This window comes from Taudactylus pleione, unplaced genomic scaffold, assembly GCF_031769625.1.
Source record: "Taudactylus pleione unplaced genomic scaffold, aTauple2 ptg000009l, whole genome shotgun sequence".
In the NCBI taxonomy this organism is placed as follows: Eukaryota; Metazoa; Chordata; class Amphibia; order Anura; family Myobatrachidae; genus Taudactylus; species Taudactylus pleione.
In genome coordinates this window covers 7,718,110-7,862,288 of record NW_028284412.1, presented here as the reverse complement: position 1 = coordinate 7,862,288, position 144,179 = coordinate 7,718,110, and positions in this window count along the sequence as shown.

The following is a 144,179-nucleotide window of genomic DNA, read 5'->3' as shown; positions in this document are numbered from 1 at the left end:
ACTGCAGGAGAGGCTAATAAAACTAAATTCTCCCTGTTTAAGCATTGTTTACCTATGGGACCTTATTATTTGACTTTTTAGCAAAAGCTTTAAAGTGTTTTCTACATTTAAGAGCTATTATTCACCTAGTGCAATATTATTTGTGATATGACTTTAGCCATGTATGAGTCCATAGAAAGCAGAGAGGTGCAGTCAGCCAGAGCCTCCCCTGTCATACTCCTGAGATTTGATATAAAAATTATTAGAATATAAAGATTATATTTAAAATTTATAACCATCTTCTTTGTTTATTGTAATCATCTTTATAGTTAACACTCACCAGCTTTGTGAAGCTCCCTGGGACTGCAGGGAGATGAGAGATGAGACAGCAACAACTCAGCCTCACTTCTGTGTAGTCAGACACTGATTGCAGAGCTGGAGGTGGGGACACACCATGGGCAGAAAGATAGCTAATTGAGGTATGCCTCTGAATATGGGAGGCAGATGGACACCTTGGATGTCACACGACCAGCAAATGCACTGCATTGTTTAGAGATCGGAGCTCAGTCAACAGCAGCAAGAGAAGACACAGTGATGCAGGTAGGAGAATCAATGGACACTGAAGCTTAGTGTAGTGAGGGGAAAGTTACAGTGAGTAGGGGGTGAGACAGGCTCCCATCACTCAGACCCATCTCCATTTGTGATTTGTGACCAATGCTGCATCTTTGTATGCAGTTATTTGGATTTGCAATGGCACTGGTGGGCATCTCAAATTATCTCCCGGTGGCTGCAACATTTGGATATTTTTGCACAGCAGGATCGCAGCTACAGTGTCAATAGCATACAGCTCTGAATCAGGCCCATTCCCTTCACCAATATTGACAATAGGCTGCAGCGAGCAGACTGGAAAATTTAGCGACAGAGCAGCAGTACAAACACATGGCAGTTAATAAGAATATAGCACATCTATGAAACATAGTGGCATAGCAGTGGCAGATAGGATGGCAGTTTAATAAACTATACAGTTTTATAGAATGTTTTCATTAATCAAGGTCTAAAAGTAAAAGTCTAGTAGAAAATATAATATATTACTAACCCACTACTCCAAACAGCAAATCACAGGTCTCAAGCCAATAAAGACAATTTAAGCAAGAGTGAAAGCCTAGTAGAATATTTAATAATAACAAACTTTTCCAGTCATCAAATCACAAGCCCCAGACCAGTACAAGTAAATGGAGATGGGGTAACAGGTTAATAGTTCTTACACCAGTACAGCAAGATGGGCAAATCTTGGCGGTGCATAGCATAAAAGTCCTTGGACCCTCCCACCCTTCCATATATTATAGTATATATGAAAAAGGACATGCACAGTTTAACATACCAAGTGACTGAAACTGCCACTTTTGTGGCTGAAGTGCTTAGTATGTGTGGACCCCACAAAAGAAAACAAAATTGTGGTTTGGTTAAACCAAGCTACCAATGGGCTTAAGGCTAACAGTGTTAGTAATCCTCCAGTTCAAGATGTCATCATCCTCATCATCACCCTCATCTGTTGTTAATATCATCACTACACAATATTAGCTCATCCCCATTGGAATCCACTGTTTGAGTTTCTGTTTGCAATTGGTGACAAAGCTATTCTTCATGGAATTTGCAGTTCATTCTTATAAACGTAAATTTTTTGCAATATTTTTGGAAGTAACCTTTTAAATTGAATGCTTACATGATTCCCTGCCTTGCTAAGCTCTCTTTCTGAGTACACACTGGAGGGTGGTTAACTTAAAAACACTATAGGTAGTTTATAAAAGGGGCTCCAAGTTTCCTTTTTTCTCCTACCAGTATTCAAAGGGACAGTGTGAGATGCTACTTTTTGCATTATAATTAAAGTAATCATCCACCATTCTATTGATGCTTACTGTATCAGATTGAGTCACAGTAGAGGTGTCAATATATGTGGGCCATTCTTTTAAACCTGACCAGATATCATAATGTTTCTCTATGGTTTACTGAGTTGACTCATCATAATCAGTAGGTTTCTTGGAAAATATATATTTTTTCCTGGCAGTAGCATTTGCAGAAGAAACTAAAGCAGGATATGTTGTGTCATGTGCCCCATGAGCCTAAAATTTGCTTGCAAGGAGCTTTTTGCATCTCTCTTAAGATCTGTGTCGATTGTAAAGAAAGTAATTACTTTTGGACTTGATCAAGCATGGTGTCCAAAATGTAATAATCCAATTGCAAGATGTTGCAAATCCTTTGGTCCTGGTGAGAAAGAACTTGATTTACAAGTCCAAAATACTTAGCAAATTGTTTAGTTTCATCTACTCCTTCATCTTCTCTAGATTCTTTTCCAGTAGTTTAATTAGCTGACCTGACTCAGGTTGGCAGTATCTGAACTCACTCCACAGGTTACAATTTCAAATGATTTCAGTAGCTTGCATAAAACCGATACTATTATCCAGTGTGCAGCAGTAAGGTGGGAACATGTCCCCCCATCTCATGGCTTGATGTATACATCATGATGGAATGCTATTGTTTCTCCAGTCACCTGGTTACTATCTTTTGCCTCAGTTGTTGGCATGGCAAATTGAACTTTTCTTGCAGCTGCTGCAATCTTCTAAAAGGGATTGCTGAATGTCAAAAATGCAGAGAAATTTTACAAAGCAAAGCCAAGTAACCTGCACGTACCTGTCATTTTTTAAGAAATGCTGAACAACTAAGTTTATTGTGTGCACAAAACATGGTACTTGTTGAAATTGACCCAGTTGTAATGCTCCTCCAATGTTTCTTGCATTATCGGAAATGAGTCCAGAGGAGAGTCTTAGCGGGGTAAGCTATATCGCTGTCATATCCCTGAGTTTTTCCAACAGATTGACACCACTATGCTTCTTAGTGAAGCCAGTGATACAGAGAGTAGCCAGCTTGTGAATGAGCTGGCATTGTTTGTTAGACACTACTGTTACTGAAGCCGATACACCCACCCAGTGGGCTGTTATAGTCATGTAATCTTTAGTTCGACCAGCACCACTTCTAAACATATCTGTATTTAAATGGATAGTCAGTGCAATTGTGTTTTATTGGCAAAGAATAACTGTTTGTTTAACATGTCGGTACAGGTGAGGAATTGCTGTTCTGGTCAAATAGAATTGAGATGGAATTTGGTAACAGACATATGACTTCAACTAATCACCTAAACTAGATATATTGATGCGGATATTGGACGCAGATCTAATGGCATCAGTGATACGATGTGCAACATGATGGTGGCTGTCATACTTGGTTCTTCTTGCAAATTATTGTTTCACAGTCAATTGTTATTTGAAACTAATAGTCTTCTTGATCTCCTTCTGTGATAAAGATTCACCCCCAGCAGCAGCAGCCCTAGCACACAAGGATTCTTGTTAGGAATCATGGATTGCATTAGGGGAGTGAGTTTGCACTTGCAAATTGAATGCAGGACAACCTCCGATCACTAATGAGGAGGTTGGTGAAGAAGGTGTTCGTGGTGGAGATAGCATGTGCTGGAATTTGTCCATGCTGCTGTTAGCTGAAGCTGGAATGCTTGTTATCATATATGATGTTAAAGATTTTGATAAACTACTTGAATTAACTTGCTCAAAATAATGTTTCTACTTGTGATAGAGGGCTTTTTTGTTTTTTTGCCCAGGCATTACATGCGTTTCTTAGCACTGACATGAAGTGCTGCCACTGGTGGCTGACTTTCTTTGACACAAACAACATCCTCCTCCTGAGTTTTATCAACTTGGTCTAGTCCAAAACATTAATCAGCATCCTCATTAGTGTCAGATACATAATTATCCCAATCATCCAGTTGCATTTCCAAAGTAGCATCCTCAATTTCTATGTCTAAATCATCAACATCTTTATCATCATCATCACTTTTACTACTACTCCTTATCAATCTGTGCAGTCACTCCTCTCTACCTCTGATGTCGCTCTTTGCCTGAGGTGTGTCTAGGCATATGCCCTCAAATAATCATCTAAACTAGATATATTATTGGTGGATATAGGATGCAGATCTAATGGCATCAGTGATCTAATGTGCAATATGAAGGTGGCTGTCATACTTGGTTCTTCTTGCAAATTATTGTTTCACAGTCAATTGTTGTTTGAAACTACTAGTCTTCTTGATGTCCTTCTGTGATAAAGAATCACCCCCAGCAGCAGCAGCCCCAGCACACAAGGAATCTTGTTGGGGATCATGGATTGCATTAGGGGAGTGAGTTTGCACTTGCAAATTGAATGCAGGACTACCTCCGATCACTAATGAGGAGGTTGGTGAAGAAGGTGTTCATGGTGGAGATAGCATGTGCTGTAATGTGTCCATTCTGCTGTTAGCTGAAGCTGGAATGCTTGTTATCATATATGTTGTTAAAGATTTTAATAAACTACTTGAATTAACTTGCTCAAAATAATGTTTCTACTCATGATAGAGGGCTTTTTTGTTTTTTTGCCCAGGCATTACATGCGTTTCTTAGCACTGACATGAAGTGCTGCCACTGGTGGCTGACTTTCTTCGACACAAACAACATCCTCCTCCTGAGTTTAATCAAATTGGTCTAGTCCAAAACATTAATCAGCATCCTCATTAGTGTCAAATACATAATTATCCCCATCATCCAGTTGCATTTCCAAAGTAGCATCCTCAATTTCTATGTCTAAATCATCATCATCATCTTTATCATTATCATCACTTTTACTACTACTCATTGTCAATCTGTGCAGTCTCTCCTCCTTACCTCTGGTGTCGCGCTTTGCCTGAGGTGTGTCTAGCACATTCCACCCTGACTAGTCTATGATTTGCAACCTGATTACCTAATCAGGCAGCTGTGGGCTGCACCTGGAGAACTGGCTATGTATCTCTGCTCAGTTTTGTAATCAGTGCCAGGTCATCAGGTCTACCACCATGACTGTGCTCCAGGTTACCAGTTTCCCATAAATACTCTGTCTACTGCTTTTGGATCCTGGCTCCCTGCAACCAAGTTTCCCATTGTGCTGCCCTGTGTAAGTTATCCGGGACATTATTATGACATCATCTGTATTATTTGCATTTTACCAGTTTTCCAAAACTTGGTTATCACTGCATATCAGTTACTCCGGACTTTGTTATTAATAGCATCTACCATGTCTGCCTCACACCATCAGTACCTATTTATGCAGTGCATTGCTACCTTGGACTTTTTGCATTTAATTCTGCTGTGTATCCAGTCTGGTTCCATCTGGTCCAGCCAGTATACCATCTTACTGTGTTTAGAGACTGCCTGTTATTATCTACATTCAGAACTTTGTAACTGTTTATCTGCATCAGCAAAGAGAACTATTCCATTTCCAGTGATTGTCCATCTGTATTATTTCAGTACTGTTCTATTCAAAGCTGACCATTTACATATTTTTGAGTATACCCTTATATGCTAAATAAATCATTATTTTATTACATGTGGTAGTAGTATCAACTTAATTTCAAGTACTTTATGCACACAGGAATCCCTTGGGAGCCATGACACTCATCCTCACATTTACAGAGGTGAAAGGAGGCTCCTCTGGGATTAGTGTCAGAATCAGAAATGTGAGACTATAACACATAGCACTCATAGATACCCTTAAACTCTCCTCAAGAATATGTGAAGTTTGAGAACACACAATTTATTATTCAACCTCAGTGTTTTTTGTGCACTAATTTGCTTGTTTTAAAGGTCACACATCTAGACTCAAAAGGTGATGAATGTAAGGTTACAGATGCCTGACTGTGTTTTGCTTTGGCTTTCACAATAGGCATCCTAGTGCATGAAAGATCACTAGTGGAACCATAACTCGCAAAGAAAGACCACTGTGTGTGGCGTATGGCATGTTGGCAATGTTATGTTTTTCAGCAGTAACTTCTCCCGTTAAAGTACTCAGTTGCAGTGGGGCTTCTGAGTCTCTCCACAATGGCTGCCGATCCCACAGTGCTATACCACTGTCCCATGTTAGCCATCTCGCACAGTGATATTCTGGTGTCTTCATCGCTGAATTTGGCAGAAGCCACGACTTTAATGCCAATTAATCTTCAGATATGCAAATCTCTCTCAACCCCATGATGTACGCCCTTTAATCCCCTTCCTCAAATCCAGGTATGGATCACCCAGGGGCGGATCTAGACTGTTGTATTAGGGGGGACAAGTTAATGATTAATCCCCCCCTCGCGGCAACCCCCCGTGTCAAATTCCCTCCCCCCAGCAACCCCCCCTCGCAGCAACCCCCCCTTTACTTTCACTTACCTCCGCTGCTCCGGTGATGTTCTCACTCCGGGCTTCGGTCAGCTGCTATCCCATCCTGCACTGTGACACGGTCAGCTGTTTAATGCAGCAGCAGACCAGGGTCACAGTGCAGGTGCCGGGAGACCAGCTGACTGGAGGGAGGACATCACCGGAGCACCGATCTTCGGTCCCTGGACAGAGGTAAGTTGTGTTTTGTTTTAGCAGTGATCAGTGTGTGGTCTATTTAGACCACACAGCTGATCACAGGGTGTGAGGAGCCGGCTGTGATCACTGTTAGCTTTAAACATAGATATTGAACAGATCAAATATCTGGATGTTATAGTGACTGTTATCTTGGCTAGTGTCCTCTTTTCTCCCTACTTTGTTTAAAGTTGCCATAAAGTTTGGCAGTTTTATCATAGAAAACAATACCTGGAAATAATGGAGTGAAGATCACATCAGATCTAGATATTCACATGGCTCATGGTGTAGCTGCCAGGTAAACACATAGGTGTATATTTACTAAAGTGCAGGTTTTTAGAAATGGTGATGTTGCCCATAGCAACCAATCAGATTCTAGCTATTATCTCCTTGAAGGTGCTAGATAAACCTTAAGTAGAATCTGATTGGTTGCTATGGGCAACTTATCCATTTCTAAAAATCTTCACTTAGTAAATACACCCAATACTATCTCACAGCATTAACATACACTTTAGCAGAGCAGCATAATAGGATATCCTGATTCCCAATACACACTCATTATATACAGTTGTCATGTCATCTAACCTTTCCCAGATACCTAACAAGGAACTTATAAGAATATACATATTATTCAACCATCCTTCAGTACTTTACCAGAAACGAGTCAAAACCGAACTACTCATCTCAAGAAAACTATGAAATTACTGTACTTTGATGGACGAGATGCGATGCAGGAAGAAATAACATGATGACAACCCTTCATCTCATTACAACAATTCTATAACTAAGAAACTGGCTATACTGCTGGCTGATGTGCTACCTATTTTAGAAAATGGTATAGAATAATTAACAGGAAAAAGCCTAGTATTGTGATAGATGAATTAGCCACACCAAAAATATATTAAAGTTAGACCAGAGCCTTATGCAATTTGACGTTGGGTACCATAAGTGTGGAATGTCAACAACTGATAAACTCTATCACTGATAGAAAGAAGTGAGGTGACCACATCCACAGTACCTATGCTTCAAAAATGAAAAGCATCTGTGGATTTTTATTTTACGAAACAACCAACAACCCTGAACTCGACACTGTGCAATATCCAGGAGGAGATCACAGCACAAAAATGGATTTATTTATTATTTACAAATTAAATTGGAAGATGCATAAAAAAATGTTATATGCAAAGTGCACAATGGTTTTGTTTCAATAGAACCTCCTTGTTTTTGCCTAAATTCTGGCTACAGTATTTTACTATGAACAAAAAGATGATGAAGACGACTTAAAAAATCGAACAAAAATGTCCAATCACTTGATATGAGGGGAGTGCGCAGAAAATCCCGAGGCCAATCGGTGCAGCAATGGTCATGTCTGAGCATTGTGTCTGTGCCTGCTGCTGCGCAGTGTGTGGGCCCTTTTGTTAGTGTATGTGATCAAGCGGGCCTGGAGAATACTGATGATGCTGGCAGCAAACTACTTTTAGTCACAAGCAGATATCTGCCTGTTACTAAGAAGTAGTTAGTAGGAAGGATCATCTGCGTGCTGTGGGCCCACCACTGTGCCTGGGCCTGGTACTTTTGTACTGGATTTACTCCCTTGATGGTGGCTCTGGGTGGAGAGGGGCTCAACTTCCATATACTGACAGCAGGAGCTGTCATCCTTAATATAGTGCTGAACTGCAGCTAAAGAAAACGGTCAGTCAGGACAGCTGAAATATCATTCATTTCTTTCACCCTGCAGTACAGGATTATAGCAAGGCACATTTCCCTCTTCAGTCTGAACACTAATAGTGTCATGGCTTACTGTAAAAGAGACTTCATGAAACTGCCCCTATTAAGTATAGAAAGAGACCCCCAGGACTGGATAATTAATTTAATGTTGTAGAGGCTCAGGAGGGGACTTTTTCTTGAGAAAATGATTACAGAGCACATAGCTCCTGGAGTCAGTGAACTGCTAATATTCCCCCTGCAGAAATGAACTATATCTGTGAAATTCTGTAAGACTTACAGTTCCCCAGAGGTAACCTTTGTGAACTAACAAATTTAAGTGACAGACTTTGTGTAATCGGAGGAAGGAGATTAGAGAGAGAGAAAGCCACTACTAAACAGAAGGAGGGTATAAAAGTGAACACTTATGGATAGCCCTGCACACTAATAGTTAGTAAGGAAAATAATCTAATTGCCATACAGAAATAGGTGCAATTTGGAGGAATATAGGAAGTGGCAACAGTAAAGTACTTTTTCCTCACCATTGTTCAGACTAATTCAATTTAACCAGCACATACAGTACGGTAGGGCCTGTCAAAGCAAGATAATTGGCTGAGAAAGGATCGGTTTAAAATTAGATCTGCGCGACGCCATTTTACGAATGGCAATGAGATGCCATTTTGCGACTGGCCGCCCAGCGCCATTTTAGTGAAACTCGCCATTTGACATCATACTAATTGTCCAAGAAACTGTTGAATGCTACTATGACCCTTATCAAAAGCCAATGAGATTGTGTTCGCCTGTTTGCATTTTGTACAGAGGGTATATCAATATCACCATATAATATAGAATATATTAAGACCAATATATAATAAAAACAATCCTTATACAACTAGAACCAAATATATATATGTGTGTAATCACATCCCAGAGTCAGGTCCCAGAACAAGTTTACCTAGAAACCAGCATATCAAAAGAGATGGCTAACTGAAACTACAATCTAATTAGCATTTGTATACCAGTGGCCTGCTCTCACACTGTTGGGACAGGAGTTTCAAGGTGGAGGTTTGGGATGCACTTTTATGGAAATGGCCTCACAGGTGAGGGGCAGGAGTATGGCATTCACACTGGGGACACTCACAGAGAAATAGGCTGAGAACACACATGCTAGTAGACACACTTGGAGCAGGGAACTGGAAGAGAGAGGTCTTCCTCTCACAAGACAACCAAAAATGGGACTTTGTACTCCTGGAATATGGCTAAGTATATTGTTGTTAAACTGTACAGTAGTTAGTCTATTTGGTTATCTGTAGCTAGTTGTGTGTTAATCTGTAATGTAGCTTATAAAGATTGTATGTAATAAGTTTGTAGTTAAAGGAATTCATAAGTCTATGTTAGCATACAGTGGATGATATAGTGTGATCTAACCTGTAAGATTATCATCCACACTGCAGTGTACAATTGTCTGTTTATACTGGTTGTATTATCAGCATGCAGGAAAGGGATTGATTATGGAGTTTTTGTAATATGTGAAACAGAACTATGGTATTTGTAATGATTGGTGCTGGTTGATATAATTGTTTGAGATCCGCTGGTGAGCTGTGTTAGGGCCTGGAACCAAGTTCTTGATTCAATGGAATGGTGAATTACCAGTAGTGTGATCATGGCTATAAGACTGGCATAGATTTGGTGTTATTTCAGTGTTATCATAGAATTGTGTACTGTGAATACTGGTATTTTGGCTACTATATGGTGCTTACTATCTGAATAAGTTTGTATAGTGTCATGAATGTAATCATAGGCTGGTATCAGTGTTATATCATGGAAGTGTTATATCATGGAAGTTTAATTAATAACAGCTTTGAATGGTATAAGTAATAACCGTGTGTAAGATAGAGACTGCAGTTTTTGTTAAAGATGGTTACCAGCTAGTGGGTTAGACAATGGCATTACATGTGATACTCCCCTCCCCCATTGAAACATGTGCTTGATTCATGGAAGTTGTGAATTAATAGTCTTGTGACTATAGTTATAATTCTACCCAGTTTTGTTGTTGTATAGTAGAAATAGGTTGTGTAGTTATTATAATTGTGATCATTAATGGATACACGATTTACAGAGTTACAACATAATGTGAGTTTTCTTACTTTCAGTAATGGAGTGTATTATGTGAGTTTTCAAAATGGAGTTCGTCTAGAGACCATGCGGTTTAGACAATAGGGCATGTGTCATTCCCAACCCCACACACACACACACACCCTCACCAGCCATCTTGGACATGTGCTCTCAGCAGACATCTCTCTCTCTCTCTCTCTCTCTCTCTCATTGCATGATTGTATTTTGAAGTTTACTCAATGTTTTATGCATATGCATATCAACTGTACCTAGTCATTGCATAAATTTATTTGCGCTAATTGTATTTAGATCACAGCGTGTAACCATCTGTTTTTATATTGAATAATATCTTTTTGTGCTTTGGAACCACATTCAAAGTCTGAAAGCATTTATTTCTTGTGGGACTCATTACGCTATTAAGCGACAATTTGGTATGGCAGATTAGCTAGAATCCATAGCCTGATTCAGCAAGGAACGCAACTGCTAATGAAGTTGCTAATATGTATGCAGTTCCACTGCGAAAGTATGCTAATCCATTGCGATCACTATGCCCTCGCAGCACTACCTAAGGACACCCACATTACCTTACACACATCCGTAATACTTAACGGAATAGTGAAACCATCAGTACAATCACTCTGCCATAGGGTCTGTTTAGTCACTGCAGTCCCAATCGCAGTGCCCAATTCATGCGGTGCATGCGCATGATGCAACAATCGGCCAATTTTGTGCGTATTGGCAACTGCGATACAAGCTGAATCAGGCCCATAGTCTGCTGACTGGATACAAATTACCCTTTTTAAGGAAGTAATATCAGTGTACTAAGAGACCAGAATACCTAAAGAACCGACTTAACTTGCTACATGAGCCCACTGCCTTAGCACTTAACATTGCAACATCAATTTAATTAATTGGAGACAATTATATCATAACTTGCCCAGTGTTGGAAGTCAGAGACAGCAACTTCCTTTAGCTACAAATTTACCAGCTTGTTGAAAGTAAAGCAAGTAAATGTTTACCTGGACAAACCATGTTGCAATGCAAGGAGTGCAAATAGATATAATTTTTTGCATGCAGGGTAAACAATGAGGACCTTATTCAGAGTTGGTCGCGAGCGCTGAGCGCTCGCAACCGTCTCGATGTTGCTCCACAGGGCATGCGCACGACGGAGACTGCTCCGTCGTGCGCAGGCGCAAGCCCCTGCTAAGGATGGATCACCCGTCGTTAGCGGGCTCAAAGCAGACGGAGCGAGCTGTCGATGTTGATTGACAGCTCGCTACGTTTGCTGGCCGGGCAGGGGGCGTGCCCGGCCAAACGGAGGCATTCATTTCGGAATGCTTGCCGTTTTGTGGACGTCCCCACTGACATCATCAGTGATGTCTGTGAGGAGCTTCCTGCTCAAACAGAGGAGGAAGCTCCCTGGGGCTTAAGGTTGATGAGACCCTACCCTAGGGTCTCGTCGTAAGCCCCGATGGTCGCGATGGTCTTGACCATCGCGACCATCTCCCTTAGCGGTCGTTTGAGCTGTGGGTGTTAACCCACAGCCTATCGACCGACATGGAGGCGGCCGTTCAGGATGCAAGTGGCTGCCCTGTTTCTGAGCGACCGCTTGCATCCTACGACCGCCTCTGAATTAGGCCCTGAGTGCTTTTGCATGTAGCCCATAAATGCTGGACAGCTTTATTTTTGCACTTCAATTTATATCTGAGTTTGGATACACCCCTCCTCAAATCTTAGTCTCTCTGCACTTTTTAAATCATCCCCACCTGCATTGCAACATGGGTTTACCAAGGTGCACAGTTTCTTGCTCTTTTTGGCTTTATTCCCACCTCAGAAGCAGGCCCTAAGTCTGGAACTGCAACAGTATGCTATGGATTAGTATGTGCACCACTGATGTTGCAACTAAATCAAAACATTAAAGACACAACATGGTTGTAGGGCTCATACTGCAGTATTGGATTTAATGAACTATATGTAAAAGTTAGGAATATATGAATATTTACTGATGAATTTTGCCCATACTTGCCTACCTTTTGGTTCTCCTCCCTGGAAGAAGCCTGGGGTGGAGAAGCAGGTGGGTTGTGACAGGGGCGGGGCCTGATGGTTTGCGTCATTAAGCCCCGCCCCTTCACAGCAACTTGTGCTGATTGACTTAAATTAAAATATGAGGTATGGCTAAATTACGCAATTCATGGGGAATCGAGTCCTTAAGCCCCGCTCCCTACACGGGGACCCGCGATCGCCTTGAAAGTGTCCCTATTCTGCCCACTTCACTAGGAAGTGGGCAGAATAGGCCCTAGGCCTTCACTAGGAAGTGGTCAGAATGCAGGAGAAGTGCCTACCCTTTGGGGGGTATGGGGGGTTACCCGAAAAATCTGGAACCTCCCACGAAAACAGGGAGGGTAGACATGTATGATTTTGTCTGAATTTGGGGAAAGTATATATGCTTGAAGATATTCTTAAAGGGTTGAATATGCCAGTGCTCATAGTCTGGAATTAAACTCAGTAAGCTGCAGTGTATTAAAAAATCTATAAAATGATTACTGTAGAGAAAGAACTTTATGCATATATATATACAATAGTGTCAACTGAATATCTGGGTGTAAAATATGTAATGAATTGTATGATATGTACTTACCTGTTTGACTCTAAAAAGATAGTATTTCATGAAAACCTCTTCATAGAAGTGTTCCAGAAAAAAAGTGTGTTAATGGTATACACTGTGTAAACTGATTAAATATATTGTAACCTAAACTGTGAAACAGTTTAAAGTGTATATTGTGTTGTTAAGGAACAGCTATTTTAACAAAAAATGGGCTTATCCAAGCAGTCCCAAGTATATAAATGTTGGAAAGTAGCTTGGGAGTGGCACCTATATTTAAAGGTAACCTACCAGCTTATAGGAGAGTAAGGGTAGGTTACATTAGTTAATAAATATGCCAGCTACCCATACAACCAATATTAGGGATGAGTCCAATAATCTAATAAATATATGAGATTACAGGTGATACAGTATATCAACAGTTCTATTGAATGAAATACCAACTGTTAGTATGTCAAGGGATGTTAATGTGTGGATAAGGAGTTGTGTTATCCCTCAAACTCCAAGCCACTATTTTGAAAAATAAAAATCTGTCGCAGAACTTGGACTTGATTAAGCATGTGGTCACACTGCTGCAGCCAGGGCCTAAAATGGAATATGTTCTAGAAAATGGTCCAAAGCCATAACAAATTCCATAACAGGATACGGGGACATATGTACACTCTCAAATTGCTACAACAGAGATTTTCTTCCAGCAAACCCTTAGGGAGGCTCATAATATTCAGCAGAAAATATCACAGGTTAGAATGAGTCTGAAACTTTGGATGCAACAGGAGAAATTCAATTGCAGGAGGTCTGTCAATCTGGGTTCTACAAACATTAGGAAACCCACTGTAGAGGCTAAACATCTGATTCTGTGACTGAAACTCACAACCAAATGCCTTCCAGTTATTATATAATACATATTGTATTTATTGTTTTTGTCTTATCTGGAAAAGGCAGAATTGTACCATATTTCTGGCCCTTGTGAATATACAGAGGGCACACTGCTCTATTTATACTGTAGGTACTTTGACAGGGCTGGCTCAAAGCACATTCGGCCACTGCAACCACATGGGGCTCCTAGATTTATTGATTGAGATGCCACACCTTTCTCATTGGTCAGTTGCTGTCCTGTATCTTATTGTGGGATCCATTTAGAAATCTATGAGCAGCAGTAGTGTTACTAGCCAATAGCAGAGCTCATTCATTATGAAGTGCAATAATAATGGGAGAAGAAGAAAATCATAAAATTGGCTACAAGGCTTGCCTCCCTTCAGAGTCAGCAATGTGAACTGGTGCAATGTCAAGGGTAACTTTCAAATGGGTTTCCTGAACCTCTGCATTACTATGATTGGCCAAAATGTATTTCCACAAGATAAGTTTTATGGCATATGAGGCAGATATATTACTGGGGACATATTTGGCACTTCTGTGGATATGGGGCACTATTGTCGGGGCATATGTGGCACTACTAGGGGAATATGAAGCATTACTGTTGGGGAATATGGGGCACTATGTGAAGGTATATGGAACACTACAGATGGGGTTAAACTTAGCTTGAAAGAATGGTTATATCTAACAAAGGAGTAGTTTCTATAATGAGTCAGGATTTAAACAGGATCTTCATAGTGCAATTTAATAATGTAATATATTTGAATTTTATAAAATTGTTCATCTGGTACAAAACAAGAAAACACTAGGTTTAGGGAAATAGTCTACAGTACATGGATGGAAAATTGGCTAAAGGAAAGAAAACTAGTGTACAGTAGCTATAAGCAGTACATATTCAACTGAGCTAGATTTATTAATGGTCTACACAGGGACCATTATTGAGCTGTGTCCTTGTCCATCTTTTTATGAATAATTTTGCTAGTAGCCTGAAATATGCAAGGTCCTTATTTGCTGGTGACACTAAGTTATGCAGAGTTATTGCCAAGGCAGATTGTAACTTTCTACATTCAGAGATGGAAAAATGTTGATGTTTACACAGATGAGTGATTATCGGTAATCTGCGCATGTAAATTATGTGGCAATGCACATGCGTCAAGCATCATTACCGATGTTGGATGTGGTGAGGATTTATTCACAAACTGATTGACAGACATAGAGATCATTTGTGGGCAGCAACTGCGAGGTAGAGACTCAAACGCAGGCATGTCACAACTGTTTTCTGGGCTTGTCTTTGCCTGCAACTGCGATCACGGAAAAATTTCTCCTACATCTTAGTTCCTTCTGCCATAGGGAGCTCAGAAGGTTGATCATCGACTGATCTGTGACGCAGCTGCATCTTTGTATGCAGTCGTTTGGATTTATGAAACCACTGGTGGGCGTCCCAATACAACTCCCAGCGGCTGTGACAGTTGCATATTTTCATACAAGCACTGCGTACAGAATCGCAGACGCATTGGTATTTGCATCCATCTCTGAATCAGGCCCTGAGCCATAAAAGGCCAGAGAGGGGTACCATGTTTTCAGATGCCAGTGGTTTGATCAAATATTTCTTATATGAATGACCAGTGTAGATTTTTTCAAGTACAGTTCATGTACAATTTATAGGTCTAGCATAGGTTTTGGTTTTGGAATAAAGAAGAATCTGCAGAAGAGTTGCAATTAAATAATAGATATCTTTAGTAAGGTTGGCCCTAAATGAATTAATTGAATTAATGGTCTATCATATATATAAAAAAAAAAAGGGAAGTGCTCCCAAGATTACAGTAGTTGTATTCGGGATGCGTTGACATTACCGGCGGCCGACCATCGGAATCCCGACAGTGGAATCCCGACCCGGGACTAAAGATAGGCGTCGAAATCCCAACGCCTATCATTAGCCCCACACCAAAATCCTGACAGCCAGCATCCTGAATGAAGATAAGTGGAGAATGTGTTAAATTTAGCCACCCCTGGGGGGCCTTAGAGTTAGGCACCCCCCTGGGAGTGTTATGGTTAGGCTATGGGGAGGGGGGTTAGGGTTAGGCACCCCCCTGTAAGGATTTGGTTTAGGCACCCCCAATGGGGGACTTGGGGTTAGGCACCACCTCGGGAGTTTTGGGTTTAGGCACCACCAAGGGAGGGTTACTCTACTTACCACCTCCTGTCGGGATATTGAACCTTCGGGCTCCCAGAGTCAGTATGAGAACCGATGGCTATTCAACCATCGGTATATCATACCGATTCCTTGTATTCAGTACCAGAAAAGGAAAGTCTTCCCTAATGGGGTACACATTTAGCAGGAAAATAGATAAAACAACTTTTATTGGTATAATTAAAAACAGTGAAATATAAAACCCTGAGTGATGAAAAATACTGTTGTCAGAATCAGATCAATAGCTGATTAGGGTTGCCTGGCCATAATTAATACCAGTGTAAATACCGAATAAAGATTCCTGTTCTAGAAAGTGATAATGTATCTTTAGAATTGAGTCTCTGTTTCTGCACACAAACACCCTCCTTTCTTTTACATAGAATGCACCACTTTTGACAGCAACATTGCGAGCCACACACCAAGTCCTTTGATGAGCCAGTACGTGATCCCTGTTTTGATACATACAGCCAAGTTAAATTTATGCAAGCAGTTAGCAATGTCACTTTGAATTATTTTCTGTGCTTGAAGCCAGATTGTACACATTCCGGAAAGTCCCAGGTGGGCAGACCCCGTTATGTGTGAAAAGGAATGTGTAACTGTATGAGCAATGGAGTGTTAGAGCTGACATACAAATGAAAACTTTTGCTGCTACCTATGTGTAGATTTATCATCATTTGGAATTGGTAATTGCTATTTGCTATTTTAAGCTACATGAGCAGAGTCAATGCCTTTTACTTAAATGTAATTATATATAGTATTCGCTTTCATATATGAGACTATTGTAAGACTTCATTTTGTTTCCCCAATATAAATATTTTAAGTGAGAACAGACATCCAGTACAGGGATAATAAGGGGTATATTTACTAAAGATCGGTTTTGATTTAAAATTGATGAAAATCGATCAACATTGATATTGTGTTTGTGATTTGGTGTTTTAAGTATTAGTAAATGTGTGATTTAGCCCCAGAGACACAGCATCAATGTTGGTAGATTTTGATCTATTTTAAATTGTTCAAAATCAATTAAAATCGACCTTTAGTAAATATATCCTTTAGTGTGAACAATAGGCCTTATTCAGGTTGGATCGCACGGCTGCATTCGCACGCAGCTGGTCGATGTTTGTGCTCTACACATGCATTGCAGTGCACGTGTGAGAACCGGCCACTGCAATCGGGAAGCAATCACAGGGAGCATGCAGTCCAATTGTATAGTGATTGACATGAAGTGACCGTTTGGGGGTGGAGAGGGGGGGTGGTCGGGGGAACACAGGCGTGCCTGTGTGTTTGAACGCCAATACAGGGGCATGCACAATTAAGCCCCTGCGATTGCATACGCTGGCAGAGGTCTAGATGGCAACAGGAAGTTTAGCAGTTTGTGAGGTAGGGTCAGGTCAACCACAACTGTGCGAATGGTTCCGATGTTACTCGTTACCGGTGCTTTTGCCGACTAACGGATGCATGTCATGGGAAGTGGGAGGCTTTATACAGTGATGGGCATCTTGGTATAGTGCTGAGGTTGCCATGCTATCGCATTCATTAGCATATTTTCGCAGCTAGCAGGTGCGTATGAACGCAGCTGTGCGATCCGTGCTGAATCAGGCCCAATATCCATTAGCCTTAATGATAAACATCTGTGGGATAAATGCTCTACACATAATTATCTAATTTGAAACATTTCATAATAACAAAATATGTTAGTGTGATTTGGATATTATATAACACTAGGAAGTGCCATAAAATGGATTTTCTCTCCTGTGATTTTCTACATTATTGAAGATCTTAAAACAAAACTTTAGCATAGACAAACACCACAGCCTTATGATATACTTGTTTTGTTTTTCATTTAGGGTCCTATTCAACATCATAATTATCGGTAGCTGGGTGTAGTCGGTAGTGGCAGGAAAATACTGTGTTCCATGTACATTCCACGTGCAGGATATTGTCCATATGCTTTTCAGCTGCAACATGATAGTGATTGCTCAGACTAGCATCACTGAAGACCAGTGAACTGGATGATGCCATCCAAATCGGCCATAACCACGAACATTAAACGTCTTACCAGTTTACCCCCACCATGATCAGAAGGCTCCTTTCCCAGCTCACCACCATATAAAGTTGTTAGATATTAATCTGGGAAAGGCATTTTTGAGACGGTCATGGTTTAAAAAAGGAAATATATGTGATTTCAAGGCAAATGCATATATTTCTAATTTTTTAACTATTACTTTTCAAAAAGACTTTTAGATTTTATTTGTGTCTATTTAATTTTGCATATTTTTATGTTTTATGAAACTTCTACTTAATAAATTGTGTATATTAATTTACTGTGGCATAATTTTTAGACTTATTCTAGCATATTATTATTATTAGCTTATTACTGGCATCAATGGTTACAATAGTCAGGCCAGACTTATCTTATTTGTACACCTATTATAACCATAGATACTGAATAATACACTAGCAACATTTCCTAAAATGATGTTGCTGGAGGCCATTGTAAATTTAGAGAGCAAAAACCTCTTTACATACATTAGAGTTTCCCGTGCACGCCATTGTTTCCAAAGTAGCAAAAAAACCAGACATCTTTCTTTCCTTGAAGTAATGTGAATGTATAAAGAAAAGATGTATTATTTTCAGCTTATTCAGTGAGGTTTCTCTAACCCAACAATATTTGCATCAACATCGGGCCCATTGCAATCAATTGTTATTGTCAAAGCAGTATATTAACTTACAATGGTCGCATAAAGCTCTAATAGGTGCACTCAAGTCAGGGAAAACTAGACAAACTAAATCCTCTATTTTGAATTTTGAATTCCTAATTATTACTTCTACAGTGTTGATTGCTTTGGAATTCTGACAATATTTCTCTCCTTACTTATTTCTAATTAATGTTCTTCTCTTAAAAACAAGAGAAGTACAGTAGGCATAAATGCTTTATTTTGACTTGGTTATTTTGATTAGATTCCTCATAATTGTTACTTTCAATTCAGCTGTCAAACAATCACCCTCTATATTTTTAAATCACTGATTAGTACAATTGTTGGGGGTTCTGGAGAAACAGGCATAAAAACTATAGCTGGCTTCTGAGTCAGTGTTCTTTCTGAGGGGTTATCGTCAAAGGTACAGACTGAATCGGAGATCATCATTAGGGGCTGCCCTGTCCCCCAAATCACATAAGATAACGGTGATTTGTGTATTTTCCTTTATTTTATTTCTGAAATTGTAACGTTTGTGCAACCTTTTATTTAGTATTATTATAATCTTGCAACTTTTTGTAACTAAGCTTTGAAGATATTCTTGAATTAAAACATTAATTCTAGTTCTGGAACTGTGTTTTTATGACCCAAACGCCTCATGTTTGGCATGTTACCTATGTTTAAATATTGATAAGTTGTGTGTACAGGTGAGAGCAGAAGCTTGCCTTACGCTTTAGCATTAAATTGGTCTCCTGCTGGTGGCAGATACCAGAGTTAATAACCACAAGCACTGAGTTAACTGGTATAAGTCACGGGCAGCGATTCTTAGATTGGCGTATCTGGAGAGATCGGCCGGAGGTCCGTGACAATTTACAATTTTAACTCTACAAGGCACTTTCTTAAAATTAATCATATTATTTTCATAATGGAAATATATCCATAAGTGTTTTATTACTTGTAGTGCTTTACATGCTGAAGTGCCGTAAGCCATGGGATAGCAGTATGTTAAGGTAATTGTAGGTGGCGTCACTGTACTGTGACATGTTGGAAATGGCCAGACCTGCATAACTTTGAACTAACTCACAAGATGTCAGATTATAATGGGGCATTATAGCGGGTGGCCAATGGATGGGACATTCCATTTTCATAGTTGTGCAGACATTCAACATTCCTCGATCTACATTGTCACGTGTGTAGCGGTAATACAGTACCTCATGGAAGGCATTATCACCCACTATAGACAGTGCAGTGGCCGACCACAGGTGCTTAATTATGGTTATCAGTGGCATCTGGCCAGAATTGCCCATGGTAACTGACATGCAACACTGGCTGAAATCACATCCACATTCAATGCAGTCCGAACCACCCATTAGTCAGATCGCTGATCTGCCTAAATTTAAATGTAATTTTTATCTGCAACAGCCCGGTCCACCCCGAACCACCCCTTAGTATTGCCCTGCCAGGTCCACCCATATCACTGCTGCACTGGCTGCCTCAGCCATAGCAGTGCAGCAAGTGCAGCTGTAAAGGTGCTCAGAAAGCAAGCAGCGGAGGGCACCTCCTGGCATCAGATTCTTACGGTACTTGGATTCTATATAAGGCCAGGAGTCATGATGCACGCTGCTGTTTACTGCGCTGTACGTTGCTGTATTGCCTCAGGCTGTGCTGTGTCTATGAGTGGCTGTACTCTAAAGTAACTGTGTATAGGGGACAGACTGCATGCTTCTGTGTACTGCACTATACTCTGCTGTATTGGCTCAGGCTCTGCTGTGTCCACAAGTGGCTGTACTCTAAAGTGACTGTGTATAGGGGGCACCATGCACACTTCTGTGTGCTGCACCTCTATACTCTACTGTATTGGTTGTGCTGAGACTCTGGACTCACAAGTGGCTGTGCTGTGTATAAGGTGACTGTGTATAGGGGGCACACTGCATGCTGCTTTATGCTGTGCTGTACTCTGCTGTAAATTGTACTGTTTGGTGCATTTTACCCTAGTGCACTTTCTTCATGTGCCTGTGATCCACACAGAGTAACCCGAGCTTCACGTTCAAAAACAGAAAATGAAATATACTGTAGTTCTATTGTTTGTACTGTTTGGTGCACTTTCCTGGATGTGGAAGAGCAAAGAGTTAGTCAATGTGGGAGTTAGGCAGTGGTCATTGTAAGAGTTGAGGAGGTGGGAGGTAGTGCAGGTAGAATGAGGTTAGAGATGTATGGGGAAGAGAAGTGGCTGAGGGCTTTGTAGGTCATGGTGAGGTTGATTCTATAAGATGCATAAAGCCAGAGTAGCGATTGGTAGAATGGATCAGCTGAAGGACAGTGGAGGAAAATATGGTGGGCAGCAATATTTGGGACAGATTGAAGAAGGGCGAGGTGGGATTTAGAAAGGCCAGAGAGTAGGAGGTTACATCAATCGGGCAAGAGATAGTTATGAAGTGAATTACAGTTTTGGTTACTTCCAAAGCAAGAAAGAGACAGATCCTCAAGATCTTGTGGAGGTAAGGTGGTGAGAAATAGGAGAAGTACTAAGGGGAGTGAAGGAGAAGTTGAGGATGTCTTGGGAGACAGTGGAAAAAGCATTGTCCTCATCATACAGGGAGAGGATAGGAGGTAAAGGGACTCTAGAGATTTGGAAGAAAATTATTTCAATTTTATAGATATCGAATTTCAAAAAGTGCTTGGGAATTCTATATGAAATTTTAAGCCTTTGAAAAATAGATACCGAAGTCCGCAATATGGGGAAATTAGTGTAGTTAGGTGCTTTTTTAAAACAGAGGTGCACTTCTTTCTTATAAATGTAACCTTAAGCAAACTACAGTTTAGTACATTACAGCTATCCCTCATATGAACATTTTGAATAAACTTTTTATGGCGTGAGATTACAATATTTAATTAGAGAACCCTTTCTAATTAGAGCTATAACTAACTTTACCCATGCAATTAGCCTAGAGCAAGTATCAAAACTTCCTTCTCTGCAGTACTCCTTCACAGTAGCAAGGTATTATATCCTCTACATTTACAATGTTACTTATTCAGACATGACCTTAATTATGCTGTTAGTTTTACTAAATTGTGCTCTTGTGCTAATTTATGAAACTTTATAACATTTGCAGTGGGCTGTTACTTTAGATCCATGAATTATCTTTATTGAATAAAACATGTCAAATGGATTACTGTATGGGTAGCCTGTAATCACTAGTTTGTGCTTTAAATTAATTCAATAATTTTTTATGTTTTAAAAACCATACTGGAATTGCTACTACTGTCAATCCTTGTGGAATTACAATCAATTTTACAGAGGATCTGGCATTAAAACATCTGCAAGAATAAATTTTGCTAAATTCCCAATTGGGATATATAGACCGACTCTAATTTCTGTGCATGAAGTGAAATAACTTCATATGCTGTATGATTAAATTCAAATTTTGTGGACAAAGAGTTATGGTTTCTTGTGCTGATGAGATAGGGTATATTTGACACATCCAATTTGAAAGAAAGGACAGGTCGCGATAAGCTACTGAAGTTAATTAACCTTTTTTGTGATGATTTGCTTGAGTCCCTTGTTTATGTTTTATACACTTAGGGGTATATTTACTAAAGTGAGAGTTTTTAGAAGTGGATATTTTGCCCAAAGCAACCAGTCAGTTTATACTTAACAATTAACTAGAACCTTCTAGAAGATAATGGCTAGAATCTGATTGGTTGCTATGGCCAATATCTCCACTCCTAAAAACTGTCGCTTTAGTAAATTTACTCTTTAGGGCCTGATTCAGCTTTGGGAATAGAGTAAGATATAGCAAGTAACTGAGCATCTTGGTAAAACCATGCTGCACTGCAGATGGGGCAGATTTAAAATGTGCAGTGAGACTTAGATTAGGCAGGGGAGTGTCCAAACTGAAATCTAAATTGTTGTGTAAAAATAAAGCTGTGTAGTATTTGTCGGCTACTTGCAAAAGCAGACAGTATTTACCCTGCATGCAAAAAAATTGTATGTATTTGCACCCCTTGCATTGCAACATGGATTGTCCAGGTTCACAGTTACTTGCTATATTGCACTGTGGGTGTCATTCAGACCCGCTCACGAGCACAGGATGCTCGCAAGCAGGTCAATTGTACCCAAATGCGCACGACGGAGGGAGCTCCATCGAGCGCATGCGCAAGACCCGGATAGCAACAGCCAAGCTGTTGCTCCGGGTCTCGCACCAAAGGGGGTGTGCTGTCGATGGTGAGTGACAGCACGCCCCCTTTGGTGGGTGTGCCGGGGGCGTAGCTGCCAGACGGAGGCATTCCCATGGGAACACCTACCGTCTGGGGCCGGCCCCACTGACATCACTAGTGATGTCAGTGGGAGTGATTTTGGCTCTGATAGAGCCAAAATCACTCCAGGGCTTGCGGCAACGAGACCCTACCGCAGGGTCTCATCGCAAGCCCGATGGTCGCGATGGTCTTGACCATCGCGACCATCATCATGGATGCTCGCATAAGCTGTGGGTGGTAACCCACAGCTATGCGAGCGTCCAAAAGGCCGCTCCAAATTTAAATAGGACGGCCCTGACTCAGAGCGAGCGCTCTGGTCAGAGCATCCGGCTCTGAATCAAGGCCTGTATTCCCAATGCTGAATCGAGCCCTTAGTCATGGTGAAATGCCTTTATATCTGCACAATACATACAATGTCTACATATAAAAATCATACAAAAAAATAAGAAAATATTTCCACCAATTTGCCTTCCTGTGAATAGGCTTCTCCCCTACATGCCGCCGTCTCCACCATTTTCTTTACACCCCTTTTGTCCACTAGCTTTCCCCTTTCATGCCACTCACTGTCCAATTGTGTGCCCCACATTGCCACTTCATCTTTCCTGATTCAGAGGTTGCCTCCATACAATATAATGTGACTGCTGCTTTACATGATAGTGAGGCTAATCAGCAGGAAGGACTGCCAAGCTACTCCATCATGACTGTAGCTTTCAGCCGGCAGCTTCCCTTCAGCACATGCTTGTGCTATTATCATGCTGCTGACCACAGTAGGGAAGAAGAAGGAAGAGGGAAGAGAGGAACTCTTGAGCTCCGAGGTTCCTGAACCATAAATTTGCCTAATGGTAGCACCGAGCTAGTCAAAGTTCAGGGTACTAGAGCTTAAGCTCACATGATTTTCCACAAAATTAGGGAAACACAGATCACACAGGCAAGACAATGGGGAAGATTCTGTATCTTTATTATGCAATATAAGCAGTGGTGGCTCCAGGGGTGAGGTTGCAGCGCAGTTTAACATTCAAATAGGGGAGCTACACTGACAAACACACAGCCGCCGGCTCCGGCAGCTGTGTGTTTGTTGTAAGCAGCAGCTAATGAGAGTCTGTCAGACTCTCATTAGCTGCTGCTGCTGCGCCCACTGCGGGAGCTGCTTCATCTTCCGGCTCCCGCAGTGGGTAATGGGAGAGACGTCATGATGTTATATGACGTCTCTCCCATAATGCAGAGCGGCCCGGGCCAGGAGGACAGACGAAGGAGCAGATGGCGGCGGCGGGAGTGGGGATTCAGGTAAGTGTTTTTTGGTTTTTTTTATATTACGTGTGTCTACTGGGGGGGTGTCTGGCACCACTGGGGGGACTACTACTACTGGGGGCACTACAAGGGGGGTGGGGGACTACAACTACTGGGGGCACTACAAGGGGGGGACTACTACTACTGGGGGCACTACAAAAGGGGGACTACAACTACTGGGGGCACTACAAGGGGGGGCTACTACTACTGGGGACTACTACTACTGGGGGCACTATAAGGGGACTACTACTACTACTACTGGGGGCACTACAAGGGGGGTGGGGGACTACTACTACTGGACTACTACTACTGGGGACGCCACAAGGGGGGGTACTACTACTACTGGGGACACTACAAGGGGGGGACTACTACTACTACTGGGGGCACTACAAAGGGGGGGACTACTACTGGGGGCACTACTGGAGGCCTGCATAAGGGTGTTCTCTCCTGTGGCACACGGGGGCACTGCATATGGGCACTACGACAGGGGGCTGCCCTAATCTTTATTTTTACCTTACATTAATCCCATATGGACCCGCCTCCTCCCTGGAACACTGGAGGGGGGGCGCCGTAGCACGCATATTCTTCGGGCACACACGCTACTCCTCTGCCAGGGCCGCCTGCATGCATTTGCCCCCCAGGCTAAAAGTTGCCAGCCAGCCCCTGCTCTGGTGTAATGGGCGCCCACCAGAGCAATTCAATTGCTACACCATTCGGGTGTGAATAGCCAAGGCAGCACATATTTCTGATCACACCTTTCTGAGGTGGCGAGCAGAAATGTGTGATAAGTCCATGATTTGGGTGACCAAATTGCTATTTGGGCATGCTAACCAGGACTTTAGATGGGTTTAGCCATTTTACACAGGTAAATTCAGTTTGTTTAGGCTCAACATGCACCATAAGGCATGGTTGCCCAAAATATTGAATATCGCCCCCAATCTCCTGTCACTTTAGAAGGTAGATGGGTGAGAGAAAACAATTGAATCGCCCCCCTAGTGTGCATAGCCATGTTTTTGTAGTGGGGGGAGGCATGCACCTTTAAGAGTGACGCACCTTAGTGTGAAGTACTGTACAATACAAAGCAAGCTTTGCATATAGGATTTCTCACTGGCGGTGAAAAAGTTTCGAAAAAGTAATAATCTTTCCAGTAAGGAGATGATCACAGTTTGTTTATATTATCAGTTAGCAACTAATTGTTTAAGACATTTTGGGCCAAATGTAATAGGGTGAGAGTTTAGAAAAGTGAGAGTTTCTGACACTTTTTAAACTTTACCAATGTAATAGAGTCCAAAAACAAAGTAACAGAGCGAACTTGCATGTTTTTTTAGACTTAAAAAACTCTCACAATTTAAAATCTCATTCAGATGTTTTCCCACTGCTAAACTCTCACATTTTCTAAACTCTCACCCTATTACATTTGGCCCTTTGTGTGTGTCTGTATACACACATACACACACACACACACACATACATTGTGGTGATTGCTCATAGCTGGTAAATCACCACCCATTCTCAAGATCCCAGAAACCATTGTCTAGACAATTGTCTCCAGATACAAAAAGGTCGACAATAAATTGGTCAACACCAAAAAGTTGATGTGGGAAAAGGTCGACATGACAAAAGATAGGCTGTACAGAAGGTCGACAGCCAGATACACAATGTCAACAGGTTCAAAAGGTCAACATTGAAATGGTTGACACATTATTTTTTTTTCTAGCCATAATCTTCACCCTAAACCTAACCCGCCCCTTGGTGCCTAACCCTAACTTGTTCCTCCTAGTGCCTACTCCTAACCATCAGGGTAAGTACCTTACCCTAACCATCCCTCCTTGTGCCTAACCTTCACCCTCTGGTAAGTGACTAACCCAAACTCTAAAGCTAACTCTAAGCCTAAAAAAATGCATTGATCATTTCTGTTGACTATTTCAGTGTCGACCTTTTGAACCTGTCAACCTTTTGTACCTGTCAACCTTCTGTGCTGTCAACATTTTGTCATGTCGACCTTCTTCCATGTCAACCTTCTGCTGTCGACCAAATCAACTTTTTTTGTTGACTTTTTGTATGGACCCCCTCCAAATAAACATCTGTGTATGTGTACCTTTACATTGTATAATTCAATGTTAATCGAGTGACCTCTACATATATTTCTTCATTATTTTGTTTTTACTTGTGTCTTTGTTGTGAAACAGTTATAAATAAATAATTCAATTACATGCATTTCATATTATCTTGTGATGTGAGACCCCCAATAGACAAACAGCATCATACTAATTACAAGTTCTGCTTAGACAGTATACATGATGTGACAGACAAAGAACTTTGATTATAATATCACATATTACACTATACTTAAACTATTTTTTCCTATTTTATCTCTCAACTGTTTATTTTCATGATGCCATTTACTATTTATGTACAGTATATTATTCTGATTTCAGTTTTCTATCTCCTTACATGTACTTTATCTATACTACATGGGACAGCCCCAGGCAGCAGAAAGATTTTAATGAGACACATTATTATAAAGCTCCCTGACTGTTGGCATAAAAAATATGCTTTAATTCGCTTTTTCATAATTCATATCAAATGCAATTGTATTTGGCATGCAGTGTCACTTGTCATAAAATAAGTACATTGAAATTAAAACAGTGCACTTGATTACTGCAGCTTTTAGTGAGAATTGAAGGGTGACACTCCACACCTAATAATCAAATAGAAGACTGCAACAATTAATTTCCAATCAGTGCTGTAAGCTTCATCCTCATAATGTGATCTAATAATGATATGCTATACAATGGTCTATATCATAATTGGTTCACAGGGTGAAGATACAAGTTACAGCGCTGAGTGAAAATGGCCTGTTTCAGTCTTGTATACAGGGTCCCTAGTGTATTCATCCACCAGTGGGTAGCTAGACTTAATGTTTGTACTTATTATTTTGAACAAACACCTTTTACGGATCCTTTGTAAGTTCTGTATTAATTGCTCAAACAATTTTCATAAAGAAGACTTGTGGCATATTTTGGTAACATTTTTCATGCTGACATTCATCATGTCAACATGAGATTGTCAACACAGTTATTAAGTCAACATGCAGCATGTTGACATGCTCCAGCGATGTCTTCTGGGTTCCGCGTTCAGCTGATTAGAACATCCGGCGTAACCAACTAACCGTAACCCGTAACCCTCCCCTTGTGCCTAACCCTAATCTCAATTCCCATAGCCTAATCCAGAAGTTCCCAAACTCTGCAATTACAGTCCAAATTTTATGGATATTCATGCTTAAACACAGGTTCCTTAAGCCAATTTGATTTAACCATCTGGACTCAAGCATGGATATCCTTAAAACCTGTAATGGTGGAGTTTGGGAACTTCTTTCCTAACCCATTTTCATAACCCTCTCCCCAGTGCCTAATCCTAATCCTCCCCTCCTGCAGCCTAACCCTAATCCTCCGCTGCTGGTCTGTTATCCCTATTTAGGACTTCATCAGGAGGATGAAGTCCTCAATAGAAACAATTGAGACTGACTTCCAGTTGGACTGTTCGATCCATATTGCAGTATTGTTCCTGATGTTTAGATAAGCTCTGCTATTTATTCCTAGACACCATGGAAACCTACAATTCACCTGACTTAACCATTATGAGAATACATTTGAGGAGTATAAAAAGGCTCATATAGGCAAAAAATATATTTTATTTCCAATATACAGAGTACATGTGCACTTGGGGATATTATTTGGATCATGTTTAAAGTCTCACCAATATACTACACTAGGAGGTTCCAGTTGTCATATATATATATATATATATATATATAAAATAGAAAAACAGGGGGCACTCGCCAGTCTTATTAAACTGTTTTCTTTATTCAAAAAAGGTGAAAATTTCTACAGCAGTAGCGTGATCAACGTTTCGGTCCTACGCTTGGACCATCTTGACAAAGGTCCAAGCGTACAACCTTTCACCTTTTTTGAATTAAGAAAACTGTTTAAGAAGACTGGTGAGTGCACCCCTGTTTTTCTATTTTATGAATAAGACCCATATGGGTCTCTTATGGGTTGGTCACCCCAGCAATAATGCACTATAAAACGTGAGTGCAGCAAAACAAAAATAAACAGAAACAAACACCTTGCCGCCTGGCACTAACTAAACACAAAAGTGATCCTAGCTCACTAATAAAACAAGGTACAAGAAGTTTTACCAGATGTATTTTACCTGGTCTCAGTGACCTGTTTCTCTCAGAAAGACCATTAGGCAGCCACTGGAGGGCGCCGCTGAGTCCACACAAAAAAATTAATGGCTTAATTAAGTGGCATAATGAATTTGTAGCACAGCTGTGTGGCATATTATGATTTTGGCGCTCTGCTGTGTGTAATATTCTATATAGTATATTATGAATTTGGGAAACTGCTGTGTGGGACGTTATTTAACTGGGAAGACTGATGCATGGCATATTATGAATTGGAGGGAGCAGGGGCTGTTGGTGAACTGTTTCCTTGGGCGCCCGGAAACCTTGCACCGGCCCTGTGAGTGCTTATCTTATTTATAAGTCTTTCAGGTAAGTTCATATAAGGCAGGTATGGAGCTTCCCACCTGCCTTATATGAAGTTACCTGTATAAGATAAGATAAGATATTTTTTTATATATATGTTTTTATTTGTTTGTTCTCCTTTTTTAAAAATATTGTTTTATACATATCTATGGAGTATTAATTGTGATTATTAGTATAATAAATATTGGAATTTTTTATATATTTATATATTACTTTTCTCTCTAATTTATAAACTAGATATATTATCTGGTTTGTGATAGATATAAAAATATATATCTGAATTACATAAATAGAGGAATATGCTTTACATTATTATTTTGCACACTTGCACTGACACTTTATAATTACTAGTCAAGTTTTTGTTACGCCCATCCATATGTTTATTAGAGATTCATTTTTTCAGAAATAGTTTATACATAAGTGGTTTGTACTATAATCATAGTTTTATTATTCGTTTTTCAATATTTAGTATTTTACACACTTTACCTTAGGTATGCACCAATTACACTAACATTATTCCCTATTTACTGTATTAGGACACCACATTTTCATTTATATACTGCATATACTTATCAGTGTCTATGGCTGGGGAGGCACACATGTGTAAAAGCACAATATTATATCAAAACGCTGGAGCATGATAGGTAGTATGATAGGGAAGGGAGTATGACTACCCTGACTGCACATCCCTGATATATATATATATATATACATATATATTTATTAGGGGTGTGCACAGGCCACTTTTCGTGTTTTGGATCTGGATCTTTCTTCGTGTTTTGGATCTGGATTGGTTTTGCCAAAACCACCCTTCCGTGTTTTGGGTTCTGGGTTTTGTGTTTTGGATCTGTATTTTTTTTTAAACACCTCACAATAGTGTTTTTATGTCCAAAAGGTCGCACCGAGGTAGCTGGATGACTATGCTAAGCGACACGAGTGGGCGGCACAAACACGTGACCCATCTAGGAGTGATACTGCAGTGGCAGACAGGATGGCAGTTTGAAAAACTAGGCCCCAAACTGTACATAATGCAAAGAAAAAAAAGAGGTGCAAGATGGAATTGTCCTTGGGCCCTCCCACTCACCCTTATGTTGTATAAACAGGACATGCACACTTTAACAAACCAATCATTTCAGCGCCAGGGTCTGCCACACAACTGTGGCTGAAATGATTGGTTTGTTTGGGCCCCCACAAAACAAGCTGGCAATTAATCTGTCCCTGCACAAACTGGCTCTACGGAGGCAAGATGTCATCCTCACCCTCTTCAATGTTGTGTACATCCTCATCCTCACAGAGTATTAACTCGTCCCCACTGGAATCCACCACCACAGGTCCCTCTGTACGTTCTGGAGGCTGGTCTCCCTGGAAGAGTTGATAATTAATTTTTATGAACATCATCTTCTCCACATTTTGTGGAAGCAACCTCCTACGCCTTTCACTGACAAGGTTCCCGGCTGCACTAAACACTCTTTCGGAGTACACACCGGAGGGGGGGCAACTGAGGTAAAATAGAGCCAGTTTGTACAGGGGCCTCCAAATTGCCTCTTTTTACTGCCAGTACAGGTATGGACTGTCTGACATGCCTACTTGGATGCTGTCACCGATGTAATCCTCCACCATTCTGTCAATGGTGACAGTATCATATGTAGTGACTGTAGACATGTCAGAAATTGTTGCCAGGTCCTTCAGTCCAGACCAGATGTCCAAACTTGGTCTTGCCTGCCCTGCATCACCGCCAGTGGGTTGCTTAGGATACCTAAGTTGCTTCCTGGCAGCCCCAGTTGCGGGAGAAAATGAAGAAGGAGCTGTTGACGTGTCACGTTCTGCTTCAGCTGACAGTGTATTCACCAGCAGGTCTTTGCACCTCTGCAGGCTTGTGTCGGCCGGAAAGAGAGACACCACATAGGCTTTAAAACTAGGATTGAGCACGGTGGCCAAAATGTAGTGGTCTGATTTCAACAGATTGACCACCCTGGAATCCTGGCAAAGCGAATGAAGGGCTTCATCCACAAGTCCCACATGTCGAGCGGAATCGCTCCATCTTAGCTCCTCCTTCACTTTCTCCAGCTGCTTCTGCAAAAGCCTGATGAGGGGAATGACCTGACTCAAGCTGGCAGTGTCTGAACTGACTTCACGTGTGGCAAGTTCGAAGGGCTGGAGAACCTTGCACAACACAAAAATGATTCTCCACTGCGCTTGAGTCAGGTGCATACCCCCTCCTTTGCCTATGTCATAGGTGGATGTATAGGCTTGAATGGCCTTTTGCTGCTCCTCCATCCTCTGAAGCATATAGAGGGTTGAGTTCCAACGCGTCACAACCTCTTGCATCAGGTGATGGTGGGGCAGGTTCAAGAGTGTTTGCTGGTGCTCCAGTCTTCGGCACGCAGTCGCTGAATGGCGAAAGTGGCCAGAATTTTTTTGGGCCACCCAAAGCGTCTCCTGCACGCCCCTGTCGCTTTTCAGAAAATTCTGCACCACCAAGTTTATTGTGTGAGCAAAACATGGGACGTGCTGGAATTTGCCCAGATGTAATGCCCGCACAATATTGGTGGCGTTGTCAGATATCACAAATTCCCAGGTGAGTCTAAGTGGGGTAAGCCACTGGGCGATGATTTCCCTCAGTTTCTCTAAGAGGTTGTCGGCGGTGTGCCTCTTACTGAAACCGGTGATACACAGCGTAGCCTGCCTTGGAACGAGCTGGCATTTCTGAGATGCTGCTACTGGTGACGCTGCTGCTGTTGCTGCGTAAGGTGATACATCTACCCAGTGGGCTGTCACAGTCATATAGTCCTTAGTCTGCCCTGTTCCACTTGTCCACATGTCCGTGGTTAAGTGGACATTGGGTACAACGGCATTTTTCAGGACACTGAGGACACTTTTTCTGACGTTTCTGTACAGTCTCGGTATCGCCAGCCTAGTGAAGTGGAATCTAGACGGGATTTGGACCCGGAGACACACTACCTCCATCAATTGTCTAAATCCCACTGCACTAATGGCGGATACCGGACACGTCCAAAGGCGTAATTGCACGTCCAACACCAACATAGCAGTCAAGGCCTCAGTTATACGTTTTGCTTCAGGATGACTGCTGTCGTACTTCATCCTCCTCGCTAAGGACTGTTGGAGGATCAATTGTTTAGTAAAAGTAGTGGTGTTCCTACTTCCTCTCTGGGATGATGAACAACTCCCAGCAGCAGCAACAGCAGGAGGCGTAGCAATGCAGGATCCTCCGGAGGAATCCCGGATAGGAGAGTCAGTCATGCCAGTGACATGGCCTGCAAGACTACTTCCGATCCTGACTAAGGAGGAAATTGACGAGGAGGGAGTTGACGGTGTGGTTTGCAGGTGCTTGGATACAACAGGACAACAGGATTTAGGTGTCTCTGGACTGCTTACGGTCTTAGCCAAAGTTTCTGAACTTGACAGTAACTTTTTATGAACGCGCTGCAGGTGCCGTATAAGGGAGGATGTTCCTAGGTGGTTGACGTCCCTACCCCTACTTATTTCACCTTTACATATGGTACATATGGCAAGACAGTTGTTGTCCGGATTTGGATAGAAATATTGCCAGACCAAAGAGGTGGAATGTTTGGTCTTCTGCCCAGGCATGACCGTGATGGGCTTTTTCATCCCACGGACAACAACTGTCTCCCCCGGAGCCTGATTTAAACAAACCACATCACCATCAGAATCCTCCTCGCCAACTTCCTCCTCAGCGCCAGCTACACCAGTATCCTCATCCTGTTGTACTTCAACAGTGACATCTTCAATTTGCATATCAGCAAGTGGACTGTGGGTGCTCCTTTCAGCACTTGCAGGGGGCGTGCAAATGGTGGAAAGAGCCACCTCTTTCCGTCCAGTGCTGGGAAGGTCAGGCATCGCAACCACTACCACACTTGGACTCTCCTTGGGGATTTGTGATATCTTCTTAGAATGCACAGTTCTTCGCTGTGCTTTTGCCAGCTTAACTCTTTTTATTTTTTTAGTGGGAGGAGGGCTTCCATCGTCATGTGAAGCTGAACCACTAGTCATGAATATAGGGAAAGACCTTAGCCATTCCTTGCCACTCTGTGTTGTAAATGGCATATTGGCAAGTTTACGTTTCTCTTTAGATGATTTAAATGTTTTTTTCAAAGTCATTTTCCTGAATTTTGCCATTTGGGATTGTATGTGCCCTCTACTATGACATTGGGCATCGGCCTTGGCAGACGACGTTGATGGCATGTTATCATCTATGTCATGACTGGTGGCAGCAGCTTCAGCATTAGGAGGAAGTGGTTCTTGATCTTTCCCTATTTTATTTTTATCGGAGAATGGTTGGTACTCCATTTGTGTTATATTGATATATACGTGCGGCTAAGGCGCACACAAACACAGAAAATAATTTTTTATTTTTGTTGGAGACTAGTGCACTTTGTGGGTTACACCACCCTTTAAGAAATGAGCCAGCCGGCCCTTTACTTATGGGACACAGGCGCACGCTTGGCGCTGCTCCTTTGTTGATGCAGGTGCAGCCACAGTGCACACAATTCACAAACACAGAAAATTTTTTTACATTTTGTCTGGAGTGTACTTTTTTGGGGGTTACAGCACCCTTTAACGGTCAAGCCAGCCGGCCCTTTACTTATGACACAGGCGCACGCTTGGCACTACTTTGTTGATGCATGTGCGGCTACTGCGCACACAATTCACAAACACAGAAAATATTTTATTTTTTTTTGCACTTGGGGGAGCACCACTGATGGACAGAGCACCCCCTGGACAACACTACAGCACCCCTTTAGGACTGGGACTCTGCACAGGACTTTGGAGTGGACACAGCCCCTATGGACAACAGCAGCACACCACAACACAGCCAGCCCCTATGGACTTTGGAGGAGTGGACACAGCCGCTATGGACAACAGCAGCACACCACAACACAGCCAGCCCCTATGGACTTTGGAGGAGTGGACACAGCCCCTATGGACAACAGCAGCACACCACAACACAGCCAGCCCCTATGGACTTTGGAGGAGTGGACACAGCCCTTATGGACAACAGCAGCGCAGCACAGCACAGCACAGCACAACACTACACTACACTGCACTACACTACACTACACAGCCCAGCCAGCCCTAACTCCCACCCTCCCTCTTCACTGTCCACAGCCGAGTGAGAAAATGGCGCTGACGCGGGTACCTTATATAGGATCCAAAACCCGCGAGACTCCGAAGGTGGGACAATGACGTTTTGCCTCGATTTCAGATCCGAGTCAGGCGGGAAAAGTCGAGCCTGACTCAGATCTGCCTCGGTTCGGGTGGGCTCGGGGGGGTTCGGATTGCAGAAATCCGAACTCGCTCACCCCTAATATATATATATATATATATATATATATAAAATCTAGTGGCCGCCGGCAGGCAACACATTTAGGTTGCCCCCATAGAGGTGTCTATATAAAAACAAATGTCCTGACTCCTAAGGGGGTGAAAAGGGCTAAAATCTTGGCTGCAGCACAGTTCAGAATTCGAACACAAACTGTCATCCCAAGTGCTACCAAACATCCCTGGCAGTTGGTGAGGCTCTCCAATTGGAATAGTGAGGGAAGAGAATGTGTTACTATAAATGTGAGGGGGGAATGTGTTACTACACAGGTGAGGAAAGGGAATGTCAGATGTGTTACTATGAGGTGAGGGAAGGGAATGTCAGATGTGTTACTATGTGGTGAGGGAAGGGAATGTGTTACAACACTGACAAGGAAGGGGAATGTGTTACTACAGGGGTAAGCGGCGATGATGTGTTACTAAGTTACTACAGGTGTAAGTGAGGGTAATGTATTGCTACAGGTGTGAGGGATGGATTGTATTTCTACCCTGATGAGGGAGGGGAATGTAAAATGTGTTACAACATGGACAAGGGAGGGAAAATGTGTTACTACAGAGGTGAGGGAGTGGAATGTGTTAGTACACAGGTGAGGGAGGGTAATGTCTTAATATAGCCGTGAGGAATTACTATAAGGGAGAGGGATTAATGTGTTAATGGAGTGGTGATGTGGAAATGGAAACACTAAATAGTAAATATCTTGGGTCTGGCTGGATCATACATATATATATTTATATATATATATATATATATATATATATTAGGGGTGTGCACCGGCCACTTTTCGTGTTTTGTGTTTTAGTTTTGGATCTGGATCTTTCTTCGTGTTTTGGATCTGGATTGGTTTTGCCAAAACCACCCTTCCGTGTTTTGGGTTCTGGGTTTTGTGTTTTGGATCTGTATTTTTTTTTTAAAAAGCATAAAAACAGCTAAAATCACAGAATTTGTAGGTTTTTCTGCTCCTATGCTATTATTAACCTCAATAACCTTAATTTCCACTCATTTCCAGTCTATTCTGAACACCTCACACCTCACAATAGTGTTTTTATGTCCAAAACGTTGCACCGAGGTAGCTGGATGACTATGCTAAGCGACACGAGTGGGCGGCACAAACACGTGACCCATCTAGGCGTGAAACTGCAGTGGCAGACAGGATGGCAGTTTGAAAAACTAGGCCCCAAACTGTACATAATGCAAAGAAAAAAAAGAGGTGCAAGATGGAATTGTCCTTGGGCCCTCCCACCCACCCTTATGTTGTATAAACAGGACATGCACACTTTAACAAACCAATCATTTCAGCGCCAGGGTCTGCCACACAACTGTGGCTGAAATGATTGGTTCGTTTGGGCCCCCACAAAACAAGCTGGCAATTAATGTGTCCCTGCACAAACTGGCTCTATGGAGGCAAGATGTCATTCCTCATCCTCCTCATCCACCGATTCCTCACCCTCTTCAGTGTGTACATCCTCATCCTCACAAAGTATTAACTCGTCCCCACTTGAATCCACCACCACAGGTCCCTCTGTACCTTCTGGAGGCTGGTCTCCCTGGAAGAGCTGATAATTCATTTTGATGAACATCATCTTCTCCACATTCTGTGGAAGCAACCTCCTACGCCTTTCGCTGACAAGGTTCCCGGCTGCACTAAACACTCTTTCGGAGTACACACTGGAGGGGGGGCAACTCAGGTAAAATAGAGCCAGTTTGTACAGGGGCCTCCAAATTGCCTCTTTTTCCTGCCAGTACAGGTATGGACTGTCTGCCATGCCTACTTGGATGCTGTCACCGATGTAATCCTCCACCATTCTGTCAATGGTGACAGTATCATATGCAGTGACAGTAGACATGTCAGAAATTGTTGCCAGGTCCTTCAGTCCGGACCAGATGTACAAACTTGGTCCTGCCTGCCCTGCATCACCGCCAGCGGGTTGCTTAGGATACCTAAGTTTTTTCCTGGCAGCCCCAGTTGCAGGAGAAAATGAAGAAGGAGCCGTTGACGTGTCACGTTCCGCTTCAGCTGACAGTGTGTTCACCAGCAGGTCTTTGCACCTCTGCAGGCTTGTGTCGGCCGGAAAGAGAGACACCACATAGGCTTTAAACCTAGGATCGAGCACGGTGGCCAAAACGTAGTGGTCTGATTTCAACAGATTGACCACCCTGGAATCCTGGCAAAGCGAATGAAGGGCTTCATCCACAAGTCCCACATGCCGAGCGGAATCGCTCCGTCTTAGCTCCTCCTTCACTTTCTCCAGCTGCTTCTGCAAAAGCCTGATGAGGGGAATGACCTGACTCAAGCTGGCAGTGTCTGAACTGACTTCACGTGTGGCAAGTTCGAAGGGCTGGAGAACCTTGCACAACACGGAAATCATTCTCCACTGCGCTTGAGTCAGGTGCATACCCCCTCCTTTGCCTATGTCATAGGTGGATGTATAGGCTTGTATGGCCTTTTGCTGCTCCTCCATCCTCTGAAGCATATAGAGGGTTGAGTTCCACCGCGTCACAACCTCTTGCTTCAGGTGATGGCGGGGCAGGTTCAAGAGTGTTTGCTGGCGCTCCAGTCTTCGGCACGCAGTCGCTGAATGGCGAAAGTGGCCAGAAATTTTTCGGGCCACCCAAAGCGTCTCCTGCACGCCCCTGTCGCTTTTCAGAAAATTCTGCACCACCAAGTTTATTGTGTGAGCAAAACATGGGACGTGCTGGAATTTGCCCAGATGTAATGCCCGCACAATATTGGTGGCGTTGTCAGATATCACAAATCCCCAGGAGAGTCTAAGTGGGGTAAGCCACTGGGCGATGATTTCCCTCAGTTTCTCTAAGAGGTTGTCGGCGGTGTGCCTCTTACTGAAACCGGTGATACACAGCGTAGCCTGCCTTGTAACGAGCTGGCATTTCTGAGATGCTGCTACTGGTGACGCTGCTGCTGTTGCTGCGTAATGTGATACATCTACCCAGTGGGCTGTCACAGTCATATAGTCCTTAGTCTGCCCTGTTCCACTTGTCCACATGTCCGTGGTTAAGTGGACATTGTGTACAACGGCATTTTTCAGGACACTGAGGACACTTTTTCTGACGTTTCTGTACAGTCTCGGTATCGCCTGCCTAGTGAAGTGGAATCTAGACGGGATTTGGAACCGGGGACACACTACCTCCATCAATTGTCTAAATCCCACTGCACTAATGGCGGATACCGGACGCACGTCTAACACCAACATAGCAGTCAAGGCCTCAGTTATACGTTTTGCTTCAGGATGACTGCTGTCGTACTTCATCCTCCTCGCTAAGGACTGTTGGAGGGTCAATTGTTTAGTAAAAGTAGTGGTGTTCCTACTTCCTCTCTGGGATGATGAACGACTCCCAGCAGCAGCAACAGCAGCAGCGGCAGCAGTAGGCGTAGCAATGCAGGATCCTCCGGAGGAATCCCGGATAGGAGAGTCAGTCATGCCAGTGACATGGCCTGCAGGACTACTTCCGATCCTAACTAAGGAGGAAATTGACGAGGAGGGAGTTGACGGTGTGGTTTGCAGGCGCTTGGATACAACAGGACAACGGGATTTAGGTGTCCCTGGACTGCTTACGGTCTTAGCCAAAGTTTCTGAACTTGACAGTAACTTTTTATGAACGCGCTGCAGGTGCCGTATAAGGGAGGATGTTCCTAGGTGGTTGACGTCTCTACCCCTACTTATTTCACCTTTACATATGGTACATATGGCAAGACAGTTGTTGTCCGGATTTGGATAGAAATATTGCCAGACCAAAGAGGTGGAATGTTTGGTCTTCTGCCCAGGCATGACCGTGATGGGCTTTTTCATCCCACGGACAACAACTGTCTCCCCCGGAGCCTGATTTAAACAAACCACATCACCATCAGAATCCTCCTCGCCAACTTCCTGCTCAGCGCCAGCTACACCAGTATCCTCATCCTGTTGTACTTCAACAGTGACATCTTCAATTTGCATATCAGCAAGTGGACTGTGGGTGCTCCTTTCAGCACTTGCAGGGGGCGTGCAAATGGTGGAAAGAGCCACCTCTTCCCGTCCAGTGCTGGGAAGGTCAGGCATCGCAACCACCACCACACTTGGACTCTCCTTGGGGATTTGTGATATCTTCTTAGAAAGCACAGTTCTTCGCTGTGCTTTTGCCAGCTTAACTCTTTTGATTTTTTTAGTGGGAGGAGGGCTTCCATCGTCATGTGAAGCTGAACCACTAGTCATGAACATACTAGGGATCGACCTTAGCCGTTCCTTGCCACTCCGTGTCGTAAATGGCATATTGGCAAGTTTACGTTTCTCTTCAGCTGATTTAAATGTCTTTTTCAAGGTCATTTTCCTGAACTTTGCCATTTGGGATTGTATGTGCCCTCTACTATGACATTGGGCATCGGCCTTGGCAGACGACGTTGATGGCATGTTATCGTCTATGTCATGACTAGTGGCAGCAGCTTCAGCACTAGGAGGAAGTGGTTCTTGATCTTTCTCTATTTTATTTTTATCGGAGAAAGTTTGGTCCTCCATTTATGTTATATCGATTTGATATATACGTGCGGCTAAACACAGAAAATAATTTTTTTTTGGGTTTGGACTAGAGTGTACTTTGTGGGTTACAGCACCCTTTAATGGTCAAGCCAGCCGGCCCTTTACTTATGACACAGGCGCACGCTTGGCACTACTTTGTTGATGCACGTGCGGCTACTGCGCACACAATTCACAAACACAGAAAATAATTTTTTTTTGGTTTGGACTGGAGTGTACTTTCGGGGGTTACAGCACCCTTAACGGTCAAGCCAGCCGGCCCTTTACTTATGACACAGGCGCACGCTTGGCACTACTTTGTTGATGCACGTGCGGCTACTGCGCACACAATTCACAAACACAGAAAATAATTTTTTTTTTGGTTTGGACTGGAGTGTACTTTGGGGGTTACAGCACCCTTTAACGGTCAAGCCAGCCGGCCCTTTACTTATGACACAGGCGCACGCTTGGCACTACTTTGTTGATGCACGTGCGGCTACTGCGCACACAATTCACAAACACAGAAAATAATTTTTTTTTTGGTTTGGACTGGAGTGTACTTTCGGGGGTTACAGCACCCTTAACGGTCAAGCCAGCCGGCCCTTTACTTATGACACAGGCGCACGCTTGGCACTACTTTGTTGATGCACGTGCGGCTACTGCGCACACAATTCACAAACACAGAAAATAATTTTTTTTTGGTTTGGACTGGAGTGTACTTTCGGGGGTTACAGCACCCTTTAACGGTCAAGCCAGCCGGCCCTTTACTTATGACACAGGCGCACGCTTGGCACTACTTTGTTGATGCACGTGCGGCTACTGCGCACACAATTCACAAACACAGAAAATAATTTTTTTTTAGGTTTGGACTGGAGTGTACTTTGGGGGTTACAGCACCCTTTAACGGTCAAGCCAGCCGGCCCTTTACTTATGACACAGGCGCACGCTTGGCACTACTTTGTTGATGCACGTGCGGCTACTGCGCACACAATTCACAAACACAGAAAATAATTTTTTTTTTGGTTTGGACTGGAGTGTACTTTCGGGGGTTACAGCACCCTTAATGGTCAAGCCAGCCGGCCCTTTACTTATGACACAGGCGCACGCTTGGCACTACTTTGTTGATGCACGTGCGGCTACTGCGCACACAATTCACAAACACAGAAAATAATTTTTTTTTTGGTTTGGACTGGAGTGTACTTTGGGGGTTACAGCACCCTTTAACGGTCAAGCCAGCCGGCCCTTTACTTATGACACAGGCGCACGCTTGGCACTACTTTGTTGATGCACGTGCGGCTACTGCGCACACAATTCACAAACACAGAAAATAATTTTTTTTTTGGTTTGGACTGGAGTGTACTTTCGGGGGTTACAGCACCCTTAACGGTCAAGCCAGCCGGCCCTTTACTTATGACACAGGCGCACGCTTGGCACTACTTTGTTGATGCACGTGCGGCTATTGCGCACACAATTCACAAACACAGAAAATAATTTTTTTTTGGTTTGGACTGGAGTGTACTTTCGGGGGTTACAGCACTTTTTAACGGTCAAGCCAGCCGGCCCTTTACTTATGACACAGGCGCACGCTTGGCACTACTTTGTTGATGCACGTGCGGCTACTGCGCACACAATTCACAAACACAGAAAATAATTTTTTTTTTGGTTTGGACTGGAGTGTACTTTCGGGGGTTACAGCACCCTTAACGGTCAAGCCAGCCGGCCCTTTACTTATGACACAGGCGCACGCTTGGCACTACTTTGTTGATGCACGTGCGGCTACTGCGCACACAATTCACAAACACAGAAAATAATTTTTTTTTGGTTTGGACTGGAGTGTACTTTCGGGGGTTACAGCACCCTTTAACGGTCAAGCCAGCCGGCCCTTTACTTATGACACAGGCGCACGCTTGGCACTACTTTGTTGATGCACGTGCGGCTACTGCGCACACAATTCACAAACACAGAAAATAATTTTTTTTTTGGTTTGGACTGGAGTGTACTTTGGGGGTTACAGCACCCTTTAACGGTCAAGCCAGCTGGCCCTTTACTTATGACACAGGCGCACGCTTGGCACTACTTTGTTGATGCACGTGCGGCTACTGCGCACACAATTCACAAACACAGAAAAAAATTTTTTTTTTGGTTTGGACTGGAGTGTACTTTCGGGGGTTACAGCACCCTTAACGGTCAAGCCAGCCGGCCCTTTACTTATGACACAGGCGCACGCTTGGCACTACTTTGTTGATGCACGTGCGGCTACTGCGCACACAATTCACAAACACAGAAAATAATTTTTTTTTTGGTTTGGACTGGAGTGTACTTTCGGGGGTTACAGCACCCTTAACGGTCAAGCCAGCCGGCCCTTTACTTATGACACAGGCGCACGCTTGGCACTACTTTGTTGATGCACGTGCGGCTACTGCGCACACAATTCACAAACACAGAAAATAATTTTTTTTTAGGTTTGGACTGGAGTGTACTTTGGGGGTTACAGCACCCTTTAACGGTCAAGCCAGCCGGCCCTTTACTTATGACACAGGCGCACGCTTGGCACTACTTTGTTGATGCACGTGCGGCTACTGCGCACACAATTCACAAACACAGAAAATAATTTTTTTTTTGGTTTGGACTGGAGTGTACTTTCGGGGGTTACAGCACCCTTAACGGTCAAGCCAGCCGGCCCTTTACTTATGACACAGGCGCACGCTTGGCACTACTTTGTTGATGCACGTGCGGCTACTGCGCACACAATTCACAAACACAGAAAATAATTTTTTTTTTGGTTTGGACTGGAGTGTACTTTGGGGGTTACAGCACCCTTTAACGGTCAAGCCAGCCGGCCCTTTACTTATGACACAGGTGCACGCTTGGCACTACTTTGTTGATGCACGTGCGGCTACTGCGCACACAATTCACAAACACAGAAAATAATTTTTTTTTTGGTTTGGACTGGAGTGTACTTTCGGGGGTTACAGCACCCTTAACGGTCAAGCCAGCCGGCCCTTTACTTATGACACAGGCGCACGCTTGGCACTACTTTGTTGATGCACGTGCGGCTACTGCGCACACAATTCACAAACACAGAAAATAATTTTTTTTTGGTTTGGACTGGAGTGTACTTTCGGGGGTTACAGCACTTTTTAACGGTCAAGCCAGCCGGCCCTTTACTTATGACACAGGCGCACGCTTGGCACTACTTTGTTGATGCACGTGCGGCTACTGCGCACACAATTCACAAACACAGAAAATAATTTTTTTTTTGGTTTGGACTGGAGTGTACTTTCGGGGGTTACAGCACCCTTAACGGTCAAGCCAGCCGGCCCTTTACTTATGACACAGGCGCACGCTTGGCACTACTTTGTTGATGCACGTGCGGCTACTGCGCACACAATTCACAAACACAGAAAATAATTTTTTTTTGGTTTGGACTGGAGTGTACTTTCGGGGGTTACAGCACCCTTTAACGGTCAAGCCAGCCGGCCCTTTACTTATGACACAGGCGCACGCTTGGCACTACTTTGTTGATGCACGTGCGGCTACTGCGCACACAATTCACAAACACAGAAAATTATTTTTTTTTTGGTTTGGACTGGAGTGTACTTTGGGGGTTACAGCACCCTTTAACGGTCAAGCCAGCTGGCCCTTTACTTATATCACAGGCGCACGCTTGGCACTACTTTGTTGATGCACGTGCGGCTACTGCGCACACAATTCACAAACACAGAAAAAATTTTTTTTTTTGGTTTGGACTGGAGTGTACTTTCGGGGGTTACAGCACCCTTAACGGTCAAGCCAGCCGGCCCTTTACTTATGACACAGGCGCACGCTTGGCACTACTTTGTTGATGCACGTGCGGCTACTGCGCACACAATTCACAAACACAGAAAATAATTTTTTTTTTGGTTTGGACTGGAGTGTACTTTCGGGGGTTACAGCACCCTTAACGGTCAAGCCAGCCGGCCCTTTACTTATGACACAGGCGCACGCTTGGCACTACTTTGTTGATGCACGTGCGGCTACTGCGCACACAATTCACAAACACAGAAAATAATTTTTTTTTGGTTTGGACTGGAGTGTACTTTCGGGGGTTACAGCACCCTTAACGGTCAAGCCAGCTGGCCCTTTACTTATGACACAGGCGCACGCTTGGCACTACTTTGTTGATGCACGTGCGGCTACTGCGCACACAATTCACAAACACAGAAAATAATTTTTTTTTTGGTTTGGACTGGAGTGTACTTTCGGGGGTTACAGCACCCTTAACGGTCAAGCCAGCCGGCCCTTTACTTATGACACAGGCGCACGCTTGGCACTACTTTGTTGATGCACGTGCGGCTACTGCGCACACAATTCACAAACACAGAAAATAATTTTTTTTTGGTTTGGACTGGAGTGTACTTTCGGGGGTTACAGCACCCTTAACGGTCAAGCCAGCCGGCCCTTTACTTATGACACAGGCGCACGCTTGGCACTACTTTGTTGATGCACGTGCGGCTACAGCGCACACAATTCACAAACACAGAAAATAATTTTTTTTTGGTTTGGACTGGAGTGTACTTTCGGGGGTTACAGCACCCTTAACGGTCAAGCCAGCCGGCCCTTTACTTATGACACAGGCGCACGCTTGGCACTACTTTGTTGATGCACGTGCGGCTACTGCGCACACAATTCACAAACACAGAAAATAATTTTTTTTTTGGTTTGGACTGGAGTGTACTTTCGGGGGTTACAGCACCCTTAACGGTCAAGCCAGCCGGCCCTTTACTTATGACACAGGCGCACGCTTGGCACTACTTTGTTGATGCACGTGCAGCTACTGCGCACACAATTCACAAACACAGAAAATAATTTTTTTTTGGTTTGGACTGGAGTGTACTTTCGGGGGTTACAGCACCCTTTAACGGTCAAGCCAGCCGGCCCTTTACTTATGACACAGGCGCACGCTTGGCACTACTTTGTTGATGCACGTGCGGCTACTGCGCACACAATTCACAAACACAGAAAATTATTTTTTTTTTGGTTTGGACTGGAGTGTACTTTGGGGGTTACAGCACCCTTTAACGGTCAAGCCAGCTGGCCCTTTACTTATATCACAGGCGCACGCTTGGCACTACTTTGTTGATGCACGTGCGGCTACTGCGCACACAATTCACAAACACAGAAAATAATTTTTTTTTTGGTTTGGACTGGAGTGTACTTTCGGGGGTTACAGCACCCTTAACGGTCAAGCCAGCCGGCCCTTTACTTATGACACAGGCGCACGCTTGGCACTACTTTGTTGATGCACGTGCGGCTACTGCGCACACAATTCACAAACACAGAAAATAATTTTTTTTTGGTTTGGACTGGAGTGTACTTTCGGGGGTTACAGCACCCTTAACGGTCAAGCCAGCCGGCCCTTTACTTATGACACAGGCGCACGCTTGGCACTACTTTGTTGATGCACGTGCGGCTACAGCGCACACAATTCACAAACACAGAAAATAATTTTTTTTTTGGTTTGGACTGGAGTGTACTTTCGGGGGTTACAGCACCCTTAACGGTCAAGCCAGCCGGCCCTTTACTTATGACACAGGCGCACGCTTGGCACTACTTTGTTGATGCACGTGCGGCTACTGCGCACACAATTCACAAACACAGAAAATAATTTTTTTTTGGTTTGGACTGGAGTGTACTTTCGGGGGTTACAGCACCCTTAACGGTCAAGCCAGCCGGCCCTTTACTTATGACACAGGCGCACGCTTGGCACTACTTTGTTGATGCACGTGCGGCTACAGCGCACACAATTCACAAACACAGAAAATAATTTTTTTTTGGTTTGGACTGGAGTGTACTTTCGGGGGTTACAGCACCCTTAACGGTCAAGCCAGCCGGCCCTTTACTTATGACACAGGCGCACGCTTGGCACTACTTTGTTGATGCACGTGCGGCTACTGCGCACACAATTCACAAACACAGAAAATAATTTTTTTTTTGGTTTGGACTGGAGTGTACTTTCGGGGGTTACAGCACCCTTAACGGTCAAGCCAGCCGGCCCTTTACTTATGACACAGGCGCACGCTTGGCACTACTTTGTTGATGCACGTGCGGCTACTGCGCACACAATTCACAAACACAGAAAATAATTTTTTTTTGGTTTGGACTGGAGTGTACTTTTGGGGGTTACAGCACCCTTAACGGTCAAGCCAGCCGGCCCTTTACTTATGACACAGGCGCACGCTTGGCACTACTTTGTTGATGCACGTGCGGCTACTGCGCACACAATTCACAAACACAGAAAATAATTTTTTTTTTGGTTTGGACTGGAGTGTACTTTCGGGGGTTACAGCACCCTTAACGGTCAAGCCAGCCGGCCCTTTACTTATGACACAGGTGCACGCTTGGCACTACTTTGTTGATGCACGTGCGGCTACTGCGCACACAATTCACAAACACAGAAAATAATTTTTTTTTTGGTTTGGACTGGAGTGTACTTTCGGGGGTTACAGCACCCTTAACGGTCAAGCCAGTCGGCCCTTTACTTATGACACAGGCGCACGCTTGGCACTACTTTGTTGATGCACGTGCGGCTACTGCGCACACAATTCACAAACACAGAAAATTATTTTTTTTTTGGTTTGGACTGGAGTGTACTTTCGGGGGTTACAGCACCCTTAACGGTCAAGCCAGCCGGCCCTTTACTTATGACACAGGCGCACGCTTGGCACTACTTTGTTGATGCACGTGCGGCTACTGCGCACACAATTCACAAACACAGAAAATAATTTTTTTTTGGTTTGGACTGGAGTGTACTTTCGGGGGTTACAGCACCCTTTAACGGTCAAGCCAGCCGGCCCTTTACTTATGACACAGGCGCACGCTTGGCACTACTTTGTTGATGCACGTGCGGCTACTGCGCACACAATTCACAAACACAGAAAATATATTATTTTTTTAGCACTTGGGGGGAGCACCCCTGATGGACAGAGCACCCCCTGGACAACACTACAGCACTCCTTTAGGACTGGGACACTGCACAGGACTTTGGAGTGGACACAGCCCCTATGGAGAACTGACTGCACAACACAGTCCAGCCAGCCCCTATGGACTTTGAAGTAGTGGACACAGCCCCTATTAACAACAGCAGCACAGCACAACACAGCCAGCCCCTATGGACTTTGAAGTAGTGGACAACAGCAGCACTACACTACACTACACTACACTACACTACACTACACAGCCCTAACTCCCACCCTCCCTCTTCACTGTCCACAGCCGAGTGAGAAAATGGCGCCGACGCGGGTACCTTATATAGGATCCAAAACCCGCGAGACTCGGAAGGCGGGATGATGACGTTTTGCCTCGATTTCAGATCCGAGTCAGGCGGGAAAAGTCGAGCCTGACTCGGATCGGACTCGGATCGGGGGGGCTCGGGGGGGTTCGGATTTCAGAAATCCGAACCCGCTCACCCCTAATATATATATATATATATTCCGAGATGTCCACACTCCAGTATAGCAAAAGTACAGGCGGGGTGCTCAATTTAAAGGCAGCAGAACTGTCCATTTATATACAGAGAAAATAATCGTCACTCACCAGATATATGAAAAAAGACTTGTTTATATATGCAAAAACATGATTTGAAATACCCATAGCAGCAAGATACAAGGGTTCAGTCCAGTCGACGTTTCGATCCCAATGCAGGATCTTTATCAAGACCTCAGCAACCATGCAACAACAGATTCTGATAAACAGCCAAGTGCAGAATATACAGCATCACCATATTAGCCAGACTATATACCCCAAACAATTAATATTAGGTGCCACCCCCAGCCGCACAGCCTGCTGGGTAGCAAAAGTAATACAACCATAATATTGTTATTGAATTCTTCAACTAGAGCCACTCCCTTTAGGCAGAGTATTGCTGCCTGTATACAGATCATACAGTAAGATCAGCGCTATATATATCAGCGCTAACAGTATAGTATTGTTGGAAAAACGCGATAACCGGCAGTGACATGCGTTCCACAGCCGTGGAACGCACGCCAACACCGGAAGTCATGTGTCCAGTGCTCACCAGGAAGCAAAGATCCAATTAATAAACATCTTAAACCAAGGTGAATGCGACCACCGGAAGTTGGATGCGCTCCACCATGGAGGAGCGCATGCAACTTCTGGTGGTCGCATTCACCTTGGTTTAAGATGTTTATTAATTGGATCTTTGCTTCCTGGTGAGCACTGGACATGTGACTTCCGGTGTTGGCGTGCGTTCCACGGCTGTGGAACGCATGTCACTTCCGGTTATCGCGTTTTTCCAACAATACTATACTGTTAGTGCTGATATATATAGCGCTGATCTTACTGTATGATCTGTATACAGGCAGCAATACTCTGCCTAAAGGGAATGGCTCTAGTTGAAGAATCCAATAACATTATTATGGTTGTATTACTTTTGCTACCCAGCAGGCTGTGCGGCTGGGGGTGGCACCTAATATTAATTGTTTGGGGTATATAGTCTGGCTAATATGGTGATGGTGTATATTCTGCACTTGGCTGTTTATCAGAATCTGTTGTTGCATGGTTGCTGAGGTCTTGATAAAGATCCTGGATTGGGATCGAAACGTCGACTGGACTGAACCCTTGTATCTTGCTGCTATGGGTATTTCAAATCCTGTTTTTGCATATATAAACAAGTCTTTTTTCATATATCTGGTGAGTGCCGATTATTTTCTCTGTGTATATATTAGGGATGAGCGGGTTCGGATTTCTGAAATCCAAACCCCCCCGAGCACCCCCGATCCGAGTCCGATCCGAGTCAGGCTCGACTTTTCCCGCCTGACTCGGATCTGAAATCGAGGCAAAACGTCATCATCCCGCCTTCCGAGTCTCGCGGGTTTTGGATCCTATATAAGGTACCCGCGTCGGCGCCATTTTCTCACTCGGCCGTGGACAGTGAAGAGGAAGGGTGGGAGTTAGGGCTGGCTGGGCTGTGTAGTGTAGTGTAGTGTAGTGCTGCTGTTGTCCACTACTTCAAAGTCCATAGGGGCTGGCTGTGTTGTGCTGTGCTGCTGTTGTTAATAGGGGCTGTGTCCACTACTTCAAAGTCCATAGGGGCTGGCTGGACTGTGTTGTGCAGTCAGTTCTCCATAGGGGCTGTGTCCACTCCAAAGTCCTGTGCAGTGTCCCAGTCCTAAAGGGGTGCTGTAGTGTTGTCCAGGGGGTGCTCTGTCCATCAGGGGTGCTCCCCCCAAGTGCTAAAAAAATAATATATTTTCTGTGTTTGTGAATTGTGTGCGCAGTAGCCGCACGTGCATCAATAAAGTAGTGCCAAGCATGCGCCTGTGTCATAAGTAAAGGGCCGGCTGGCTTGACCGTTAAAGGGTGCTGTAACCCCCAGGGTACACTCCAGTCCAAACCAAAAAAAAAATTATTTTCTGTGTTTGTGAATTGTGTGCGCAGTAGCCGCACGTGCATCAACAAAGTAGTGCCAAGCGTGCGCCTGTGTCATAAGTAAAGGGCCGGCTGGCTTGACCGTTAAAGGGTGCTGTAACCCCCAAAGTACACTCCAGTCCAAACCAAAAAAAAAATATTTTCTGTGTTTGTGAATTGTGTGCGCAGTAGCCGCACGTGCATCAACAAAGTAGTGCCAAGCGTGCGCCTGTGTCATAAGTAAAGGGCCGGCTGGCTTGACCGTTAAAGGGTGCTGTAACCCCCAAAGTACACTACAAACCAAATAACAAAATATTTTTTCTGTGTTTGTGAATTGTGTGCGCAGTAGCCGCACGTGCATCAACAAAGTAGTGCCAAGCGTGCGCCTGTGTCATAAGTAAAAGGCCGGCTGGCTTGACCGTTAAAGGATGCTGTAACCCCCAAAGTACACTCCAGTCCAAACCAAAAAAAAAATTAATTTCTGTGTTTGTGAATTGTGTGCGCAGTAGCCGCACGTACATCAACAAAGGAGCAGCGCCAAGCGTGCGCCTGTGTCTCATAAGTAAAGAGCCGGCTGGCTCACTTCTTAAAGGCTGGTGTAACCCACAAAGTGCACTACTCTCCAGCAAAAATAAAAAAATATTTTCTGTGTTTAGCCGCACGTATATATCAAATCGATATAACATAAATGGAGGACCAAACTTTCTCCGATAAAAATAAAATAGAGAAAGATCAAGAACCACTTCCTCCTAGTGCTGAAGCTGCTGCCACTAGTCATGACATAGACGATAATATGCCATCAACGTCGTCTGCCAAGGCCGATGCCCAATGTCATAATAGAGGGCACATACAATCCCAAATGACAAAGTTCAGGAAAATGACCTTGAAAAAAACATTTAAATCAGCTGAAGAGAAATGTAAACTTGCCAATATGCCATTTACGACACGGAGTGGCAAGGAATGGCTAAGGTCTTTCCCTATGTTCATGACTAGTGGTTCAGCTTCACATGACGATGGAAGCCCTCCTCCTACTAAAAAAATCAAAAGAGTTAAGCTGGCAAAAGCACAGCGAAGAACTGTGCTTTCTATGAAGATATCACAAATCCCCTAGGAGAGTCCAAGTGTGGTGGTGGTTGCGATGCCTGACCTTGCCAGCACTGGACGGGAAGAGGTGGCTCTTTCCACCATTTGCACGCCCCCTGCAAGTGCTGAAAGGAGCACCCACAGTCCACTTGCTGATATGCAATATGAAGATGTCACTGTTGAAGTACAACAGGATGAGGATACTGGTGTAGCTGGCGCTGAGGAGGAAGTTGGCAAGGAGGATTCTGATGGTGATGTGGTTTGTTTAAATCAGGCTCCGGGGGAGACAGTTGTTGTCCGTGGGATGAAAAAGCCCATCACGGTCATGCCTGGGCAGAAGACCAAACATTCCACCTCTTTGGTCTGGCAATATTTCTATCCAAATCCAGACAACAACTGTCTTGCCATATGTACCATATGTAAAGGTGAAATAAGTAGGGGTAGGGACGTCAACCACCTAGGAACATCCTCCCTTATACGGCACCTGCAGCGCGTTCATAAAAAGTTACTGTCGAGTTCAGAAACTTTGGCTAAGACCGTAAGCAGTCCAGGGACACCTAAATCCCATTGTCCTGTTGTATCCAAGCACCTGCAAACCACACCGTCAACTCCCTCCTCGTCAATTTCCTCCTTAGTCAGGATCGGAAGTAGTCCTGCAGGCCATGTCACTGGCATGACTGACTCTCCTATCCGGGATTCCTCCGGAGGATCCTGCATTGCTACGCCTACTGCTGCCGCTGCTGCTGATGCTGCTGCTGGGAGTCGTTCATCATCCCAGAGAGGAAGTAGGAACACCACTACTTTTACTAAACAATTGACCCTCCAACAGTCCTTAGCGAGGAGGATGAAGTACGACAGCAGTCATCCTGAAGCAAAAAGTATAACTGAGGCCTTGACTGCTATGTTGGTGTTAGATGTGCGTCCGGTATCCGCCATTAGTGCAGTGGGATTTAGACAATTGATGGAGGTAGTGTGTCCCCGGTTCCAAATCCCGTCTAGATTCCACTTCACTAGGCAGGCGATACCGAGACTGTACAGAAACGTCAGAAAAAGTGTCCTCAGTGTCCTGAAAAATGCCGTTGTACACAATGTCCACTTAACCACGGACATGTGGACAAGTGGAACAGGGCAGACTAAGGACTATATGACTGTGACAGCCCACTGGGTAGATGTATCACCTTACGCAGCAACAGCAACAGCGTCACCAGTAGCAGCATCTCAGAAACGCCAGCTCGTTCCAAGGCAGGCTACGCTGCATATCACCAGTTTCAGTAAGAGGCACACCGCCGACAACCTCTTAGAGAAACCGAGGGAAATCATCGCCCAGTGGCTTACCCCACTTTGACTCTCCTGGGGATTTGTGATATCTGACAACGCCACCAATATTGTGCGGGCATTACATCTGGGCAAATTCCAGCACGTCCCATGTTTTGCTCACACAATAAACTTGGTGGTGCAGAATTTTCTGAAAAGCGACAGTGGCGTGCAGGAGACGCTTTGGGTGGCCCGAAAAATTTCTGGCCACTTTCGCCATTCAGCGACTGTGTGCCGAAGACTGGAGCGCCAGCAAACACTCTTGAACCTGCCCCGCCATCACCTGAAGCAAGAGGTTGTGACGCGGTGGAACTCAACCCTCTATATGCTTCAGAGGATGGAGGAGCAGCAAAAGGCCATACAAGCCTATACATCCACCTATGACATAGGCAAAGGAGGGGGTATGCACCTGACTCAAGCGCAGTGGAGAATGATTTCCGTGTTGTGCAAGGTTCTCCAGCCCTTCGAACTTGCCACACGTGAAGTCAGTTCAGACACTGCCAGCTTGAGTCAGGTCATTCCCCTCATCACGCTTTTGCAGAAGCAGCTGGAGAAAGTGAAGGAGGAGCTAAGACGGAGCGATTCCGCTCGGCATGTGGGACTTGTGGATGAAGCCCTTCATTCGCTTTGCCAGGATTCCAGGGTGGTCAATCTGTTGAAATCAGACCACTACATTTTGGCCACCGTGCTTGATCCTAGGTTTTAAAGCCTATGTGGTGTCTCTCTTTCCGGCCGACACAAGCCTGCAGAGGTGCAAAGACCTGCTGGTGAACACACTGTCAGCTGAAGCGGAACGTGACACGTCAACAGCTCCTTCTTCATTTTCTCCCGCAACTGGGGCTGCCAGGAAAAAACTTAGGTATCCTAAGCAACCCGCTGGCGGTGATGCAGGGCAGACAGGACCAAGTTTGGGCATCTGGTCCGGACTGAAGGACCTGGCAACAATTTCTGACATGTCTACTGTCACTGCATATGATACTGTCACCATTGACAGAATGGTGGAGGATTACATCGGTGACAGCATCCAAGTAGGCATGTCAGACAGTCCATACCTGCACTGGCAGGAAAAAGAGGCAATTTGGAGGCCCCTGTACAAACTGGCTCTATTTTACCTGAGTTGCCCCCCCTCCAGTGTGTACTCCGAAAGAGTCTTTAGTGCAGCCGGGAACCTTGTCAGCAAAAGGCGTAGGAGGTTGCTTCCACAGAATGTGGAGAAGATGATATTCATCAAAATGAATTATCAGCTCTTCCAGGGAGACCAGTCTCCAGAACGTACAGAGGGACCTGTGGTGGTGGATTCAAGTGGGGACGAGTTAATACTTTGTGAGGATGAGGATGTACACACTGAAGAGGGCGAGGAATCGGTGGATGAGGAGGATGAGGATGACATCTTGCCTCCGTAGAGCCAGTTTGTGCAGGGACAGATTAATTGCCAGCTTGTTTTGTGGGGGCCCAAACGAACCAATCATTTCAGCCACAGTTGTGTGGCAGACCCTGGCGCTGAAATGATTGGTTTGTTAAAGTGTGCATGTCCTGTTTATACAACATAAGGGTGGGTGGGAGGGCCCAAGGACAATTCCATCTTGCACCTCTTTTTTTCAGTTTGGGGCCTATTTTTCAAACTGCCATCCTGTCTGCCACTGCAGTATCACGCCTAGATGGGTCACGTGTTTGTGCCGCCCACTCGTGTCGCTTAGCATAGTCATCCAGCTACCTCGGTGCAACCTTTTGGACATAAAAACACTATTGTGAGGTGTGAGGTGTTCAGAATTGACTGGAAATGAGTGGAAATTAAGGTTATTGAGGTTAATAATAGCATAGGAGCAGAAAAACCTACAAATTCTGTGATTTTAGCTGTTTTTATGCTTTTTTTCAAAAAAATACAGATCCAAAACACAAAACCCAGAACCCAAAACACGGAAGGGTGGTTTTGGCAAAACCAATCCAGATCCAAAACACGAAGAAAGATCCAGATCCAAAACCAAAACACAAAACACGAAAAGTGGCCGGTGCACACCCCTAATATATATAGATATATATATATGGCATGCTTTACAGAAGAAATTAAGTGACAAAAATCTATTTCAACAACACATATTAAGAATAGTACATATACTTTAGTTCCTTTACATATAGAAGTCTCCAATAATATCTAATTTACTCTGTGACCAGAGTTTAGTCCTATACTGTTGATATTAAATCATAATAATGGTTGACTTTCTCATTGGTTTTCCTCAATTAATTACTAATTTAATTACAATTGCCTAACTGTAATGCTACACTACTTTGTATTTTAAAAATACTGAGCTCCTGTTTCATGGGCAGCTCCCCCTTTGCCTACATAACTCTGAAATGGGTAAATTACACTGACCTCTGCGTAAACTCCTATACATCAAATGTAATTCATTCAGCAGCAGGGCTGTAATTTCATTTTGCTGTTTAAGTCTCTATTTTACCCTTCGGCCCTTGAGAACCATGAGAATGTATCTATTAACTACATCTGTAATAACTTGACGGTCTAACTAATTTTGAAACGGGGCATTGAAGTAGTTTCTTGTGTTTTTTGAAAAACAACAAAATAAAATCCAGGAACTTGCTACTTGCAATTGCTTCCTTAAGCCTTGGGAACCATAACCGTTTTCCTTCTCGTAAAGCAGTAGAACAGTTCATTGCCATCTGTCTAAATAGGGCATGGGCCATCAATTAATCAGCTCCATCTTTACCCAAAACAAACTTCTCCGAAGCCATTGTCTAGACTCTAGCCATTTTAGTGCCTCCAGATATACAATATAACACCATTTTTCTGTCTTTATTCCCAAACCCTTGTTCTTAATTTGAATTGCTGAATCAAACCAAAAGAAATTATACCTTTTCACACAGACATTTGTATAGTGATTCTTTAAAGCGGTGTCAAATGATCTTAAGCGGTTTAATTCTAAATGTGTTAGTAATTTATTTATATAAATGCATCTGCTGCAAAAAGATGTGATAATCTCAATGAACAAGTTAAAAAATAATATTATAGTAAACAGACACAGGATAGTATATAAGAAACAGTGTAACAATATACTGTGGGTATTGGTATATTAATATAGATAGAGATTTTTAAGTATGAATCCTATCATCTGCTAACTGCACACTGAACAAGGCACAATAACAGGTAAGACTTTAATACATTTAGATAGTTTGTCAGTTTTGGGGTAGGTTTTGGGGTGTGAGCTGCTTTGGCTGGGCCGCTTTAGGACATCACTATGTTAGACCTATTTTATTATTTTATATCACTCTATCTGTTTGGTTTTTATTTATGTAACATCTTTCACACATTTACAGTGCATCCGGAAAGTATTCACAATGCTTCTCTTTTTCCACATTTTGTTGTTACAGCCTTATTCCAAAATTAAATAAAATAATTTTTGACCTCAAAATTCTACACACAATACCCCATAATGACAATGTGTAAAAAGTTTTTGAGTTTTTTTCAAATTTAATTAAAAAAAAACACCACTAAGAAATCACATGTACTTAAGTATTCACGCCCTTTGCCATGACGCTCAAAATTGAGCTCAGGTACATCCTGTTTCAACTGATCATCGTTTAAATGTTCATACAACTTAATTGGAGTCCACCTGTGGTAAATTCAGTTGATTGGACATGATTTTGAAAGGCATACACCTGTCTATATAAGGCCCCACACTTGACAGTGCATGTCAGAACCCAAACCAAGCATAAAGTTCAAGGAATTGTCTGTAGACCTCTGAGACAGGATTGTCTTGAGGCACAAATCTGGGGAAGGGTAGAGAAAAATATCTACTGCTTTGAAGGTCCCAATGAGCACAGTGGCCTCCATCATCCATAAATGGAAGACGTTCAGAACCACCAGGACTCTTCCTAGAGTTTGCTGGCCATCTAAACTGAGCAATCGAGGGAGAAGGGCCCTAGTCAGGGAGGTGACCAAGAACCCGATGGTCACTCTGTCAGAGCTACAGCATTCCTCTGTGGAGAGAGGAGAACCTTCCAGAAGGACAACCATCTCTGCAGCAATCCACCAATCAGGCCAGTATGGTAGAGTAGCCAAATGGAGGCCACTCCTTAGTAAAAAGCACATGGCAACCCACCTGGAGTTTGCCAAAATGCACCTGAAGGACTCTCAGACCATGAGAGACAAAGATTGTACTCTTTGGTGTGAATGCCAGGCATTATGTTTGGAGGAAACCAGGCACAGCTCATCACCAGGCCAATACCATCCCTACAGTGAAGCATGGTGATGGCAGCATCATGCTGTGGGGATGTTTTTCAGTGGCATGAACTAGGAGACTAGTCAGGATAGAGGGAAAGAGGAATGCAGCAATGTACAGAGACATCCTGGATGAAAACCTGCTCCAGAGCACTCTTGACCTGGGGCGACAGTTCATTTTTCATCAGGACAATGACCCTAAGCACACAGCCAACATATCAAAGGAGTGGCTTCAGGATAACTCTGTGAATGTCTTTGAGTGGCCAAGCCAGACCCCAAACTTGAATCCAATTGAACATCTCTGGAGAGATCTGAAAATGGCTGTGCACAGATGCTTCCCATCCAACCTGATGGAGCTTGAGAGGTGCTGCAAAGAGGAATGGGCAAAACTGCAGAAAGATAGGTGTACCAAGCTTGTGGCATCATATTCAAAAAGACTTGAGGCTGTAATTGCTGCCAAAGATGCATCAACAAAGTATTGAGCAAAGGTTGCGAATGTGATTCTTAGTTTTTTTTTTTATTAAATTTGCAAAAATCGTTAAAAAACTTTTTACACGTTGTCATTATGGGGTATTGTGTGTAGAATTTTGAGGACAAAAATTAATTTATTCCATTTTGGAATAAGGCTGTAACATAACAAAATGTGGAAAAAGTGAAGCGTTATGAATACTTTCCAGATGCACTATATTTCTCACCCCTGTAACACTCTTAACACAAAGTAGCTGCTCTCACTTATATAATACACTTTACCAATTTACTTGCTTTCTTTCACTAATGTGGTGAGTTGGAGTGGTTTGATTGGGCTGGCTTGGGGGTGTCCCACGCCCCCTAGACTTGAACCCCTTGAATGTTAAGGACTTATCCGATGATGAGGTTACCTGGATTTGGTGGATAAGCCGATAAGGTTGGCCAAAATAATGCAAAAAATCTCTGTCTTATTTGATGCAAAATTTATTATAATTTTGTATAGTAATGTTTGTATAGTGCACCTACATTCTATTTTTCTGTGTATGTACAGTACTAAAATTCTCAGTTTGGTAGCACCTCTCATTACTTGTAATCAGGGTGTGCTGTCTAGGGCCCCTCCCCTATGAATGCAGCAACGTTCTCAGAGACGCCCATACCACTACCATAACACGTCCATGAAACGGCCCCTTTTTTTGCGATTGATTTTGGTTACCTCCCAGTCGGCACCCTTAAATGTTTGGGGTTTGCAAACCCCTTCTCAAGTTTTAGTGATGCCATGCGCAATTGCAATGGGTAAGGGAAACTTGGTTTCACGGATACGCAGTAAGGGATTTATGAACTTTTTGCACATGAGCAGTAGCAAAACATCGCTCAACTGTGTAATCATTGGCACTGCGTCCATGTTTGACTCAGGCCCTTAGATGTCAATTTATAGTATTACTCCTTACTTATGTGCACAAAGAGTACAGCTTCCACAGTGTGGGTACTGTATTTTGCTAATTACTAACATTGCTGGAAAAATAAGGATTTAATCTATTGGTACAGTCTGTCAACAATAACGGCTTGATTCTTGTGAAATACAAATCTCTACCATGTTGAGCTTATTATAGACCACTTGGTATTCTTGATGAACATCAAGAATTCTTTGATTAGATTTTCCTACTCCGTCAACCATAGAGATTAAACTAAGCCATATATTTAAGGGAATCTTAAAGGTCATAGCAATAAATGAAGTGTCACCAAATCTAGACATTGTGCACTTAAATTCAACATTAATATTTATAATATATTAAACTGTTGTACAAAAGAATATACTGCATATCAATGTTTTTTATTGTAAAAATATAATAAACTGTAATATAAAGTTCTAGTCCTATAAAGTGATGATTTACTAGTTGTTAGTACATGACTTGGAAAAAAATGATTGATCATGATAACATATATTTCTTTAGCTTCCACAGTTAATGTGTAATGGAAATGTCATATTATTGAAATAAAAATTGTGTTTTTATATAACTTTGATTAACTGAATAGTTTGATTTATACTACATTAGATGTTAATCAACAGATCTATTTTTCAATATATTTACTGTAAGTGGGTGCTACTGTAATTTATGCAAGAATGCAATGTAAGTATGCCTCATTTTTCATCTGTCATTGCTTTTGATATTTTGGCCAGGAACGTGCAGGCTTTCACAAAAATAATCATCCAAGTAAAAGGCCCCCTCACTGATTGTGCTGTCTGACATTCTCTGCATTTTAGAAAACTCCAATAGTTGGTTTATTGAATAATTGCTTCCATTCATTTGTGCAATAGGTAAGTCATCCACTGCTGTGTCTGTTTTCACACTAGTATGAAAAAAAAATATGTGACAGTATCTAGTGAACCCTATGTGAACGTTTAGTACATTAATGACCAGGAGGAAAAAAAAAAAGAGAACCCTAGAGGTGAAGTTCTGCCCCTAGCTCAACACTAGATTGAGCAAGTACAGTTTCCTAATAATAGACTGGTGCTCAGCCTTATCCACATTATGCACCATGGTGTGTCAGGTATTAACAGAGTCTTGCGCAGAAGAAGTAGAAAACTGGAGTCCGCAACATATGGAAGGCCTATCTGGGTTCAGCACACTGGATGTTACTATATTTGTCCAGTTGGAAGACAATGCACTTGGCCAGTGTGTATAATGGTACCGACATGTTGTGCAATATGTTGTTGCTGGTGATGGTTAGTCCACATATGGTACAGCTTAACCAGGTTATATGTTTATTTAACTAGGTAGAAAAAACATGTGGCACAGAAACACAGGGATAAACAGGTGCAATACTGATATTGGTGTAGCCAGGAGCGTAAGGGTATTGCTATTCGTTGTAGTGCGCTAGGTGGTAATATGACATACACCATGGTGGCTAGTGGTGCTGTTCCCCATAATAGCGATGGTGTTACCGAGTACTTGGGGTACCTGCAGGACTCTGGAATCTTAGAGAATGCATCCATACAAGCTGAACGCTATGAAGGAAAGACATACCAACAGGGCACACACTGAGCTCTGGCAGGTCCCAGAAACCACCAGATCCATTACATACTTGCAGTGTGTATGGAGGCAGCACAGGAGCACTCTGCATCCAACACAAGGAAGTGCCACTACAATGTATCAAGGGGCCATCTTGATTATCCCATGCTCAATCATCGTCAAGAAATTTGCTATTGCCCCATGTCTAAAGCTGGGTACACCCTATGTGATCCATTGAACGATCTATAATTCTGTCGCAGATCAAAATTATATATTGATCAGATCGCATAGTGTGTACGGACTATCTGCGCACTCCTGCAGTCACATGCGATATCATCCGGTCAGCCATACTGTATGGCCAACCTGACGATATCGCATGCAGCACCATTGCAGGTAATGAAGGACGGAATTAGGAATCATTCCGTAGTTCATTACATCGCTCAATGTGTATCAGCGGTACGATATGTTGGCCCGTCGGGACGACATATCGTCTGGGTACACATCAAAATTGGATCAAGGGGAAATCGTTATACAGTTGAGCTGATTTGACAATTTCTGAGATCAAATGGTTACATTGTGTAATTGTTTTAACAGTTTTACATTTATGCAACAAACTTGAACCTCATATTTGAATGCAGCAATAATCGCTTCCAGAATTCATAACCTGTAAATGCTATACAATGTAGCCATATTAAATTGCAAAACCAACATTCTGTAGTGTGTTTTAACAAACTCAGACTTTGAACCACAAATTAATCCATGGCAGTTGAACCCCAAGGGACCCAAAAATCAGGATTGATTATGAACATGTTTCTAGCCTATGACCTGTCCTATTGAATTTCAAACTGGTTTGAATAATTTAGACATCTGAAGTTAAGAGATTTGCTGACATGTTCAGCACAGCGATGGGCAAATAAGTAGCCTGTGAGCCACTTCCAGTCCTCTAGGCCTTTACCTGCAGCTCCTTTTTGATTAGTGACACATCTATCATTTTCTCTGCTGCATCTATGACCCCTTGTTCCTACATAATAAAGGCTGATGCCATGGGGAAAACTTGGAGAGCTTGAATAATAGAATAAGATTCAACTTCATGTTATACTTTGCCTGGAGATTTCAAATTTACAACACCTCCTAGGTACAATGACGGGAGGTCATGCAGTACTAGCAGAACATCTGAGCTAAGATCTGCAGCCTCTGCTCACCTCATTAGTTTAGACTTCTGTAGTTGTGGGTGGTCACTGATACTCCCAGTAAGGGTCAGAAATGAAATAGCAATGTGTTTGGCGTCTGATGGACAGTGGAAATTTGAGTGCTGAGTAAAAAAACTGAGCAATGCTTTAGGTTAAGTGGTAGTTATGAGAAGTGTTATGGGGTAAAGAAGGCTATAAGGGAATAAGGGTATTTAGGTATGTTTTCAATGAGTAAGATGATGGTTTTTGGTTGCGTGAGACATTTGAGTGGCAAGTGGGGAAAGTTGAGTTATATTTTAAGTGCATATTGGAATTACTTTATTGGCATGTGGTGTTATTTTACTATGCTTAAAGGTATTGTTTTAGCTTATTAATGATTAAAGTTAATGTGATATTAAAGGGTTGACAAGCAGCCCTTGAAGTGTTTGAACATCACTGGCTTAGTCAGATGATGTGATTCTTGAGGGATCTAACAGTGGATATTGCTTGGGAGCCCTTGACTTTAAAAGCAGTGTGCAATGATCATGATAAGGTTCAAATTGAATTCATGTTTATATATAAGGTATTACTAGCCACAAAGGAAAAATAATTGACATGAGATGTTCAGCTTAGCCTGTACTGCAATATGTGGAAATAATAAATTCCCCATTTAAAACAGTGTACACTTTGAAGTTACCCGAATACCATTAACAATGTTTTGTGAGTAATGAAAAGTAACCAATATTGTTTTATTCACACAATATATACAATGCTAGCATAGAACATTCAATCATTCATATACCAAGAAAAGGAAATATGTCAGACAAATGAAAGTATATGTTCATAACAACTTCATGTCATTTATATTGAAAATAATGATTAAATTTAGTCAAATGTCAATAAAACTCATTCCCATTAATACCAATCTAAAATAATCTCTTATAATAGGAGTGTTGCACAAGTTGTTTTTTTAAAGAGGCATTTTGATTTGCACTTATATTACTCTACCTGCAAAATTAAGGGCTGACTTTGTGATTAATATGATATTCGGCATGTGCATGTTCTGTATGAGTCTGCAGCTGTATCTTCATACGAAATACTACATTACAGTATTAGTGGCTTTTTTCCACAACATGTTCCGTTGTGATGATTCGGCTGCATACAAATGTTGCATATTATATTATTCAGCAAAGTCTGCTTGTGCGTCTTATTTGAGTAATGTGTCTTTTACATGTATTCACGTAAAAGACACATTTGCGGTGAAAAAGACACTGGCGCCGGCTGAGTCACATGGGAGTAGGCGGCTCTCATGCACTCTGTGTAACGCCACTCATAATACAAGGAGGATAGACGAGGAAAGACATTTCTGTATGTCAAGGTGGATGCAGTTCGCAATTACACCTTCATATGATAAGTCCATCTTGATCTATCCCACTGACACTGTTATTAATATTAGTGTAATTGCGGTGATCTATTTAAATATTTTATTGATATTTGCATATAATTTGCATGTAATATAGGGCCCGATTCAGACCCGCTCGCAAGCGAGTGAGAAATTCACTCGCTCCGGGGCTCGCTACAAACGGGGGGGGGGGCCTGTCGATGTTGATCGACAGCTCACCCCATTTTGTAGGCGGGGAGGGGGGGGGTGGCCGGTCAAACGGAGGTGTTCCTGAAGGAACGCTTGCCGTTTGTGGGCGGCCCTACTGACATCACAAGTGAAGTCAGTAGTGAGCTTCCGGCTCTATTAGAGCCGGAAGCTCACTGGGGCTTGCGGCAGATGAGACCCTACCACAAGGGTCTTGTTGCAAGCCCGATGGTCGACCACATGTATGTGCCGCCATTATTAGTTAATTAAAATGACCAAAGTTAATATAAAAATATTATTGCCCCAGATTTTTTTAATTTGTATATATTATTGGTCCTTTAATATTTGTAACATATTATACTGTCCAGGAAATAAAAATGTATAATAATAATTGTATCCCATAAATATATTTATAAATAGTTTAGGCCCCATAACTATTCATTAGGAGTACAGTAACTTAATAATTGTCTCTTTATGATGTTCCGCAATACCAAGTCTTCGGATCCCTCAGGATTCTCTTACAGCATAACCCATAATGACCCTTTTGTATATCTTACTGTCAAACAATTAATTATCCAAGAACACGAAAGAGGGATTACTCCTTGATATGATGTACCCTGACACACTTAGGGAAAGCATATAACTATGTTACCAAAAGGAAAGAGGTAGAATTAAAGAGCATTCTAATTATATCTTCAAATGTACTTAGTCATTCAGTAATAGTTACATTAAACCATCCAACAGAATGGATAGCAGTAAAGCATATAACACATAAAAGGCTCTATTCTATTAACAGTGGGTACCATTTACTATGTAGTAAACCAATTAAATACACTGAAATTAATTGTTAATGTAATAATGTATTAGAAGGTGAAGAAGAAACATAAAAATATAGATACATAAATTATAGGTATGCATTAATATGTAAAAGTGTATCTGAGCTGAATAACAAAACTATCATCTTGAACTCTGCGCTTGGTACTCTGTGTAAAATATGATCCGGCTATACTGGCTTTATGCGACTGTCAGGGAATCTACAGACTACATATCACCAAAGATAATAATTAAAACTATGGTTGGCACTAACAAACATATTAGTGATGGTCTAAGCATAACCCACAAATAGTACATTAAGACAAAGACATTACTGTACTACAATACCTCATCAAATTACTTAAGTCTGTAAAGTATAAAGAAGTCATACCACCAATAGAGAACCAAAGCCTTATAATATACTGTGTGTGTATGTATATATATATATATATATATATATATATACACCAAATAGTTAGCAGAGGCTCTCGAGCAAAGACCTCACAGCAGGTAAATGTCACCAACGTTTCGATTTTAATCAATCGTCATCAGGGTACAAAACGTAGACAAACAGGCTTACCTTATACCATCACCCACACCACGTGCAAACAGCGGCATCCAGAAATGGAGACAGGAGCCCCCCAATGACGTCGTCTCCCAGATCCCGTTGCCATAACGACTATAAACAAAACGTGAATATAATCAATATATAAAATGTAAAATATCATAGTACAGAGTTATATTAAAACATAAATCCAATAGAACTTTATAACAAGCAATGCAATCCCAAGTTTTCATTTGAAGATGTTCATCTGGCAACACTACAGTCTGATATAGATAATAAGTGGTGTGATAAACTAAAAGATCAAATGGCTACATACAAACGTGATTTGATTCAATTTAAAAAAATGAAGAGGTCTAAGGTGGAATTAGACTATGAACAGAATAGAATGTACCACTGGATAGGGGGTGATAACAGTTTTCAAGGGGGTGCCTCATATAAAAAACATCGGAAGTTTCGTCCTGATTCTGATACATCTCAGGAAATTAATACCAGTGACTCTGATCAAGGTAACATCAGAAGACGTAGGGGAGCACCTTTTGTCCCTTTTGGTGGTGCGTACTCGCAACCAATCCTATGACGCAAGAGGAAGTATACCAGATGGGGAGGTCAGAGGACGCGGCAGAGGAAAAACAGGACGTCCACCTCTGCTAAAGAGACAATAATTTATAATCTATCCTCTCATCCCCTGTCTGATGATGAAGTTAATGTGCTAAGTCGTGGGCTATCCTTTGTGCCTACAGTAAACTTTGATGGTTTACAGTGGGAGGTAGAGAAATATCGCCTTAATAGGCAATTAAAATTACACAAGCATTTTCATGGTAATGTTTGTATGATTTCCAATATAACATCTATTATAACACCTAGTATACCTATACAGTTAAAAAGGTTGCAAAGAAAATTCCAGTTTGATCCCATTTCCTATAATGCTAGTATAAAAACATTTATTCGCCTTATAGATGAGGATGTAAACCAGGATTTGTCTAGATATACTGCAAAGTCTAATATTCAGTATAATGTGTCTGCTAAGGAATTTAAGGCATTAAAAGATTTGTCTGGGTATCCTGATATCATCATTCACCCCGCTGATAAAGGCGGGGCAATTGTGATACAGGATTTAAGTGCCTATATGGCAGAAATTGAGTGACAATTGATGGATTCTTCTGTATATAAGATATTGCATTCTGACCCTACATTTGAGTTTAAAAAATCATTAGAAAGTAGACTTATGTTTGCTGTTCAGGATGGCATTATTTCACGGACTTTGGCAGAAGCTTTAATACCTAAACATCCGGTGGTGGCTTTACTATATACATTGCCTAATATACATAAAAATATTGTTAATCCACCAGGCCGCCCTATTATAGCGGCGAGGGGATCATTATTTCAGCCAATTTCCTTGTTTTTGGATAGTCTACTACAGCCATGTGTAAAGGGCCATAATAATTTTTTGTTGGATACTACGACCTTTTTAAGGAAATTGTCTGCAGTAGGGGAGATCCCCAAAGATGCCTTTCTATGTAGTATAGATGTAGTTAACCTATACACCATTATCCCTAATGATTTGGGGATGGAAGTGGTGCGGAGATTGGTATATGACAACCCTAATTACTGTGGTTTTGATATCAATTTATTGATTGATCTTTTGGAAATGATTTTAACAAGAAATTATTTCATTTATGATGGTAAATTTTATTTACAGACAGCTGGATGTGCCATGGGGTCGAATGTGGCCCCGGCATATGCAAACTCATTTATGTTTCAGGTTGAACAGGATTTATTTTTCAATAATTCAGACTTTTCAAAAAACATGATTTTTTACACACGGTTTATAGATGATTTATTTATGATTTGGACGGGTACTAAAATTTAATTTATTTAATTTTTTGACCATCATAATAAAACCGATAATCCGGTGAGATTCACCTATAATATAGATCCAATTAAGGTGAACTTTTTGGATGTACAGGTTTCTGTGGATCAAGGAAGAATTAATACTTCTCTCTTCAAAAAGGATACAGATAAAAATACCCTTCTACATGCAGCAAGCTTTCACCCTAGACCTTTAAAATATGGTTTGCCTTATCCCCAGTTTGTTCGCGCCTGGCGTATTTGTAATAATATAATTGATGCAGAAAAACAGATTGATATTATGGTGGATAACTTCATTGACAGAGCATATGATCCTATTACATTAGTTAATGTGAAACAACGTGTTATGTCATTGTCTAGAGAGGATCTATTAATAGAAAAAAGAAGATCGAATCCAAAAATCGAATGCCATGGGTTAATACCTTTACTGTAGCAAGCGAAAGAGTACGTGGGGTGGTTAAACAAAGATGGCCAATTGTTCAAACTGATAAAGATCTACGTCTGTTCAATACTGATATTATGCCGAGTTATACTCGTGGCAGAAATATCAGGGATTGGGTCGTGAAAGCGGATGTCACAGGAAGGAGTAAAAGTAATACTGCAGTTACAAATTTCTTAACAAAAAAACCTGGTTGTTATAAGTGTCTAAATTGTTTAACGTGTCGGTACTTAATGGTGGGTTCCACTTTTAAACATCCGTGTAGTGGGAAAAGTTTTTCAATTAGACATGTTTTAGGGTGTACTACGACATTTATTGTTTATTTGATACTATGCCCCTGCGGAAAAGGCTATGTGGGGAACACAGATAGGACATTACGGGAAAGGATGGCTGTCCACTGTTCGTCTATCCGTATGGCTATTGAAACTGGAACGAGTGACCAACCAGTAGCGCGGCACTTTGAGCAGGCTGGACATGGATTAGCCACCCTTAGGTATATTATTATTGACCATATTGTAGAGTCAATACGGGGAGGTGATAGATCATTAAAACTTCTAAGATGTGAAACCCGTTGGATTTATCGTTTGGGTACTTTAGCCCCTAGAGGTTTAAATGAAAACTTGGGATTGCATTGCTTGTTATAAAGTTCTATGGGATTTATGTTTTAATATAACTCTTTACTATGATATTTTACATTTTATATATTGATTATATTCACGTTTTGTTTATAGTCGTTATGGCAACGGGATCTGGGAGACGACGTCATTGGTGGGCGCCTGTTTCCATTTCCGGATGCCGCTGTTTGCACGTGGTGTGGGTGATGGTATAAGGTAAGCCTGTTTGTCTATGTTTTGTACCCTGATGACGATTGATTAAAATTGAAACGTTGGTGACATTTACCTGCTGTGAGGTCTTTATCTGCTCGAGTGCCGCTGCTAACTATTTGGTGTTATTTGGGACTCCAGTGTGGAGTGCCCTGCGGAAGGCACCGACAACGCTGTATTTTTTCAACGAGTGTGCCGCCCACCAGGATTGTATGTATGTATGTATGTATGTATGTATGTATGTATGTATGTGTGTGTGTGTGTGTGTATATATATATATATATATATATATATATAATATAATATATTTAGATAGATAGGTAGATATATTCCCTTTCTTATCAGGAGCTCATGCATAAATCCTTTTAAATATACCATGCCACAGTGCCCCCAGTAATAGTACATTATCCTGCATGTACTATCAGTATTTACTATATATATATTTCAAAAAGAGGCTTCTGTGGTGGATGGCCGCACCCCTAAAGCATGTGCCCTTACCACTAAATTCCCCTGGTGGACCCTTCATGCCCTAGTCTGACACTGCCCACTCCAGTAGTTGAATCATCGTATAAACTACTCAATTCAAAGAAAATAAGGTTAGTTAGTTAGTATCCTTATACTGCATACACAAAGTGAAAACATAGTAGGGTGCAAAAACATACAAATTATCTAGTATAATTTGATAAATGATTTGCAATCAGATCCTTCATTTAAATACAATTACTATTTTCTGCAGTCATGATATATAGATAAAAATAAATAATAGTAGTAAAGCTTTAAGCTTCGTAAAACGAAATGTTTGTGTAGACTCCATCTTATATAGACAAAATGAAAGACAATATTAATAGCCAGTCAGTGAACATATACTGTATGGATGTATAGCTGATCACTAGAATAATAAGAAATAAATTCTGTGCTGGAGTGCAAGTACAATCAATTATATTTATTCATACCATATATTGTCTCAATAAAAACAGCATAAGTACAACATGTATCACTATGAGCTCTTATATGCACTATCCAAAATAAAAACAAATATAACCACTACTTCTATATATCAAGTTGGAATGTGTCCATTACATAGCATAAAACATAACAGATTAATAAAAGTAAATTAGCAGCATTCTGTACATAACAATATATTATGATATAAACCTGTATATAGAGTATTGGCAGCTTGAACGAATAAAATGTTCTTTATATCTAGGTGATCTCAAAAAGACCACTTAGTATTGATTTGATCCTAGTGTATATACTATAGTGTATAGTATTGAGTATTGATCCTAGTGTATATGGAGAATAGAAAAGTCAATATATTACCTCCAGGTAATAGCTAGAGTATATAAGCATATCCAAATAAATGAAATGTCCCAAACACTGACATCAAGCAGGGGCGTCCCCGTAGAGCAGGTCAGGGTAACATAGGATCAGGTCCAGCCTGACTCACCATCCGCTGATATTAGCTGACAAGCGGGAGAAGCTGTAGTTGCAGTGCCACATTCCATCCAGTCTTAGAGCCGGAGCGCTGGTCGCCGTCACTTCGTCAGGTATAGTGGTGCTGTGCCACTGACCGCCGTGTGCCTTTCCAGGTGGATATTGGGATAACAATTCGAAAGTAGTGAAGCACCATGAGCTACAGGAACAACTACGTGTTTCAGTCACTGCTGAGACCTGCTTGCCGTCAGTGTTTGGGACATTTCATTTATTTGGATATGCTTATATACTCTAGCTATTACCTGGAGGTAATATATTGACTGGGGCTGATTCTAAGATGGAGGCAGACGTGACCATATCTGTTTCTTTATGCTAATGACGTGGACGATTCTGAGCATACTGAGATGCAATCCAATCGTGGTGCATCTTTCGAAATTTGCACAGTCTTATGGCAGGTGCAACTTCTCTGTCTGAACATGGTGTCCTGTCTAAGCGCTACTGCATCTTTAGGCCCAGACACTGTCAGCAATACAATTGTGACATGCCCACATCCTACAAGCCACATCCATGTTACCTCCCAGGAATGCCCACTGAAATCCATAGCTCTTACATCCAAAATCTACCTGCGGTAACCATCGGGATACTTGAAAAAGTTAGTACGGACGCCTGCACAAGTAAATTGGTGGAAAAACAATGGTTACTATGTCAGTAGCAGCCACTAAAACCAGTGCGGAGTACCCCAAGAGAACTCAAGTGTATCACCTCAAAATGGATGAGTAAGTTCTCTCTGGGTTACCAACATAAAGCTGAACAATTAAACAGACCTATGTCTTTAGTTTCTCTCCCCAAAGACAAATGAAATTTCAAAATCTACATCAACCATTTAACTCAGACCCATTGGTTTAAGAGTCCTTATGACATAAATACATTAACTCTCTCTAACATAATTTGCTGTATCTGTCTCCCCCTCTTGCAGTTTGTTGGATGGATTCTAATCCCAATATTGTCATATATGCATTTCTGAATGTATTTTAATAATAGTTTATATATACTGTATGAAATATTGATGCGTTTAATTCATTTGTATAAATGAATAACGGTATGAGCATTTGAGACAAAATATTTTTTTCAGTTAATTTAGGGAGATGCAGTTTTATTATTATTGTCTTTTGCATTATTATTGTCTTTTGCAGTTTAAGCTTTGCAGTACCCCCTTTATTTAGACAGCTGCATCATCAATACTGTTAAGACCTTTGATTAAGAGCCAACTCTGACAATAATTCCTTATCTAGTAACGAAAAATCAATTAATTTTGCTAGTGACTGCTGGGTCAAGTTCCTTTCAGATAGGATGAGGCTACCGATAGAGAAATACAATTTGTATACATAAATATCAGTCTCAATGTCAATAAATCCCTATTGTCTTCAGAGATGTCACTTTCTTTCCATGCATTATTCAGAGTCCCACAGATCATCCTTATGATATCATTAGTTGCGTTGTAATTGAGTCTGAACTACATATTACAGTTAGTTGGGCAGGATTTAGGCATGTGTGCACACCCATGTATGCCCAGTGTTTTTAAGAGGTTGTCAGGTGCTGTATGTAAACAGAGTTTCTGGATTTCCTGAATAATAAAATTCCATTAAACTTTTATCTAGTTGCATTAAAACTTTTCGGATCACAATGAATCTTATGGTGCATACACACGATCAGATTTTTCCTTCAGATATGAACAATAACGATTTAAAAATCGTTCAGTCGTTCATATCTGAAGGAAAATCGTTCATATCTGACATGCCTGAACGATGGACGATCAACGATGCGCGTTCCCGATGGTCAGATAACGATTTCTGATATCTGATGTGTTTGCAGTCAGACTTGGACGATTCCATTCATTTTAATGCAGTCAAAAATCGTTCAATCGTTCAAATCGTTCAAAACTTTGGTAAAATCGTTCAAATCGTTCAAATCGTTTACTCGTTCAATCGTTCATCTGACAAATCTGACAAGTCTGACAAATCTGACCGTGTGTACGCTCCATTACAGTGAATTACTGGAAGTATTGTATCCAAGTCCTCTCTTATCAAAGTAGTCCTTCGTTTACAGCGTACTTGACAACTTGTGTACTTTAACTTACTTTCAAATAGTGAGAATACTGTAGTGCCATGACAGAATGGGTATGAAATGCGGAAGCACGACAGCGCTGGAAATCCCGATTGTGGATAGGTAAGTATCTACTAACCTAACCCACCTAACCCTAACCCTCCTTAGGGGTGCCTAACCCTAACTTCCCCCCAAGTGCCTAACCCTAATATCCCCCTCTAAGTGCCTAACCCTAACCACCCCCTTCCCCGCTGCCTAAACCTAAGTCCCCTGGGGGGGTGCCTAACCGTAAGTCCCCCCCGGGGGTGCCTAACCCTAACCCTCCCTCCCCCTAGCCTAACCCTCCTGGGGGGGTGCCTAACCCTAAGTCCCCCCTGGGAGCCTAAACCTAACCCTCCCCCCGCGGCTGTCCGCTCGCGGCGCCCGGCATCACTACGATCGGGATGCTGGGCGCCGGTCTCCCGGCATCGGGGAAATGCGGGTGTCTACATCTAGACGCCCGGCATTTCACCCTTGCCGGGATATGACAGTTGGGAAGCTGGCTGCCGGTATTTAGGCGGTTGGCTTCCCGATTGCTTCCCGCCATGACAGTATCACTTAAGCAATTGATTGAAAAATTACATACTATGGGTTCTATTTAAAAATGATTATATGCGAGATATCACACAAATATACCAATTTTCAGGGGGTACCCACAAATAATAAGTATCCCTCAAATGTATCTACATGGAACCATAAAAGATATTGGAGATATCTGCTGCAGTCTTCCTGGTAACTATAGCCTATAGGCTACATTACACAATAGGCTCACCGGCACTTAACAGACCACACATGCGCAACAGTACAGCTGCCACCATCAATTCAAAGTAAAGTTATCGGTTTTGTGATTATTTTTTTAATATAGAAAATATGCATAATTCCTTGCACCCCCAACTCTAGCAAGAAAAGGCTCAGACCATTTCTAAGTGCTAGTCCAGTTAATGCTCAGTACAACAGGGACTGATCACAAACTTTGTGCATCACCTTTTTCTTAAAAAAAACTACCCTTGATCATAGCACTCTCTCCAACTGCCGAACCATTTCTCTCCTCCCTTCTGCCTCCAAACTCCTTGAGCTGATTGTCTACAGCTACCTTACTGGCTTTCTCTTCTCCCACTTCCCTGCTTGACCCATTTCAGCATGACTTTTGTCCTCTCCACTCCACTGACACTGCCCTCACGCACATCAGCAATGACCTTCTTGCTGCTAAATCCAAGGGCCACTACTCTCTGCTTACTCTCCTCGACCACTCTGCTGCTTTCAACTGTTTGGACCACCCTCTACCCTGGAAATCACTCACTCCCTCCATCTATGTGACACTGCCCTCTCCTGATTATCATCCTACCTTTTTGACCATTCTTTCCTCATCTTCTCTGATGACTCTACTACCCCCACACTTCCACTACCAGTTGGTGCCCCCAAGGCAGTGGTTAGCCCAGGTGCAAGAATATGCTTTGGGCCGCCCTATGCAGTGCCCCCAGTAGTGGTCCCCCTATGCAGTGCCCCCCAGTACTGCCCCTTATACAGTGCCCCCAGAAGTGGTCCCCCTATGCAGTGCCCCCAGAAGTGGTCCCCCCTATGCAGTGCCCCCAGTAGTAGTCCCACCTATGCAGTGCCCCTAGTAGTAGTCCCCCCTATACATTGCCTGCAGTAGTAGTCCACCCTATGCAGTGTTCCCAGTAGTAGTCCCCCCTATGCATTAACCCCAGTAGTAATCCCCCCTATGCATTAACCCCAGTAGTAATCCCCCCTTTGCATTGCCCCAGTAGTAGTCCCCCCTATGCAGTGCCTTCAGTAGCAATCCCCCCATGAATTGCCCCCAGTAGTAGTCTCCCCTATGCAGTTCCCCCAGTAGTAGTCTCCCCTATGCATTGCCCCCCAGTAGTAATCCCCCCTATGCATTGCTCCCAGTAGTAATCCCCCCTATGCATTGCCTCCAGTAGTAGCCTCCCTATACATTGCCCCCAGTAGCAGCCATCCCCACAACACAGTGCCCCTATTCAGCCCCCCACAGTGCCCATAGTAGCAGCCACCCCCCCTATACAGAGCCCCCAGTAGTGCCCCCCTATGCTGTACCAGTTCCCGTGCCCCCTTACACACACACAAACAAAAAAACAACTTGCCTGAATCCCCGCTCCTGCCACGACCGCCACTGTCCGCTCCTCTGGGCTTGCTCTTCTGCACTATGGGAGAGACGTCATGACATCTCTCCCATCACCCACTGCGGGGTGAGCCAGAAGGCAGAGCTCATGAGTGAGCTCCTGGCGGCTCCCTCCGTGGACACAGCAGCCAATGAGGGTCTGTCTGACTCTCATTGGCTGCTATAATAAACACACAGCTGCCGCTGGTGGCTGTGTGTTTGTTACTGTGTAGTGCTGACTGCTCTCACTGTGGTCTGCACTACACTTGTGGGGCCCGGAGAACAATAGCGGCAGGTGCAGCGGAGGCTATGGGCCCCTGCACCACAGCAGGCCCCGGTACAAGCCACTGGTTCCACCACCGCTAGTTATGCCCCAAGGTTCTGTTCTTAGACCTCTCATTTTCTCCCTCTATATGTCCTCCTTAGGTGAGCTCATCAGCTCTTTTGACCTCCAATATCATCTCTATGCTGATGATACTCAGATCTATCTCTCTCCCTCTGTCCTCACTCAGATCTCCAACTGTCTATCTGCTATTTCTTCCTGGATGTCCCACCACTTTCTTAAACTCAACATGTCTAAGACTGAGCTTTCCTTCCTTCCTTCCTTCCTTCCTTCCTTCCTTCCTTCCTTCCTTCCTTCCTTTCCTCCTTCCTTTCCTTCCCTCCTTCCTTTCCTTCCTTCCTTTCCTCCTTCCTTCCCTCCTTCCCACATAACCTCACTTCCCACAATTCATTATCTATTGATTGCACAACCATCTCCTCTAGCCCACATGTGTGCTTTCTTGGAGTTATCCCTGACTCCTCCCTCTCTTTCAAACCACACATCCAGTTCCTCTCGCAGTCCTGTCATCTAAGAAATATTTCTCACCCAGTAGGAAACTAAGGGCCTGATTCAGAGCCGGACGCTATTTGCGGTCGTTCGTTCTTAAAAAAGGGGTGGCTATTCAAATGAACCATTCTCTCTTTGCGGTCTGTTCACGCCTCTATGTCTGAACGAGCGAACAAAACTTGCGGTCGTTTTTTGAAAACTACGCCCCCTGGCCGCTCGCATCCTACGTCATGTCCGCTATTTATTAGATTAATCGAGTACATCGAGCAGCGTATGAACTGCTCGCTATTCTTGTGGTTGGTTTTTCCTACCGCAATCTTACGAGCAGTTCTGACTATAAAATAACCCAGTGACGTGGTCAATGACGCTGCTGTATTAATTATGCACACCCATAAAACGCCCGTTTTGACCTTAAAGCACGCCTGCGTTCTGATCTCCACTCCCCGTTTTCAAGCACCTTCCCCTGTTACCACCCACATACGCCTCCTCCTGTCACTCAAAATAGCAGGCATTCGCTATTTAGCGAACAAAGATTTTTGGCCACACTGACTGGTTCGCGCATGCGTATTACGATCCGTACGCATGCGCAGTTGGGCAAACATCGCTCGGAACGAACGAGCGGCTCTGAATCAGGCCCTAAGACCATTAGCCACTCACTGGTCATCTCGAGATTGGACTACTGTAACCTCCTCCTATCTTGCCTCCCATCTCTCTCCACTCCAAATTGTCATCAGTGCTGCTGCTTGACTCATCTTCCTCTCCAAACACACTACATCTGCCTCCCCTCTCCTACAAGCCCTACATTGGCTCCCTTTCACCTTCAGAACCCAATTCAAATTTCTCACACTCACTTACAAAGCCCTCACCAAATCCATTTACATCTCTGACCTTATCTCCTTTCACACTCCCGTCTGCCTACTTTGCTCCACAAATGCATGTTGCCTCTCCTGCTTAATGATTACTTCCTCCCACTCCCGACTCCAAGATTTTGCTAATGCTGCTCCCCACCTTTGGAATTGTCTCCCACTCTCTATCAGACTATCCACCTCTCTCTCTACTAACCTTCAAACTGGCTCTCAAGACCCACTTCTTCATCCAAGCTTTCCAGCTCTCATCCTAACCACTGTTCTATGCTCCTTTCTCACCGTCTCACCCCTGTCTGTCTGCCCCATCCCTTTAACATGTAAGCTCTCATGAGCAGGGCCCTCTTCCCTCACATGCTTCTCCTTCCCTTACTCACACTATGCTTTGCTCCTAACTCCCCACAATGGTAACTAACACTTAATTGCTGATGTCATGCTGCTTATTTAATTGTTATGACTGCTAATACTGGAATGTTTATAATCCATGACCATATCCTTGTTCTGTAATGTTTTGTACTATTAATAACTGTTTTCTTGACTTCTCATTTGTTTATGTACTCTGTAAGGCGCTGCAGAACCTTTTTTGTGCCATATAAATAAAGAATAATAATAATAATTCAGACATTGTGGGCAGTCAGATCTCTCAGTATCATTTTTTTAAAACATATTTTATAGCTACTCTATATGGTGTATAGTCACACTTATATGTTATAATTCTTTGTTATCTCAGTTTTTATGTATTAATAATTACTGGTTCTGAAGTATGATATTTGAAATAATATTCTTTGATTTAATAGAGGTTCAGTAAAATCAATTAGACAAGAAGCATCAGTGATATGATGTCTGTTATGATCTGTCTTGCTCAGGGATTATTCATATTATTCATTCATTATTCAAGGTTGATTTATAGTGAATGGTTTACTTAATTCTGTTAGGGTTTGTATTCAACTAGATGTCTGTTGTCAGAAGGGATAGAAATGGTCCCTACCTAGAAAATATTGTCATTGTGTAATATTGTATATCTAAAAAATATAAATATAAAAATGAATGAATCTGTAAACTCTTACAAAGGATGAATCTAGGCCCAGCATAAATCCATTTATATTACAGTTGCCTTTGATCAGCCTCATTCTCATGAATGTACTATTTAGAGATACAGTTCTAGAGCATACCAATGTATTGCCAGGAAAAAGGTATGGAGCAACTTACAAAAGTTCAAAAAGCAGATGTTGCATAAGTCTGATGAACCTTTGAGTTGTGCAGACAAGCACACTGTCACGACTGCCTCAGGGGAATCTCCTACAGAGGAGCTGAAAGCTGAGGTCCTGGGCTGTGGAAGGAATCAGAGGTGAGGGGCCTGGATGTATGTCCTCCATATCCACAAGTATCGGATGTTGGTGAGACCTGACCAAAGGCACAGAGTCTAACATGCTGGGAGGTGTTTACCAGTGACCCCTGTAAGCGGGATATGGGTTTAAGCTGCACCCAGAAAGCAGGTTGCGGCCCTTTGGTCAGGTATCCGATACAGGCGGGAAATGGAGGGAGATAACATTGATGAGGCCCAGGAGAATGTACCTCTGGAAGAGACACTAGCGATGATTTTGTATAAAGTACGCGGGCAAGGTATCAGACACACCACTAGCACAGGAGAGTGACACTGCGGTTGTACTTGGAGGATATACATAGCACGTGGGCAAGATATCCAGTCACACCACTGGCACAGGAGATTAACTAGAGATGACTCAAGAGTTAACAGCAAGGGAACCTGGAACCAAGTGACAGCAAGCAAACACTAGTAGTAAAGAAATTGTACAGGCAATTTCCTGCTGTCCGGAGCCAAGTTATATACCTTAAGGTAGCAGTTCATTGGAGGATACATCAGCTGACAACCACCACGCTACCATTGGGTAAAGGGTAATGAGGTGATGAAGACTGTCATGGCTGCGTCCAAGACACGGAGCAGCTCATGGATACACTTTGATATTATCAACCCGGCACCCACCGCCCACGGGTGCCAGGGATAGCCCCGGGCTATCGGCTGAGGCCTGGGATGCCCTGGGCTGACAAGCAGTCAGGGGTAATGCTTTGGCTGGGGAAACTGGTAAAAGCTTTTCCCTGGCCGTGGCATTACCCCCCTGCTAGAAAGAGTCCGGTGCTGGTTATGTACATACAGGGGACCCTTGCTCATTTTGTCCCCTGCTTTTCCACAACCAGGGCCAGCTCAGCAAAGCCCTGTGCTGGTTCTTAATATACAGGGGACCCCTACGTATTTTGTCCCATGTATTTTTAGAACCAGGGCAGGCTTTATAAAGCCCGGGGCTGGTTATGCTTTTGGGGGAAAGGGGGGGGGGCTGCACGTCATTTAAAAAAAAAAAAAAAAAACGTTACACACAGAAACATGCACGTACAGTATCTTATGGATATGTGCATGTTTGTGTTAATCTGACCTGCTCAGGATATACTCGCTAGCCTGAATCATGTTTATTATTTGGGGACTTTTGGTAAACTTTTTTTTGCGAGTCTAAAACTCGAACCCTATTACATTGGGAAAGTTGATTGTTTTCAATGGGAAAACATCTGAATGTGATTTTGAGAATGGGGATTTTTAGTAACTCTGAAAAAATGCTAGTTCTAGTGAACTGACACCATATTACATTGGAGAGTTGTGAAAAATTGCGAGTTTAGCACTAAACTCGCAATTTAACAAAACAGACAACCTATTACATTTTGGCCCTATAATTTAAAATTTGTAAATATAAGAATTTCATAAAATAAATGAGAATTTTACAAATCATAACAAAAATCCATAACTTCAAAAAACAGATATCCACCAAGGTTTTACTGTATATAAAATACAAAAATAAGAAAAGAGAAAAAACAGGAAGGAGATAGAGAACAGGGCAGACTGAACTTAGAAACAAAAATGGCAGCTGCTCAATCAATCTAGCAGTACTAATCAGGTGCATGAAAGGGAAGGGTCATACGAAGTAGAAAAAGGAGGGGGTTTAACCCCCTATTGTTCCTCAGCACACTGAATAATACTTGCAACAATATATGAAGACTATATGGTCATAGAAATTTAGAGATATTGGTTGCATGCATTTGCAAATACATGGGAAGCTGCTAGGCCACATCTCGGCTTCTCTGTCACTAGCAGTCCCTAACACTTAGGGGTTCACATCTGGGGAGCAGTGCACCCCGAAAAACGTCCAGCCCAGGACCCCCCCAGGGCATCACACGAAAAATGGAAAAAGAGTGACAGTGCAGTGTAAAGTATAGATATGTAAGACTAATTGTTAAGTGTTGAAAAAAGGGGTTAAAATATGTGAAATATTACATGAATAAAATACAAACATAACAGGTAATGTGAAAAGCAACTATGTGTATTAAGCGGTGATTCCCTGAGGAGGCCCAGCCAGACCAGCCCCAGGGGCCCTATGCCCAAACACTCACCCCAAATGTAAAATATACCAATTATAAGGCCTCCTGATAAAGGCACATAGAAATGTTGTCAAATTCAAGGCCTCCTGATAAAGGCACATACATAAATGCATCCAAATTGAGAGCCAGCTTACCTGGGAGTTACCCTTGGCAACTCCAACTAGCACTACTAGAACCAGCATGCCCTACTAATGCTGGCTCCTTCATGCAACTCATAACAAACAAACAAAAATGGCAGCTGCTCAATCAATCTAGCAGTACTAATCAGGTGCATGAAAGGGAGGGGTCATACTAAGTAGAAAAAGGAGGGGGTTTAACCCCCTATTGTTCCTCACAACACCGAATAATACTTGCAACAATATCTGAAGATTATATGGTCAAAGAAATTCATTGGTTGCATGCATTTGCAAATACATGGGAAGCTGCTAGGCCACGTCACGGCTTCCCTGTCACGAGCAGTCCCTAACACTAAGGGGTTCACATCCGGGGTGCGGTGCAAAAAACGTCCAGTCCAGGACCCCCCCAGGGCATCACACAAAAAATGATTGAAATTCATTCATTCTGATTTGTCACTAGCCTGGATGCAGTCCAGAGCCATGATGAGACATCCATTCAAAGTCTTTGTTATGTCTTTGGCATGAGATGATATGAGGTGTGATTAGGAATTGAGGCCCTGATTCAGAGCCGCTCGCTCTGAATCAGGGCCTGGCTATTTTATTTTTGAACGGCCTCGTGGCCGCTCGCATAGCTGTGGGTGACCACCAACAGCTATAGCGAGCGGCAGGAAGATGGTCGCGATAGTCAAGACCATCGCGACCATCGGGCTTGCGATGAGACCTTTGTGGTAGGGTCTCATTGCCGCAAGCCCCAGAGAGATTTTGGCTCTAACAGAGCCAAAATCTCTCCCACTAACATCACTCGTGATGTTAGTGGGGCCGGCCCCAGACGGAGGCGTTCACATGGGAATGCCTCCATTTGGGCAGCCACTCCCCTGGCCCGCCCACCAATGGGGGCGTGCTATCTTTCAACATCGACAGCACGCCCCCTTTGTTGCGAGACCCGGAGCGACGGAGTGCCCGTCGCTATCCGGGTCTCGCGCATGCGCACGACGGAACCAGCTCCGTCATGCGCATGCGCACTGGCCCACCATCGACCCGGTTTTGAGCGCACAGCGCTTGCGACCGGGTCTGAATCAGGCCCTAAGTGTGTACAATATTCCAATGAACATGAAAAAATGTAGATCTATCTAGACAAAGAATTATGATGTTTATATGAATGTACTTTGCTGAGAGGTCTAATACGTGTTCAAGAGAGGACACAGTAAATGTTAAAAGATTATCACAGGAACTAATTCTCTTTTGGGATTTTAAAATTATGATTTAAGCGCTGCTAAATGCAATCCTCCATTGGATTATGTAAAAACAATTGGATTACATAGAAATATACCATTATGTGACACTGAACAGCATGAAAAGTAATTTTGCAGGAAAATATGGTAAATATTGTCATTAATTTAATAGTAAAAAATAAGCTCCACCTGTGTAAGATGACTTCAGCAATGAACACAGCAATACCACACATAGATTAAAGTACACCTTATTGAAACTATGCTATGTTAAGTAAACTACAGTAACTAAATAGAAATACTATTCTAAATTATCTATACAATCACAACGCACAATTACCATTCAAAAAAAAAAAGATGCTTATGCAAATAGGCATTAGTTACTTACACAGGGAATGTCAGATATATTTCTGCTCAAAATATCTTGCAACCTTCCCAAAATAACATTTTCTCAAAACCATAATGATGCAATAGGAACACACCCAGTTAATTTTGTTTAATCAACATTTAATGATGCATTTAATTATTCTACTAGATGCTGTACCATGAGAAGATTAATTCAGATTTTTACATACACACATAGAGAAATTTAAACATTATGGATATTTAGCCTTTTCATTAAGCTGTCACATAATGATAATTACACTGTCATAGGATTTTTTTGCTTTGCTTTTGAGGCCAGAAGCCATTACATCTGGTTCTTACCCTGCACACTTCTACTTTCCTCTGTGCCTGACATTATTTGCCAAGCTGAAAGGCTTTCCAAATAAGTAGCTAAGGAATTTCCAACTTGGATGTTTGTTTGGCTGTTAGTACCACCTCCTGTTCTTTGGCGATGTCCACATGAAAATATTGCCACTGAAAACACAACAGCGAGCATGAGGTTATGATCTTAATCAGTGGCTGCTCCTATTCTCTTGGACGAGGGAGGCTGCCACTGTCGAAAGGGAGAGGGGTACTGGGAAGACACTCACCTCCCAGCCGGGTCCCGGCACCTGCGTAGTAGATCTGACATATCCCCCTGGGGTTGCATGTTGTGTATATGACTGGCAGGTAGGGCTTTCAATGGGAAGCCACTGCCAGTCACAGTGTAGCCACTGGTCTTAATGCACACCTCTCACTCTGGGTACACAATATACGATCTACAGTATTGTCCTGTATATCATTCCAACATGGATCAGAATGACACATTGTACACATCGTATAGTGTGTGCGCCCAATCTGTTATTCACTGCTGTCGTTTATCGCATTGTCCCATTTAAAGTTCTGCACAGCAGATGGGACGATGTAATGAACGATGTTGTGCACATCGTGTAGTGTGTACACTCAATCGCACGACCGATCTTTCTTCTTAGGATATCACCGAAACTGCCAGTTATCTACGCGATGAGTGTACAGTGTGTGCAGGAGAAATGATTAATTGGATACAATCCCCCCACATGATATATTGGGCCTCATTCAGAGGCGGTTGGAGGATGCAAGCGGTCGCTCAGAAACTGGGCGGCCACTTGCATCCTGACCGCCCGCCTCTGTTGCGGTCATTAGGCTGTGGGTTAACACCCACAGCTCTAACGGCCGCTCGGGTGATGGTCGCGATGGTCAGAGACCATCGCGACCATCGGGGCTTACGACGAGACCCTAGGGTAGGGTCTCACTTGTCGTAAGCCCCGGAGAGCTTCTGGCTCTGTCTGAGCCGGAAGCTCTCCACTGGGCCGCCCCCAAACGGCAGGCATTCCCATGGGAACGCCCCCGTTTGGGTTGCCACCCCCCGGCCCGCCTTCCAAAGGGGGCGAGCTGTCAATCAACATTGACAGCTCGCCCCCTTTGGATCGAGCCCCGCTACGACCGGCGCTGTCGGTCGTAGCGGGTCTCACGCAAGCGCACGACGGCGTCGGCACCATCGTGCGCATGCTCTGTGGGGGGCCATCGACCCGGTCCGAGCGCATCGGCGCTAACGACCGGGTCTGAATGACCCCCATTGTGCCGTCCGGAAGATTGCACAGTCTGTTCTCTCTATATCGTATGTTTTGGGATTTATGAAACTGGAACGACCTTCGCATCATTTGTTACGTTACATTATCGTATAGTGTTTACCCAGCTTCAGTGTGCTATTAAAACAAGGCACTGTACTAGCCTAATTGCAGGGGGTTGTGGATTTGCTTTTAATCACCTGAACTGTTGTTACATTTTTACACCAAAGAAGAATATGTCTGTTCACTGGCCTATTCTTTTGCTGCTTAATTGCCACTATAAATCATAAGGAAAGACTTTGAATTTGCAGCACTAATTAAGCCAGTGGAAATCATTTAGCACACAATAAATCCTAGGAAAATTTTTATATTTATTTATGAAATACAACAAGAATGAACTAAACTAAATATATATATATATATATATATATATATACACACGTGTGTGTGTGTATATATATATATATATATATATATATATATATGAGAGAGCGCACAAATAGCGCAATAAGCAATAATTAGTCACTGGTAGACAAAATTAGCAGTAAGATGTCATGTTTCTTTTTTCTCATTTTTTTCCTTTCCAATAAGCAGCATATAATTAGATGAAAAATATTCTGATTAAAGGTGACAACAAAGTGAAACATTACTCTTTCTTTCATTAATAAAGTTCCAAGGTTCACTCTTTTGGTGTAAGTTTTGAAAGAAGAACATTGTTTGGATACAGGGCCCGATTCAGATCCGCTCGCTAGGATATTTGCAATCTGCGCATGCGTATAAGATGCAGTGCGTGAACCAGTCACTATGATCGTGAAGCGATCGTCCCTTGTGCACAGACTACTCACTAGAATGAGTGACAGGACGAGACGTTTGTGGGTGGTAGCAGGGGATGGTCGATGGAAACAGAGGAGTGGTGGTGCGAACGCAGGCGTATCTGCACATCTTAACGCCATTTACAGAGGTGTGCATAATTAAGACGCAGTGTCATAATACACGTGACATGGCTGAAATACACACTGAAGCAGTTGCAGTGCTTGCGGTAGGGTAAGGTCAGCCACAAGTGCTGCGTATGGGTCCGATGCTACTCGATGTTACCGATTGTTTCATACACTTCCTGGGGATGTTGTGTATTGCTAAGGGAAAGTGGGCATCTTATGACAGGCTGGTAGGCATCTACATACACCGCGATCGCACACCAAGACATAGTGGGCATGCTAATATCTTGCCGTGCGATCGCCGGATTAGCATATTTTGGCAGCCGACGGCTGTGTGCGAACGCATCTAGTGGGTCTGAATCGGGCCCACAGTTCAAACTAATGAAATAATGAATTGCCCACCTGTTGGTGCCATTTTTGCCTATTTAAATGCTATGGTTGTTCAGTCAGTGTATGGCTAGCATTAGAAAGGAGCACTTTTGACTTCACTCTGGCACTCTGGGCCTGATTCAGACCCACTCGTGAGCGCTAAGCGCTCGCAAGCGGGTCGATGTTGCCCAAGTGTGCATGCGCGAGACCCAATTAACGACGGCCAAGCCGTCGTTAAGGGTCGAGCACCAAAGGGGGCGTGCTGTCGATGGTGATTGACAGCACGCCACCTTTGGTGGGCGTGCCAGGGGCGTGGCTGCCCAGACGGAGGCGTTCCCATGGGAAAGCCTACCATCTGGGGCCGGCCCCACTGACATCACCTACCGCAAGGGTCTCATCGCAAGCCCGATGGTCGCGATGGTCTTGACCGTCGCGACCATCATCATGGAGGCTCGCATAAGCTGTGGGTGGTAGCCCACAGCTATGCGAGCGTCCAGGAGGACACACAAACAAAAACAAAAACGCCCTGATTCAGAGCGGGCGCTCGTTCAGAGAGTCCGGCTCTGAATCAGGCCCTCTGTCCATTGTTTGGTGTACATACATTTTCCAGTAAATATACATGTACATGCGCACAGTAGGATGAACCACATGTTCTCTAAAGCATTGGTGCAACATAATGAACAAAGTACCATACCACAGTCTTACCAAGAATGTTTTGGGATGCAAAATAGGTTTTCTAAAAATTTTTGTGTAAGAAAGGTTTTTAGTGTGTCAAATAATGAATAACAGTATAGATGCAGTAAAATCTAGATACGGACATATGCTACACATTTTTGACACACATCACTGAAATTCTGCAAAAACAGGGAAAAAAAACAGACGAACATCCAACTCTGCATGAGCCCCATAATGTTTCTGCTATTAATGTAAATATCTTGAGTAATTCACATATAAAGTAAACCAGAGATTTGTCACAAGATACCATGAATTCTCCATCTAAACCTTAGGCCTGGTGCACAGTTCTCTGAAATAAAAGTTCTTTCATATGTGAAAACTGGAAAGAAGCTCCATCATAGTGAATCTGTTTCATGGTGGGCTTACTGAGAAGACCACATCATGTAAGCAGCTATGGAAATTATAAAATCAACCATAGATTTCCATTATTTTGCAGCATCATTATTTTATAAACATTTACAGTATTATAACTGCCAAATACCGTATTGGACATTAATAACATAAATTTAATCTGTATACAAAAGCTGTAATTGTTTATACCTGCAATCTGTTTTTATTCGCCGTTACTATAAATTGTATCTTTCTAAAATATTTAAGACATAAAAGTAGCTTGAAATAAAGTAATGTTGTTATTTATGTATTTATTTTACAGTTTTGTTCCTGTTACTAAGGAAATTCTAAGAGAGACCCAGGTTGGATGACATCATTATGTGTCATTATATCTGCCAGGGGAAAATGAGAAGAAAGAACTGGTGATTATCGGAACAAGACTTGAAATCAAATCTTACTAGAGTTACTGTAAATTAGACCAATTTTAAAATTTGGCAGATTATTTGCAGTTAGACAAACTAGATGAAAGCAGGGATCATAGATTCAAATAACTCTTCTTTTCAGATCTCTTATATTGCAGACTGAGTTAGGAACAAGTGCAGCTAAAGGGTATATATATGCACCTAGACAAATCAAATTGTTATGCAATGGCTAAAAATACAATGTCTTTTACATGCATGAAAATTTTTTAGCCTTGGTATTTTAGAGGGGTGGACAAGTATGGATGGATGGGTGTGGTATGCATGCCAACGGATAAATCCCGGTGGACCAAATACCGAAAATAAAAGACAGAATAGTTAAAATGCCAAATGGGGCTCGTAAGTACCCTAACCCTCTCCTCTCCCTTTCCTAACCCTAACCCTCCCTTTGTGGTGCCTAACCCTAAGACCCACGGGGTGGTGCCTAAACCTAAGACTCTTGGGGTGGCGCCCAACCCTAAGACTCCCAGGGTGGTGCCTAACCCGAAGACTCCCAGGGTGGCGCCTAACCCTAAAACTCCCTTGTTGTGCCTAACCCTAAAACTCCCTTGTTGTGCCTAACCCTAAAACTCCCTTGTTGTGCCTAACCCTAAGACCCACGGGGTGGTGCCTAACCCTAAGACTCCCGGAATAGTTAAAATGCCAAATGGGGCTCGTAAGTACCCTAACCCTCTCCTCTCCCTTTCCTAACCCTAACCCTCCCTTTGTGGTGCCTAACCCTAAGACCCACGGGGTGGTGCCTAACCCTAAGACTCCCAGGGTGGTGCCTAACCCTAAAACTTCCTTTGTTGTGCCTAACCCTAAGACCCACGGGGTGGTGCCTAACCCTAAGACTCCCGGAATAGTTAAAATGCCAAATGGGGCTCGTAAGTACCCTAACCCTCTCCTCTCCCTTTCCTAACCCTAACCCTCCCTTTGTGGTGCCTAACCCTAAGACTCCCGGGGTGGTGCCTAACCATAAGACTCTTGGGGTGGTGCCTAACCCTAAAACTACAGGGGTGGTGCCTAACCCTAAGCCCCCCTTGTGGTGCCTAAACCTAACCCCCCCTCCGCGGCTAAGTGCTAGCGTTCCCCGCTAATCTACGATTGGGATAATGGCTAGTCGGGCTTTCGGGGTATGGATTCTGTTAGGCGTCAGGATTTGGACGTCGGTATCTACACACCTTTCGGTCTTCAGCCATCGGTATTATGTCCGGCGGTATATCATCCGGCGGTATGGTGACTACATCCCATATGGATGTATACATATACAGCCCACTTGTAGATGATGCAAAGTTGCTGGATGGAGCATGACCATGACAATTTAGTTCGGTAAACTAGCTACATAAAATAGATTAATAGGTTATTGAATATTCAATATAACAGTCCACAAAATCTTAAAATAAGTAAACACATTGTTATCATGTAAATAGAAGACAAAAGGTTCCTTCATAAGAGTAAGAGATATCCAATAGACTCCCGAATTGTGTGGACTCACCCTCCTGAATCCTGCAAACCTCCTAATGAAAGGGAAGGAATGGGAGCAGGATGGAGGAATTCTCAGCAGATTACATTGTTATGGCTCTGCCCTTTCTGTGTGATGCTGCATTGGTCACAGGGAGCTGGGCCGAGGGCTGTAACTTGGGTAGTGCGACCTGTGCCAGGGCACCGCAGGGCAGGGAGTGCTGATTGGGCATGTAAATTTTCCTGTTTATTATCATTCTCACTTGTAGCTTCCTCTTCTTTTATCCCCAGCATCTCCTGGCTGCCTTATGAGTACCCCTATCTCTTCCCTGGCCCTTTTCCATGAGTCCATGGTCCTTTTTCTTATGCCCTTATTTAAAAAAATGGGGGAGGGGGGCAAAAATGTTCTCTCTGGCACAGGGCACCAAAAATTCTAGTTACGGCTCTGGCTGGGCCATAATCATGCCATTTGCTGATAACTTTCCCGGAGTGGACAGGTATAAAGGCCCTGATTCAGAGCCGGATGCTCTGACCAGAGCGCTCGCTCTGAATCAGGGCCCACCTTCATAAATATGGAGCGTCCTCCTGGATGCTCGTATAGCTGTGGGTCACCACCCACAGCATATACGAGCGTGCAGGATGATGGCCGCGATGGTCTTGACCATCGCGACCATCGCCACTGCGAGCAGAAGCCTGCGGTTGAGTTTCTCAACCGCAAGGCCTGGAGTGATTTTGGCTCTATCAGAGCCAAAATCACTCCCACTGACATCACTAGTGACTTCTGACGGCTTCTGACGGTAGGCGTTCCCTTGGGGATCGCCTTCCGTCTGGCAGGCACGCCCACCAAAGGGGGCGTGCTGTCAATCAACATCGTCAGCACGCCCCCTTTGATCAGACACTACGAGCGAAGGAAAGTCCTTCACTCGTCGCGTCTCGCGCATGCGCACGACGGAGCTCCCTCCGTCGTGCGCATGCGCAGTGCAGACCATTGACCCACTTGCGAGCGGACAGCCGCTCACGAGTGGGTCTGAATCAGGGCCAAAGTCAGCAAATATGGATTATGCTGTGAATTGTCTTACTATGTAAAATGGAGTTGGCAAAGTAACTAATCAAAATTTGTCTCAACATGGCATCTAGGATGGGTTGTTACATGGATAGACAGGTAAAGAGAAAGTCAGTGGATAAAGGTTTTGGTGACTTACTGTGTTAGAAAGGGACATACAGTATCTTGTTTTGAAGGAGGAAACAACCATGGCAAAAGTTAAGAATGACACCAAGACAGCAGGCATGGCATATTGAGGAGACTGATGTAATCAATAGTGGAGGAGAAGAATATTGCTAAATATGTTCATGTAATATGTTCTTCTATCACTTGAGAGAATTGTGCTATGAATGTAGTTGAATAAGCCTAAGTGCACTGTGCAATGGCGTAAGTTCATCCCAGATGCCCAGAGGCAAGTTATCATTTAGTGCCCCACTATCCCCCCATATTTACAGCCCTAAATAGGGCGAATATATTGTGGGTGATGGAGGAGGTGCACCTTCAGTGCTGGCACCTGGCGGCAGGAGCCTCCATCGTCTCCCATACTTCTGCCCCTGCCACTGTGCTTTCTGAAACAATTTACTACTGTATGTTCATGTCATAATTTAAATGAATGAAACAAAAGCATCTGTAGCCTGGGTATCTGTCAATCATTTGCAGAAAATAACAGAAGACAGTTGTAAGTATTTGGCAGTAATATCTGAAAATACCTCACATGCCACTGATAAGAAAAATCTTAAATAAGTAAATTTGTCCCCCCCCCCCCCCAAATCCAGTGTTTCATATAATGCCCATTTTTCATCTGGTGGGGAAGGCGATTCACAAATTATCTCCGCTTTAATCATTTAACATAAACTCCTTAAAAGCATACACCATTTAGTTACCTCGGTCAGGTCTTTAACAAACCCATAACCATGTAACAATAAAACAAAAAACAAAAATTTGTCATGAAAAATAATCTTCATGTATTGACAGTATAAGTACAGTATATAGTATAGAAAGGACAGAAAAGAAAAAGTGGCAGGAAAGAAGGGGCATACAGATCAGCATCGGACTATTAGAGACCTGCAATCCTGCTGAGGCCATGAAAGGTGACCTTGTAGAGGTAGCAAGCTGCCCCTGAGCATAGCTCCACTGAAGAGGAGGAGACTTTAGCAGCTATGCACTTCTAATTTGCTGATCTGCTACTGCCTGCACTTGAGAAAAATACAACTCACAACCCAGGTCCAAGCAAATTTAGGGAGGGAGGATGTGAGTGCAGTACCTTTTTTTATATAATACCAGAGGCCTAAGTCTTCCCCATTAGCTATATCTGATTGGATTAGCAGACTAGGAGGGGGTTATGTATCAAACAGTGAAAAACATGGAGTAGTGCAACCAGTGGAGAAGTTGCCCATGGCAACTTATCAGCTATTGCCTGTTATTTCATAGACTGTACTTGATAAATGCTACTTCAATGCTGATTAGTTCCTACTGTATGGGCAACTTCTACACCGGTCTGTTTCTCCACGCTTTTCACTGCTTGATACATAAACCATACCTCCCAACTGTCCCGCATCGATTGGGACAGTCCCATTTTTCTGGGAGTGTCCCGCTGTCCCACCCACAGGCCACAGTGTCCCGCGGTGGGGGGAAAGTTGGGGAGAGCACAAACTGCTGCTCTGAATAGCAGAGCAGCGGGTGTGCAGGAGGAGAACAGATGGCGTGCACATGCGCACGGCATCTGTTCTCTTGTGTACCGACTGCCTGAGGGCTGCCCAGCATCTCAGAGTGCTGGGCACGCCATCTAAGTGATGAAAACGGGGGAAGCTGCGAGGCTCCGCCCCATTTTCAGTAGGATCCACCCCTTTTGCACAGGCCATGCCCACTTTTCAGCTGCACGCGCCTTCGATGCGTGACCTGTCCCTCCTTTGGAGGTTAAAATGTTGGGAGGTATGCATAAACCCCCAGGTTTCCAAACTATAGTAGGTGCCGTGGCACCCTGGGGTGTCTCGGGGCATCTGCAGGGATGCCACGGGTTGGTGGTTTAAAACCAAACCAAATTATTTATGTTGAATGTGATTGGCAAAACCAGAGCTGGTGGCTGCCAATCATAAAATATGTACACAAACAGAGCACAACCCTGTCCACCACCACATAGCTGTACCTAAAGGTGACATATAAGCACAATTTACCTAATTAAATAATTTTAGCTAAATTTGTCAATGAGAAATTTTTGGCCTAGAGGTGCTTTGAAAAGTAATTCTGATATTCTTGAATTCGATGATTTATTAAAGTTTGGGAAGAATTGCCCTAAGTGTTTTAGTACAGGTGATCTATAAATGATTTAAACAGGTACAAAGACAGGGTGTTCTTCTCACGTATAGGACGTTTGAATGTTTATAACAATAATATCTTTAAAATACAAAAGTACCAAAGAGTAATGCAATCTAGGCATATGGCAGTGATTCTTCTGTACAATATAGTCACATCCCTAAAGTAGTCACCATTCGATCAGGAACAGCAGCATTTCATACATGATAGTGTTATTGAAAGCCTGCACATACGGGCTTGGCCTGCCACTATAGCATGTCATCTGAAGCATGGAGTTAGAACCGGAGTGTGAATTGAGTATTGCCCACAGTGTAACCTTCGTAGTGTGCCCAACATGGCTGCCTCACCTGGTACAGCCGTGGATGGGAGAAAAAAAATGGCCCTGACGATTATGGTGGGACCCTACTCCTAGAGTTAGGATGCGGCAACCATCCATTTTATGTCATCTTTACTAGGTGTAACATATTCCACCCTATGTAATGCACTCAAGATGGCTGCTTCATCTGGTACCTTTCGTTGGTGGAATATGTAATCCGTGGACGTTATTTCCCAAAATGTCTGCACCAAGGCTGCAACATGCTTATTGTGTTCTCTAGGTTTCGTTTTTTGTTTTATTATTTCTGTGTGGTTTTCTATTTTCTGCAATATAAAATCCTTGTACAATGTACCATGTTTTATGATGTCTGTAAAGTGACTTTGAGTCCTACAGAGAAAAGTTCTATATAAATAAAATTATTATTAACTGTATTTACTTAAGGGAAATTTTAAACAATCAGAATTATGTTAGCAAAGAGAGTAAGAGGTCTTTGGAGAGACATAAAGTGGAGAGAGATAAAGTACCAACCAGTAGATTCTAAGGGATAAATTTACTTAAGTGAGAGTTTTTAGAAGTAGTTTCAAAAGTGATATTGCCCAAAGCAACCAATCAGATTCTAGCTATTATCTTCTAGAAGGTGATAGTTAAATGTTAAGTAGAATCTGATTGATTGCTATGGGCAACATCACTTTTAAAACTCACTTCTAAAAACTCTCACTTTAGTAGATTTACCCCTAACTGTCACTTTACAGGCTGTGTTTGAAAAAATGACTGTTAGGAGCTGATTGGTTGGTACTTTATCTATCCCCACTTTATCCCTCTCCAAGGCTTAGTGAATAGACCCTTTGATTTAAAGTGTAATGAGCTCCCCTGGGCGCTGTTGAACAAGTCGTCACAGAGTTTGGTGATAAATACAAAATTATATTTATTTTTTATAAAAATGGTAGAATGCACTAGGCCAGGCCTGGCCAACCTGTGGCTCTGCAGCTTTTGTGACACTACACATCCCAGCATAACCTCCCACTAATCAGCTGGTAAAGCATGCTGGGACTTGTAGTTTCACAAAAGCTGGAGAGCCACAGGTAGACCAGGCCTGCTCTAGGCAATGCAGGATTACACAGAAGTCTTGAAGCTTACTTTGGAAATGTAAATACACTTGGAAATGCAGATAATAATCCATAGATCCCCAATCATACATGCCTACCCTCCCGGTTTTCGCAGGAGGCTCCCGATTTCTTTGGGTAACCCCCTGAACCCCCGGAAGGGTAGGCACTTCTCCCGCATTCTGCCCACTTCCTAGTGAAGTGGGCAGAATGGGGAGATTATTAGTGGGCATTGGCGCGGTTCTGAGCATTGGGGGCGGGCCTAAAGATGTGATTCTGTGAGAATTGCATAATTTAACTCCACCCCCTATGTTAATTATGCATAATAATGTTGAATTCCCATGAGGGGGCAGGGCTTAACAGCCAGCCCCGCCCCCAACTCCGCCTACCTGCTTCACCTCTCCGGCTTTCTCCCGGGGAGGAAGATTCAATAGTAGGGAAGTATGTCACAGACCTATACACTTATCTTTATCTATGAGTTAGCAGTTCCTGGACCGCATGGTAATAGCAACTTTTTGTCTTTCTAAATGTTCTTTGCAATGACTGTATGAATACAGTATGCCAAATATGCTATACATTTTCTTAGGGGTGAATTCAATTAGTGGTGTTAACTTTTCACTTGTGAAAAAGGGTGGTATTCAATTAGCTATTATCTATTATTTTTCACCCGAACCCCTTTTTAACGTATGTTAAAAAGGGGCATTAAGTGCTGTTAATGGGAATTAATGCATTGAGTCCGTTAAAGTTTATGAACCTATGAGTTAATTGGGTGTTTTCACACATTAGCTACATACTTGTTAGAGATTTCTTTTCGGGTCTCATGAGAACCGAAAAGAAATCGCAGTTAAGTTGGGCTAATTGATCAGCTACCTGAGATCAATTACCCCACGTTAACTTAACAGAGCTAATTGAAATCAGCCTTAAGGCCTCATTTATCAACAAGTTTTATCATTTGCAACGAATGTTAAAACTCGTTGCGTATGATAAATGGTGCTCCAGCCAATCAGCTCCCAAATATAATTTTTTAACAGATGACAGTTGGGAGCTGATTGGCTGGAGCACCATTATCATACGCAATGAGTTTTAACACTCGTTGCGTATGATAAAACTTGTTCATAAATGTGGCCCTTAATGTCTAAAACAGAACTTCTGTATCTTTGTTTTCACTCTTTGCCATCTTTACTGGTGTTATGCAATGCTAATAAAATTCCAAGAAAATATTATCCTCAGTAAGGGAAGTAAAGAAATATTTTCCTGTGCTGCAATTTTCATTACTGGAATATCTCAATGGATCCTTGTCATATTGGCTTTCAAGGTAGGAAAAGAAAGTATAGTTATGTAAACTCATGGCTAGATATAAACAGAATCGGAATCTGATATATTTTGTCTTTTGGATGATACACTGCAGATTTTAGTGGGATAAACTATATTGCCAATTACAAATGTATCTTTCAGTATTTGTATTACTGAGTTTGGGCAAAAGCAACATTTGTACAAAATGTTCCCTAAATATAGCATCATCTTCAGAAAATAAGCTTGTAGAGCTCAATGAATAAAAGGGCCTAGATAAATACATAAATAAACAAAAATGAAGTCAATGGGGTATATTTACTAAAGTGATAGTTTTCAGAAAAGGAGATGTTGCCCATAGCAACCAATCAGATTCTACTTGGCATTTAACTAGCACCTTCTAGAAGATAATAGCTAGAATCTGATTGGTTGCAATGGACAACATCTCCACTTCTAAAAACTCTCACTTTAGTAAATATACCCCAATATGTTTAGCATGGAGAAAATTATATGAGTAAAAAAATCAATATACAAATCAAGCAATAATTAAATACATAAGAAATACCTGTTGATGGTATGTAAATAAGCAAAATGGCTTCTCTTAATTCCCCAAACAACACAATGTATTAAACTTTCTGTACATACACATACTAAAATTATAACTGTATATCAATTAGTACCTGGTTACAAACTGCATTATATACCTCGGAACACAAATGAAATATGTCTGGCACAATAAATCGCAGTTTCAGGTATTAAATATTTAGAATGGTTACCAGAGATTGGAAGTGTTCTGTGGCAATTAGAAGTGAGTGAGAACAGGGAGATAATTTCCCTGCCACTTTGGAGTACCAGTTCCTGATTTCTAATTGACTGGATACTATATGCCTATTCTATCCTGGGTTTGTGTGCACTTACTGTACCTGTTACAGCAAAGCTTCTAATTGCTACAAGACACTTCCAATCTCTGGAAACCATTCTAATATTTTATACTTGAAACTGTGATTAATTGTTCCAGACATATTTCATTTGTGTTCCAATGGATATGATGCAGTTTGTAATCATAAAGGTACTATGTACAGGGGGATTTAAATAAATATTGTTTTTTGGGGGGAATTAAAAGAAACACTTGCACATATCAGCAACCTAAAGAACGTCCAGGAGGTACGCGTGTGTGTATGCGTACATACATCAACACTAACATGCATACAACCAGCAAAGGAACTTACTGCGTGTATTTATGGCCCGCAAGTGGGCCAGGAGGTCCAGGGTCCGACACCTCAGATAAGACCACCGCTGCTCCAGCTGGACGATGGTGCGGCGACAGCCTATGTGGCAGAGTCGCCTCCGCATACGCCCGCATCTTAGTGGCATTCCTAATAAATGGGGCCACAGGCCCCAGTCACCGGTCCATCACCTGCAATAGAATACGCAGCTCCCTGTGACTGAAGCTTGCAGCTTTTATGATGGGAATGGCAAATAATACAGTGTGCATACTTTATATAAACTCTGGTGATATCTGATTGGCTGTCCCCATAAAAATGACAAGACAGTAGTTATTGTTTTATTCTAGGTACAGATAACTTGGAAGGATGGTTTTATAGGTGTATGTTAATTTTGGACATACACATATTGATCATGTATGTAAGCAGACGCTTTTCCATATGTTCGCTTATGCCTAGAATTATCCTCAGCTGGTTTAAGAACTTTGGCAATCAGGGAGGAAGAGTGTTACTCTGTGGATGACTGCTATTCAGTGATACACAATTTTTTGGAAGCATTTGGAAGGGAAGTGTCAGATGAAAATCTGCATTTGGACACACTTGCAGATGCAGATGGTGATATTTTGGCTGTGGCTACACCAGATGTTCCTCCTCCAAACATATCACCTCCAAATATGTCTGCCACAGCTGCAGATGATGATTCAGCATCATCAGATGGCAAGATACAAGATCTAAGTATTAGTTGGATGGCAACTAATATGTTTATACAAGAGGCAATTACCAGATTTTATAGTGGGACCAATGCTCCACTTCTGGCTCATGGACAGATCTGGCTTAAAATTTGCAACAAAATAAATTCTGAGCACTTCCAGGATTATACAACAACATACTGTACCAGCGGAAAAGGTAAGAATTTTAAACAACAATAGAACAACCAAAAAACACAAAAAAACAAAGTCTCATACCTGTAAATTTAAAAAATAACAGTTTTTTGTATCTAATATTCATATAATAAAACAAATGTGCTGTTATAAATGTTAAACAGTCACCTTGTAACATACAAGAAAATTATTCAAATTTTTCTCCCCATAAAAACACCTATTCGATGGAGTGACCTTCACAGCCGACTTCGGACAAAGATAAAATCCCGGATCAAGCACCAAAAAGGGCCAGGGGGTCCCATCCCTGAGATCTTGCAATTGAACTGAAAGGATTTAAAACTTTTGGTTACCTTGGAACGGAGGTTGTTGGCAGATGCAGACCTATTACATCTGGTGTTGCCTGCCAAAGATGCACCACATGCTGTGTCTGGTAAGTTTTTTTTTAAAGGACTGTCTCTGTATCTGTCTCTTTAGGTGTAAATTCCAAAATAGTTTTTTTAGGAGATGTTGAGTCTGAAAGGCTGCAGTCGGATGGAAAGGGGGGCACAACCTCCATCATCTGTGTCACCCTCATCCACCACTGCCACTCAAGTCAACAATGGGCTTAGGGTGGCAGTGGACTGACAGACTGTAGCTATTGAAGACATGCACAAAATAATCCAGATGAGCATAGGGGAGCAAACCTCTGTTCTAAGGGAAATCAACCAAGATCTCAGCTATGGCCAGGGTACACAACAGTCAACCCGGATCCGTGATTTTTTTTCTCCTGAGTCGGCTGTGAAGCGTCAGTTCCCTGAAAGATTTTTGTTACAAATTTCAAACCAGATTTTTCCATGAGATTTGGGAACTTTTGCCTACTATTAAATCTGAATATTGCCTCTGTAATGCATATCCATCCTACTAATACTTAGAACTTGTATCTTGCAATTATATGATTTGTGTGTTTAAGTTGTGACAGACACATTTGGAGGTGATTTTGTTTATGGAGGAAGTGAAGTAAGGACATCTGGTGATACCACAGTTGTCATACTCTGCAAGCGTGTACCCCTTCCCATTTCTTCCAAAAAATCATGTACAGTATCTAGAATTGCCCCTATTCTCCCCCTGTATTATTATTATTATTATTATTATTATTATTATTATCATTTATTGTGCATGTTTGTGAACTCTTAATTTGCTGACATTATGTTTGTTTCTTACCAATAATAAATAATTGTAACTTAAGAAAAAAATCATAATGTCTGTGATTGTTATTTTAAATTGGCACATCAGGAAACAAATGTTTTTATTATTCAAGAGAGGCCTGAGAGAGTTGGAGTATATATGTAGTTGAAGGCAGGGACATTAAGGGTTTGGTAGTAAATTTCATTTCATTTTTTATACCGAAGTAAATTTATGAGGGAGAAGGGGAGGGGAGGAGGCATTTACAAAAAATATTTTACTCATTCACATCAGTCCTTGCCCCAGAAGAATGCTTGAGCGCCATGCCTGCTGCTGGGAGTGAATTTTCTCATCTCAGAAGGGGACCAGGAAGACTTCTAGTAGTGCATTCCACATGAAAAAGCATTTCCCAACCTGTAAAGGGACATTAAGAAAACATAGGCCCTCATTCAGAGCCGTACGCTCTGAGCAGAGCGCACGCTCTGAATGAGGGCCGGGCTCCATTTTCAAGGAGCGTCCTCCTGGACACTCGTATAGCTGTGGGTCACCACCCACAGGCTATACGAGCGTGCATTGTGATGGCCGCGATGGTCGAGACCATCGCGACCATCGAAATTGCGAGCCGGAGCCTGCGGTTGAGGTTTTCAACCGCAAGCTCCGGAGTGATTTTGGCTCTATCAGAGCCAAAATCACTCCCACTGACATCACTAGTGATGTCAGTGGGCCAGCTTCTGATGGGAGGCGTTCCCGTGGGAACGCCCCCGTCAGGGAGGCACGCCCCCGGCACGCCCACCAAAGGGGGCGTGCTGTCAATCAACATTGACAGCACTCCCCCTTTGATCAGACACAACGGGCGAAGGACTTTCCTTCGCTCGTCGTGTCTGGCGCATGCGCACGACGGAGCTCCCTCCGTCGTGCGCATGCTCAGTCCATAACATCGACCCACTTGTGAGCGGACAGCCGCTCGCGAGTGGGTCTGAATCAGGCCCATAGTTAGTTAGTGGCCTCCAAAATGCCACTTAACCAGAACAAAGATATTAAGAGGTATATTTAATTTACTAAAGTGAGAGGTTTTACAAGTGCATTTTAGAAGTGATGTTGCCCATAACAACCAGTCAGATTCTACTTAACATCATTTACCTTGCACTTTCTAGAAGATAATAGCTAGAATCTGATTATTTTCTATGGGCAAGCAACATCACTTCTAAAACTCACTTATAAAAACTCTCACTTTAGTAAATTAAATTTACCCCTAAAGGTCTTATGTTGTGTCTTTCTTGAGAATCCTGTGCCAACTTCTGCTGCTAGGATTGGATTTTCATCCCAGAAGGGGGCAATTAAGACTGCTTTCCAAAACAATTGACTGTAAAATAATCCTTTGCAAAGCTTCCACATTGAACATTTCCCAACCTGTACAGGGACAATAAAAAAACATAGTTGGTTAGTGGCCTCAAAGTGCCACTTAAAAAGCATAGATATGTGGACAAGCGTAAGATCTATGATTTAAGGCAGGGGTAGCCAACCCTGGTCCTCGAGAGCTACCAACAGTACATGTTTTCCAGGTCTCCTCACAGAATCACAAGTGTAATCATTAACTCTACCTGTGGATCTTTTCAAATGTGTTTCCGAGTAATGAATACACCTGTGCACCAGCTAGGTGGTTTGGAAAACGTGAACTGTTAGTAGCTCTCGAGGACCGAGGTTGGCTATCCCTGATTTAAGGCCTTATATTGTGTCTTTATTCAGAATTCTTGAGTGCAATGCCTGCTCCTGGGAGTAGATTTTCATCCCAGAAGGGATGAAGACATTGTTTTTTCTTCCCAATGGACACAGATCTAAAGAGATGTAAATAACTTCTGACAGGAAGAATAGGCAGTTTGGAGGCCCTTACACAAAACTGCCTTTGCTTTACTTGTACTTGAGCTGCCCACCTTCCAGTGTGTACTCAGAAAGAGTTTTCAGCACAGCCGGGAACCTTGTCACTGATCGGCCTGAGACAACTTCCCCAAAATGTGGAAAAGATGATGTCCATCAAATTGAACTACATATTTTACGAGAAAGACCTTTACCATCAATTACATGCAAAAATTACAGAGGCACCGGTAATGGTGGATTCCAGTGTGGACAAATTAATATTGTGTGAAGAGGATGATGTATACATCACCCCAGATTATACCATCTCCCAAGTCTATATCTTCATATTATCCTGTGTTGTGTATAAATTATAGCTGCACTCCCTGTTAGATTGGGGATTCATTGTCCATTTTAGTTGATGTGAGCTATATTTTAGTCCATATCATCACCACACCCCCTACACATCTTCTGACTTAGGCTACAGGAGGAGCAGCTGCACTCTGGAATACAGTTGCATGGAGTTGCCCCTCTGCCTCGCTGAAATTCAGGTAGAGGGGCCATGGGTAGGGAGTAGGGACACTATAATCAGAGAATGCAGTTTTAGCTGCTTTATTTCGTTTTTTTAAACCATATCCTCTATTTTCACCTTTGAAAATGTTTATACAAATCTCAGCAGAGGCATTTTGTGATGCCATGGATAACGCGCGCACACACACAAAAAAAAACAGATTGATTGACTGATTGAATTAATTTTTGGGGGGCACTTGGAAGGGAGAGCACCCGAACAAGGCAACAGCCTCTTGATAAATGATACAGGCATCACCCCTGTGCAGTTACTTTGCTGGTGATAAGTGTGACTAACACTCACACAAAAAAACACATTGATCGATTGATTTAAATTGATTGCTTGATTTAATTAATTTTTGGGGGGCACTTGGGAGGGAGAGCACCCGATTGAGGCAGAAGCCCCTTGATAAATGAGACACAGGCAGCACAGCACCCCTGCACACCTATGTTGCTGATAAGTGTGGCTAACATGCTCACACACACACACAAAAAAACACATTGATTGATTGCTTTTAATTGATTGCTTGATTTAATTCATTTTTTTGGGGCACTTGGGAGGGAGAGCACCTGAACAAGGCAGAAGCCCCTTGATAAATGAGACACAGGCAGCACAGCACCCCAGCACACATACATTGCTGATAAGTGTGGCTAACATGCACACACAAAAATTGTTTTTATTTTTTTCAAACTGGGGCGTGAAGCACCCCTGAACAAGGCAGCAGCCCCTTGATAGATGAGACACAGGCAGCACAGCACCCCTGTGCACTTACGTTACTGATAAGTGTGGCTAACACACACACACAAAAATAGTTTTTATTTTTTTCACACTTGGGAGAAGCACCCATGAATGAGGCAGCAGCCCCTTGATAAATGTCACAGGCAGCACCCCCTAGAGCAGCTACATTGCGGATAAGTGCAGATTGTTAACATGCACACACACAGGAAAAATATATATTTTTATTGCAATTTTTGGGGGGCACTTGGGGGGAGAGGACCCCTGAATTAGGCAGCAGCCCTTTGATAAATGACACAGGCAGCACACCTGCACACCTACATTGCTGATAAGTGTGGCTAATGCACACACAGCAAATACAAAAATATATTTACAATTTTTTCACACTGGGAGTGAATAGCACCCCTGATGGACAGAGCACCCCCTGGACAACACAGCAGAACAGCCAGCCAGCCAGCCACCAAAGAACTACAGCCAGTCTGCCCCTATGGACAGGAGAACAGCAAGACAGCCCCTATATGGATTATGGACAACAGCCAATCAGCCTCTATATGGATTATGGACAACAGCAAGACAGCATTTATGGGCAACAGCTATCCCCTATGGACAACAGCCAGCCCCAAACATTAAGCAGCCAGCCCCTGAGTGACAACACAACTGTAGCCAGCTCTTCTGCACAGCAGCACAGCTCCCTCTTCACTCTCCACAGCCGGAATGAAAAATGGCGGCGATCGCGGGACCTTTTATACAATCCAAAACCCATGAGAATCCAACAGCGGAATGATGATGTTTTGCCTCGTTTTGAGATCAGAGTCAGGCGGGAAAACTCGTGCCGGCTCGGATCTGACTCGGATCTCCACCATTTTTCATTCCGGCTGTGGAGAGTGAAGAGGAAGGGAGCTGTGTTGTGCTGCTGTGCATAGGGGCTGGTTACAATTGTGTTGTCACTCAGGGGCTGGCTGCTTAATGTCCATAGGGGCTGACTGTTGTCCATATAGGAGCTGGCTGGCTGTTGTCCATCATCCATATAGGGGATGGCTGGCTGTTGTCTTATCCATAGGGGTGCTCTTCATCAGGGGTGCTCTTCACCCCCAGTGTGAAAAAAATATATATATTTTTTATTTCTGTGTATGCATTAGCCACATTTATTATCAGCAACATGGCTGCACAAGTGTGCTGCCTGTGTAATTTTCAAAGGGCTGCTGCCTTATTCAGGGGTCCTCTACCCCCAAGTGTCCAAAAAAATGAAAATAAAAAAGATTTTTTTTTCCTGTGTATGTGTTCGTGTTAACAATCCGCACTTATCCACAATGAAGCTGCACTAGGGGTGTTGCCTGTGTCATTTATCAAGGGGCTGCTGCCTTGTTTAGGGGTGCTTCTCCCCAGTGTGAAAAAAATAAAAACTATTTTTTGTGTGTGCATGTTAGCCACACTTATCAGCACCATAGGTGTGCATGGGTCTTGTGCTGCCTGTATCTCAGTTATCAAGGAGATGCTGCCTCATTCGGGTGCTCTCCCTCCCAAGTGCCCCCCAAAAATTAATTAAATCAATCAAAATCAATCAATCAATGTGTTTTTTGTGTGTGTGCGTGCGTTAGCCACACTTATCACCAACAACGTAGCTGCACAGGGGTGATGCCTATGTCACTTATCAAGAGGCTGCTGCCTTGTTTGGGTGCTCTACCTCCCAAGTGCCCCCCAAAAATTAATTAATTAAATCAATCATTCAATCAAAATCAATCAATCAATTAGTTTTTTTTGTGTGTATGTGCGTTAGCCACACTTATCACCAGAAACGTAGCTGCACAGGTGTGATGACTGTGTCTTTTATCAAGAGGCTGCTGCCTCGTTCAGGCGCTCTCCCTCCTAAGTGCCCCCCAAAAATTAATCCAATCAGTCAATCTGTTTTTTTTTCTGTGTGTATGTGCCCATTAGCCATGGCATCACAAAAAGCCTCTGCTAAGATTTGTATAAACATTTTGAAAGGTGAAAATAGAGGATATGGTTTAAAAAATGGAATAAAGCAGCTAAAACTGCATTCTCTGATTATAGTGTCCCTACTCCCAGTCCCTACCCATGGCCCCTCTACCTGAATTTCAGCAAGGCAGAGGGGCAACTCCATGCAACCGTATTCCAGACTGCTGCTGCTCCTCCTGTAGCCCAGGTCAGAAGATGTGTAGGGGGTGTGGTGATGATATGTTTTAAAATGGAGCTCACATCCACTAAAGTGGTCAATGAATCCCCAATCTAACAGGGAGAGCAGCTATAATTTATACACAACACAGGATAAGATGAAGATATGGGGTAAATTTACTAAAGGTCGATTTGGCATTTTGAGTGATTTGAGGTGCGATTTTCATTCGATTTGGCTTCGATTTTGGTTTTGAGTATTTACTAAAGGCCAAATCGCATGTAAAATCGGACTTCAAATCAAATTTGGACTCAACTCACCCTCAAATCGACGATCGGAAAAACATTGGTACTTTTACATAGCCCAACACACAAAACCCTTATTTACTATCATTTGATTTGAAATCGACCTCAAAATCTGACTTCAAATCGAACTTCAAATCCCCAATACAATAGACCTGCTTCATGCTTTCGATTTGAGCATGAGCAGGTCGGATTGACACAGATACATGCAGACATCAGTGAGATGCCTGCATGTATCTGGCTTTAAAAAGCAAAGAAAGAGTTAAATTAGAATAAAATTGATGTGAGGTCCCCCCACCCCAAATCATAACCAGCCCCGGACTGCTGAAACCCAGTTCTGGTTGACTAAGTACAGGGAAAAAATGATGTATGGTCTCCCTGTACTTAGTACAACCAGCACTGGGCTATGGGAAGCAGGGATGGTCCTGGATTTACAGGGAAAAAATTGCACAGGGTTCCTCTGTAAGATCCAGAACCAGCCCTGGACCCTTTTTAACGGGCCCCCCAGCCGCAGCATCAGCCCTGACCGGGATCCCTGGGCAGTTGGAGACCCCTTCAAAAAAAAGGCACCCCTAGCCTAGGCTGATAGCCCGGGGCTATCCCCGCCACCCCTGGGCGGTGGGTGGCGGGTTGATTGTGTAAGTGTTGTGTAAAAATAGATATAAATAAACATTGTCTTTCCAGTAGAAAGGCAGGTCCCAGCAAGCCTCCCCCACATGCTGGTACTTGGAGTACCAGCATGCAGGGCATTAAGGGCCCACTGGGACATGTAGTTTACCTGTAAAGAAATGTTGCAAGAAACACATACACACCTTACAAAGTATAACTTTAATACATACATACATACTAACACACACTCACACAATACTCCAGTGGTCCCTTTCTCCAATAGGCATCCCTGGGTTAAAATAATAAATTGAAAACCCGACCATCACATTAAGGAGTAATCAGTCTGGTATACAATTGGGAAGCCAGCTGCCTTAATACCAGCAGCCGGCTTCCCGACTGTCATATCCCGGTGAGGGTGAAATGCCGGGCGTCTAGATGTAGACGTCTGACATTTCCCCGACGCCGGGAGACCGGCGCCCGGCATCCTGATCGAAGGGATGCTGGGCGCAGCAAGTGGACAGCCGTGGGGGGGAGGGTTAGGTTTAGGGCTCCTGGGGGGGACTTAGGGTTAGGCACCCCCCCAAAAGGGTTAGGGTTAGGCTAGGGGGAGGGAGGGTTAGGGTTAGGCACCCCCGGAAGGGGACATAGGGTTAGGCATCCCCCCAGGGACTTAGGTTTAGGGAAGAGGGGGTTAGGGTTAGGCACTTAGAGGGGGGATTAGGGTTAGGTACTTGGGGGGGTTAGGGTTAGGCACCACTAAGGAAGGTTAGGTGGATAGGTTAGTCAGTACTTACCTATCGACGATCGGGATTTCCAGCGCTGTCGGGCTTCCGCTGCCGGGAACTCTGCTTTGGTCGGCCAGACGCTGCCGGGAATCGAACTGACGGGCGAGCGACTGGCAGTATTTCATACCGATTCCATCAATCTAACCAGAATGATTACTCCTTCCCGAATGAAGTGTACAGACATGGCTTCATCCTTTGAAGCTCCGTGTCTGTGCGTACATTCACGCAGTCCCTGGGCTTGCTACTCCCAGAAAATGGGTCAGGCAAGCCCCATTTCCGGGAACGCTGTCCTCCCCTGCACTGCCCCTTAAATGTCTCTGTCTGTCAATCAGGCAGAGGCATTCAAGGGCTTGCGTGCATCTTAGCAGGAGCCATTCTGCACACTTGCAGAATGGGTCCTGCGCACGTGTAGATTCCCGATAATCAGGAATCTGCATTCTGCGTTCAGCAGTGCACATGCGTGACTGCTAAATCAGGCCTAGAGTCACTTTAACAGATGATCTAAATAGGTTTATCATTGGAAAATCCACAAAAGAAGAACTATACCCCTCATGTAATTAATAAACTGGGGAAATGCCAAAAGCTGAAACATAATTTGAGAACAGATACTGCACCGAGAAGAGAGTGGTTCTGTTGCCCATAACAAAATATTGTATCTATGCCCTTTCAACACACCCTGACACTTCAGTGTGAGGGTGTGCAGCTTCTTCAGAAGGCCCTGTATTCACAGCAGGGTGTGACTACGACCCACACATGGTGCTGACCAGAGCTTGGTTAAGACTAAGGACACTTAAAACAGGGGTACCTCAAGTGGCGTATCTGTCATGGATGCATAGTGTGCAGTGCACATGGGTCCATCTAGGACTAACCACTGTGCCTTCTGCAGGGTGCACAGTATGCTAGCTTCCTATGCTTCTTTTGTGGAGACTTAGTCTTGTTAATGATGTATTCAGAAAGATGGCACCGTACAGGGGCTAGCAAAGATTTTGACACTGTGCCAGAGTCTTTGTGCGCTTCTGTGGAGTAATTCAGCTAGGCACAGGAGCAGAACTGGGTGGAGTCTCAGAGGGAGGGGGCAGAGCCTTAAGAGGGGAAGGAGAAGAGGGAAAAAGACAACAGTATATAGGTGGATGTTGGTTCCAGTGGAGAAAGCAGCCATCATTCCGAGACTGAGGAAAGGGGGCCTGGTGACAAGTACAGGGGTGTTAGCCATGGCTTATGCCAACTGTGGCTGCCACATGTGTTCTGTAAAATAAGGACATCAGATACATCATTATTATTATGCTGGTAGCCTCAGTGCCATCCCCTCAGGTGCTGGTGTCCTAGGCAGCTACCAAATGGTAGTGCTGGCCCTGTACACAGTCCATATTAATGCTAATTCAGTCTGTGTAGTTAGCAGGAACCAGTGCCTCTTTGATGTTACTTGTTACTGGTAAATTAACTGCCTTCTCATGAATATACAGTGGTTAGCTCTACTGCCACACAGCGCTGGGGTCATGGTTTATACTTTGACAAGGGCTTTATATGCGTGTGTGGTTTATATGTTCTCCCTATGTTTGTGTAGTTTCCTCCAGGTGCCTCGTCTTCCTCCCACAGTCCAAAAACCTACTATATATTAGCGTGTTTGTTGGGTGGGAAATGTATACTGTACGATACCCAAGGTTTAAGCACATCTTGCTTTAAGGGAAAGGCATCTTACTAAGGGTGAAGACCTCAAGTTCTAAAGGTCTTATAATTTCTCTACAGGTACAGACCTAACATAAACCTTATGAAAAGAATACAGTAAAATAAGGATACAATAAAATTCAATTGTGAAATGTAATGAATTGAAACCAGTAAAATCACAAATGATGTTTATGTAATTGATAAGATGTTTATTTAATAGGTGGCCGATGGTGTTAGTGGACAATGCAGCAAGGTGACAGACAAAAGTCTAGGAATGATGATGTTCGTCCATGTAAGATGACGTTTTGCCTCTTTCTGAGTTCCGTTTTTCTGGAGGGAAAAATCCGAACTCAACGTGCAAACTCGAACCTATCCGAGCCTGCACATCCCTACTTTTAACTTGTTTAATCTAACTTGTGTCAGCTGTTTTCCTAGATGCTTTGCAACAGGTGTGCTTGGTAATTGTCTCACGTTTAAAAGCAAAGTTGCTGTAAGCTTTAAACCTTGATAGCATACCCTTAGTTTAACACTAATGTGATGGCTATTTCCATGTTATAATTCTGAACAATAGAGTAGGGACTTGCAGTAAAGTGGGGTCCCATGACGGGGACTGTAAGCTTAAATGCATTGATCAATTCATGAACCAAAACCCCATTGTTTATTATTATTATTGTTAGTTATTATGGTGAGTGCAGAGCCCCCGTGATTTCTATTTAAACAATGTGGTCACATACCATGTTGCACCCCAAATCTAGGAATGGTGAGTGCTGTGGATTAGTGCTTATAAATATATATATATATATATATATATATATATAAAATTTGCTATACATTTGCTAATACAGTTAAAATTATGGAGTCATTAAGATCCAAAATATATATATATGACTGAAATTTTTTAAATAAAAGGGCCGTGTCTGGGCATCATGCACCCAGTGAACACTGTGAGGGATGTGGGGCCTCTCTTCAACTCTCGCTGCACAGAGTTTTATAAGTGAGGCATGTGGGAGACTTAAACGTTGAGGAGTGGACCTGAAATATATATTTATTTTACATATATATATATATCGTAGGTCTGTTTTTTTTTTTTTTTTTACCAGAACGGATTCCATCCTGCCTAGTATTCTCCAGAATGAACTCTGTTTAGTGAATTAGTACAAAAGGAAGAGGGCCCTGCTCGTGAAAGCTTATATTCAAAAGGAAAAATTGAAGTGGTGGCACAAGGAGGTGACATGAAGAGGGTAAGTATATGGGGAGGAGATAGGAAGGGTAATAAGGGCAGTACTAATTATATAGAAATAAAGGAACATATTTTACTACAAGGATGGCTTAATTCTCAAAAATTATAATGAATGACTAGATATATTATATATAATTGGAATTTATACATTTTTACAGGTTTATCTGGAGGATCTTTATGCTTATGTTCACATTTCTTAGTTTTATTATATTTATTTAATTTACAATTGTAATGAACTATGGGCCAGATTCAGACCTGGACGCTAAGCCGCGAACGCACGCTATTTTCATCCATTTGCGCATGCGTGAGTCACTGCGCTCGGGAATTGTGCACTCGTAGTACACAGACTGGACACTACTTTGAGTGACAGTGTGGGTGGTAACAGGGGAAGGTGCTTGCGAACGGGTGAGTGGTGCTTCAAATACAGGCATGTCTGAGCGTCAAAACTGCGTCTTATGGGTGTGCATAATTAGCATGGATGTGTCATTGTACACATCACATGGTTGTATTTCAGCCTGCAGTGTTTGCAGTGGGGTAGGGTCGACCTCAAGGGCTGCGTGTAGCTCCGATTGCTCTCAATTGATTCTGATTAATCATACACTTCCTGGAGCTGACGTGTGTTAAATAAGAAAAGTGGGCATCTGTAGACTGGCGTGCATTTGCTCTGCAGTCGTTCTCTAAGCCATAGAGGGCGTCCTTACACCAGACAATGTGATCACGGAATTTGCATACATGGCCCCTTTTGGCTGCGAGAGAGCGCAGCTTAGCGTCTGGGTCTGAATCAGGTCCTATGTTCCTGCAAGGTAATTTCAATTACAAGAAACGTATTTTTCCTTTCACCAAATTGTGTATTCTACAGAGGGTTCCTGACCTCAAGGATGTTAGCGCTGTCAAGCTCCCCTGTCCTCAATTCCTCGCCTTTTGATTGCCCTGTATGATAATAATGCCAATCCGTCTTTTCTTGTTTTTTTTTTCTTTTAATTATTATTTCTTTTTATTCTGGTTGTGACTAATAGCGCTCATTGTTTATATCATTCTCTCTTCTGCCTGCACTCTTATTGTTTACCTTTCCCCCTTTTTTTTGTACCCATGTTCTTTTTTCTGAAAAACCATTAAAGACTACGATTAAAAAAATTAATTACATTGTTATAACAGAGATGTATAAATACTAGGACATTTGGAAAAAATAAGTAACCACAATAACACTAAAAGCACTTACCTTAGGTACTGCCAGGTGTTTTCTTGGCATAGGGACTACGGGGGGCAATTTATGCAGTGCACCCCTAAAAAGAGAAAACAGACACCATTGCACCTAAATGACTCCATGAGAACATCAATTATACAACCTTACAATTATACATTGTCCTTCTCATTTTATACTCATCAGTTATTCTATATTATTACACAGAAAAATAAATATATTATAGTGATATTTTAAGCAAAATTTAATATGCTAATATGTTACTGAGATGCAAAAATAGGCAATATTAGTATATGAATGGGATCCATAACTATATATAATGGTATATGATTAACATTTAAATAGAATTAGCCAAAATATTCTATTCATATCTATAAATTACACTATTTGTCATTATGTTAAATTTCTATCCATAAATCACATAGTTACATATTGTTCATGTGATATCTGCACAAAGTATGTACGTGCATCTCATAAGCACAATGTCCCTGGAACTGAGCCTGTTGTCCTTCCAGTCCGGTCCTATGGAAAAGAATGCAGAAATAGTACAGTTACTATTGTGTCTGATATATGTTTTACTTCAGTTAGTCAAATACAAACCACTATTCCTTTTGTTCCCAGGTCAGTCCCTTCCTTTGCCAAATCTGCAATCTAGTCCAGTGCAATATTCAACACTCCATTATAGCATACCCAAGGCAGCCTTTTTTTAAAACTTTTTTGAAAATATATATATTTTCAATTAACCACCTAACCAATGAAGGTTTTTTTTTTATGGTCACAAAATGTACCATAGATAAAATATTGGACAACTGTAAAGACCAGCATATATACACACCTCCCAACCATCCCAGCATGGTAACCTTTAGGGCAACTACAATTTGTATGGCTGCGATAAGCCGTGATGCAGATTGTTAGTCCACAACTATGATAAACAGAACCCTCTAACTTTTAATTACATGGTACAAGAGTACCTGGAGGACGAGACTCAGCTGAGCATTGATTTTTCTTCCGCCCTCAGGTATCTTGTGGACCAGACTCACAAGGTGGAAGCTTTGTCCTTATGGGCCTTATGGGCTGGCTCTATGGAAAAGAATACAGAAATAGTACAGTTACTACTATGTCTGGTATATGTTTTACTTCAGTTAGTCAATTGATTATAGTTTGGAAGTGTAATCCCCTATTTGTTCCTATTGAAACTGGGTCAGTCGCTTCCTTTGCCTAAACTGCAACTGTAAAGACCAGCATACTGTATGTACATATCTCCCAACCATCCCAGCACTGTAAATTGTGGCACAACTACAATTTTTATTGCTAAGATAAGTGGTGATGCAGATTGTTAGTGCACAACTATGATAAACAGACCCCTCAATCTTTTCATTAAAAAAAAACAAGAATACCTGGAGGACGAGGGTCTTTCAGCTGCACTTTGTCTTCTCTTGTAGCCTCAGGGATTTTGTTGGGGGCACAAACACGGTTCCTCTCCACCTGCAAGAGGAAGGGTAAACAGCAGAGAATTAGTTACTAGGCATCAACACAGTGAGAGAAAATAGGAGACAGGAGATAATGGATGGGTAACCTATGTGTCCTCACACAGACATATAATACTACAGGTGTAGCTTTTATGACTGATTGAGCCTGTAATATATCTTTTTAACATATTTTAATTGGCAACTGAATTTTTAATAGAAGGCAGAAGATAACATTCCAACCAATCTTCTAATAAAACTGATTTTGAATTTTCCTAATGTTTATTTGTTTGTTTTATTTAATAACAAATCCCTTGTTCCACCATAGTTATACCCAGTAACAGTTACCCCTTGGGGGCTGCTCACCAGTGTTTTGATGTGCTTGGCCTAGGCAGCATCCGCAGGGCTGATGTGTGTGATCATCACCATTCTGCTCCTGCCACTCAGTGCACCCTGTGATAGATAAAGCTCTGGTCATAGCGGACATAACTGAGGAATCCATACACAGTGTAATGAGCAGTTTAAAGATCTACTATTGTTTTATACTATGCTTGTGAGAATCAAATGATTGCACTAATTACTAATATCATGATTGATTGCAGCCTTTATGTGATATAAAACAAAATAACAATGTGTTAGGAGCAATATTCCTGATGACTGAGGTTCTGGCAAGGATACTATAGCCACTTCCCTTTTACCAAGTCCCTTCAGTACCATGGCATAAAGTCTCTAAATGGCCCTGTTTGAAAACTCCTATTCATAATCCTAAATGTTTGTATCCCAAAAAAATATCTAAGTGACTAATGTTATTTATTCATCAGTCATGGGTGTATCTATGGGATGGGTATAAAATACTGGCAGCTCAATAGCTACCACTTCAAATTCCTTTGCTGGAACCCCACACAGTCAAGATCCTAAATGGGTGCTAAGTATGCTATCCCTAACCCTCCCTTAGTGGTGCCTAACCCTAACCTCCCCCCTAGTGCCTAACCCTAACCTCCCCTTCTTGCACCCTAAACCTAACCCTCCTGTGGGTGTGCCTAACCCTTACCCCCCACCCAGCAGCCTAACCCTAACCTGTCAGGGGGTGCCTAAACCTAACCCCCCTATCTCTGGGGACAGTTTAGGACAGTGCACTACTTACCTTTGTCCGGACTTTTGCCATTTTGCCGCCGGTCAGGACTCTGGCATCGGTATATCGTTGGCCGGTGCCCATCCGCCGACATTTTAACGACATACCATATTTATGCAGGGTATGTGGTGCACATGTCCAGTTGTCTCACACTGCACACCCTGCACCAATAATCTATATTTAACACACTGTCAATGCTGCTATAATCACCAATGTAGTCACTGGGAAAATGGACATGGGAGCCATTTTTACAAAGTTCTGGGTGCAGTGCCAGAGCCTAATTAGCACATGTGCCTGCAAGAGAAGGGTAGGCTTGCATGGAGACTGCACAATGGGCCCTTCTCTCTTATCACTGTCCCTGACATCATATATGTGTAGGAAATCTCATAGTAATAACATACCTTTAGCAACCAGGTCAATTTGCTGTCCCAATAATTGATATGGCTGCCTGGGCTCTTGCATAGCACCATTATGCAATTCTATAGGGCCAGAAGGGAGCGGTTTATATAGCCACTTTCTTTGAAAGTTTGCCCACTGTTTTTAGTCTAACATAGAAACAGAAAAGATTTTGAGAACACATCTGGCTTCAGTCATGGTGTGGATGTATTATAAACACGTAAACTATGATTAAACTATTTACATAATTGACTTCAATTTTGTCCAAAGACAGTGATCCCCATTCAGCTTTTTTTTTTCGTTAGCAATATTGCCCAAAATGTTTTTCTTACTGCATGTAATTTACCCCAAGCTGCTAAAAAATATATATAATTACATTATCATCATTAATTTGATACTGGTTTATGTTATTAATTAAAAAATAACTTTAATCAAAATTTTATATAATTTGTTATGAGGAAGGTCTCAGTGGGTGGGGGCACTGAAATAAATGTATGTAACTAAGGGGGTGGTGGCCTGTAACAGATTAGGAATCACTGCTCTAAAGGGAGAAAGGCCACACTTAGGGAGGACTACAAACACAAGAAAATAGAGTTATAAACATGAATGGCTCTGTTATAACCCACTAACAAAGAGCTAATTTCACTGCAAAAAGATGCAAAAACAAACTACAATGTTCACAAAAGCTTTAATCAAAGAAAAGAGCTTATAGTACTTTTCATGCCACCTCAGAATACAGAACAAAAACTACCCTAGGACCACTTAGCTCTCTGATAATTATACTCATAATGAATATAATTTATATTGCACAATGCAAGAGCAGCTTTGGCCTCACTGTGCACCTCGTAAGTAGCTTATGGGCCACTAGTATTGCCCCAGGGCCTTTGATTTTGGATGTCAGGGTGCCTGGAACCCTGCAGCCATGATTGCTGCTGCAGAACCCACATGGGCACCCTGCACATTACATGCAGCCTATTGAGCTTACTGGAGCTGTTGATCATGGCCTGTCTGATGACGTAATGCGCACAACATTATGACAAGGTACAATTATGCCCTGTTACAGCTCTGTGTGACAGTGCACCTAGATTTACATCAGGGTTTAACTTTACCAAGCTAGGTGGCTGCATCTGTAGAGGAGCAGAAGAATATAAAGGCAAAGGGGAGGAGTTAGGAGGAGTGAATGTGTCCCTAGCTGCCTAGCCTAATATGTATGGTGTTGGCATCTCACAGCTCCTTGTCGTACAGAGCAGTACTGGAACTAAATCTGGCACAGTGCACATCTGGTGATTGTCCTCTAGGTTGCAGAGGTGTTCCCTTAGAGCAGATAGTAGGCACACACCCAGATGTGCTCTGGGAGGACTATCTGTGCTCACTGGTCCAAAACCAAAGCATTTAGCATACTGCAGTTTTAGTAACCTTCTATATTCCTGAAAATACATTGCATTTTCCTCTTTGTGATTGCCTGGGTTCTCTCTGGGTGCTCTGATTTCCTCCAAACTCATATTGGCAGGTGAACTGGCAGCTGGCCAAAAAATTGACCCCTGTATGGGAATGTGTGTGTGTCCTAGAGAACATAGGACACAATTGACTATAAGCTGCAATGGGCCAGGGACTGATGTGAATGACAAATATTCTCTGTATAGTAGAGAGTGATGACTAGTGGTAAAGCATGAACACTGCAACAGGACACCAAACTAATGATATTCACCTATTTGCAGGAACATATTTATAATGGGTGCAAGGTGTACACAGGGGGCCACACCGCACACCCTGCACCAATATTACATTAATGCTTACCTTTCTGCAGTCTTTACAGTACTACAAAAATCACAGGAAAAATGGCGGTGACCATTTTCCCGGTGACTCAAGAATTTGCAGAAAAGATGTTCCTGCAAATAAGGCATGGGCACCATTTTCCCTGAGACCCATGCATGCGCAGTAGAGAGGAGGGGGTCCAAATGGAGGCTGTACACGGGCACCCTCCTCTCTTAAAATGCCCCTATCTCTTTGGCATTGCAAGGGGAAATACAAAGAAATGATAATGATATGTAAATCACAAGTGATACCTGGGATGCTCGTTCTGATCCTGCCAGGTCTACAATGTAAAGCTTGCAGGTACACACACCATCACTGCTCGTCTGCTTTACGGTGACTTGTAAAACAGCATGGGAGCGGGATGAGTTCTTATTGGCAGCTGTGGCTGCCTTAGAGCGGCGCTTATTCCCTTTTATCAGTAATGCAATGGCCTAAAAAAGAGAGAGTAATATAGATGCACCAACACTCTTGTGGTTACACAAAACAACTCATATGTGTTATAGCTACAATAGGGTCACTACACCAGCGATCACATAATCATGGGCCCTCTTATTAATTCACACATTAATAGGTTCTTTGCAGACAGCAAACCTGTTTGTATTAGTCTGTACTTATATAACATTGTTATTTGTACCACCCTTGTTCAGTGCTGCAGAACCCTTGTGGTGCCTTATAAATAAAAGATAATAATAGTAATAATAATAATAATAATAATAATAATAATAATATAGACAGGGATGACTAGTGGTGAAGCATGGACGCTGCATATGGGTAGCACAGACTAATGATAGTCACCTCCTAAGGGCTGCTGGGGAAGAACTCAGCAATCCCTTCTATCCTGGTGTTGCCGTAGGGATCCTCTCTGAGGGTTAAATAATCCAGCGGACGGTCTTAGCAGATCCTGAATGGTTTCATTGTAGACCTGAAAATCTAATGAAGGAATAATCACTTTCTGCAATACAAGCATGAAAAGTGTGTAATCCACATTTACTCTCTCGAAAGGACTTGGGTGACTTGTGCTTCTTCAAATGCTGTATATCATGAGGAAAGGAATTCTAAGCAGAGTAGGGGTCACCCTCAAACTTTGCTAGGGGACCTGGTGAATGCTAGTTATGCTCCTGTTTGCACATATAGAGGGGTCATTTACATCATCACTCTGCGTAGTTGCATCTGGCCCTACAGCATCGGCAATAGATGCACATCCCCAAATCTGACTATGCATCATATCTAAATGTGCTGCAATATACTTGGCCTATGCATGTTTGCCTCTGTATGTGCAGTATGTAAATGCAAATCTTATGTAGAAACCCCCAGAGTTCCATCCAACTCCAAATAAGACACATAGAATATAAATCAAGCACATATTCCTCATATTTACCTTTGCATAGGACAATGAAACAGAATATGTATTTGGCCCTCTATGCTCCTCAATGGTCTTATATAGGTCTTTCAGAGTATGGAATATCACTCCAGGTTCATGACCATTTCCCATCATGGTAAATGTCTTCCCAGTGCCTGTAATAAATATAAAGGTATTAGGCATAAACTCACTGACGTTACAAGAAAGAATGGCAGATATGTAATTATACAATGTGTCATGTCAGTAATGAACAGTGACAGGCATCATGTGACTAAACCAATATTCATCAGGATGCTGCTCATCAGTTCACTCTCTCAGGGATGTCACCACTTGTTAGTGAATGGGTAGACTGTGCAGCATTGTATATTTGTTCTTCCCATAAACTGCTGCCTAACAAATTTGGTGATGGGTGCACCTATTTCCTGGTCAATGAGAGTTTAGAAGCAGTGGCATTCACAAGCTGCCATGCACCTAACACCTCACTTTCTGGAATCACCTGGATAATTTGTTGATATTAAAATTGAACCTCTATATACCCCTGCCTGTACCTACTAAAATCCTGCCTATAAACCTCTAAGGATGACGCTTAATTTGCGTACGCAGTCATACAGTAAATAGAGACTACAGACTTAGAACATGTGGTTCCAAAGCACAAAGTATTATTCAAGTAAAAAGTATAGTCAGTTACACGCTATTGATCCAGACACAATTAGATGCAAAGAAATTGTACAGACCCCCAAGTACAGTATACATACGCCGTGCTTCTGGACCCGGTGATAGGCATCAGCAAGACACCCCGTCATCATTCAGCATTCAGCAAGAAGACTCAAGACCCAGTGTTTTAGCACACATGTTTATACCCCCCCAGAATAGACAGGACAATAGAGAAGTTTCTTGCTTTTGCCATTGGTTCCCAGGAGAGAAGCATATGTTACAGTGCATTTAACAGGCTGGTTCAAATAGACTCGCCCAGCCTCTAACAACTGAGGGTCTTTTCCCTCCCGCCTCCCCATGCTGCATCCTAACAGTTGTTCCTAAAATATACATTTTGTTGCATGTAGGCTCTGCGATCCATAACTCGAGATAGCATGATGCGATCTCCACACCGATAGAACTGGAATTCTGTAAAAAGAGTACGCATCAGTACAAGACCAAACACGACTTGTTTAGCATGTATAATACCTTAGTTATCAAATATCTTTATTTCTCAGCATTTAAACTAACTGATCCAACTTAAATCATACACTTTAAAGCTTATTAAACCTTTTGTGTGAATATGTAATGTGTGAGTATTCGGGGTTTGATATAAGGACGCTAGTTATTAATGAGTGAGATTTAAGTGCATCATTTCTTATACACGAAGTGAACATCCAGCAGTGTGGATTGCTGAGCATGGTAGTTCCACATGCCCTCTGTCAGCAGCCCCCCACCTTTCCTGTGTTCAAAGGAAAAAGCTCTTTTGTTCTTCCAGACTCTTGTGTGAACTGTGTTACCAAATCAAGCTGTGAAGTTGGGGCCATCCTGTCTGTGTGTGGGGCTAAGACCTGTTTAGGATTCAGACAAATCCAATTGTGTAGATCAATGCCTGGATTATATTACAATTGCCACAACTATACTTTGTCTGCATCCAGGGATTCCCAATTTGTATGTAAAAATACCCATTGTCTATTCTATTTAATTTTACTCAGGAAGCTTGTTCTTCCAGTTGCCCTTGGTAGATTAACAAAAACATTGCCATCTGTTCTTAGCTCCTGAGTTGTAACTTAAAGTGACGCTGGTCACAAAATGGCGTCTTGCAGATTCTTGTTTCTAAAATGGAGTCTAGCTGCCATTTGCAAGATGGTGTCGTGCACACTTCAATTTTAAACTGATCTTGTCTCAGCCAATAATCCAGTTTTGACAGTCCACCTTTTGATAGTGAACAACATGCTATCACAATCTGCTATTAGAATTTCATTTAGGCTTACATTTACATTTTATATAGTGTTATCATGGGATGGCACAAGGTGGTTCTTAATCCATCAATAATGTGTCTCTGAGTGGGGACATAAAACTACTATTATACGCACACCGCGGATCTTGGAAGATCATGTGAAAGGTATGGGGATGCACCAGTCTTATAAAAGCAGTCTTGAAGGGGAATTTAGACTTTACATTATCTGAGGTGTTTTAAAAATAACATTTCAATAATACATTCTATGCATGTCTAAATATAATACATTAAATGATGGTATTTCCTAGCTCAGGGTTGTAATGCAGTTCTGTATTTACCTCGGTATTCATACTGGCCACTATCATAATTTCATTCTTTCGTTTTACTTTATTTTTAAATTTTCCACACTTCAACACAATAGGAACGCACCGGACGCATATGACAATTATTATGATGACACTTAGTATAAGGATCAAGAATTTGCTGGTGATCCCTTCCTGGACCCATTCCCCTAGACCTGAGAACCATTTCACTGGGTTCAGCCATGTCACCCATCCTTCTATCCTTTCCCCTACTTCAGCCACTGAAGCATTATGGTTCTTACGAAATTCCCATTTTAGCTGCAGAATTTCATCCATCTTCCGGTCTATCACCTCCTTGGGGTCGCTGGTATCATTGGTGACATAGGTGCAACATTTTACTCCAAATTGGGTGGCTAAAGTTACGCAATACCCTCCAGTAACAGCAGTTAAATAATTCAACACTAGCCTGTGTTGCACAAGTTCTTTCTTGTACGCTTGCAATTCTCTCCCTGTATACCTGAATGTGTCATCGTACATCTCGGTGATATTATCTATCAATTTAGCAAGTTCCTGAATATATCTAAAATTTAATGTACCCCGAGCAATTCTGGTGGGATCCAGTGCGACTAAATCTTGAAAGCCAGTTGTCTCACTAATTAACTGAGCGGCTTTATGCACATCCCCAGATATCATATTTCTCTTGCCTCTGTGTTCATATTGCGTGTGAAGATATGGTGATGGTGTGTTTTTATGTATACCAAGCATTTTAATCATGTGTGAGGGTCATAACTTCTGGAAGTATTCTTCCTAAATAACATAACAATTACAATACTAAAATTGGTCAGACACTCCCAAGATTGGCATTGCACTCCTCCTCCTGAATCCACTCCATCAGATCTGCCGTCAGCTCACATTTCCTTTATTGGTCCTCCATCACAGACACTGAGTATCCCCAAACAGATCATCACGACAAAAACTCTGGAAAAAAAGAACTAGGATGACTCCATTGCTGGAAGCACTGATCTACACATTTCTTTAGCTCAGATATCTCACCGTCACCTTTTTAATCCTTCCGGCACAAGCTCGCAATCGACAGGTCCACGTTATCGGCCTTGTCTCTGCCTTGCATCTCCACCGGTTGGTTAACCTCCCTATAGTGAGTGGAATGGACCCACGTATCTTCCTCGGCCACCCTTTGAGGATGCTGTACCATCAGATACGGATCTTTCCACCGATCAGTCAAACAACCTGAGCTAAAAAAAATTTGGATCATAACAAATTCTTCCAGATTTGACATCATGACAGGTTGCATTAGACATGTTAGTTAATAACACTTTCAATTTCGGTTAGTCTCATTCATCTTCGTGAGACCCTGCACAGTAACCTCATTATCATATTTTCACATGAGGCTGCCTGTTTGAACAGTATCTCAAAGGGGGGGCAAAAAAAAGGAAAAGACAGTCTGGGATAATCTTAGTGTTGTTACCCATCATCTTACACATGTTCTTGGAAACGTCACCTGTAAAATAAGTCCCCCTATCATTTTTAATAATTCTAGGTATATAGTATCTTCATACAGGTTCCTACAATTAAATCTTGTTATTAATAGCTGCTGCTCTAAATAATGTCTGGGCCACTGGGTTGGATAGTATTCCGAGTAGTCGACCTCAGCCTGGCATGGCTGCTGTTTATCCTTAGCAACCTTGCGTCCTATGAGTGGGAGATAAAGCACAACAGTTTAATATCATTTAAACATGACCTAAAACACAACAATAAATCGTCCACATTTTACATTAGAACAGATCCATTGGCAGGTTGAAAAGATTGTAAACAGTCATATAAGGCCTGGGAGAAGATACTGGGGTTACCTATGAACCCATGGGAAACTCGTGTTCCTGTGTGGTGTTCTTCACTTTGCAGTACTTACTTATGTGTCCCACTTGGTGACAGTTAAAGCATAATTTTGAACGGGGTGGATGAAAAGATTGTTGTGGGATTTGAGCAAGAGTGAAAGATGGTGGGTATGGGTAAGGATAGGGAGGGTAAGGATGTGAAGGATAAGGGTATTGTGGGAGGTATGAAGTTTGTAGGTAGTATGAGGCCTGTGGTTGTGTATGATATGTGGGGTAAGGATGTGTTTGCTTTGGTGTGGGATTGGTGAGGACGTGTAATTGTTCAGGTACAGGTGTGTCGGTTGGCTGTGATGTTATTGTCATTCCTTCCAGAGCTTGGATACTGTCAGCCATTAGTTTATCACTCTGAGTCTCTCTCTTCTTTGTGATATTTTTATCATGTTCTATGGCAGACTCTATGAGGTTATCTATTTTGAGTCCCCTCCAGCCAGGTTGTGAGGTCTGAACCTGAATCTTAAAATCGTCTTTCAAACCGTCCATGAGTACCGTGACTGTCATTCCCCTGTGGTGAGTGCTATTACTCTCCTTTTGCTTAATTGTGAAAATTTTGTTCCAGTTAACTACTACTGGAAAATATACACCCAATTGAGTTACAATGCGGGAAATGTTACCTTGGTTTACTTGGTCTGTTAAGGGAACGTCACAATCCAATACACAATCCGTGATAAATTTTGTCACGTCGGTATTGCGTGGCAGACAGGCCCTTAACACACACGCCAATCTTTATTAGTGGGCTCATGTGAACTACCCAAATTTCTCAAAAATCTTTGACATTTGGCTAGTTCCTTTTTGGGATTGGGGAAATCATTTATGATGGAATTTAGTTCTGCTCTTGTCCATGGACAATGCATTACTACTTCCCTCGTGGGCACTACACCGTTTGCGTCTGCATTTCCATTCGGAACAGTTATCGTCCGAATGGGAAGCAGATTGGCAGCGTTGCTACCTCTGACCTGGTTACCTGGCTGGGGGTTTAATCTGCTGCTACATGTGGTATTAACAACTTCCTCTATGGGTGCAGAGTGTGTTAACACTTCCCTTGCTGTTACCGATGGAGATGGCGGCACCACCCGTGGTTGTGGTGATGCAGCATCTATCATTTGCACAGCATGGGAAATGGCAGACATTACAATAGGATCATCATCCATATCATAAACATTTTCTTTATGGTTGCTTAAGAGAGTGTACAAATTGCTTGTTACATTTTTTATGGGTATTTTTGGTAACTGTACTTGCACCTCCATCCACATAAGGTGGGGGAGGTGAGAGTGAACTGCTGGCAATACTCTCCACAATGATACCTTGCCACACGTGCGTGCCATTTTGCGGCTCGCCCGCATTGCAATTTAGCGTCGTGGATGTATTTTCTGGCAATGCGCTCGCAACGCTAGTTTGCGTCGCTTGCAGATTTTTAAGCCACGCATCCCCTTCATGCTGCCACAATTTTAAACATTCAAAATATTTTCCCTTTTTCTCTCGGGAGCACATCAGACTGATGTGACCCCGGACATTATCTAATACATCCTTATCAAAACTACCAATTCTAGGAAACGGTCTAACACTCTTCATCGTCATTTTAAACCATACATCACAATACCTTATTGCTTAAGTACCGTATTTAGTATGCATAATACAACGGGCCGATCCGATCGGTGCCTCCATTAGCAGCACATCATTGTCTAACATCTTTACTGTTTGCATGGCTCCCATTCTGAGACAAAATCCTACGCTTTTCAATACAGATTTAAACTGGTGAAAGACAATCTAGATACAGTACTCTCACTTACCTACGGAAGAAATATCTAGATGCCCCCGCTCACCTACGGAAGAAATTCTAGATGCCCCCGCTCACCTACGAAAGAAATTCTAGATGCCCCCGCTCACCTACGGAAGAAATTTCTAGATGCCCCCGCTCACCTATTATCTCTCAGCTCACAATCACACCTAGTGCGGCTCAACTACAATGCTCAAATAACCCAACCTTATTATTGAACACTGCAGTCACACTGAGAGCCGGTCCCTAACAAAAATAACAAACCATACACCTGCTCTGTGTACTGAATGGTAAGCTGCTTACCGAGTGGCTAGCACTTAGCCCTTAAAGGTCATACGGTACCTTTAACTGTAGGGAATAAATGACCCCTACCAACAATACACTCACTGTTACACACTTTTTCCTGCGCAGAAAAATAAACGTTAACCCAGATATTGGTAATACTGTAATTGAAAAAGGTAAACCTCAACGGCTTTGTTAAAACACGTGGCAGCAGAACCGGAAGTGCGTATACGCTATTGTGCGACCAGCCGCATACACAATAATGCGACTACCGCACAACCATATAATTACTTTTTAACTGCGTATGCAAAAATCTGTCTCAGCCGCGTACTCAATACTGCGGCACCCCTCTAAGCGTCAGGTTCTATCAACAATGGAAAGCAAACTTTTTCCTTTCTTGTCCCTAGATTCTAGTCAGCTTCCTTGGCTCACACGAAAACAGATAGCGATCTTTCAGCACAAAGCGGTTACAGGAAAACCCTGTATGTGGCCACTCCACCCTTTGCTGAGATATTGCTAGACGTATGTGCCGTGTGAGTAGGTAAGTGACTTCACTCGATGAGCCCCCATCTGTTGATATTAAAATTGAACCTCTATATACCCCTGCCTGTACCTTCTAAAATCCTACCTATAAACCTCTAAGGATGACGCTTAATTTGCGTATGCAGTCATACAGTAAATAGAGACTCCTGACTTAGAACATGTGGTTCCAAAGCACAAAGTATTATTCAAGTAAAAAGTACAGTCAGTTAAATGCTATTGATCCAGACACAATTAGATGCAAAGAAATTATACAGACCCCCAAGTACAGTATACATACGCCGTGCTTCCGGACCCGGTGATAGGCATCAGCAAGACACCCCGTCATCATTCAGCATTCAGCAAGAAGACTCAAGACCCAGTGTTTTAGCACACATGTTTATACCCCCCCAGAATAGACAGGACAATAGAGAAGTTTCTTGCTTTTGCCATTGGTTCCCCGGGGAGAAGCATATGTTACAGTGCATTTAACAGGCTGGTTCAAATAGACTCGCCCAACCTCTAACAACTGAGGGTCTTTTCCCTCCCGCCTCCCCATGCTGCATCCTAACAGTTGTTCCTAAAATATACATTTTGTTGCTTGTAGGCTCTGCGATCCATAACTCGAGAATGCATGATGCGATCTCCACACCGATAGTACCGGAATTCTGTAAAAAGAGTACGTATCAGTACAAGACCAAACACGACTTGTTTAGCATGTATAATACCTTAGTTATCAAATATCTTTATTTCTCAGCATTTAAACTAACTGAACCAACTTAAATCATACACTTTAAAGCTTATTAAACCTTATGTGTGAATATGTAATGTGTGAGTATTCGGGGTTTGATATAAGGACGCTAGTTATTAATGAGTGAGATTTAAGTGCATCATTTCTCATACACGAAGTGAACATCCAGCAGTGTGAATTGCTGAGCATGGTAGTTCCACAAGCCCTCTGTCAGCAGGCCCCCACCTTTTCTGTGTTCAAAGGAAAAAGCTCTTTTGTTCTCCCAGACTCTTGTGTGAACTGTGTTACCAAATAAAGCTGTGAAGTTGGGGCCATCCTGTCTGTGTGTGGGGTTAAGACCTGTTTAGGATTCAGACAAATCCAATTGTGTAGATCAATGCCTGGATTATATTACAATTGCCACAACTAAACTTTGTCTGCATCCAGGGATTCCCAATTTGTATGTAAAAATACCCATTGTCTATTCTATTTACTTTTACTCAGGAAGCTTGTTCTTCCAGTTGCCCTTGGTAGATTAACAAAAACATTGCCATCTGTTCTTAGGCCCTGAGTTGTAACTTAAAGTGACTCTGGTCACAAAATGACGTCTTGCAGATTCTTGTTTCTAAAATGGAGTCTAGCTGCCATTTGCAAGATGGCGTCGCGCACACTTCAATTTTAAACTGATCTTGTCTCAGCCAATAATCCAGTTTTGACAAATTGCTCAGCCTGTAAGGAAACTACTAGCTCACAATTACTAACAGTACAGATGGTCACATGTTTAAGCACCACTCATTTCACCAGCTCACTACTTTTACACATACAATATAAACAATTACACTTATGATTTAAAAACATTAAGTTTACCTGTTGGGCCATAGGCAAATATGGCAGCATTGTACCCCGAAATGATATCATCCACTAGGTTCTTCATTGTGGACTGATAAACATGCTTCTCAAATGAGACACATTTATTGATGCTACATAAGCAATCGTGCAAACATTTTTTAAAACATGCCCTATACTGAATAATGAGAAATGACAGCTGTACAGGCATTAATGTCTGATGCTCCATTCACATATGATGATAAATTGTTCTCATGCGTAATTTCACTCCCTTAAAAGATGCAGCATGAGCAGCGCTACCATATGTATAATGGGTGTGGGGTGCACATGGGCAAGTGAGTCCAGAGGGGCTCACACCACACTGCATACACCCATTAAATGTACTTACCATGCAACCACCTCAAAAGAAATCTACCTTGTGGCACCATTTTGCTGGAGATATAAACATGTGCAATAGGCTCTGGCACAGTACCAGAGACTACACCTCACATACAATGGTTTGGGGGACCCTTTTAGAGACTGCACACAGGAACCCTCCTCTCATAAGATGTCCCTGAGTACTGTATTATATATACTATTAACTTTTATTATTCATTGTAAATCTCTCAGAGTTGCATCCAGTGCTGAAAAGGGGGCATAGCCACGCAGGCAAGGGCATGGCCTTGTGAGCAGAGGTCGTGTCCTTGCAGCCCAATCCCTCATGCCTATTACTTGGGTGGGGGAGCGGGAGGGGGGATTCAGGAGGTACCTATGTGCAGTGCTGGTCGGCTCCCTTAGTGTCAGGAGCCGAATGCTGCACTTAATGCCACAGTGCAACACCCGGCCCCTGTCAGTGAGGGGGAGTCTGCACCTTAGAGTCACCCCTCAGGGGGTGACACCCGAATGCGGACCGTACCCCCCTTGTGATGCCACTGATCTCAGGATTACAATCACCTGGGTAGCTGCTTGATCAAACACCTCATTAAAGGTGAACGTCCTCTCTCTGGTTCTGCAGCAATGCAGGACATCATCAGAATCCTCGCCAGGGTCCTGCAGTAGTACTCTCTGTAAGGAAAGAGAAGACACATGTTCAGTAGATGTCACCAGGCTCTACAAGCATCTCTGCGGCTGGAGCAGAACATCTTTAGTCCAGTTTGTATTAATGGATGACAGCGAAGTCACACATAGGAACGGGATCCGGGAGTTTAAAGTGATATTTGTCAGCATATCAGCACAGTTTCCACAAACATTTTGCTGATATCTATAAAAGCTATACTAGTCACTGGTTCTTAGGCCCTTAAGACACAGAATGGTCTACCCCATAAGCCTGGGGGTCTGTTCAATTGTAAGTGAGACATATTATAATAACTTACTGGATTGTGCCTCAAGTGTTTTGCTACCTAATGTGGAACTACAAGTCTCAGCATACCCTCATTATTTGAGTGAAATGCCATATGTTACTGTCCATAAAATATGTGCATGACATCTTTTTTCCCTACTTAACAGAGAGCCCTGGATTGGGCAGATAACGCAAGATGGAAGATGTTGTCCGGCCTCTCTGCAGTATAAACATAGACACATCTCCTCACACTATCTTCATAGGATATAGCAATAGCTGGTGTGGTGCTGTATGTGCACCCGAGGGGTGTGTGATCATGCAGACCAATAGGAAGCCACAAGCAGAGAGCTCACCAATTCCTACTGATCTGTGAGTTCACACCCCTGTCTAACAAATATAATTTAAGGGACTCCAGCCAATCAGCTCCCAACTGTCAACTGTTAGAAAAATGACAGTTGGGAGCTGATTGGCTGGAGCACCATTTATCATACACAGTGAAATTTATCATTCGTTTTGGTGATAAAACTCATTAGTAAATGGGGGCCTAAGAGGGAGGAGCAGCTTAGGAGCCCTGCAATGGTGTTTTGCAACAGTCCCAGCTTTTGCATAAGCCAATAATGATCCATGATTTCCTCATTTCTTGTGCACAGAGGGCAAAACCTGGCACTATCTGAGCAGCAGATCATTACTCTAATTTGCTTATGCGTATATGGGGACCTTGGATAGTGATCCACCTCTGATACACCTTACAAAATATTTTGTTTTTATCATATTTATTTATATATATGCAATGTGAAAAATCAAAGTAAATGTGCTGTAACATAAAAATAATGTCCTTTAAACAACAACAAACAACAAATAAAACTAATAATAGTGTATTGGTAAGAAAACTATTTTAAAATGAACTGTTAAATATTAAACTAATTATTTAACTAAAATAATGTTATTAGCATTTTCTTACCTGCTGCCCGACCTGGTGTATAATGCATCGGGCGCTGCTCTTAGCCTCTGCCCTATAAAATGGACGGATGCGCAGAGCGACCTATGATATAATGAAACAGACATAAGTACAATGAAAGATTTTTAATGCCAAGATAATCTCCCAACCTAGCCTATTCTGTGCCTAGAGAAAGGACAATTGTCTTGGTCTGACTTGGTTATGTGTAATAAATAAAGGACTATTTTACAGTTGGAGCCAGTTGTAAAACCCCAATCAGTGAGATGAGTTAGTATCTCAGGAATATGGCAGCATCGGAAAACAGCAGGAAGGATAACTGGCTGCAGGAATAAAGTCATAGGGGGGAATCCAATTACAGGCAATAAAACATTAATGTGTATTAACTTAATGGGCATATCGCCCTTTAATGTCCCTTATCACCTATATATTGAATTGGCCGGTTTTTATAACCACTCAAATTTGACTTCTAATTGACGCCCCACTGTAGAGGCAAAAACAAAAACCACTAATATAAAGCAAACCAAACAGTGATATAGATGCACTTCCCCTTGTATAACAGGATTTCACAACAGTTTTGCTTTTATTTTAAATATTTTCAGAACCTTAACATAATTATTAGAAAGTCTGAAAAGCTTCTAAGCAAAACATAAATACTCCATAGTAAATAGTATAAATACAGAGAAATGGGAGTATTTAAAACTAATGTATCTAACTCTAATATGAAATCATATAACAGTGACCTATCATTAACCATCAGTAATACAGTGATTTGATGGTCTTTAGGATTGTTATTTCCCGCCTTCTTCATCTTAAAATCATTTTATCCACTCAAAAATGAGAAGAAAAAATATCTGTGCTGTCACTAGTCCAGCAATATCAGATATGACACAGGGAGCATCCAGCTGCCTTGTTATACCCATCACACCTCCAATAGTGACATCATACGCTCAACTATGACTTCACTAGGTGCCCAGGCAGGGAGGCACTGCCATGTATCTCAGGCATGGTATTTGGGGTTTATAGTAAATACAATGTAATGACTACATGCCAGTAAATAAAAACACATAATTGGGATGACCAGAAATGTAATCATTACACACAGCAGTGATATGTATTATCTGTGCACTGTGTGTGTCTGTGATACATTCAGGCCCATACTATGCATCTGTGGAAACACATGCTACTATGTGCTGGGCTGCACTGTAAGACTGATCGTGGTTGCTAAAGCAGCAGCCGGAGCAGTCTCCTATGCCTATGAGGGGAGCAATCACGCTGAACGCGCCCCCCATTGGCTGTGCGCCAGGCTGAGGGGCACACAGCGCCCCCATTGCAGCGCTTTAAAAAATATACATATATTTTTTTCCTAAGGGGGCATAGCCATGTCTCCCGCGATTAGGCCATGCCCCCTATCACCTGGGCCCGACATGGCTGTCGGTGGCCCTGGTGACAACCAGCATATTTTTATCTGCAGTGCTAGATTAATGTTCTCATGGGCCTGGAGCTGAAATTTATAAAGTGCCTATTGTGTGCCACTGCAGGGAGTGCGACAGTCACTGTGGTGGTGTAACTAGTGATGTGGCGGCATAATTGGCATGGGTGTGGCCCACACGAGTGTGGCCTGTTTCATGGGTGTCGCTATAGTGCAGCAATAACAAGAAAAATTTGTTTTTTGTCTTTGTGGAAGGGTGTGAACTGTATTGTCTGCCTTCCATTGACTGCTAGAATAGTTTAAATTATAAAATATTTTTTTTAATTGTTTACTGATTATTGCCATTAACTGCCTTTTTTTAGCTGTTCCTTTTAAAAATTAAATCAAATATCTGCAATGGTAATACTGGACCATGCATATTCATATATAGGATTTTTTTGTATATAATTATTAATAATATTACTGGAGCTGGTGAAAATATGCCTTTGAAAAATCAACCCCTTGTACTTTAAAATTGTACCCTCTGAAAATTGACTACATTTGCAACCATGTATGATTACATTTTTAGGGCTCTATTTAAAAAGGAAAAAGGAAAACGAAAAGTGGTATTAAAACTTTGCCGTTTATCGCTTTCCTTATATCTCCATATTTAATTATTTTTAGGTGGCAGGACAGACCTAGCAGTAAAGGTCTGTCCTGGTGAGGAGCTAAAGAAACCCATTGCCGTCTTTTGCAGAGACGAAAGGCATGTACCTTGTGCGCATGATGCGGACGCTACATATTATGGAAGAGAACATTCCCTTCCTGCTTATCTACCCTCCCTCAGGCACACATAACGCTATCCTGAGATGGTGTTATGTGTTATGGCAGGTACACACCAAGCAGATATATCTGTAGATGATGGTCATTCGTATACTGTAGATGATGGTCATTCGCTATCTTCCAGATAGCAGCGGGTCCCGCAGACTATGGGGGCGGGTCAGGGGCACGTCCAGCACAAAAAGCAAATGGGTAATTACATTAAAAGTATTTCAAATAGGCTTATCTGAATCACAAAAGGGTTGCTGGATTAGGATATCAGAATCGCAATCACCCTCAACTCGTCCAGTGAATGGAAGGGGTGCTCCTTGAACAGAATTAAAGATATTCACTACGTTCCTTGTTATCATTGCCTTGTGGTATGCATATATTGATAACTTTTAGTTTTTGATATTTATTACATAAATACTACACCAAAAGGTGCCTGTATTCTCACCTTTTGTATTTTCATAAACCTTGGGTATCATACAACAACAGTCCCATTTGGAAAATTAGGAGCTGCCATCGTGATTTCGGGAGGTGTGAAAGGAGACAAAAAGATAAAAAAAATTTACTTGTGTTGAAATAGGATGGAACAAACTTGTTACTTTGAGGGTATAGCGCCATTATCAGTACCAATTTTATATTATATATATATATATTATATATATATATATATATATATATATATATGGGACCTCATTCAGAGTCGGTCGTTGCAGCCGCACGGTCGTAAGGGAAAAGGGGCCGGATATGCAAATGATGCACTCGCAAGTTGCATCCTTAAGATCGGATCGTTAGCTGGCCGACCAAGGGGAGGATGCGGCTGTAAGACAAAAAATATGCCCCCTTCTCGTACGCATTACACGTCATCTCCAGCCATATAAGGATTAATCGAGACGATCGGTAACCATCGTAACTGGTCGTAGAGCTTAAAGTTGACCATACCCTCTCTTAAGCACTAAGATCAGGTCAGTGTACAAACCACCTATGCCACGTGTGCCATGACACTACTTTGTTAATTATGCACTCCCATAAAACGCCGTTCACATAATTATGCACGCCTGCGTTCGGATCTCCACTTCCCCGTTTTCAAGCACCTTCCCCTGTTACCACCCACAAACGCCTCATTCTGTCACTCAAACTACCGACCTGGCTGTGTTCAAGGAGAGAGAAATATCTGATCGTAGCAGCTAGTTTGCGCACGTGCATTGCGAACTTTACGCATGCGCAGTTTAGCGAACATTGGTGGCGTACGGCCGTGCGGCCGCAACGACCGACTCTGAATGAGGTCCATAGTCCTTTCAGAGGAGCCTTTCCGTAAATGAATGACAGGCACTGGTAATGTGGACTTAACCATTGTACATTGCTACCCATTCAGTTTTAGCACTGTGTTTTAGTAAGTTATTACAAACTTATTCAATAATAGCAATATAAATGATAAAAATTACAAACATACACATATTACAATCACACAGTCACCTAATGTATTCAAAATAAAAAATACATCTTAAATCTAAAGAGGCATTTTGTTTAAAACAAAAAATGGCAGCAGACCTAAAATAACAAAATGGCAGCAGACCTTAATCGAAAATATAAAAAAATAAAACAATTGCAGATTCGTGCATAATGCCACACACACACAGGCATACACACCACAAAATTACTTAGTTCACAAATTAAGGGCCCGCAAGTTGGCAAGGAGGTCCGGGGTCTGCTGCCGGAGGTCGGACCTGCGCCTCTTCAGCTGAACAATGGTGCGGCGGCAGCCTATTCGGCGTAGTTTTCACCGCACCTCCACATAGGCATGTATCTTCTGCCAATTGGTAACATATGGGGCCATGGGTCCCAGCCAATGGTCCATGACATCTGCCATGATCCGCAGCTCCCTGTGGGTAAAACTAGCGACTCTCGTGATGGCAATGACAAATATTACAGTGTGCATTCTTTATATAAACTATGGTGCAATCTGATTGTCTGTCCCCACAAAAATGGCTGCTTAGCATGAGACAGTAGTTGTTATATTCTATATCCTCATAAGTCCATGAGTAATTACAATCGCGATATAGCAGGTGTCTTAACTAGTGCCAGAGCAGGCATACACATGTGCGGCATTCCAGAGGCTCCCATCACACTGAAGTTCCTCAAAAGACTGGCTCTAACTTGGAAGAGTAGTTTTATAGGCATGTGTTAATTGTGGGAGAACACATGTGAATTGCATATGTAGGGTGCACAGTAATACCTGTACGCATATGCCTATAAATAGCCTAACTTGCTTTTAGGACTTTTGCACTTATGGAGGAACAGTCCTACTGTTTGGATGACTGCTACCATGATATACATGATTTCTGCTCGAAGTTGAAATGAAAATCTACCTGTGGACACACTTGCAGATGTAGATGTTGAAAGTGTGCCTGTGCCAACACCAGATGTTCCTCCTCCACCTCATCCAAACACATCACCTACAAATGTGTCTGTCCCAAGGTTCTTCAGATGGCAAGATGCAAGCACAAAGTATTTCTTGTATGGTAACACATACACTTATCCGAGAGGCACTGGCCAGATTTTGTAGCGAGCACGAAGTTCCAGTTAAAGCTCGTTGAAAGGTCTGGTGTCAAATTTGCCAGACAATCAATCAGAGGCACTCCACGAAATATGAAGTTGCCTACATTAGGAAAATTTGTTTAAATTTGTTAATCCTTTGCAAATGGAAGATGAAAAATTGTACTTTTGGCATACCAAGATGTTGTTTCAAATTTTGAACTAAAATTTAAATCAAATTAGATGGAGCAACCTTTGCAGCCAACTCCGGAGAAAGATAATTTCCCGGATCCAACACCAAAATGGGCCAGGGGGTCCCCTCCCTGAAATCTTAGCTTTAACCCATTTATCTGTGTCACCCCCATCCACCACTGCCACCCTTGCCAAAGTCATCGATGGGCTTAGAGTGGCAGTGGAACGCCAAACTGCAGCCATTGAAGCAGTCCAGACCAGCATGGGTGAGCAAACCTCCATTCTATGGACAATCAGCCAAAATCTCCGGGAGATCAAATAACGACTTCCTGGCCCAAGAGAGGGTATGAGTGAGGTGGACCAGTGCCCTAGTCTGGCAGGAATTAGCTATGAGCAGGGTATACGACGGTCCACCCGGATCCGGAAAATGACATCTCCAGAGTCGGCTGCAAAGCGTCATTGCCCTGATTGATTTTTTGGCAATATTGTGTACCAGATCTTTCCACAAGCTTTTGGAACTTCTGCCAAATATGAGATCTGGTTAGTGCCTCTGTAAACCATATAAGGAATACTTTGACCTTGTATCTTGCCATCATATGTAGCAGACATATTTGTAGGTGATTTTTGATTTGGAGGAGTGTCCCCTCCCAAATTCGAGCAGAAAATCGTGTATATTCCACTTTTTTTGTTTCAGTATTGTTATTTTCTGAATGTTTAAAATTTTTACAAAAACCATAAATTACAGACATTATTCATGTTCTAATTTTAAATAAATATTTTTGAACATGTAAAACAGGGGTGTATCTATGGATCCAAGCACCCCTGGCAATGTAATGGGCAGGCACACCCCTTCACCCCCCTATGCATTGCCCCCAGTAGTAATCCCCTCTATGCTGCATTGACCCCAGTAGTAGTCCCCCTATGCTGCATTGCCCCCAGTAGTAATCCGCCCTATACAGTGCCCCTGTAGTAGTCCCCCTATACTGCATTGCCCCCAGTAGTAGTCTGCCCTACACAGTGCCCCTGTAGTAGTCCCCCTATTCTGCATTGCCCCCAGTAGTAATCCCCCCTATGCTGCATTGCCCCAGTAGTAATTCTCCTATACAGTGCCTCCAGTAGTAATCCCCCCTATGCTGCATTGCCCCCTCCTATACAGTGCCCCCAGTAGTAGCCCCCCCTATACCGTGCCCCCAGTAGTAGTCCCCACTAAGCTGCATTGCCCCCAGTAGTAGTCCCCCCTATACAGTGCCCCTAGTAGTAGTAGTAGTCCCCCTATACAGTGCCCCCAGTAGTAGTTCTAGTAGTAGTCCCCCCTATACAGTGCCCCAAGTAGTAGTCCCCCCTATGCTGCATTGCCCCCAGTAGTAGTCCCCCCTATACAGTGCCCCCAATAGTAGTCCCCTGTATGCTGCATTGCCCCCAGTAGTAGTCCCGCCTTTGCAGTCCCTTAGTAGTAGTCCCTCTATATAGTACCCCTAGTAGTAGTCCCCCCTATACAGTGCCACCAGTAGTAGTCCCCCCTATACAGTGCCACCAGTAGTAATCCCCCCTATACAGTACCCCCAGTAGTAGTCCCCCCTACACAGTGCCTCAGGTAGTAGTCCCTCCTATACAGTGCCCCCAGTAGCGACCTCCCCCCCTAAAGTGCCCTCAGTAGTGGCCTACCTATACGTGACCAAAGTAGAGGGCACCCCCCCATAAAGTGCCTCCAGTTTCAGCCACCCCCTTTACAATGCCCCCCTGCTGTGCCAGGCTTACAGACACACACACAGAAGAAAAGACTTGTGGGGCCAGGGGACTAGCGGGGCTAGTCCACCCCTTGGCTGCTGGTGGCACTGTCGGATGGCACCCCCCCGTTGGTCGGCGCCCCTGGCGAGTGCCATCCTGGCCAATGGGTAGATATGACCCTGATTTCAAACAAATTCTGTGAGTTTTATTTTTAATATGCATTGTAAGTATTTAGCAAAATCCAAAATTTATTAAGAGGGGGACTGCAGCTGCTGTGGAACTACATATCCATGCATGGGATTCAACAGTATTGCTATTAAGGCATGTAATTACTGTGGAATGGCATGCTGGGATGTGCAGTTCCACAGCAGCATGAGGGGAGCACAATAGAAAAAATATTCCCGAGTTTTCAATTTTATACTTGAATTACACAATTTGTAATGTATTTTTATAAAAGGAACTTGCTGTAAACTGTTAGAGCACCAAAATGTATTTGTTACCTGTAAACACATCACATTTAAAAACAATTCAGAGTATGCAAAGTGAAATATAATTGGTTTGGGCGAATATACACATCTATACAGCTGTATGCAAACATTCAATGCAACGGGCAACACCTGCTACTTTATTATGTGTGTATGCATCGAGAGCCATTGGGTACCATCGAAAGTGAAAGCAGAGCTTGAGGTTGACTATACCCTACCTCAAGCACTGCGAGCACTTCAGTGTGAAATACAACCAGGTGGCATGTACTATGACGCTGCCTGTTAATTGTGCATGCCTCTGAAACGGCATTATTAAGGTCGGGCACATCTGCGTTCACATCTACACTCCCATGTTTCTAGTGGCCAGCCCCTGTTACCACCCATAAACGGCTTCTCCTGTCACTCACTCTCCTGGGCCGTCCATGCTGGGCGAGCGTATGTGTCCCGATCTTTCATAGCAATTCGCACAAGTGCACTGTGATCAGGGCCTGTTCTCCCGTTACGCATGGTACGCAGCTGCGTAAGGCGCCACATAGTGAAGGGCAGCTCAGCTGCGTACCATGCGGGCCACGGGCAGACTGTGTCTCTGTGACACAGCTGCACCGCGTGTGTAGCGCTGACCGGTCGGAGTTCGGTGAGCGCTACACAGCACAAACACACAGCCACCGGAGCCGGCAGCTGTGTGTTTGCTTTAGCAGCTGATGAGAGTCAGACAGACTCTCATCGGCTGATGCTCCCACTGTCAGAGCCGGACATCTTCTGGCTCCAGCAGTGGGTAATGGGAGTGACGTCATGATGTGACGTCACTCCCATAATGCAAAGCGGCGGACGGAGGGAGGAGCTGATATCGGCGGCGGGACCAGGAGCAGGAACGGGTTTCAGGTAAGTGTTTTATTTTTTATTTTTATTACGTCTCTACTGCGGGGGGGAGGGGGGAAGGTGGATACTACTGGGGGCACCACAAGGGGGGCTGCTACTGGGGGCACCACAAGGGAGGGCTACTACTGGGGTTACTACAAGGGGGGATTACTACTGGGGGCACTACAAGGGGGGGATTACTACAGGGGGGAATACTACTGGGGGCAATACAAGGAAGGGGGAAATACTACTGGGGGCACTACAAGGGGGGGATTACTACTGGGGGCACTACAAGAGGGGGGACTACTACTAGGTGCACTACAAGGGGAGGGAACCACTACTGGGGGCACTATAAAAAGGGCACTGCATAGGGGGTACCACTACTGGGGGCACTGCATAGGGGGGGAGTACTACTGGGGCACTATATAAGGGGAATACTACTGGGGGCACAAGGGGCACTGCACAGGGGCGAACACTACCAGGGGCACTGTTAAAGGGGCACTGCATAGGGGGACTACTACTGGGGGCACTATATAAGGGGAATACTACTGGGGGCACAGGGGGGACCACTACCAGGGGCACTGTAAAAGGGGCACTGCATAGGGTGGTGCCAAAAAATATACTCGCTTACCAAAAAATTTGGGCTAGGGCCGGCCCTGACTGTGATGCATACACATACGCACAATGTGAACTATCAGCAGCTATGAGTGAACGCTTCTTAGCATCCGGGTCTGAATCAGCTCATAGTCTCTAGTCTCAAAGCGTTTCCCTGAGCAATGGCCGCTCAGCTTCATCAGCCTCGGAAGACAACTTGTGCTTCAACACAGGACCTTTATGCGCTGGATGCCAGAGAACGTCCTTAGAGACAACCTGACCATCTATTGGTAAAGATTTTTGCTGATAAAAATAATATACTTTGGATATGAGAGTCCTAACACTTACGAATACTTACAAACAGGAGCAGATTTAACTGGATTATTGAATTGCTATTAGAGATGTGCGCCGACCCTCGTGTTTTGGTGCTGGATCTGGATCCCCCCTGGTTTTGGATCTGGATTGGTTTTGCCAAAACCTCACCTTCGTGTTTTGTTTACGTGTTTTGGTTTTAGAACAGCATTTAAAAATCATAAAAACAGCTAAAATCACATAATTTGGGCCTGTTTTTGTTCCTACAGTATAATTAACCTCAATAACATTTATTTCTAGTAATTTCCAATCAAGTTTGACCACCTCACAATATTATTTGCTTCATCTAGTTAAGGCCAAAAGGTTGCATCCAGCTAGCTGGCTGACTAAGCTAAGTGACACAGTTCTTTTTTAAATGTCATTCCCAGGCGTGCAGGCTATTTTTTTTAAGCCTGCACCCATAAACCCCAATTCTGCACTTTTTTTTGACACCTATTCAATGGTGAAAAGTTATCCCCGTTTTATATCAAAGACTTTTCAAAACTGCGATAAGTCTTTGAAATTGAATACGGTGTAAAACGAAAACCTGCGATAATGACGTCATTAGTGCGATATTAACGCAAAAACGATGTTATCGCTCCCATATTGAATACCCCTGATAGTGTGTTATACAGTGTGGATTGGATACGCCAATAGTGAACTTACTGTGACAGCAGTGTCGGCAGAGCGGGGTTGCTGAAGGTGTCCTCAGTACATGGAATGGCAGTGCTGCGGTGCTGGCAGTGTCCTCAGTGAAGGGTACCGGTGATGTTGGCAGTGCGGGGGTGCCAGCGGTGTCTTTAGTGCAGGTTTGCTGGCTGTGTCGGCAGTGCAGGGGTGCCAGCGGGGTCTTTAGTGCAAGATTGCTGGCTGTGTTGGCAGTATGGGAGTGCCAGCGGTGTCTTTAGTGCAGGTTTGCTGGCTGTGTCGGCAGTGCGGGAGTGCCAGCGGTGTCTTTAGTTCAGGTTTGCTGGCTGTGTCGGCAGTGCGGGGGTGCCAGCGGTGTCTTCAGTGCAGGTTTGCTGGCTGTGTCGGCAGTGTGGGGGTTGCTGGCGGAGTCCTCAGTACATGGAATGGCAGTGCTGCGGTGCTGGCAGTGCTCTCAGTGAATGGTACCAGAGGTGTTGTCAGAGCGGGGGTGCCAGCGGTGTCCTCAGTGCAGGTTTGCTGACTGTGTCGGCAGTGCAGGGGTGTTCTCAATGCAGGGTGTCGACAGAGCGGGGGTGCCAGCGGTGTCCTCAGTGCATGTGTGCTGACAGTGTCGGCAATGCAGTGGTGCTAGTGGTGTCCTCAGTGTGGTTGTGTCGGCAGTGTGGGGGTCGCTGATGGTGTCCTCAGTACATGGGGCAGCAGTGCAGAGATGCCGGCAGTGTTGGCAGTGGTGGTGCAGGGATGCTGCCAGTGGGGGTGCCGGCGGTGTCAGGCGGCGGGGGATGGCGGGCGCCATCTTCTTCTTCAGTGGTCATTTTCAATGGGCTTAAAGCTGATTGGCTGAGAGCCGTGACAGATGGCTCTCTCAGCCAATCAGCGTTAAGCCTGCTCAATACAAAACCTCGCAACCCGACAGCGGGGTCACAATGTTTTGTCTCAGGTGAGGGATCCGGGGCAGGCCGGGAGATCCGAGCGTCGCTCGGATCACCCTGGATCCCTGAAATTCGGGTGGGTTTGGATCTCTGAGATGTGAACCCGCTCATCTCTAATTGCTATATATGTTTTACTAAGTCTATTACATATTTATGAGTACTTTATGATCCGTATTTGGGAGCAAAATACTGATTTTACCAATTAAATAAATATCTTTATTTTTTATCTTTAAACCGCCCATCAGTGATATTTTTTTATATGTGTGTACATGTTAGTGTATTAGCACTGGTGTTTTATATGCTTTCTAATCTACTTCCTCCTGTCCCTTGCTAAGACCCCACCCATTTGCCCTAGTCCCCACCCCTTTCCCAGTCTGTCCTGTCTCTGAATTATTTTCCTGTACCCTGGAGATCCGCAGGGACCAGACACTTCCTCCACAGGTAAGTACTAATGGAGGGGTGAAAATGTTTAAATGTTATCTAGGGGGATGGTATACTTCTGCAATGGGGAGCGGTGTATTTGTTTTTTTCTTGGAGGGGTTAATACTGTCTGTGCTGGGGCTGGTGTATTAATGTATGTACATGGATATTATTATTGTGTCTGTGTATGTGAGGAGTATATTTATATTAACTGTTAAATGTGGGTATTCAGTGATTGTCTCTGCATTATCTGGCGGTCACTGCAAAACTCTCTGCATTATCTGACGGTCACTGCAATTCTCTATGCATTGTCTGGCTGTCACTGCAATGCTCTCTGCATTATCTGGTGCTCACTGTGATAATCCCTGCATTATCTGGCGTTCACTGCAATGCTCTCTGCATTGTCTGGCAGTCCCTGGGATGCTCTCTGCTTTATCTGGCAGCCACTGCAATGCTCTCTGCATTATCTTGCGGCCACTGCGATGCTCTCTGCATTATCAGGTGGTTGTGCAACACTCTCTGCATTATCTGGCAATTACTGCAATGCTCTTTGCATTATCTGGTGCTCACTGCGAAGCTCTTTGCATTATCTGACGGTCACTGCAATGCTCTTCATTATCTGGCAGTCACTGCGATGTTCCCTGAATTATCTGTCAGTCACTGCAATGCTTTCTGCATTATCTGGCTGCCACTCTGCTGCTCTCTGCATTATCTAGCGGTCCCTGCATTGCGTTCTGCACTATCCGGTGGTCCCTGTGATGCTCTCTGCATTATCTGGCGGTCCCTGCTACGGTGTGTGCATTATCTGGTGGTCACTGCAATGCTCTCTGTATTAACTGGCAGTCCCTGAGGTGCTCTCTGCATTATGTGGCGGCCACAGCAATGCTCCCTGCATTATCTGGCATTCATTGCAGCACTCTTCATTATCACACGCAGTGAAACTGTGAAAATATGGTAATGCTTACAAAATCTCAGCCATTATAAAGACGCCCACTCTTGCTTTCTCACAACCGTCGTACATCACGATCCAGCATAAACATCAGTAACATCGACGGACATCAACGCACAACTGCAGCAGGTTAGACTCTATGCAGAAACTGCAAGCCTTGTCGCACGCAGTGAATACTCAAGCGGCATATGCCATATCAGTGGCTAATTTATGCATGCCCATGAAACGGCAGTGCAGTGTATTGTGAATAAGATTGTGCTGCTGTGTGGAGTTACTTGAATTAAGGGTACTATTGTGTAGCCACTTCCATTCCTAGTGAGACCACATGCCTTTTATGTGGTGCATACTGAAGACGCACACTGAGCCTGATTCAGACCCGGTTGCTCTGAATCAGGGCCAGGTTTTTTTCTTTTAGAACGGCCTCCTGGCCGCTCGCACAACCTACAGCGAGCGGCCATGATGATGGTCGCGATGGTCAAGACCATCGCGACCATCGGGCTTGTGACGAGACCCTTGTGGTAGGGTCTCGTGGCCGCAAGCCCCAGAGAGATTTCGGCTCTAATAGAGCTGGAATCTCTCCACTGACATTACTCGTGATGTCAGTGGGGCCGCACCCAAACGACAGGCGTTCTCATGGGAACGCCTCCGTTTGGGCAGCCATCCCCCCGGCACGTCCACCAAAGGGGGCGAGCTGTCACTCAACATCGACAGCTCGCACCCTTTGTTGCGAGACCCGGAGCGACGGAGTGCCCGTCGCTAGCCGGGTCTTGCGCATGCGCGTGATGGAGCCAGCTCTGTCGTGCGCATGCGCTGTGGGCCACCATCAACCCAGTTGCAAGCGCTCTGCGCTTGCAACCAGGTCTGAATCAGGCCCACTGTCCCATTATAAAAGCTGGGAGAGAGGGCACAAATGTATAGTTTGCAGGGGGGCGCCGAAAACCCTAACACCGGCCCTGATCCTGTGGTTGCATGATGCAATACATGACAAGAATCTTTTGCTTTCTCATCTTAAGCCCACACTAGTCTTTCTTCGAGGACTTTTCTACATGCAGTTATCTGGAATGAGGGCAATGATTCAGCATCTGGATCAAAAAAGATCCCAGCTAATGCTGACCTTTTTGCTGCTTTATCCATTGTGTTATATCCAATTGTAACTTTCTCTCTCTTAAGGGGCCCATACACTACCTACGTATCGCCGCAATGTTGTGTTCCTGCAAACCAGCATTTCAGCGGCCTTGGCTTTTTTTCATGCCAAATTCCGTTGTGCTTCATCTGCGACTTTGTATATGTTTAAAATGTATCCTGAGTGGTTAAAGTCTCAGCCCAGAGTCTCTAGTACACTTTGAGTGATGTTTTGCTGCATCTGCAATGCGAATAAGATGCAAAGTGTAAAGAAAAAGATGATACGCTACACCTCTTAGAGAGGCTCAGTCGCACCGGGAATTTCACGTCATATGGCCTATTGATGCTAGATCAGGAGCGTATTTATAATGGGTGCACACCCTGCACCCATATTTTGTATACTTACCTATCCGAAGACCCACCCCAGATATAGCAATGCTACACAAAACCCCTCGAAAATGGCCTACATGTCCTGGAAAATGGCCTACATGCACAGTAGGCAAATCGCTGAGAAAATGGCCACCGAGTCATTTTCCCAGTGACCTGAGCATGCGCAGTAGTGTCTACTGCTTAGTCAGTGTGCTGCCGGCCGAAGGGGAGAGAGGAGGGGTCCCCGGACGGGTAATGAACACAGGCCCCCACCTCTCTTAATACTCCTCTACGCTAAGTGTATAAGGAGACATCTGTATAACTTGAGCTATTGTCCAGAACAACAAATAAATACAAATATCAAAGCTGTATAATAAAAAAGTATAGAGCCACAAGCAATACGGAAAGCAATACAAAAAGGAGTTACATTATTCTTATTTCACTTTTTATACTTCTTTATTTTACATCACTGAGCATTTTAGATATTTACAGCAATAGATCATTTTACAGAGTCACAATGAAAGTCATATTTTAGAAAAACAGTTATAACATGTGCACTACAAAATGACAATCTTCTGTTCTCTCTTCTCCTGTGCATACTAAAAGCAGAAACTGCAAGAGAATACAAGCCATTGTACCACTTATGCCAGTGCAGCAGTTTCCAGCTGTAGGTGACAGGGGTCAGGCAGAGGACTCCAGAAGCTCAGAAGAGATGATTAATAGGATCCAGGGTCAAATTAAGTTCTACAAAGTTGGATTCATAGGGCCTGATTCAGCGATCCAAGCTGAATCAGGCCCTATGTTCCCTTCTTTCACATTACTAGAGAGGAAATGGCCATTATGAAGGCAATATTCACATGCAGACAATTGCACATGTAACAGCAGTGAAAGTAGAGATGAGTGGTTCAGATTACTTGGAATCCAAACACACCTGAACTCCCGGTATTCGAGTAAATCCAAGCGGCAGCACGGGTGATCTTCCCATCTGACTCGGATACCTCTTCAAGGAAAAACATCATCCTTGCGGCGTCTGATTCTTGCGGGTTTTGGATTCTATATAAGGCGCCACAGACAGGACTCAGCGCCATTTCCTTATCAGGCATGCTGCTGTATGCTGCGCTTTACTCTGCTGTATAGAGTGTGCTGTGTTCAGACTCAGTAATAAGGCTGTGCTGCTCTTAGTCAATGTGTATAAGGGGTGCATGCTGCTGTATGCTGCACTGTACTCTACTGTATATAGACTGTGCTGTGTCCAGATTCACAAGTGGCTGTGTTGCACTTAGTCAAAGTGTATAGGGGATGCACGCTGCTGTATGCTGTGCTGTACTCTGCTGTATATAAGCTGTGCTGTGTCCATCAGTACAGACATTCACAAGCATATATAAGCCCTGTTACTCCACGCAGTTTGAATTGAGCTGCAACATCAAAAATCTAAATTAAAAAATAGTTCAATTAAATTCTATTGTTTGTACTGTACTGTTTGTTGTGCTTTACCCTAGTGCGCTTTGTTCATGTGTATATAAAAGCAGTGTGACTCCTTGCAGTTTGAATTGAGCTGTGATATCAAGAAATCAAAATAAAAAAATAGGTAAATTAAATTCTATTGTTTGGTGCTCTTTACCCTAGTGCACTTTGTTCACGTGCATATATAAGCCCTGTGACTTCACGCAGTGTGAGCCATGTGCCATGTTTACAGTTGAACCACATGATTGAAGTTGAACCGTCCACTGCTGTCGCTTAGTCAGCCAGGCTCGGTGCAACCTTTTCGCCTAAACTGGATGAAAACAATATTTTGAGCTGTGAGGTGGTTAAAATTGACTGGAAATTAATGGTATTGAGGTTAATAATACTCTTGGAACAAAAAAGGCTCAAATTATGTGATTTCGATTTTTTGGGCAATTTTTGGGAAAAAATCCAAAATTCAAACCAGTCACAGTGGTTTTGGCAAAACCAAAACCGTCTGACGAATTAGAACCAAAACCAGCAAAAATAATACAGCACACATCTCTGTAAAATCATCTATGTAAACTCTGTGGAGATGGGCATGTGCAGATTAAGGGGTCTATTTACTAAGAAGATGCGTTAATGCCACTCCTGCTTTGCCTGCTACCGCTGCGAAGCAGGAGCTGGCTAACGCAGCACTTACTAGAAATAGACCAGCCGAGGAGGGTGAACGTTAAGTCACCCCCCCGGCGGTAACAGCTAACACTCCCTTCCCCTGAAAGCCCTGTGTGTGACTCACCATCTCCAGGCTCCTTCCGGCAGCAGCAGCAGCAATGACTTTTATCTTTATTTTTTTAAACAAACTTTATTTAAAAACGGCCAACCTGACACAGCTGAAGTCCTGCTTCTCCAGTGAGGAGAAGCAGATAACGGCAGCTACAGGAGGCGATATCAGCGCTGGAGAAGTCAGCAGACGGTAAGTGACATCTCCTCTTAGTAATACCTGGGTAACTAAGCAGTGTTAGGAGACAGAGTGAAAAGTGATAAGTCTGTGATAAGTGCCAGCCAATCAGCTCCCAACTGTCATCTCACAGGCTGTGTTTGAAAAATGACAGTTGGGAGCTGATTGGCTAGCACCTTATCACAGACTTATCACTGACTTATCACTTTTCACTCTGTATCCTAACACTGCTTAGTAACTAGACACCTAAGAATTTAAAGTGGACCTGGAAATATTCTGAAAGTGACCTCATATAGGCGCTAACATATATAGAATTAGCAATCTGTTAGCTCTAGCCACAATACAATACAGAGGGCATCCCAGTGACCACCAAAGAAAACACATCATTATAATGATCAATACACAGTGCAGTAAGCACCCCCCCTCCCTTTGACATGACAGCAGCCCAGCACATGCTGCTGTGTGCTGGGCTGCAGTGGGAGACTGCTCGCAACTGCTAAGCAGTGGCTGGGGCAGTCTCCTATGCCTATAGGGGGAGCGATTATGCTGATCGCACCCTCCATTGGCTGTGCGCTGAGCTGAGGGGCTCACAGCGCCCCCTCCCAGCGCTGTGAGCCCCATGCCTCCCATGATTAGGCCACTCCTCTTGTCACCTGGGCCTGGCGTGGCTCTTGACAGGCCTGATTATAGCCTCCCACTCCCGCTATTTGTAGCCTGGTGCTTTCCACACTGTTTGCCAGCTATGTTGAGGACCTGGGGGTGTGATCCTGAGTCATGATGGCCACTCTTGCAGTCAGCCTCTCCTCCAGCTGGGTGCATCTGTGAAACCCTACTGGTACTGTGGTACACTTACATGGAGTACCTGAATACTGTCTCTCACCTCTTCACGGTGACTCTTCTTTGCTCCGGCTATGGTGTGGGTATGGCATCCATGACCAGCAGGGCCCCCGAATACTCAGGTGCTTAGCACAAAGTACCTGATGGAGGGAACACATGTGGACAACAGGTGCAGTGCAATAAAGAAATGTTGGGCGCCAGACCATCTCATGATGCAATAACAGGAAAACTTTATTTACACTCCTCCATATCCTCCAGCACAGTAAGCGTAACGGTTACAAGCTCTACTTCGACAACTTCCTCCAGCACAATTCTTGCAGCAGATGGTAAATACTGTATTTTACGCTTAATGGTTACAGAAGATTAGTTACGTTCCACTCCAAACGAACACCTCCAGCGCAGACTTAAGCATATGACACAGCAGTGAAATAGTAGCACATACCCGGTGTTGCTGGGCTCAGTAGTTCTACGCATGTCAGTCCAATAAAAACTTCATACAGCATACAGGGGACTCCAGATTCGAAGTTCATCGCACTCATCTCTATCCTCACGAGAGACTGCTAACGTGCGGCACATCCAATTACACAGGGACCCTCTCTCCTTCCATCACCCAGCATACACCTTCTTCAGGCATACTAACGTCCTGTATATCCCAGGACTCTGCCTCTAGTACAAGTCCCACTATCCAGGGACCTTTCATCTGACATGCTGGCAACTTCATGCAGACCATTAACCCTTTCACTGCTGGGCTTCTCTACTTCAGCACATGGTTACACAGGATTCTTCTATAGGACTCCCCTCTAGCCACACTGCCATTTTGCACTGAGCCCTCCCTCACTATGGGGCACTTCTCCAGGGGCTATCAACCAGGGATCCAGCACTATGCATAACAGACACTCACCCTCTCATCACATGGGCTGTCTCTTCACAGGAGATCTCTCATCTTCCACTGTGGCATCAGGCAGCACTTCCCCTGAGAGCCTCTGCAGTGACTTCCTCACTCTAACAGGCACTCTGCTTCCAGCTGCTACCTCTGCAGCACTCCCCAATCCTCTTCTAATAAGGGAGTCTCATTAAAATAGTGCTGCTCCTCATACAGCAGCTCCCTTGCAGGACTGTGGGGAAGGGTGACTCCCCCCCTTGTCTGTATCCAAGGGCTTCAAGACTCATTATAGCCTAGGGGATTCTTGCAGGGGGCCCCTTACTGCATTACAGGGGCATACCCCTGTACATATGAAATGTGGCTCATGGCAGCAGCCATGCTCCCACCCCTGAACCTCAGGGAACCGCGGGACCTCCCTCCTCCCGTCCCGCGGCCCCAGCCTAAGATGGCCACACTCCTTCTTCTCCCTAAGGAGCTTTTTGCGCTCCCGCGAGGCCACACCCCCTTTTCCCCATGAGGCCATGCCCCCTTTTCAGCCTGCTTCCTCCTGTCCTCCTGGTGATTGACAGATGATGTCACCAGGAGGTGGGGCTTAAATACAGGGCGGAGCTTAAGCCTGGCTCTGCCGGGTATTACACATTCAGGTAGCTCAGTGGGACAATGCTGCCTCATCCTTCTCTTTCCCCAGGACTCCAGATTAACAGCTACTTCACGGCCATACCCTGTCATGCATCCCAGCACCCCAGTCTGCAGCCAGCCTGGGGATGCATCCCACATGGATTCTCTACCTGCCCCCTCCCTGTTACTGCTGAGGGCAGAGCAACTGTGGGCAAAGTGTGGGAACCATATTGGTGCCCATGCTGGTAGAGGTATTGTGGGTTATCTATGCTTTCTATGGTACCCCTGCCCCGGGGAATATTTCTGCCTAGGTTTTAGATGCAGCATCAGCTGAGTAACTCAGAGGATAAAACACCCATAGTGTGCAGTAGAGCTTTCTTGGTGGATCTCTATTGTCACCACATCCAAAATGTAGTATATATATTGTTAGTTTTTATTGCTCCATTGGTGCCCCTGTGTCCATGGATGAAGTAGTGTAGTGGGTAAATCCTGCTGTTCTATACCTTCAGGGTTGTGTTGTTCCTGGTTTGAATCCACTGACTGATATGTTAAAAAACCTGCCTCACTTCTGCACTCTTTTGCAGGCCCATTTGGTCACTTTATTCCACCCATTGCAGCTGTCCCTGGCCCCTCCCTTTTCAGATCTGTCTGTCCGTCTGTTATAACTAACGATACAGAATTAGAACCTCTATACACTCCTTCCTATACCTTCTAATATCCTGCCTATACCTTCTAAGGATGATGCTAATTTGCGTACGCAGTCATACAGTAAATATCGGTGATATTATCTATCAATTTAGCAAGTTCCTGAATATATCTAAAATTTAATGTACCCCGAGCAATCCTGGTGGGATCCAGTGCGACTAAAACTTGAAAGCCAGTTGTTTAATTAATTACCTGAGTGGCTTTATGCACATCACCAGGTATCATATTTCTTTTGCCTCTGTGTTCATATTGTGTGTGAAGATATGGTGATGGTGTGTGCTTATGTATATCAAGCATTTCAACATGTGTGAGGGTCATAACTTCTGGGGCTACTCTTCCCAGGTAACACAATAACAGTACTAAGATTGGTCAGACACTCTCCTGATTGGCATTGCACTCCTCCTGACTCCACTCCATCAGCACTGCCATCAGCTCCCATTTCCTCAATCGGTCCTCCATCACAGACACTGAGTATCCCCAAACAGATCACCACGACAGAAACTCTGGAAAAAAAAACTAGGAAGACCACAGCAGACCACTCCATTGCTGGAAGCACTGATCTACACATTTCTTTAGCTCAGATATCTCACCGTCACCTTTTTAATCCTCCCAGCACAAGCTCGCAATCGACAGGTCCACGTTATCGGCCTTGTCTCTGCCTTGCATCTCCACCGGTTGGTTAACCTATAGTGAGTGGAATGGACCCTCGTATCTTCCCCGGCCACCCTTTGAGGATGTGGTATCATCAGATACGGACCTTTCCACCGATCAGCCAAGCAACCTGAGCTAAAAAAAAATTGGATCATAACAAATTCTCCAGGTTTGACATCATGACAGCTTGCATTAGACATGTTAGTTAATAACACTTTCAATTTCTGTTATTCTCATTCATCTTCGTGAGACCCTGCACAGTAACCTCATTATCATATTTTCACATGAGGCTGCCTGTTTGAACAGTATCTCAAAGGGGGACAAATAAAGGAAAAGACAGTCTGGGATAATCTTAGTGTTGTTACCCATCACCTTACACATGTTCTTGGAAACGTCACCTGTAAAATAAGTCCCCCTATCATTTTTTTAAAAATAATTCTAGGGATATAGGACCTCATTCAGAGTCGGTCGAAGTGGCCGCACGGTCGTACGCCACCGATGTTTGCTGTACTGCGCATGAGTAAAGTTCGCAATGCGCGTGTGCAAACTAGCCGCTACGATAAGAAATTTCTCTCTCCTTGAACACAGCCAGATCGGTAGTTTGAGTGACAGATGGAGGCGTTTGTGGGTGGTAACAGGGGAAGGTGCTTGCAAACGGGGAGTGGAGATCCGAACGCAGGCGTGCCTCATTATGCGAATGGCGTTTTATGGGAGTGCTTAATTAACAAAGTAGCGTCATGGCACATGTGACATGGGAGGTTTTTACACTGACATGATCGTAGAGCTTAAGAGAGGGTATGGTCAACCTTAAGCTCTACGACCAGTTCCGATGGTCTCGATTAATCCTTATATGCCCGGAGATGAAGTGCAATGCGTACAAAAAGGGGGCGTATTTTTTTGTCTTCCGACCGCTTCCTCCCCTTGGTCGGCCAACTAACGATCCGAACTTAGGGTAGCAACTTGCGAGGGAATCATTTGAATATCCGGCCCCTTTTCCCGTACGACCGTGCGGCCGCTTCGACCGACTCTGAATGAGGTCCATAGTATCTGCATACAGGTTCCTGCACTTAAATCTTGTTATTAATAGCTACTGCTCTAAATAATGCCTGAGCCACTGGGTTGGATAGTATTCCGAGTATTCGACCTTAGCCTGGCATGGCTGCTGTTTATCCTTAGCAACCTTGTGTCCTGTGAGTGAGAGATAAAGCACAACAGTTTAATATCATTTAAACATGACCTAAATACAACAATAAGATCCATTGGCAGGTTGAAAAGATTGTAAACAGTCATATAAGGCCTGGGAGAAGATACTGGGGTTGCCTATGAACCCATGGGAAACTCGTGTTCATGTGTGGTGTTCTTCACTTTGCAGTACTTACTTATGTGTCCCACTTGGTGACAGTTAAAACATCTTTTTGAATGGGGTGGATGAAAGGATTGTTGTGGGAGTTGAGCAAGAGGAAAAGATGGTGGGTATGTGTAAGGATATGGAGGATAAGGGTGTGGTAGGAGGTATGAAGTTTGTGGGTAGCATGAGACCTGTGGTTGTGTATGATATGTGGGGTAAGAATGTGTTTGCTATGGTGTGGGATTGGTGAGGACGTGTAACTGTTCAGGTGCAGGTGTGTCTACTGGCTGTGATGTTACCGTCATTCCTTCCAGAGCTTGGATACTGGCAGCCATTAGTTTTTCGCCCTGGGTCTCTCTCTTCTTTGAGATGTTTTTATCATGTTCTATGGCAGATTCTATGAGTGTATCTGTTGTGACTCCCCTCAAGCCAGGTTGTGAGGTCTGAACCCGAGTCTTTAAGTCGTCTTTCAGACCGTCCATGAGTATAGTGACAATCATTCCCCTGTGGTGAGTGCTATCTATAATATCCTCTAACCCAGTGTACTGGGTGATAGTCTGCAGAGCCTGGTCGCAATAATCTTCTATAGATTCACTCTCCTTTTGCTTTATGGTGAAAATTTTGTTCCAGTTAACTGCTACTGGAAAATATATACCCAATTGAGTTATGATGCAGGAAATATTATCTTGATTTACTTGGTCTGTTAAGGGAATGTCACCATCCAATACACAATCCGTGATAAATTTTGTCACGTCGGTATTGCGTGGTAGACAGGCCCTTAACACCACACGCCAATCTTTATTAGTTGGCTCATGTGAACTACCCAAATTTTTCAAAAATCTTTGACATTTGGCTAGTTCCTTTTTGGGATCTGGGAAATCATTTATGATGGAATTTAGTTCTGCTCTTGTCCAAGGACAATGCATTACTACTTCCCTCATGGGCACTACACCGTTTGCATCTGCATTTCCATTCGGAACAGTTATCGTCCGAATGGGATGCAGACCAGTAGCGCTGCTACCTTTGACCTTGTTACCTGGCTGGGGGTTTAATCTGCTGCTGCTATGTATGGTATTAACAACTTCCTCTATGGGTGCAGAGTGTGTTAGCACTTCCCTTGCTGTTACCAAAGAAGATGGTGGCACCGCTTGTGATTGTGGTGATGCAGCATCTATCATTTGCACAGCATGGGAAATGGCAGACATTACAATAGGCTCATCATCCACATCATAAACATTTTCCTTATGGTTGCTTAAGAGAGGGTACAAATTGCTTGTTACATTTTTATGGGTATTTTTGGTAACTGTACTTGCACCTCCATCCACACGTGAACTGCTGGCAATATTCTCCACAATGCTACCTTACTGCACGTGCGCGCCATTTTGCAGCTCACCCGCATTGCAATTTAGCATCGTGGATGTATTCTCTGGCAATGCGCTCACAAAGCTAGTTTGCGTCGCTTTCACATTTTTAAGCCACGCATCCCCTTCATGCTGCCACAACTTTAAACATTCATAATATTTTACCTTTTTACCTCGAGAGCGCATCAGACTGATGTGGTCCCAGACATTATCTAATAAATTTTTATCAAAACTATCAATTCTAGGAAATGGTTTTACACTCTTCCTCATCATATTAAACCATAAATCACAATACCTGGTTTCATTGGCACCATACTTAATATGCATAATATGCTGTACCGACCCAAGTGGCGCTTCCAACAGCAGCAAATCAGTTAACATCTCTACCGATCGCTTGGCCCTCATCCTGGGAGAACCCTAAGTTTTTCAATAAAGATTTAAATTGGTGAAAGACAATCTAGATACTCTTACTTACCTACGGAAGAAATTTCCAGATGCCCCCGCTCACCTACGGAAGAATTTCTAGATGCCCCCGCTCACCTACGGAAGAAATTTTTAGATGCCCCCGCTCACCTATGGAAGAAATTTCTAGATGCCCCCACTCACCTATTATCTCTCAGCTCACATTCACAAGTTTCCTAGTGCGGCTCAACTACAATGCTCAAATAACCCAACCTAATTATTGAACACTGCAGTCACACTGAGAGCCGGTACCTAACAAAAATAACAAACCATACACCTGCTCTGTCTACTGAACGGTAAGCTGCTTACCGATTGGCTAGCACCTAGCCCTTAAAGGTCATACGGTACCTCTAACTGTAGGGAACAAGTTACCCCTACCAACAAATACTCACAACAAATACTCACTGTTACACACTTTTTCCTGCACAGAAAAATACACGTTAACCCAGATATTTATAACAATTGAAAAATGTAAATCTCAACGGCTTTATTGAAACACGTGGCAGCACAACCGGAAGTATGTATATGCTATTGTGCGACCAGTATACACAATAATGCGACTACCACACAACCGTATGACAACTTTTTAGCTGAGTACGCAAAAGTGCGTCTTTACTGTGCGCAAAATAGACTCAGCCACGTGCTCAATACTGCGGCACCCCTTTAAACGCTAGGTTCTATCAACAAAGGAATACAAACTTTTTCCTCTCTTGTCCCTGGATTCTAGACAGCTTCCTTGGCCAACACAAAAATGGACAGCGATCTTTCAGCACAAAGCGGTTGCAGGTAAACCCTGCATGTGGCCACTCCACCCTTTGCTGAGATATCGATAACCGTATGTGCCGTGTGAGTAGGTAAGTGACTTCACTACGAACCCCCAACTAACGATACTGAATTAGAACCTCTACACTCCTTCCTATACCTTCTAATATCCTGCCTATACCTTCTAAGGATGACCCTAATTTTCGTATGCAGTCATACAGTAAATAAAGACTTCAGACCTAGAATCTG